The sequence below is a fragment of the Barbatula barbatula genome (genome assembly GCF_947034865.1).
Source record: "Barbatula barbatula genome assembly, chromosome: 23".
NCBI lineage: Eukaryota > Metazoa > Chordata > Actinopteri > Cypriniformes > Nemacheilidae > Barbatula > Barbatula barbatula.
In genome coordinates, this window is record NC_136786.1 from 882,405 (window position 1) to 1,015,870 (window position 133,466).

The window sequence follows — 133,466 nt, forward strand, 5'->3', positions numbered from 1 at the left end:
ATGATGTTCAACATGTTTTAAAGTCACCATGCAATCAAACTGGACAATTCTAAGTGTTCAACACAGTGTTGCAGTGATTATTATAAATGATTTATCTGTGCACGCCATTATTTCATTTTAATTCACTTGGATTTGTAATCTTTAATCACAAACGTTAAGCTCTTCTCCCCCTCTCAACAACAACTTCACATGATATCAGCAACAAAAAAGAGGTGGGACTATACTCCCTGTCCAATGGCCAGGCATGTTTAACCCAACTTATAAACTATTTAAAAAGGGGAGTGCAAAATAAAGCTCCGCCCTACAATTTTTCTAATTTCCCACAATTTTCAGTTTCATTCCAATACACGTCACATTACAGAATAGAAGTCAATCGCAACTTCCCTTTCATGGGGACTTTAAGACCTCCTGGGGCTCGTTTCAGAAAGGAGGTTTAGGGAAAGTTCTGAGTATATTAACCCTGAAATGAGAGAAACTCTGGGTTATCAGTTTCAGAATGTGAGGTTTGTCAAACCAGAGAAGGTGGAGTAACTCAAGCCTGTTTCCAATAGAGACGTCACTTATACTCAGAGTCAGTAACCATAGTAACTTAATCTGTGAACCTCACCTGGTCAGGAGCAGCTTTTCTTTAGAAAACTCAGAGTTTATTTCCATCTCCTCCTAAAGGTAATAAACAATTAATTTGGTCATGCAGCCGTTCCAACCCAAAACTGCTCTGAGGAGGATTCCGACAGCTGACCAGTCTGAGGCTGACATGAGAGTCTGACGCCCTAACAAGTGTCCTATACACCGTGACATCTCACACTCATCACTAGAGCACTCATGAGGAGTGTTGTTTCATTCATTTATTAATGACCCATTGAAAAGTTGATAGAACTAACTCAAATCAGCTGTTCTGAAACTAAAAACTAAGAGTTAAAGGTATAACCTAGAGTTGGTTGAAGATCCTTATTGAAACAGGCCCATGGTGTTTTCGGAGCACAAATTAAGATATTTTAGGTAACTTTAGGCACTTCCACGCATGCGCATTCGGTGGGGTCAGACGCTGGCGTTCTGACTGACAACTCTGAAGCGCAACAAGCAGACGCATGCAGTAATGATCTTCCCACAATGTCACAATTTTGAGATTGAGGAAGATTTGCCCTTTTTGCCCAACGGTACAAACCAAATCGGCGTGCGTCTAATTGCTCTCGTGAACGAGCCCCATAGACTGAACAGACATAGGAGAATATATCAATTAAAGTTGTTATTTTGCTTTGTTTTTCGCTCAAAGTATTAGTTTGTCCATTTATTCACTTAATGAACTTAATTTTGTGTTCAACTTCAATCAGGGGCGTCGCAAGTGGGGGAACGGGTGACTGAGTACATAGGGCCCTGGCATGTGAGGGGCCTTGAAGTTCCTGAAATTATATTTATTATTATTTTACAATTGTGCGCCTATACAGGTCTGTGCAACTTCTGTTCTCCGCTAAATTTGAGAAGCTTCAGCAGACATCTGTCGTGCCTCACCGCGAACTACACGATAGGCTGTATGAGTAAAGTGGAATGGACTCACATCCCTCCGCAAGAGACCCGTCTGTTCCTTTCCGGGTTTTCAATTTCTCACTCACAGACTCTGTGTTCACTGACTCCACTCACAGCAGATGATGGATAGTCTGCGTCCAAATACCCCCACTTGCGGTCTTGGCCACTTGAGAGCACGTGCACGCGACAAAAAGTTTTTCCCTGGGTCGTATGAGATGGTGAGGAAGCTTTCCAGTGTAAGTTATACAACTACTTTTTAAGGTGATATCTTTATTTCTTCTATGTTCTATTATATTCTTGCTTTTTTGGTTACAGCTGCTTTGATACAATACAAATAAAGCACAATAAAAATAAATCTATGACTATATAATTAGATTTTACATATAATTTTGCAGGAAAACTTAGTGTTGCACATTTTGTTGGTGAAAACTTCGGAGTTTTGTATTTTGTAAAACAGCTTTTTACCACAAAATTAGAAACACCACATTAAAAAAAGTCACATGTTTGCACTTGCTGAGTGTGTCCCATCGGGTTAGAAATACTACATGCTCACTTGGGAACTTCATGCCCACTAGAACACTTGGGCCAAAAACAGGAAATACGTCATTAAAGAAGTCAAGTGGTCAAGTGCAAAGACAACAAGTGGGGGTATTGGGACACTTAGTCTCATCGACAGGTAAATAAAGTACAATACACTTAACAGCGAGTGCTTGATCGGATGAGGTCATATTTGGGTAGTTTGTTTTTAGTATTTGTGTGGGAGATGTATAAGTGCAGTGGCAGTATTTTTGGAAGCCTGCTTAAATGATTGAAATGGATCTGGGTGGTCTAAATGAACATCAAATTCACAAACATGAGGCAGGAGACTGTGAGAGTTATATTCTATATATACAAAGCTAAATATCGTTGGAATTGAATATAAAGGGCTTTAAAACAATCACTTGAAAACAATGTACACCAGACTACGGAGCGCGTGAGGGGACAAACAGCTCAAGCTTCTTGTTTTAACTGCATATTGAGGTAAACTTTGGATATGTACCATATTGAGGCAGTTCTTCTGACATATTTACACACACACACACACACACACACACACACACACACACACACCCGCCTCACCTGACAACACACACACACACACATTTCCTAATAACGTATAAACATTCAATTAAAATAATAACATGCTTAAGTTAAAATGGCCAATATATATGTAGGTAATAAAAAGATGTGCAAGTGTCTTTAGGGCTTTTTATTTTTAATAACACTTGATAAGAGGGGGGCCATTTGTTCTGAATATTATCGAATCAGTTACAGTCATGAAGTACAAGCCTATTCTTACACTAAACACGTTACTGTGGGTAACATCAAATATATATTTTTTACTGTTCAATAGTTGAATGTGTAACGCTGCACAGTGTCTCTGTTAATGAAACACAATTGAAATACAATATAGTTCAACTATCAATTCGTGTTAAAGGGGAGACTGAGGTGATCTATTCATATTTAAGAATATCACAATTCATACAGAAAAGAGATTCAGCGCTTTATGATACATAAATATAACAATTTACTTCAAAATAGCTTTGAGGGGCCCCACACATCGCCTTTGCTCAGGGCCAGAGATTCCTTGCTACGCTCCACTGTTATATTTCTCTGTTCACATGTGATAATATCATCCGTGACCTTGATACCCTGACACTTTGACCTCTGGCCGTAATAAAAGCTGACATCATCCTGCTGTGTGTGTGTGCGTGCATGTTCTCTTCTGAAGATGATGATGTATTACACTCTTCAATCGCACCAGACGAGACCTCTCGGCCTTTGAACACCATCAGCATGTTCAGCAGAAGACTTTAAAGCGCCGGGTTCACCTGAAACAATCCTTCACCTCTGGGAATAAGCTCCGCTTGTGATATTTAGGTTACATTCTTGCGCTGACGGAATGTAAATGCACAGATACGTAATAGGTTTGTTTGTTGTATATATTGTTCAGAATTATGGGGCAGATAAATCACGGCGGGGTGGTGAATAATGGCTGCTGTATGGTAACATTCAGACGTGTGTGTTGTTAACCCAGTTACACGGAGAGAAATACAGCTCCCATGATTCCACAGGGCTATTTTCACTCTTACCTCTCGTGACTCTTGTGCTGTGGGGCTGCGTCAGCGTTCTGTTCCACACCGAGACAGTGATCAAGCGCCCGACGCTTTCTGCAAGCGAGTCACATTCAAAGTTTGTTTGCCAACATGGCAATTTTACGAAGAAATTCCTTCCTTCAACAAAAATCTTTCCAAAGACTTTATGCTTTTCTGGAAGTCACCTTCCTCCGGGGCTGTGTGGGAACCGTGTTTTTTTCTCTTGCTTTGCAAATCATTACTTTATGTTCTAGACATAAGCCTTTTTTTTATTTGTGTGTTTTTTAGAGTGGAGTGTTTTTCTTTGAGAGAATGTTTCAGGCTCAACCTTTAGTGTTATCATTTTGACACTTCGTTTTGTTTAAACAACTCCGGTTTTCCTTTTCATTTGTTGTGTGTGTAAAATCACCTGAGAGAACATTGCATTAGAATTTTAGCAAAATTAAGATATCAGCGATATCAGATGTTAAAAATACAAATCAGATGAACTGCCCACCAAAAAAATCTGACTCTGTTCAGTCTGATCTTACATGAGAATCTTGAAATAAATAATGTAAACTTTATGTATTTATATTGAATTCTGTATATACTTTGAATTAGGTTTATTAAAACATCTCCAAACATCACTGAATATGATATGTACAGCTTACAATTTCCAACAGTTAAAGTATGTTAATAGTGAAGTATATGAACTGCAAAGCATTTGCATATCATTACTCTTGTCCACATCTAAAGGGCAATATTTGATGCGATGGGTCAAAGATACTTGTGGCCTAATGGTTAGAGAGCCAGACTTAAAACTCAAGTTTGATTCCCAGGCTGGCAGGTTCCCAAGACTTTATTACAGGTGACACCCGATGGGAACTAAGGCACAGTGTTCACATATTGAAATTCTTTTTATAACTTTAAATCCATTTACATAAAAAAACGTAGTCTTAAGGTTTTTCATACTGACTGTATTCCTAAAAAAATTCTTTCTGATCCTCAGCCTCCTCTTACAGTATTGAAAGGTCTTTCTCCATATTACATTAAGCCTTTCAGGATAGGCCGTTTCTACGACACTACACACAACAAAGTCAAACCAAACAATGAAAATGGATAGATTTGAAATACGTTCATTTAAAGGGGATACATTACTGTCACAGCAGACCTTCATCCTCTAATGCAAATGAATTATTATGGTTAGTGTGTACTAATGTGTTCAACAAGATTATTTTTAATCATATAACTTTATATAAATGATGACAACTGTAGCAGTTTCTACAATTAAAGGATTCTCCATTAATGTGACTACATCAGCAACAGTTTAAAATAAAGCTAGTTTTCACCAAACCAAATAAAAGTAGTTTTTTAAGAAACAAAAGGTTCAATATAGAGCCTACACAATCAGTCATTTAATGTCATTAAATACAATAAATAAACTGGTAGAAAACCATACACATGCTAAAATAATGGTTACAAACATCTCAACAAATCTAACAGAGATATCCATAATGAATATATCTTTTAAATATCTCAGTAAAAAATACTTATTATATACAGCAGCCTACATACATCTGAACTATATTTATATTTAATAGTGTTTGCAGTTTTATAAACGTATAAATTAAATTCCACATTATTTTAGTTTTAGCACATTATACATGCAGATTTAAAGATCGGGCTCATGCGATGTCATGCATTCTGACTTCTTTACACTGTTGAACATACTGGCTTCTCATGCTTAACATGTTCAACTTGTTAAAAGTGCTTGATACACTCCCCCAGCACTGCAACTTGTTTCAGAAAGTGTTTTTATAATTCTGGATCCCTGTGTCATCAAAGGTATCCTATTCCTTTCATTGGCCATTCTCCTGGACAATCATGGCAAGGTGAAAGAAAAGAGCCGCCCACGAGCGAGACCCGCTTACCATCAAGATTATCAGAGCTGTGTCAAGATGGTCTGCAATGCAGCTCATTACTCTTGCGATAGTGAAGTTTAGATGTGTCTGTTTTTTCATGGCATTTCGCTGATGAATGTTATATAAAGTTTGCAGACGACACTACTGTTATCGGTCTCATCCGGAACGGTGACGAGTCTGCGTACAGACAGGAGGTGGAGCAGCTGGCTCTATGGTGCAGGTACAACAACCTGGAGCTGAACACGCTCAAAACAGTGGAGATGATAGTGGACTTTAGGAGAAACCCCCCTGTACTTCCCCCACTCACCATCATGAACAGCACTGTGATTGCAGTAGAGTCATTCAGGTTCCTGGGCACCACCATCTCTCAGGATCTGAAGTGGGACGCTCACATCGACTCTATTGTAAAAAAAGCCCAGCAGAGACTTTACTTCCTCCGGCAGCTGAGGAAGTTCAACCTGCCACAGGAGCTGCTCGTACAGTTCTACTCAGCTGTCATTCAATCCATCATATGCACCTCCATCACCGTCTGGTTCGGCTCAGCCTCCAAAACTGACCTCAGAAGACTACAGCGGATAGTCCGGACTACAGAGCGAATCATTTGCACTACACTTAAAGAACTGTACTCATTCAGAGTGGGTAAAAGGGCTCACAAAATTACCCTGGACCCCTCACACCCAGCACACTCTCTGTTTGAACTCTTACCATCTGGTCGACGCTACAGAGCACCGAGCACTAAAACATCCAGACACAGGAAGAGCTTCTTTCCTCAGGCCATCTACCTCATGAACAGTTAAATGTTCACCTTTTGCAATAAATGTGTGCAATATTTTTGTGCCAGATTTTTCGTATATAGCACCTTAAAATGTGTATATTTTAAACACCTGTAGATATCTCATATAATCTGTATATACATATCATACACCCTACAGTGCAATAAATGTGTGCAATACTTTCCCCCAGACATTTCACATATATAAACTCATAACTTGTATATTTTAATATGTCACACTGCACTTTTACCTTTGTGTGCTTAACTTTTATTTTTATTCTGTACTTTCGTTGCCTTTGTTGATTGTTACTTGTCTTGTAACCTTACTTGTGTACTGGAAGCTTCTGTAACCAAGACAAATTCCTCGTGTGTGTAAGCACACCTGGCAATAAAGCTTGTTCTGATTCTGATTCTGATAAAAGGTGGATATAACGCTGGATTTGGAGATGGTTGGAAACGTATAGATGGTGCGGCACCAGCGCTAAAAGATGCTGCACATGAACCGCACGTGGTCAAGTCAAACTAATTCATATGTCTGTGTTTTGTTGGCAATCGTTGTGTGTGTGCATAATGTAAACAACACAAAGGGATTAATGCGATGATGTGTTGTGTGCTCGTGCTGTAGTTCCATCCCACTCTCCCCACTAGTCCCGCCTCTAGCAGCTCATGTTTTTCCGGAAATAATCGTACAGCTGTATCTCTCTTAAATACATTTTATCAAACTAAATACCCTTCGAAGATACAACGTATGCATGAAATACTACTGTATAGTCATTCAAGATTAATATGAGATTGGTAGAAACTCGTGAAATCTGTGATCCATTGACTTCACATGTCTTCATGTTGTTCCTGTGAGTGAGTGTAACTCTGGGTAACTTGCTGGAGGTTGATTAAACTACCCAGAGTTTAGCTTACGGTATGTTCACCCTGCTTTCTAGAATACACCCCTGAACCATGACCAGGTTAGCCCAAGTTTCTGTCAAACCTTACGTGTAATAAACACTAGCTTCCGTTAAAAGAACAAGCCCTTTTTAAATGGATAAAGTGAAACATTTTGCACTAAGTGTTTATTCCCCTTAGAAGTCCATTATAAGGAACAGCGTAATGTACCAAAACAACAACCACGGAAAGCCAAATGAAATACATTTGATTTGTTCTCAGTTTGTCACTGCCTTCAGCCACGTTACATGGTTTCTTTATCATGAACTTTAATAAAGAACAAGCGTAACACTATTCTTATCCCTGGAATAAGTTTATTTATTTTAACAGGAGCTAGTGTTTGTTACCATTAAGGTTTAATAGAAATTTGGTAGTTGTTGTTTCGGTAAGCTGTTTTGTTATAATGGACTTCTATTGGGGAGAAACTCTAAACGCGAGATTTATCACTTTATCCGTTTAATCAGGACTCGATCTTTGCAGCTAGTGTTCATGACAAGGTTTGACAGAAATTTGAGCTCACCTGGTCGTTGTTTAGGTACGTTAAACCTCGTTTAGTGAGTCCTCCGGCTAGGATTATCCCAACCGCAGATTCAGGTTTACAAGCCAGTCAATACTCGCATTTTCCCCCTTCATGAACAACAACTTTTGCTACACAATAAAAACACCTTTCATGGTTTGATAGATTTGAACAGTCAGAAACGACACAAAACACAGGTATTTTGAGTTTGTTATAGTGAATTCCTAATCTGGAGAAAATCACTTGCTGCCCTCCATCGGCACTTTGTGCAAACGACGACCTGATCTCTTTTTGGTGATCTCTGTTGAGTTTTGGATTGTGTTGTTATTACGGTGAGACAGTGAAGCAGGTGCATGCACAAACCTCCAGCTGTAATTAGACGTGCAGGCAGCTCGCATGCCACAGCGCATTTCATCATGAAAGGCTTCTGATGTACCCAAACATCTCATCCAATGACATCACAGCTTCTGTCAAACATCATCAAGCAGTGTACGCGTATGTATACACAGTTAAATCTCCTGTATATATATATATATATATATCATATTTTATATTTTAGATGTGTTGGTCTGTTTACGAGACTCGTGTGTGGCGGTGGGTGTTTTTCTGGGGGTCTTTGAGGACACTCAAGCTCTCTTCTGTTCTTCTCTAGTCAGTGATCTCCATGTGGCCGTTTAGTAAACAGATCTTAGGAAGCATCTGATGTCCTCACAGGACCGATTGTGTGCAGACAGATCATCTCCTCTGAGACTGTCCTTCAAGTGTCCAATCTCATTAGTTACACAAGAACGTGTCATTTGATGAGATGAATGACTGTTTTAATTCTTATCACATATACACACACATGCTGTTGAATATTAGGTGCTGCTAGGGAATTGTAAAGTGCTTTATGATCAAAGGTTTGGAGAATATTTTTGGCTTAATATGAAAACTCATTGTACCAAATGTCTTTACAACTCAAGTTTAATTGTTTTTCATTCTTTAGCACTAGTTGAAGCAGACCTGGAAACTCGTACTGTTTCAAATCTTCATATCCTCCTCACGAAGTTGGTTGAATCAAAATATAACAAAACAAGCTAAAGGTACAGTACAAAAAGTTCCTTCTGGTTACATGTTAGCCAAAATATTTTGTTGTGTTGTAATGGTGTGGTGAAGCTCTTCAAATATCGTGGACAAAATAGGTTAACAAAGCAGAGAGTTATTGCTTAAAAACACTTTATGATCCCTTCCTGGTTTCTAATGTAGACTACGTATTTGCAGCGTGTTCTTATACCACCGTGCAGTATATATAATACAAATTGACAATTATACATTTAAGATTTTCTAAATGACTACATGTATGCTATAGATTGGAAGTTTACAAACGTTAAAACAACTCTTTTATTTAAAACGCAGGATGATGGTACTTTGAGTTAATGGCTTGTTCAAGTTCTAACCCAAAATATGAAAAATATTGATAATGATGCTTGACTTTGCAAATGTTAAAAAGAATAAAAAGTAACACAACGAGACAAAACAAAACACACACTGTGGAGTGCATAAAGGCCGCGTGCTGTTTTGCTGAATTGTTTTGGCATTTATGCATCTTTATTATGTATGTAAAATAGGGCAAAAGCCTCTTGTTGAGGAAATACCATCTTTTACAGGTTTTCTTGCTGTGCGCGACACTTTTGCCCAATTAAATTGATGTATGGCACCGGCGCGCGCACCTGCTGTAACTGTGATTTGTGACGCACGCGCACCCGTGGCCGCTGAGGTGGAGTGAGACATTTGTGCAGGATAAAGAAAACGACAAGACGCATATGAATTCAGCAGGAAACATGAGTCACTAGAATGTCGTTCGACTGTGTGAATCGGCTGGATGTGCGGCCTCTAATGCGTCTTCCACTCGAAAAGGCATTTTCCTGAGAAATGGACTCGTGGGGTGTAATGCGTCTGCGTGTAAAATTAAAAGTGCTGAGAGCGCACATCAGAGAGACACACGTGGCTGTCGGTGGGATGGAGTTCGGGCCCTTCGATTGCCTGCTGTGTGGTACCTGGAACTCATTAGAATCTCAACATCTCCCCAGGTGACGGCATGCGCTTTCCCAGACGCAATTACTGCAACGCGCGTGCCTGTAAAAATCTGAGCTGCGCATGCATGATAAATGATATGTATATTTATCTCTGTGTGATATGCATGTTTTGCATGTTTGCCAACACTAATGTGTTTTTGTGTGTCGTCTTGTCCGGTGTGTGTGTGTGTGTGTGTGGTTGTGCTGACGTCTTCATTTCGGAGGCAAACAGGAGGCTGCTGGGTCACCTGCTTTCCCTGTGGGAGAACAAACTCATCTTCTGCTGGTGTCCAGGGACCTCATCAGGACCTGCTGCCATGGCAACGCCTATACGCCAAACAGCATCTTCGCAAGCCGACACTTTTAACAGCACCCATGAAGATGCGGGGACACGATTGTGTTTCTCTTCGCCTTTATTCGCTTTCTACTTTCCATGTCTGTTTTTACCTCTGTTACTTATTCGTTTGCATTTATGCGTCACGCAGAAGCTTTCATCCAAAGCGACCTACAGTGCATTCAAGCTCATTTTCTAAGATTTACATTTTCTCATACGGAGGATGACAATTATTATTTAAAGTTTGAAAAATGAAAATGATATAGGCTATTATCCTAGTTCTAATTCCAAAGCTGTATAGCCTAGATCACTTATATGAAACACAACGTGATCCTTAAAAGCATTTTTCACCATATGTCAAGTCCTCTGAAGCGGCAGCTTTAAATAAAGAAGTGTGTCACATCTTAATAGCGCTTTGATTGAAGAATATTTCCATGCATGGTCTTCAAAGGTTTACGTCATTAAAACATCATATACATTCTTTAATGTGATGTCTATTTGCTGTCTAAGTGTCAGTGATGCTGATGTGAATCTCTGCTCATGGGACGAGCATCTCAGCCGTGACCAAAGGCCAGATGATGACAACAGATTGACCATCTGCTTCTCTAACTTTCTGAGTGCTCTTGTTTACGTTACGTAAAGTTTACGTTCAGCCTTTCAGATGCTGTTAGTCCTCCTAACTTTCCACTTATAGTCCAGTTACTATTTAAGTGCCCTTTGTCGTGACTTATTTCAGCAATTACTGTATTATTTAACCTTCTGGAAAGTTTATACACAGTGTGCAGTCAGTATTGAAGTGATTTAAATGGATCGTTGATCCAAAAATAAAAATTCTGTTATCATTTTCTGTTGTTGTTCCTCCATACCTGTTTAAATGTCTTTGTTTGGTTGAACACAGAGAAAGATTTTTGGAAGAATGCTTGTAAGCAAACTGTTCTTGTCGACCGTTGAATACTATAGAATGGTTGTTTGCTCTTCCAAATATCTTCCTCTGTGTTCATCAGAACAGAAACATTTCTATATTTTTGGGTGAAGTGTCACTTTAGTGTGATGACAGGCAGCAGTCGTGGAAGAAACCGAACAGCTCAGGATGCAACATGAGTGTCTTATGTGTCTGCGTGTTATGCAACACAGCAGCTTCTGGTACAGTAATGCCCTTACAGTAGCTCTGAGCCGCGTGTGGTTTTTAATTTCACAGCGTTTGAAAGGCTCAGATATCATTTCCTTCATGTTTAAATAAGTACATATTTCTGTCTAGTTTTCCTGTAAAAGTATCTTTATAATGCAGGTCCATGACGCTGATATGATGTGTGTGGTTTTCATGTTAATGTCAGGAGCTGTATCACCGTACAGTAAAAAGCTGACCTGATTCATATTATGACGTCCAACAACCTCTTTACATATAGCCTATAGGGCCTGTATATCCAAATATATTTTACTCAGGTTCATGTAGTATATACTTTACATTTTTACAACTGGTACTTAGTCTATTAATGATTTTAATGTTAAAATCCTTCTGTTTGATACTGTAAATCCAGATATGTGAATAACAGAGGTCAATGTCTGCAAAGCTTCATAAAACGGGACACGGCAACACCTGCTGGATCCCCCGTCACGTCAGAGGTATTGAAACGCTTAATCAAAAACATAAATAGCCTTTGTATCATAGCACTTTGTTATGTTTAATATGTACAACAATAAATGATTTACATAGTTTACTATTCTATATTACTCGCTTATTCCCAAAAGATGACGTTGGTTGGTGAAGCACTTGCTTTGGGAATTCTGAACGCACAGCGGAAGTTCTTTCACAACGCGGCGTCACATAGAACCCATTCTAGAAACATCATTGGCTGTTTCTCAATTCAAAGAACGCAAAGTAATGGACTTGTGTTCTTGTGGTTTACGGTCTTGCGAGGCAACCTAGGAAGAATGCACTTGGATGGATGCACCGCAATGACTTCGTAGACTTCAGAAAGATTCGGTACACGCAAGTCTGCATACGATGCATCCTCAATATGAAGAACACATCCGGGAACTTCCATACATTCTCTGTTCTTGACTATTGCAACCGGACAGTAATGATAGTGAGAACATGAGGACAAAAGATCCCTGAAGAACGGATATTGAGAAACCAGACCTCACGTGATCATGATGATAGAAAAGATGAACCTTTGAGAATGTAGTGAAGTGTAGTCTCACTTCAAAGCATGAATATTAATGAGCTAAAGTCATATTATGGTCTAGTAACGTCGAATACTCTAGCATGAGCTTTATAATACTCACTAGGATACTCTTGGTCAAATTGTGGTTTTGGTTCGATTGGACACAAAGACAGATATTTGGAAGAATACTTGTAACCAAACAGTTCTTGGACCTCATTGACTCCCATAGTAGGAAAAATGACAATGGTAGTCAAAAGTGACCCAGAAGTTCTGTTTGCTGTCCAACATTCTTCATAAATATCTTCTTTTGTGTTAAATAGAACAAAAACAATTATACAAATAATTTTTCCTAATATGCTTGTAAATTTCATGAAATAATCAACTTCATAAGTGTCTAAAAACATTATAAACTTAAGTATTTAAGGGTAGTTTAAGTGTTTGAATGTTTTTGGGGCCACTGTATATTACCGTTTGAAAGAGAGGAAGACGAACTCACAATTAGAATTAATCCTATTGTTTATTTGACTATTGATATACATGATGATCTAATTGGCAACAACGCTGTGTTTCAAGAAGTGAGCATTCCTTTACAACAAATAACACGTCCTCATTACAAGAACTACAGCGGACAACCATCCATTTCTCATCCTCAAACTACAACAAATCAAGGAATAAATGTACAATGTACAATTTGAACGCTCGCTCGGAGAGAAGTGTCGCACCGCTGCAGGTCCATGCCCTAACGTGTCGAGATGAAAGAAATCAGCAGGCACCAAATGTTCTCTCTCGATGGGTGAAGTGTCTGGCGATCCTCCTCAACTGACCCATGATCTGTTTGGTCATCTAAACTGGCCAAGAGTCAATCCCAGATCAGCTGTCTTCAAACGCACTGTCCTCACACCCCACATCACATGGAGCACAAATCCCCTACAAGTGTGAGGGTTGGACTTTTGTTTCTTACAAAAAAATATGAAATAAAAAACAGCAGGTAAATACAGCAAATTCTACATTATAAAATACACTCGCTTCAAGATAAATGAGATTTGTACAATACATACATCTATATATATATATATATATATATATATATATATGTATATTTATATAGAAAGCATAGATAAAATATGCCTTTTAATAACCATATCTGACAAATGCTCTTGTATTGCACAAATTAGTATTTTGTTTTGAAACAAACAGTAAATAGAAAATTTCCCTGTGCTTCATCGTGGGTGATAAAATACATACTGCATGAATCACATTCATTCACAACCATCAATACACAATATAAAGAAAGAAAGAAAGAAAACAGATCGACCGTCAGTCTCAGTAATCAGAAGTAAAGCGACTCAAGTAAAGCAAAACTGAAATGTCTTTCACAAAGAGGGCTCTTCTTTCATGTTTGTTTGCTTCTAAAACATTTAAACTCATTTCTTCATGTTTTCACCTAACAATATATATGAGGTTCAGCCATAATGAATTCTTTTCTAGAGGATTCATCTGATGTGTGGATCAGAGTCCTGCCTATACAAGACGAGCATCTTCATTTCATTATTACAAGATTTGATTTGAAACGTTTTGCATGTGTTACTTCAGCGTTTGTCTTGAAAGGAGACCACAAATATTGCTTAATGTAAGATTTTTGTGTTGCTGTAGTCTCTGTTTTGACTCTTTGTGAGCTGGCTATTTAGACATCTTAGATGCAATTTCTGACAAGCTCTGTGCGCAAAATCCAAGATTAACATGTACATTTAACCGATGCTTTAATCCAAAGAAGTAAAGAAAATAAAGCAATTCATCAGAGATGAACAACTATAAGAAAATAGCTGTCATTAAACGAACTGTGTATTTTATGCACTTGAGAGTATTTAGTAGATGAAACGGGTTGAGTCCCTGTTGGGTTGACGTACGTGTTTCTAACGGCTGTAAGGTTTTTGGAACAGAGTCTGTGTGCTTTATTCAGAGAGTTCTAGAGTCGAGAGACTCTTTGGTTTGAGAGTTGAGTCTGAACGTCAGAGTAAATCTGAAAGAATCACATCAGCACAACTACAACAGAAGCAACACATTTCACACGCAAATAAAGCTGCAACCTTCTCACTAAAGACGTATGGCTCGTCTCCTGTGCAAAAAAAGTTTAAATCAAAGGCAGTTCGTTGCACACCGCTCACTATAATGTTATTGATCTTTTAGAGAAATATCTGTTTTATCACTTATCTTTGATTTAAGTCAATGTGAATGGTATTCACGACACATTTAATGGAACTGTGTAACAGGATTGACAAATAAAAGTGGAATGACTTATTTCCTTTTGATAACGCGTTAATAAAGATTTGTGTTGACTTTGTAAATATATGCACCGATGAGAAATGGGGACTGTACTGCATATGAGAAAAATGATTTCCGATGATGAGTTGATGACGACTGTAAATTTTGTTTAAATCTAGACGTTCACCTTCATGTCTTTACAAACGTGACCCTAAAGTTGACAGTATTACCTAATATAGTTCCTTTTGCTATTATACCGACAGAACCCAAATGAAGTGCCATTGGAAGATTTTATTGAAATAGGTAGACCGGTGCACTGATGTTCCTCTCATGTCCATCGCTGAATGTAATGCAAGCAAACCTGAAGGCAGGAGTGGGAGATGTGTTTGAATCCTAAACCTCATGCACAATAATTCTCTCAGACGTTCAACAGGACACGAGTCTGTTTTAGCTGTGACCTTTGTGTTTGGCTCATGTGTGTCAGGTTCCTGTCAATTACAGGTGAGCTGCACATCTCATCTGGGTAAATCTACACAAGGATATCTGATACTTATTTACACGTCAGTCTGTTACCTGACACGTGGCCGTCTCACTAAACACACACACATGACCTTCAGTCCTAATGAAATATTCTTTACTATGATTTGATGGGTATTATTGCTGTTTTCAAAGTGGATTGAATTCACTTTGCTGATGTAAAACTGATGGAAGTGTCCGGACTGGACTCCAGAGGTTTGCTTGCAGCACATTTGAGTCTATTGATGTTAAACTGGACCATGGGTTCTTTAAATCGACTACAGGATTCACAGTTTCTGCCAAAACAGAGTAGCTTCAGTTATTTACACTGTTTTTACAAACCATTTTTTGTCTAAAAAGATTGAAATGCGATCGTTACGGTTCCTTATCATTTATTCACTCTCATGTGAAACACAAAAGAAGATATTTTGAGAAATGTCTCAGTGGTTTTGTGTTCATTCAATGGAGTTCAGTGTTTGATTATCAACATTTTTTCAAATCTTCCGTTTTGTTCTGGACTAGAAATAAACACATATACAGGTTTGACATGACATGAGGATGAAAAAATTATGGCAGAATTGTCATTTTTGGGAGTATAAAGAAAATAACTATAGCACGTTTTGGCAGAATCTCTCATCATCATCACATGAAACCAAACAGCTCCGAATGGGACATAAAGTGATGATGTCATGACCCGTCAGCCAATGGAGCGTTGTCGGTTTGGTGGCATTCGTGATGCAATGCGTGTTTGAAAGTCGAATGATAAACACAGGATTGTAGTTCTATCAGGCACACTTGGGAACTATTGCTACATAAAACAGCCCTTCACCGAACCTGCCACCTGTGCGTTCACCGTACATCTGAAATAGAAAATCACATGTGCTATATTCTTCACTAGTAATAAAAGCCCAAAGCCGTTACAGTAGAAACTTTAACACGTTTTTTCTTTAAATGCAATAAATATGGTAGTTATCATTTATACCTAAACGTAGCAAGTTATTGCTGAACGTATACGTGTGCAAAACGACTACTTTCATCTTTAAAAAGAAGGTCTTTATCGTGTTCTCCTCTCCATACCATGCAGTTTTATAACATGCAAAAGTAACACTTCGCAATAGAAGCCCATGGTGTGAAAATGATCTCTCGCTAGAAGTTAGTAAAGACAGATTTTAAGCTCCGGTGCCATCGCGTCTGATTGTCTTTTACTAGGAACTGCACCTTGTAGTGACACTGAGCGATTGTTTTAATAGATACCGACTGTTTTGTACCTGGGACATGAACAGAAAAAGCAAACAGAAAGAGCAAATAAGTGTCAAAGAGGAGAACTGCATTTTTGCTGCTTGTCATCGCTAGCGACACATAGAAAGAGGTATTCATCATGCGTTCCCAAATCAACACATAGCACTAGATTTACACTCCTGATGTCTTCTACATCAAACCTGTCGTGATAAGGATTCACACCGACTGAAGTAAGACCTTTAATGATAACGTGTTTCTTTCAGTCTAATATTTGATATAATAATCTCTACGGATCTCACTCATGCATTCAAACTGTGAACCTGTGCAGAAATCTCTTGTCAGTTCAAACAAACAATGAACCACAAGAGAAATCAAAGAGTCGTTTTCGGTTCCTTCAAAAACTAAGTGTGTCATTTCAGTTCATGTTACATTCAGTAAACAAAAAAGAAAACGCGTCCAAATCGTCACAGAAACGACTGGCGGTCTCTGTCCGGTGAGGGCAAGGTTTCACTAAGGTCCATGTTTTCAGGGATCAGAGCTTGGAAAAGTTCGCTCGTGGCCCGTGTTACGCTGTCATACGACGGGGGGGAAGATGTCCCCGACATAGTCTGGGTGATCTCGGCCTCGGGTCCGTAGTTCTCCTGCATCATACAGGCCAAGAGTCCCTCGTCCACTGGCACGCCGTCGCCGTCATATTTGGCCGAGTCGGACATGTTGATCTGACGGTAGAGTAATGAGGCTTGTTTCAGCTGCCGCCTCATCAGATGTCTCTTGTACGCTCTTTGGATTATGATGGCCGACACCTCCTCTTGTTTCCTCCTCAGGGTGGTGGTGATGGGCTCGTACGAGATCTTGGACGGGTTGGCCATCATGAACTTTTCCTCCATCTGCTGTTTCAAAGCATCCATCTCGCCCGACTCGCCCAGCACGCGTTTGGTGAAGGCGAATAAGATGTCCAGACAGTGAATCTTGTCTCCGCTCACCATGGGCAGGTCCATGGAAATGAGTTTGATTTTATTGGGCTTGGCGATGCGCAGCGGTTCCGAAAGCGTGTCGGCGAAGTCCGAGAGTTTGGAGTACTCTATGAACTGCGTGGCCTCTGGGTCGAACTTCTCCCAAACCTCGTAGAACATCTCAAAGTCGTCCTCGCTCAATGGTTCTGTGCTCTCTTCCGTAGCCACGCTAAAATTCTCCAAAATAATGGCGATGTACATATTGACCACGATGAGGAAGGAAATAATGATGTAGGTGACAAAAAACGTAATGCCCACCGAAGGATTGCCACAGTTGCCCCGGGTGTTGGTGCCGATGTGAGGGATGTCCGGGTCGCACTCCTCCGGTGAGTTGTTCAGTATGGGGCTCAGCAGGTTGTCCCAGCCGGCGGAGGTGGTGATCTGGAACAGACAGATCATGCTGTTGCCGAACGTCTCGAAGTTGAACATGTCGTCGATGCCGCCTTGCTTCTTGACATAGGCAAAGTTGGCCATGCCGAAGATGGCGTAGATGAACATGACAAGGAAGAGCAGGAGGCCGATGTTGAACAGCGCCGGCAATGACATCATTAAGGCGAAGAGCAGGGTTCGGATTCCTTTGGCCCCTCGAATGAGTCGAAGGACCCGGCCAATCCGAGCTAAGCGGATGACTCGAAACAGAGTGGGCGACACAAAATATTTCTCAATGATGTCGGCGAGAACCACACCTGTGGGCAGAATAAGACTCATTAGTCCAGATCAGATTTACACATTAGTTAATGACAGATTTGCCCAACATTTCAAACCTGCCAGACGGCATTCAATTATAACTTGCCATGAAATATCTTGAAATATATCAGTGCCATTGTTTTGTCTGGAGATACAGACCAGTAATGTATTCTTATAAGGCATATTTATAAAAGTAACATAAATATCGTTATCAAACTAAAGCATTGTCTTGGTGCAAGCTAAGTTGTGTCTGTCTTTTGGTTAAACTGGTGCTGTGTGTTTTTATATATAGATTATTTATTGTCTGTTAGGCTCAAGATCCACCGAGGCGTTTTTACGTACCTGAAAGCGGCGGTTGAACAATGTTTTTTTTAATCATAGTTGGTAACTACGATACGATGAGCGTGATAAAAAAACTCTGAACGCCGGCGCTCTGATGCTGTGGAAAAGAACGCCAGCTGCTGTCGTTATCAAAAAATGTGGGATTTCAGTTGGAAACAAATTGAAAAAACATGCCTGACACCGGCAGAAAAGCCTTGGTGGACAGAGCCGCTTATAGGGGCGTCGCAAGTGGGGGAACGGGTGACTGAGAACATAGGGCCCTGGCATGTGAGGGGCCTTGAAGTTCCTGAAATTATATTTATTATTATTTTAAAATTGTGCGCCTATACAGGTCTGTGCAACTTCTCTGTTCTCCTCTAAATTTGAGAAGCTTCAGCAGACGTCTGTGTAAATGCCTCACACTCGTACAGGACGCATGCAACAGCAAACTGCACGATAGGCTGTATGAGTGAAGTGGACTCACATCCCTGCTGAAGGCATTCTGTTATCACTCCGCTAGGGACACGTTTATTCTGCTCCGGGTTTTCCATTTCCCGCTCACAGTCTCTGTGTTCACTGACTCCGCTCACAGCAGATGATGAATAGTCTCATCGACAGGTAGATGAACTTAACAGCGAGTGCTTGATCGGATGAGGTCATATTTGGGTAGTTTGTTTTTAGTATTTGTGTGGGAGATGTATAAGTGCAGTGGCAGTATTTTTGGAAGCCTGCTTAAATGATTGAAATGGATCTGGGTGGTCTAAATGAACATCAAATTCACAAACATGAGGCAGGAGACTGTGAGAGTTATATTCTATATATACAAAGCTTAATATCGTTGGAATTGAATATAAAGGGCTTTAAAACAATCACTTGAAAACAATGTACACCAGACTACGGAGCGCGTGAGGGGACAAACAGCTCAAGCTTCTTGTTTTAACTGCATATTGAGGTAAACTTTGGATATGTACCATATTGAGGCAGTTCTTCTGACATAGTCAATTTATCCCTAATAATGTATAAACATAAAATAATAACATGACAAAGTTAAATAGGTCAATAAATATGCAAATAATGAGAAGATGTGTATTTAAGCCTTTTCATTTTAATACAAATTGATAAGAGGGGGGCCATTTTTTCTTGACAAACTCGACTTGGTATTAAACTTTTTAAGAAATATGAATTGTCAGTCTAAGTTACAGTCACGTGGCATTATTACACCAGTCATGAAGTGCCAGCCTATTCTTACACTAAACACGTTACTGTGGGTAACATCAAATATATATTTTTTACTGTTCAATAGTTGAATGTGTAACGCTGCACAGTGTCTCTGTTAATGAAACACAATTGAAATACAATATAGTTAAACTATCAATTCGTGTTAAAGGGGAGACTGAGGTGATCTATTCATATTTAAGAATATCACAATTCATACAGAAAAGAGATTCAGCGCTTTATGATACATAAATATAACAATTTACTTCAAAATAGCTTTGAGGGGCCCCACACATCGCCTTTGCTCAGGGCCAGAGATTCCTTGCTACGCTCCTGACCCTTACAATGTATTTTTTTTTTCTAAATGATGAAGAAAACTCCAATGGTGACAACACTCATCATGGTTCCAGCCAATCAGCTGAGCCGACAGAGATGACTGCTGAAACATTGTCCTCTTCTCGACCCCTCCTGATCGTCGTCAGCATTCATTCATTGAAATCTGCAGGTGGTTCTCAGTGCTTACGATCTGTGCACTGTACATGTCACATGCTATTTTTGTCAATATAATAATGAAATCATGTTGAAAACATTTCCCCATTAATGTTTAAAGAAAAGTGCCACTGTGTTTGTTTCACACATGTTAGGATCACGCTTGTTGACTTACCCACAATAGACAGAATGACAACCACAAAGTCAAAGATGTTCCAGCTGACGGTGAAGTAGTAATGGCGCAGGGCGATGATTTTAATGATGCCCTCGCTGGTGAAGACGACGATGAAAGCCAGGTTGACGTAGTAGAGAATGAACTCGATGCCTGGCGACTGCTCATCCGTTTCCACCATCATGGTCACCATGTTGAGGATGATGAGGAGCATTATGATAATGTCAAACGCTTGTTTGGCGACCAGGTCAAATAAAAAGCCCTGGAGTGGATTCTGAAACGCACAAGGTTGGTTTGATGGTTTCAGAGCCGTGATCGCTGGTTTAAATCGAACAAATTCTGATACAGTCATCATACAGTTGTGGTCAGACATATTGACTCTTTATTAAAATATATAATTAAATGCAAGACCTTAAACTCACCAGAGGTCGTGGAATGGGTTTCTGTGGTTTCTTGGATCCGAGCTTCTTCATAGCGTTATAATATTTCTTCTGTTCTTCCGTCATGAAGATGTCCTGTCCTCCTAAGTAAAGAGAAACCTCACTGTTATTCTGAGAAAGAGCTCAGCAACTCGGCGGTCTTCAGCTCTTTTGTGTTTAATACTTATCTTTCGCTTCTGCTGGTTGAAATTATCGATGATGACACCGATGAAGAGATTTAGTGTGAAGAAAGAGCCAAAGATGATGAAGATGACGAAGTAGAGATACATGTAGAGAGTGTTCTCTTTAATGGGCTGTTCCTCCACCTATTATATCACAAAATCAACCCGGTTTCATTGACATTTTCTGAATGACTCAACACACACATCAGCATGAAAACATCACAAGCGATCGAGTGTCAATCATGTGAGTACTTACAGATCGCGAGTCGACTGCGGCGTACATGATCTCCATCCAGCCCTTAAAAGTGGCCTTTGGAAAGAAAAAGAAACACAGAAAGACTTCAATGAGTTGAAAAAGACACAACATATGAGTGGCTCTGACAGCTCAACAAAACATTCATGTACTGTATATTCTGTGTTGTTCTTTTAGGTCAATTTATAAAAACATGTTTTGTGGAGAGATACAAATGATGCTTCACACATTTTTTCTACAGAACCGCTCACTAGACTCACACGGCTTTAGAGGAATTTTTGCAATGTTTACATCTCATGTTAAGGATGTTAATGTTTGTTTCTACTGTCAATCAACACGAAGAATGATGGTTGATCTGTGTCTCGTTGGAGCAGCTCACGTGTGTCAGAGTCCGTAATCACTTTGCTTTAGTTTCCAGTAATGACAGGCTTTTGTGAATGACTGCGGGCGACTAGATTTCTAGATGCAAATGAAAGGTTTGTCTTAAGTGACTTGTTGCTAGGTAACCACAGAAACCAAGTTAAGAGCAAGAAACGGGCACAAAGTTGAGTGCAATGGCCCCGGCGGTGGCTAAAAATAAACTCATGGATTGATTCGCACACTTGGACAGACGGCGGTGGGAGAAAAGCAAGAGAACCGGGCGTGAAGTTCCACCGCTCACCACTTGAAGCAGCGCAAGGTACCCGGCGGCCACGTTGTCGAAGTTGACTTTAACTTTACTCCAGTAGTACTGAGTGCTGTTCATGGCCAGACACTCCGTCTTGTTGTTGATGTAAGAGGAGTTGTAGATGAAACCCGTCCGGTTGACACAGCGGCCGAACTTGCCGGCGAACAGGTTGACGCCCATGATGCTGAAGATGAGCCAGAAGATCAGACACACCAGCAGCACGTTCATGATGGACGGTATGGCCCCTAACAAAGCGTTAACCACCACCTGGTTACCACGGAAACAAATCAAGTGTCAGAGCACTGTCAAAGCCACTTGAACAGTACGGAGCCGGCGCTTGTTTCTGACTTCACATCAGATACTGAAGGCCATAAACAAACGCTCGGCTGCTGTCAGCGGCTCTTTCATGCTGATTTATGAATGGCCTTTGGCGACTGGCATTTACACCGTTTCACCGCCTCTCGTATCGCTGGAATAAAACTCATGATAACATGTATATAGGGCCAAATGTGGTTGAAATGTCAGTGACGGCCATTCATAAAGCACCAAAATCATTCAAATCTGCACGCTTATGTGATGAAGACATTACACAAGTGAATATCACAAGAAGGAATCTCATGAAACCTATCGGTAACAACCATTACAAGAATAAGATGTGGTTTAACCACAGTAACCACAGCTTTTTGGTTGTATTTGTACTGTAGTAAAACCGTACTATGGTACCCAACTATGGTATTTTCACTGGTAAACTGGAAAAAAGGTTATACAAATAAACACGGTTTTACTTTACTTTAACAAATCCATGTCGATAATGCAAAAAACCTAATTGGTGGATAAAATTGGCAAATTTTTTCTTTATGCTAAATATTCATTTGCAGGTTTTTGGAGATTCATTCTCGCTCTCATACACACACACACACACTCACACACACACACTATATACGAAACTGTATAGACAATACTGTATAATACTGTACACAACATCACAAGCACTTTTTTCCCCAAAACAATTATCTAAACATTTTGGGTATTAAGACTTGAAAAGTAATACTTAAATACACAAAAGAGTTAAAAATTCTGTCAACGGGGTAAAAATAAATATATAATGATAAAACCAATATCCAAATAAAATAACTAAATACTGTCATTTCGCTTTTGAAGTAAATGTATCTCATGATTTAAGAATGTTTAGAAAAAACTGAGTATGACATTTCTTTTTGGCAGTGAGGTGTATCATTGTGAATCATGTGCTGAGAGTGTCTGAGGGTTTAATTGGTTTTAAGGGGCCGGTGCTCACAGGAAGTTGTCGTCTGTGCGTGAGACAGCATTTTCTGAACCCGCGGGGATGTAAAGCGGCGTGACGTCTAAACTGATTTGCCAGATTCACGGAGAGCGGCAGGGGAACACCGTAGAGCGTGCAAATCTAAACTACTGCCATTCAATTTACACTGAAGACACAACTTCAGACTTACACTACAGGACTGCATTCAATGACATCAGCATATGATGATCATGTTAAAGATATAGTTCTAAATGATCTCATCATTTATTCACTTTCATGTGTTTGTAAATCTGTATTTGAGTCTTTCTTGGGAGTGACACAACAGAAGATAAATCAATGGGGTTCACTGTTGTTTGATTATGAACATGTTTCTAAATATCTTCTTTTGTGTTCTGAAGAAGAAAGAAGCTCATACAGACATGCCGTCACATGAGTGAAGAAATGTCTTTAACTGCGTGTGTGTTTTTACATCAGTAAACATGTTTTTTTCGAGCGTTTATAATGTTCTGTATGAATAAAGTTGTGTTGATATAGAGACAAGAAACAGGCGCTCTGTGTGTGTTGTGTGCATGAATGATGGTGTGAGCGTGCAGGCGATGGGGCGCCGCTGCTTTCTCACATGCTAAAAGACTTTTTTGACATTCAATTATCCAGAATACTGATGGTGTTTCCAGCGGACAGAAACAAGCTTCATCATTTCACAGTTTCTCTCTCTGTCAGACGGTTTAATAATGTACTGGGCTGAATGACAACAACACAACACTACTGTACACATCCATCACTGTCATTCCCTGTAATACTGCCACACAATGACAAAAAGAAATCAATTGTGAAATAAAATAACACTGTTTTTCTGTGTTAAATGTACAAAAACACTCTGTTGCTGTTCGTTGTTATAATAGATGTTTTATTTTCTAAATATATAACACATGTTTAGATTTTATATATCAGTATCTTTACAATAACTTGTCAACAGTAGTAAATGCATTAGCCAACATTAGATACAAATTAACAATTGAGTTTTTCAGCATTTATTAATCCTTGTCAATGTTAGTTCATGTCAATACAGTTATTCATGTTAGTTCATGGTGCACAGTGACAACGTTTCATTTTAATAATGTATTAGTAAATGCTGAAATTAACATTAAATAACATTAATAAATGCTGTAATAATATTGTTTACTGTTAGTTCATTTAAGCTAATGCATGAACTTATCGTTAATAAATAGCACCTTATTGTAAAGTGTTACCTATATATCTTACGTAGTTTGATCATTACTTTAAAAACATGAATCACTGACACATCTGCTCACTATGTCATTGTTTTAAAGATGTTATCTGATGAACTGTATGACACGTTAATGTCGAATTCTGAAATGATTTCCCCGCTTCTCCTTAAAGCCTTTGCAATAAATGAGGTGAATCCAAATCAGTCTGCGTGAAGATTAAACAGATTAAATACAAGAGTGAATGAGAATATGAACACATAAGAGCCCCAAATGCTGGAAAAAAACTAACATTTCACATCACGTTTGGTGGATTAGTGCAGGGGTTCCCAAACTTTTCAGCCCACGACCCCCAAAATAACAGAGCCAGTGACTCGGGACCCCTACTATCCTTGGAGGTGGTTAAGTAGCCTACACAAACGTTGCGTGGAACTGCGCACATGCACTATAAGGTCTATCCGAACACGCGCATAATGACAACACAAAAGAACACAGTCGAACATAATATTATTTTATAGTAATTCTCTCATTACTTTACTTGTTGTTTTACATAAACCATGAACTGTTACTACAGATGGTCAAATTTCATCAAACTGATTAGAGTGCTGATGGATGTCTTCTTTATGCAAATGAAGTTGATGGCTCCCTCCTCTGCTGGCCTCCCTGCGTTGTCTTTGGTCGATATTAACCAACGTTTAATTTCGACAAATAAAAATATCCTAAACTTACAGCCTGAAAAATCATCTGCATGCACATATGGGGACGTTTAACGTGGTGACTTGATGCCTAATGAACCTAATGCGGTTGCTGCATTAATCACCTCGGGGGTCACGGTCGAGCAGAAGTCAATTCGAAGGGCTGATGACTTTTTATTTGCATGGTCTTATTTTTGACTTAACTAATGATTTCTGGGAATCAGCCCTCGCGACCTTGCGACCCCAACCCCCCCCCCCCCCCCCCCCCCAGGAATTTTGGGAACCCCTGGAAACCTGATTGTTCTAAATTAAAAATGTCATTGATTGTTGTGCTTTTCTTTGATTCACTTTTGAATTGTTCTCAGTTACTCTCATTGTTTGGCATCAAACATTCATGGTTAAAATAAATATGCTTCGCAACAAACACCACAACGTGTTCTGTTTGCTGTTCTGTCATTTGGTGAAAAAATCTGATTTATGTAAATCTTAATGGGACACACTTTTTAAGAGCAGAAATTGCAAGATTTATGAGCATCACCCAATAGACCACTTCGCAAGATGTAAATACTGTTGTTGTTTTTTTATCTCACATTATTAATTTTAACATTTTGATTCTGTTATAAATATTCTGTCGTATTCCTTTTAGTAAGTTCTTCAGGACCAGCATTGTTTACGTTTTCTGAAGTGGTCTATAGAATAATTCAGTTTTAATGAGCGTCAGTAATGTGTTTGAATGTAAATGTGAAGAGGTTTGCGGTTCTAGGTAGCACGAGCAGGAAAACACAGAATAAAATCTTTCTTTCTGCCTCCAAAGAAAAAATGATGAGAGAGACAGAGAAAGAGAGAGAGAGGGTGGGGGTGAGTGTATCTTACCCTCATGCCTTCAAATCTGGACAGCGCTCTCAGGGGTCTGAGGGCTCTGAGTGTTCTGAGTGATTTGATGGCAGTGAAGTCAGAGTATCCAAGCGTGTTTGCTACGAGGCTGACTAGTGACACCTATGAATGACAAACAGCCCGAGAGAAAGACGCAGCGTTAGGAGACACAATATTAGACTCCAGCTCCATCACAACCTGCAGAAGAAACATCAGCCGCTTCTGTGCTGGAGGAGAAACTCCATCGCTCTGCTCCTGTAGAACAGTTCATGTGTGTTAGTGTGAAGGGCTTTTATTCCTCCTCATTGACCTGCTAAGGAACGAAAGGGATTTTTAGACCTGTCTATTGAGTGCACTTAAAAAGCGCCAGCGGTGACGGGTCTGGGTCGGAGCGGGTCTTACCCTCATCCCGGCAAAGCGAGACACAGCTCGGAGAGGTCGCAGCGCCCGCAGAGTCCTTAGAACCCGCACCGTGCCGATTTGATCATAATTGAGGGCATGTGCCACCAGACCGAACACTGACACCTGTGAGAATTCAGTTATAGTTGCTTTAGTTAGATACACACACACACACACACACAAAGTAACTTCATGATTTTATTTGTTTACTACAACGTCTTGGTTACGGATGTAACCTCGGTTCCCTGATGGAGGGAGACTGTGTCGAGACTGACAGAATGGGGTTTGACTTTAGAACCTATCATCCAAACTTTGAAAAGGCCAATGAACTTGGTTAATGGGATGGCACGCCAGACTCCGCCCAGTACATACGGGTATAAAAGGGAAGATGGGCCATTCATTCACCGTTTTGGGCTATGGAACTTGAGAGGCACCCTCGCTCGCTGCAGCGGGCAGGTGCAGAGCTCGTGGCATGATGGACACAACGTCTTGTTTCCTCCATCTGGGAACCAAGGTTACATCCGTAACCAAGATGTTCCCTTTCAGTCGGTCTCTTGGTGTTGTGTCGAGACTGACAGGATGGGGTTCCTGTCGAAAATGCCATGGTGCTGCACCATGTCACGATTTACAGCGGAACCAGTGGTGTAGTAAGACATCAATTAATGTGACCACTATGAAAGGTTCTTACTACCAGCTGTACAGGAGTGGCCTTGCTACTCTAGAGGCAAGAGTACCCCCTCGCCTGAGGGGGGATACTACAGAGACCATATCTGCCAAATGGAGATAATACGTGGAATACCTAAACGGTCTCACCAGTGGGGAGAACTCATTGGAGTAGTAGTGCAGGGCCCAAATCAAGGGATGCACAGAAACGGTGGAGTCCACCGAGGAGAAGTCAAAGGTTCGCTGACAGGGGAACCAAGAGTGAGAAAGCGTCAGACGGGACCACCCAAGGAGGGGAGTCACTACATGTGGAGCACTAGCCCAGATACAAGGGTTCACCATGTGAGGGAAACTCCCATATACTGAGCTTGAATACGAGCTGCTCCGCCGGTTTTGTACCCCAGAAGTGCTTAGTGATGGGAGGTGTGCAGGGGGCCAACACTTGTGCCTGCTCCAACTGCTCCCAGCTGAGCTGGACTTCCGACAAGCGACCTGTCGAGAGAGCACGGCGGCTGTCTGATCGAGATCGTCCGGGTTATGAATGGCCGGCAGGGACACCACCCACTGCTGACACCAGAGGCGGCGTCAGGCGAGTTAAGACATCTGCCATGAATGAACGCCACCTGACAGTTGATGTACGTTAGAGCAGCCCTACTGTCTGCAGGACGTGCTTGCACTGAATGAGAGGCAGGGGCCTCTACATCGCGTAGCAAGATGTCAGCAGCTCCAGGCAATTGGATTGCCACTGCAGGTGGGGGCCCGTCCAGCACCCTGACACTGCCTGCCCGTTGCACACCATGCCCCAGTCGAGCAGGGAGTCGTCTGACGTGATGGGAATACACCTTGTTCCGGTGTGCCACACTGTCCAGGGAACCCGGCTCTGAAGCCAATGCTGAAGTGGTCTCATATGCATCATCCTGAGCGGCGGTCCGCTGAGTACCTTCCGAGGGCTAGCATTGAGTGGACACGCTCTCGTGAGGCATGCTGCATGGTAACAGAGTCTAGTTCCATACCGGGAGAAGAGGTGTTCCGACTGGGGAGTGCATGATCTTGTCCTGGTTGAACCGTAGGCCCAATCGGTCGAGTTTCCACAGACAAGGTCCCTGTGCGTAGAGAACAGATCCCACGAGTGAGCCAAAATAGATCAGTCATCAAGATAGTTAGCATACGCACGCTCCGCTCCCGGGGGGAGCGAGGGCAGACTCCGTAACCTTCGTAAAGGCACGTGAGGTAGGGCCAGACCGAGGGGGAGGAGGCTGTTCTGGTATGCTCGACCCTTGAGGGCAAACAGAAGAAACGTCTTCTACGTCAACATTGCAGGATGGGGTTGTCACCCCAAAGACATCCTAGCCAGAGGGACAGGCTTGATTGCCTACTTCTCCACTTCCCGGGCTAATGTCAGGGAGTTGATGCCCTCTGTTGAAGTCTTCGTCCTGGGGGGCCACCTGAGGAAGGGGCGCCGGAGCTGGAGGTACGGCGTGGGTTCCAGGATGGAGATGCCGTCCGGGACCTTGATGCCCTGGCGGGGGATGGGTCACAGCGGGAAGGCTGATGGCTGTCTCTTGACGCCTCGCATCTGTGCAGGATTGAGCCAAAGGTGTCTCTCTTGGACCACAAGAGTGGACATCGTCACACCACGTGTGCGCGCCGTCACTTCGGTCATCCAGAGAGCGAGCTCTGTGATGGTGCGCAGGCCCTGCATAACCACTGGTCCTGCTTTCCATCATCTAACCACTTCAACACCTTAGCCTGGTGGATCAGCAGGATGTCAATGGCGTGAAGGGCGGAGGAAGCTGACCCACTGTCACCGATCAGTGATGGCGAGGACTAACAAGCTTTGAAAGTCAGCCTTGGTCAGTGCCTCCAGGTGGCACGTCTGTGGACACAAGTGCTCTACCTGGGGTACCGACATAGCCCTTAGCTGCTCCAGTGTCGAGGGAAGTCAGGACGACCGAGCTCGTCTTCCGCTAACATACTGAAGGGGCGTTCCCTGTTTTCGTGAGTTGTTCATGCACTGCCAGGATACTGGCACCGGGGCGGAACACGGTTCCCCCGGTCCAGGTGTCAAGAGTCCGGCCGTGAGATGAAGGCATGGGCTCGACTGGCCGTAGCCAGGAGCTGCAGAGAGTCCTCAGCGTCTGATGCCAGGAATTTGCCTCCCAATGTCTTTTCAAAGTATAATTGGAGGTGATAGGTTCTCAAGTCAAACCCCGTTCTGTCAGTCTCGAAACAACGTCGAGAGACCGAAAGAAAGGGAACTAAGAATGAATCTATTTAAAGTATAATCTATATAAATCAACATTAATAACCTAAAAAAATCTGTGTTGAAAACAGTCTACTACTTTGATTCACAATAGTTTATGATTTGGATTTTTAGCTGATTTTACTGGAAATGTCAGTTTGACCTCATTTGAAATTTGAAACTACATAGAAAAAGCTGAAAATGTATGCATCAAACAAAGATGACAATAGACGTTACAGTCAGCAACTTGCAAGTAAAATGACATTTTAGCAAAAGCTGCTTTTATCATTTTTATGGTATAAGTTGGAAATGCAAATACCCCAGACATGTTCAATTCAATGTAAACCTTAAGGGGCTGTGTCCACCGAGGCCTTTACGCCTGCAGCCGACATGTTTTTTCAATTGTTTCATAAGTTTACTTCACAGCATCAGAGCGATCAGTTTACCCAGTAACGAATAAAGATTCACTGGAGCCTCAAACAGTCCTGACAGATGCTTTCATACATCACACACAGACAAAACACACTCATGCAGGAGTTTCACATGTAGAAAACCTCAACCATTTAATGATCATTGACATGTTAAAATATAAAAATAGCACAGACCCGTCCATGTGTGCTATAGAACACAATGCAAAACATCACAACAATGATAAACTGACATTTACACAAACTGAGCTACAGGAAGCCTGTGATATAAAGAACATAAAACCATGTGAATGCACAAAAATCTGAATAAAATATACACAAAGAACCTAACAATTATTATTAATGATCATCTTTTGCCATTTCACAAAAGAGGTGCAATAATATATTGTGGCGTGATGTGCTTATCATGATTAAAAATGTAAGCTTTAAGAAGTTCTCTCTCAGCGTTTCCTCATTCCTTCCTTGATTTTAATTGTGTGTAAAAATCTTCATTCAATTTCCTGTACAAGTAAAATTGTTAATGTTTTGAAAATAAATGTGTTGTTTCAATCTAAATTTCATTTGTGCCTAGTTTAAAATATTCTTATAGTATTGTGATTGTGAAGCCAGTATTGTCTAAAATCATTACACCCCACAGCACAACAGTTCATAATTTCATCGTCAGTATCGTTGAGACATTGATAAAGTGAAGCGATGGCTACTTACATCCACGATGAGAAAGTCCAGCCAGCACCAGTAGTTGGTGAAATATTTCCTGAAGCCGTAAGCGATCCACTTCAAAGTCATTTCCAAGATAAAGATGTAGGTGAACATTTTATCTGCGTATTCAAGGATCACTTTCACCACTTTCCTCTGTTCAATGTAGATGTCTTCAAACGCCTGTCAAAAGACACATCATATCGCATGTAATATGATTTTGTTGGGCTTCTGTTTTTTTATTGATATTTTAAGAGCTCAACAGTCTCAACACTGAGAACCTCGTACAGTCATATAACATAAGTGCAGTTTGTTTGTTTTGATTTAAGATATAGCAATTTTACAGGAGAAAACAAGAAAAAAGGTCAAACACAGCACAGTGTATGGTGTTTATAGAGCAAGCAAGATTATTTTATTACTAGAAAATAACAACAAATATATGCAGTGTCCCGGGGAGCAAGCCAACACGGCCCTGCGGTGAGGAACCCAAAGTCTTATAGTTGGAGATAAAAACCAGTCTCAGCCGGGAGGACCAGTTCTCCTCTGACGTGTCACAGCTGCGCTCACTGACTTTGATTCAAAATAACTGAGTAAATGTTTATGAATAACAGGGAGAGATTATTACTTGTGATTTAGGGAATGTCATTTGTTGAAACTGTTTAGGTCTAATTTGGTCTTATTTTGAAGAATGAATGTTATGAGCAGGGAGAATAGTTATGACATAATTTACCTGAGGGCAGCTATAACTTCACATTGCCCTCATGTGATGTAAGTTTAGCATTAAATGCGAAGTATTTTAAATGTAGCATTAATGTGACAAGTCCGTCTTTGCTCTTGGTTTGGTATGGAGTTGCCGGAGCTGGTACGAAATTGTTAATTTCTTTCTTACCATTTTATGACCAGCAGAACCTTTTTGCCCAAAAAGAACCTTTTGTGCCACATAAAGGACACCCAAAACCACAGAGACATTTCTCAAAATATCTTCTTTTGACTTCACTGAAGAAAGAGACTGAATAAATGACAGAATTTTAATGTTGATTTTTAAAGAACCGTTCCGAGCGCGTGTCTCCAGCACATACGTGCACTAATGTTCAGACAACATCTGTGTCTGGACTCTGTTCTGCAGACGCTGCTGTTTCTCGTTTTCTGCTTATGTTTTCATGAGTAATCATTCAAATAGCCGTCTGAAAGAGCAGCTGCTCGCTGGAACTGCGGGTAAATGCCAGTAAAATACCAGCCGCTCGGGCACACACCTGGCACCCGGGCAGAGCACTGACATTAGCCCCTCTCTGTGAGTCACATATCTCTGCACAGCATGCAGGCCTCTGATCTTTAAGAAACAGTGCAATGTCTTATATAATATCATACAGCGAGGACATTATGCAGGTTTTCTGCTCTTTTGCTCGTTCCTGTGGCTGAATGTTGCGCATAATCGCACAAAGACACTTTAACATGAAGTTTGAATGTGAGCGTTTCATCAAAGCACATTATAGCCAAGAAAGTGAATCTTTGTCTCGATAATCCTTTATCAAAACGTCAGAACTTTTGTTTTAAGGAACATTAACTATCATCACATAATGTCTAAACAAATCTGAATATCTGGTCACATTTCACAGCGGGTGTAAATTCGGTAATAAAGAGGCTGTATGGCGAGTGAAGATGAGTTAATGTCTGATGGCACGTGTTGGTGTGGATTAGCGTCAGCAGACGGCTGCGTGTTTGCGTGACAGCAGATCTCCAGCAGACGCACCCAAGCGACCGGCAGGCCATCGGCCACCTCAGGCCATCAGCACAAAACACGCTGCCACTTTCTGCCCTGCACACTGTTCCAGGGTCAGTCTGTGTGTGCTGGGCTTGAGGTCAGTGTGGATGAGGCCAGTCCACCCAAAACATGATGTGTATGATCAGTTGAATTACTTGCTTATTAAATTGGTTGCATATTAGTATGTATAAAGCACATATTAATGCCTTATTCTGCATCTCTTAATCCTGCCCAATACCTAAAAACCACCTTATAAGCAGTAATTAGGAGTTTATTGATGCAAAAGTTGCGGCTTTCTTCAAGCTTTTTATTTTACCAGAGCTCCGCTGCTGAGGAGGATCATGAAGATGATGAAGGTCTCAAACCAGCTGTGCTCCACGATCTGATAACACGTCTTCCTCAGACGCCACCAGGCTCGACCCAAACCCTCAGACGTGTTGATGTCACAGCACTTAAACCGCCGGACACACACTGAAAAACAAAACAGCAAAAAAATCATTCAAATACAGAAAGGGATTTATAAAAAAACATTTATTTTTCAACTAACTTCAATTCAGTGGCTCTTAGAAAAATATAAGTACTATAAAATATATTTGCTATAAAATGCTTTACAAATACTACATGTGGTTATCATGGTTTAGCTGTTCATTGTTTGTAGTAAGTTCATAACAGGAGGTTGTTTATGTATGTTCATTATAACCTGTCTGTGTTTAAACCCCAACAAGTTATTCTGACGACATCACAGACTCCTTAATAACATCTCAATGACTCTATTTAGTTCGACATTACATTTCACTGAAGTCATTGTATCAATGTCTGTTCTTGCATAAATGAGTAGATGATTTATTAATCGATCATCAGTCTGTAATGTAGCGTCTGAATGAAAGTCCCTGTGGTTTATTGGGACTTCTCCTCTTTCAACAGCACTTAAAACACTTCAGAGACTTCAAAGAGCTTAAAACACTTGTAAACATCAGAAACACAGCTGCAGGGAAGCGTGAAGATCAATAGCTGAAGCGCACTTCTGTGTCACACAAATACATAAAGCAAAATAAATGATAAAGTCAGTGTTCGGCCGCTCGCTCTCTTCCTCAAGACGCCGCTTTCATGTGACATAATCCTAAGCACCATCACTGAGAGCGCACGTCCTTAACAATAATTCCCTTCCAACAAATCCCATATCAGCGTCTTGCAGTCGTCCAAGAGTCTCTATTACACAAATCCCAGCTCCTCCAAATTAACTTCTTGCCTGTAAACGTTATATCAGCGTTACGGTAACAATCTTCTCACAACCTGATTTATACCTACCCTTCCTTAAAAAAACAAATCATGCCAAGTGATGATGTCATCAGTGACAGGAAACACATTAACACGTGTTAAAGCACAGATTCTGTGTGAGAGAGAACATATGAAGAACATGCACACAAAACAAAACAGAAACACAATCGCAACGACACGTGACCCTTGAGCTTTAGACACAAATACACAAACGGAAGTGTCTTTTCTTCAAATGTATTTTCTAAATGTCACAGCTGTTGGAGAATTAACGCTCAAGGCGGATTACTCAAACATCCGTGACATGCATCCGTTTATTTTCTAGCACGTGTAAGTCAATTAAACCTCACATTAAACTCTCAGGAGCTGATTTTAAGTTCAGAATAAAGAAAGACAGCACTAGCAGTTTTTTACCTCCATGAGGTGAATGTGTGTGATTCTGCCCTTTCACTTCTCCATCAGAGAGCTGTTGACTGATTCAATTCAATCACGTTCAAGTGCCATTATTCCATTTACAGGCGAGAAATCCTGTCTTATTTCCAACGCTTCCCTGTCTCAACTCACATCACTCCAGAATTATCAGAGGAAATATGTGGCAGCCGTGAATCATTCACTCTTTCGTGTTTATGAGCTGTTGAAATAAAGTGCAGAGCTTTAAGAGACGGCTCATCCTCATGTCATGTCAAACCTGTACGAGTTTCTTATTCAGAACACAACAGAAGATATTTTGAAGAATGTTGATCGTCAAACAACACTGAACCCCATTGTATGAAAATTTCCCAAAACATCTTCTGTTGTGTTCCACTGAAGAAAGACTCGCGTACATGTTTACCAACACATGAAGAGGATTGAGATTTTCCTTCTTCACATTAACACAGAATGATTCCTGTTGTGACGGAGCTCATCATATCTGTGCTGACACAGGACATTCAATTTAATGGCCCACTGCCCTTTTAAATGTCAAATGATTTTTTTATGTTTTATATGAACTCACATCGGCACACAACACAGGAATCACAACAATACAACCTAAAGATCCCTCCCGTGACGCACTGCACACTATCACACTCCAGAGAAACAGCAGCGTCTCTCTTCAGGATTATGGATAGTCACTGGGAAGTTGGTAATTAAAGATGATTTATTTTTGAATTGAAGATGAGAAGCATCTATCATCAGAGCTCACGCTGCGGCTGTCTGCAAACATTCATCACAGAAGTGTGTGCGTCCGTGCAGAAGAAGTGACCCACCGTCAGGAAAGCAGTTTTCTGGATCCATGGTTTCTTCGGCCATCTCAGAGCATTGGTCCTCCTCCTCGCCGGGTTTCCTGAGGTCAATCGTGCTGCCTTCTGATAGGCTGGTGTCGTCGCTCTGAAAAACAAGAGGACCAATCAGACGTGACCAATGGAGTTCTATTCCTTCATCAAAATGGTTTGGATCAATATGTGAACTTTACAGGGTTAGAGTTTTGTGTGACTTCAAGTGTGATTTTTCTGTGTCAGACACCCTCGGTCCATCATCACATCTGTTCTGGAGGAAATCTCGCGCTGAAGTGTGTGTGTGAGACAGTAATGGTGTGAGGTTGTGTTGTGAGTGTCCGATGACATGTAATACCGGACCCCCTCGCCTTTTCAAACCCCGCCGGCTTTAACATCAGTAACAAGAATCAAATCATGTTTAAAACCTTGACTTAGACATTTTAATTCCAAACTTGTTTAGATAATAGACCAGGTGGGCAGAGGGAGAGAACGAGAGACACTGTGGAGATGATGCACATCATTGCTGACACGAGAAGCTGCGTCTTGTGTTCACATTAAAGCGATGGAAATGTGTTCTGGCACGAGCGCACAGAAGCTGAACTCCACACGACTGAAGCTCATGAAGGGTCACGAGTACAGCGAGAGAACACGCTTCCACACAACACTCTCGCAGACACAAATAACACAAACACACAATACTGAGCAACTCTCTTCAAGTAACATGTCACAATATTACATTTTCATAACACGATAATCGTCGTGCCTTTGTTCCCTGCGAGGTATTATCACGCTATTAGTTGCATCTTTATCGTTAAAATGATTCATGAAAGAGTTACATCTTAAACACTTAAATTGAAAAAACAAAACAAATAAAAAGTGTATTGACCATGTGAGAAATTCAATAAACATTTTAAATATACATATGATTTGATGAATATGATCAATTATGATTTATATGTCATTAAATAAAGATTTATGGACCACAGAACCTGTACAGTACGAATACTGATTTCAGAGAATGGAAAGAAGATGTTATCTTATATTATTTACAATATTCTGAATTCTGAATATTCACAAATTAAAAAAGGATAAACATTGGCCTATTTATGTTATTAACTTTTGCATGGACATAATTTTAGATTATTATTTGAGGTCAGATCCCATTTTTCTGAGCTAAATGAGAACGCTGCTTGCTGTCTGATGTGATTGAGCCGTAATATAATACATTTTCAGTAAGAATAAGCTCATGTAATAAAGCGTGACGGGTCATTAGCATGTGTGTCTGGTGCTGTTCTTTACACACGCATCCCAGAGGAAGCAGCAGTTGAAAGGTCATACCAGGCTGCGTGAGAGGAATCCAAACCCTGAGGGGGCAGAGGCGCACATAACGCCCTGCAGGGGTACGAGGACCCTAATGAAATCAGAGCTCCGCCCGCGTGTGTTTGACTGAACCATCAGTGGGGTGTGTGATTCAGGTTCAGAGATCAGACCTTCATCAATCACATCGCATATTATCTGAGATCAGTGTCCTAAAAACACAGCCGGAGAATGTAGGACAAATCCATGAGGTATTCCATTACCTGCGTGTAATAATCTTAAAGAACGGAAGAGCTCTAACCCGATACTGTGCACACATGGATTGTTGAGTTTGTAGGAATGATGATCTGTGTGGACTGCACTACATCATACAGAAGACCATCTACATCATCACTGACTCGCACCTGGCACGAGCAGAGCAATGTGCAAACACGCAGAATAACAAAACATGTCGAACTCTGGCAAATTACTATGAGCCCTTTCTCAGAACATGTTCTCAGACAAATCACCACACGAGAAACACACAGATAAACTGAGACACACACTGCTGTCAGCTGCTGTCTGAGAACACACAGAATGCGGTCAAGTACACGCTCCACACACACACACACACACACACACACACACGCGCACGCGCACGCGCACGCGCACACGCACACGCTCACACACACACAAACACACACACACGCACGCACACGCACACACACACACACACACAATTTTATATGTTTATAAGTAGATGTGTATTAAACAATGGAATCTATGGAATGTCCTGTGTGTGTGTTCAGGTCTGATGTCACAGGTCTGATTCCAGCACTGATGCTGTGAAAAACAAAACATCTGAAGACAGAACTGGGTGTTAATTGTCATACATGTACATATATGATCACGCAAACACAATGATAACACTACACAACAGTGTAGGGAGAGAGAGAGAGAGAGAGGACAGGTGCAGTAAAAGATAAAAGTAGATAAAAGATGTAGAAAAAGACAGAATGAGGCAGAACAGGTGTAGAGAAAGATAAAAGACAAAACAAACATCAGCTACTCGTACAGTAAACTCACAATCACAGGTGTACAACACACACACACACACACACACACACACACACACACACACACACACACACACACACACACACACACAAACACACACACACACACACACACAAACAAACATTATTATATTATATCTTTGACAATTAAATGATTTTCCTGATTTTTTCTAATCTGTGACTCAGAGCCAGTAGAATTAACTGTAAGTAATAATAATACACACATCACTGATATCAGAGTTACAGAAAAACACAATTTCTGATAAATGTAATTGTGTTTAAAGGCTGAAGCTCTTCAGGTGTCAGCGGTGTCAGGGGACACCAAATATCATTGGCACAGTATGAAAACAAGAATAGCTTATGAGATGTGAAACAAACCCACGTGTGTGTCTGTGTCTGAACAATGTTACACGTCTACAATCAGACAGGACCGCTCCTGTCTGTGTTACATAATCACCTCACATGGGGGTCTACAAACACACAACAGTGAAGTGCATGCTGGGTAATAAAGACCTACTGTAGTTCTCACATCACTTAATAACAACAGAACTATCAGCGGTTAGAAAAGGCCATTTGGGATTCAATCCTGAGGACAATACAACACTTATCAAGTGACAATAGTTAAAGAAACCGGATCCCGAGCGTCAATAGAGACGCATTATTGTGCTGTTAAGCATACAATCATTCTCATGAAACATTCACGAGGACAGAAAATGTCACATTTTAAAAAGGGAACAGATTTACTCTCACACAGGCCGACAACACCTTGTGCTGCAGGAGGAGACAGATTCAGCAGACGTGACACTGATGTACTAAAAATGACGTTTTTGAAAAGTTTCATGTACTGTATAGATGACCACAACGATCTTTCTTCACAAAGATCCACACAAACGCTGTATTATGCATGCCAGGCCAGTAGCTGTTGATCATGTTGTTGAGAAACACTACACGCCTGTCACAAACTCACATACACCTACAGATCGAACACCTAAAGTCATGTACACACATATTTTTTTTAAGTTGACTCTGGATGTGATTAAACGTGATTAATGGCATCACCTCAGAGTAAAAGTTTGTGTTTATAGAAAAATATTTCCGTGTGTGAGATTCTAGAATCCTGGTCCATTGATGGTTCCCATGTATCCCCTGGTTCCCATGCATCTTCTCGCTATAAGTAACCTGGGAGGATAATATATGTTTCCTTAGATGATATATGCTTCCTTAAAAGGATATATCTCATGGTGTGTTATAAGTGGCACCGACGTATAACCAAGCACTAATAAATTGTCCTAGACAGGAATAACTAACAATGTGTGATATATGTGCTGTGCACCAATGTGAGGGATTTGAGCCCAAATCTCACTTCCTCTTTTGCATATATATAAACTGAACCCATTTGTAATAAACTTTGACTTTGAGTGAACTGTACTTCGGTGTCTGTTTCATTCTTGGTCCCCGGGCTCGGTTCTTCTGATTGTTCCATCGACTAGACTCATCAACTCGTAAAAGCTATTATCTAGACAAAGTAATAATCTTACACCGTGTATATACATTTTATATTTATAACCACATACACGTTCATGTATATATAGTTAAGAAAAATATGCAAATAAATTATGTTTATACATAATCTAAATTATAGACAGTTTCATCAGACGCATGCGCTGGCCCAAAGTTAACTTCCGGTCTGTGTTTGGTTATAATATAACAATCTGTTTTATATTTAATTTATATTAATATTGCACCATGGTCTGTTTGAATACTCAATTCTGATTGGCTGGAAGATTTGCAGTAAAACCCTTTAACTCCAGTCAGTTTAATTACATCTGAAATTAACTGACAAAATAACTAAACTTTCACCTGTTTGATCTAAAATGACACTGTAAACATCAATAAAGCTTTGACTTTGCAAATGGTATAAGAAGGATAATCCACAGCGTCGTGTGGTTCTTGGCCTTCACGTCGTGCATTAAAACCCTATAACGCACGGCTAGCTGTGAATTATGCCTCATAGTAGTCAAATCAAGTCCAACTTTATTTATAAAGCATGTTTTAGAAACAAAAGTTTATAATAAAATATCACAGTGTAGAATAACAAAAAGTTAGTAAGTAAAATCATATACAAATTTAATGAAATAAAGAAATCATCTCTCACACAAACTATATAAGTAGGTTTTAAACTGGACTTTAAAAAAGTGAGTTTTTGGGCCTTTCTAACATGTCAAGGCAGATTATTCCAAAGGTTAAGCTCCACCACTGCAAACGCACGGTCATCTCAATTCTGTAATTTTACAAGGGGGACAATTAACAATGACTGGTCGGTGGACATAAGTCCCCTCAACGAAGTGTGAGGCTGTATTAACTCCGACAGATATAACGGTGCCAGACCATTAATGATTTAAAAACTAAAATAAGAATCTTAAAATCAATTCTGAACCGAACAGGAAGCCAATGAAGAGAGGCCAAAATGTGAGTTATATGTTCCCACTTTCGTGTTCCCATTGCTGCAGAATTTTGAACCATCTGCAGTCTAGTGAGGGAGGTCTGGCTAATGACTACATAACGTACATTGCAGTAGTCAGGACGGGATTAAATAAAAATGTGTATAATCCTTTCAAAATCCTTTAGAGACAATATATAAACCTTAATATTTAACTTTAGAAATTTGCCGCAGCTGGAAAAAACTAGATTTAATTACCAGATTAATCGGTTTGTCAAGATTAAGATCATTATCCATTTAAACACCCAGGTTTTTTACAGAAGGTTTCACAAATGGTTTTAAAACACCCAAATCCATGTCAGGAGCCCCACAGGCACCCCCTGGTTTAAGCAGTATAACTTCCGTCTTGTCCTCATTAAATTTGAGAAAATGTACAGTCATCCAGGTTTTAGTTTACTCATGGCAGCACAAGATTGGCTCTAAATACTTTGGATGCTTCAATGGAAAATTGTGTGTCATCTGCAAAGCAATGAAATCCGCTTTTAAAATCCCTAAGAATGGATTCTAGAGGAAGTATATATAAAGACAATAGAATAGGCCCCAAACTACAGCCCTGGGGCACCCTACACTAGAGACACGTAAAAGAGGAGATAAAGAAAAACTTGTCCCAAACAGATATGAGCAAAACCATTCCAACAGTGCCCTTTATGCCAACACAGTCAAGATATCATGATCTACGATGTCAAATGCAGCCTTGAATTTTAGGACCATAAGAACAGCATACCGAGTCGGTGGCAAGTTGGAAATTAGGTTTTTTTAATCACTGGTTCCACAATTTCATGTTTAAATGACTGTGGTACCACTCCCGAGGCAAAACTGCTATTTATGCTAGATTGATTTTAGATCGAATTATTACGATAGATCGAATTTTTAGAATTTGAGGAGGAATAATATCCAGGCTACAAAAAGATGGTTTCATCTTACCAACAATCTCTCACAATGCAATAGATATAAGCTCGAACGGATCAAAGACAGAAGGACACACAGTAGAGACAGATGGATCAGTGGAGAGAAATATTAATGTATTTGTATATGAATTGTATTAAATGAATTTAAAACTACTAAACAGTTATATCTTCTTTGCGTTTTTCAACCAGAACAAGTATGGGCCACATAACGTTTGTTTATGTAATTTCCGCTGAAACCGTCTACATACAAATATATACATGCAAATATTTCCTAAATATACATGCATGTGTATGTGTTTATAAATACTAAATGAATATGCACAGCACACAGACATATATTATGTAAAAATAAACTTGGATGCAATTAAAATCCTGATTAAATAAATATACATTACAAACAAAATAACACAAGTTATTAAGTCTTGCTATTCTTATTATTAAAATGAAGATTGTGAAAATTAAGTGAGTTTAAGCTTTGAAGTAGCAAAGATATCTGCTATTGGGGTAAAATATTTTACTTGAATTACACTTGACATTTTCTTGAAATTTCTCTTGAAAAACTTATTTTTTAAGCATAAACTGATTTAATTTAGATTTGTTTTCTTCAGAAAATAAGTTTAAACATCTTAAGTCATTTTTCCTCCTTCGGGGAAAATATGATCTTGATTAAAAATGTTTAGACATGGGTTCTTTTAAAATAGAAAATAAAGATTATTATAAAATATGATTTATGTATTTGCTTTTATAATACACTTGTTTCCCAAGCCTCTTTAAAGCTGTAGCAAGAACCAATGCAGATAATTCTAGTGAAGTATGTACTTTTGTAACGTTTAGTGATACGTTTTCCATGACTGGCAGCATACAACGAAGACATCACATGTCACTCACTGGTTTAGGCTCCTCCCTCTCCTCCTCAGAGCTCTCGCTCGCATCATCTTCCTCCTCCTCCTCCTCCTCTTCCTCAGGAGACTCCACATCTGACTCTCCAGGCGCGATGGGCACGCTGATGGTGAGGTTTGGGTTTGTCATGTAGCTGTCGTCCTCACCGCTGCGCTCGATGACCGTCCCGTTTCCCTCCGCCCAGTGTGGCTGCTGGCTGAGACGCTTGAGCTTCAGCATGGCTTTAGCCTCCTTGGCTTTCTGCCGCCGGCGTTTGAAGTTCCCGTTGAAGAAGTCGCAGAGGGCCTGTCGCAGCCACAGAATCCCGCGCTGGATGCGAGCGATGGCGATCTGCAGGTTGTTCATCTCGCCGTCTTCATCCGGAGCTGAGAGGTTATCTGCGCTGAAGGAGCTCAGGAGCAGGGCCAAGAACAGATTCAACACCTGAGGAGACAGAAGAATTTCATTAGTCCGACATCATTCTCACACAGTATAACTTTTGGTATTTTCACATCAATAACACGAGTTTGAGTAAATATTGACAGAACGTTTTTCTTTCTCGGGAGAATGTTAAGTTCAAGGGTACGATGGTGTTGGTTCATGGCTCGAAAACACCCCCGCGCACCCAGCATGTCCATTCCCGAGCGTTATTCTTTACATTTTGACTTCATGTAGGCAGTTTCCTGATGTTTTTTTCTGTTGGTCCTCATGTACTGACACAAACGGCTCAGTTCTGTGACCGGCAGTCTCAGTGTGATTCCTGTAAACAGCAGGTGAGATGTGGAACTGGTTTTAAATGTCACATCTACCTCCTCCACACTCACAGGGGGTCGAGCGGCCCGCTCAATGGACAACTGTAAGTGTGTGTGTGTGTGTACAGGTGTAGCCTCCATTATGAGACCAAATGTTATCACAAGGACACAAGCTGACATCTGTTACACTGTGTGGGGCAGTCTGTAGTCTCCCTTTATTATTAAACAAATGAAAAGATGCTCGTGTCAACAGAGGATAGAAAATACGAATAAGTCGACATGAAAACAATAGAAGTCTATGGAAAGTAATCACAAAAATGCTAAAAACAAACATGTGTGTATAAAAGTGTGGGTATGAGCATTCATGTGTGTTTTTATTTGCAACTGTAAGTGTGCGTACGTGTGTGCGTGTTTATTTGAAAGTGTGTGTATATGAGTGAAGTGCAAGAGTGTGTGTTTGTTTGTTTATTTGTAAGTGTGTACATGAATGAAGTATGTGTGTGTGCGCGTGTTTATTTGAAAGTGTGTGTATATGAGTGAAGTGCAAGAGTGTGTGTTTGTGTGTTTATTTGTAAGTGTGTACATGAATGAAGTGTGCGTGTGTGCGTGTGTTTATTTGAAAGTGTGTGTATATGAGTGAAGTGCAAGAGTGTGTGTTTGTTTGTTTATTTGTAAGTGTGTACATGAATGAAGTATGTGTGTGTGCGCGTGTTTATTTGAAAGTGTGTGTATATGAGTGAAGTGCAAGAGTGTGTGTTTGTGTGTTTATTTGTAAGTGTGTACATGAATGAAGTGTGCGTGTGTGCGTGTGTTTATTTGAAAGTGTGTGTATATGAGTGAAGTGCAAGAGTGTGTGTTTGTGTGTTTATTTGTAAGTGTGTACATGATTGAAGTGTGCGTGTGTGCGTGTGTTTATTTGAAAGTGTGTGTATATGAGTGAAGTGCAAGAGTGTGTGTTTGTGTGTTTATTTGTAAGTGTGTACATGAATGAAGTATGTGTGTGTGCGTGTGTTTATTTGAAAGTGTGTGTATATGAGTGAAGTGCAAGAGTGTGTGTTTGTGTGTTTATTTGTAAGTGTGTACGTGAATGAAGTGTGCGTGTGTGCGTGTGTTTATTTGAAAGTGTGTGTATATGAGTGAAGTGCAAGAGTGTGTGTTTGTGTGTTTATTTGTAAGTGTGTATGTGAATGAAGTGTACGTGTGTGCGTGTTTATTTGAAAGTGTGTGTATATGAGTGAAGTGCAAGAGTGTGTGTTTGTGTGTTTATTTGTAAGTGTGTATGTGAATGAAGTGTGCGTGTGTTTATTTGAAAGTGTGTGTATATGAGTGAAGTGCAAGAGTGTGTGTTTGTGTGTTTATTTGTAAGTGTGTACATGAATGAAGTGTGCGTGTGTGCGTGTGTTTATTTGAAAGTGTGTGTATATGAGTGAAGTGCAAGAGTGTGTGTTTGTGTGTTTATTTGTAAGTGTGTACATGAATGAAGTGTGCGTGTGTGCGTGTGTTTATTTGAAAGTGTGTGTATATGAGTGAAGTGCAAGAGTGTGTGTTTGTGTGATTATTTGTAAGTGTGTATGTGAATGAAGTGTACGTGTGTGCGTGTTTATTTGAAAGTGTGTGTATATGAGTGAAGTGCAAGAGTGTGTGTTTGTGTGTTTATTTGTAAGTGTGTATGTGAATGAAGTGTGCGTGTGTTTATTTGAAAGTGTGTGTATAAGAGTGAAGTGCAAGAGTGTGTGTTTGTGTGTTTATTTGTAAGTGTGTACATGAATGAAGTATGTGTGTGTGCGTGTGTTTATTTGAAAGTGTGTGTATATGAGTGAAGTGCAAGAGTGTGTGTTTGTGTGTTTATTTGTAAGTGTGTACATGAATGAAGTGTGCGTGTGTGCGTGTGTTTATTTGAAAGTGTGTGTATATGAGTGAAGTGCAAGAGTGTGTGTTTGTGTGTTTATTTGTAAGTGTGTACATGAATGAAGTATGTGTGTGTGCGTGTGTTTATTTGAAAGTGTGTGTATATGAGTGAAGTGCAAGAGTGTGTGTTTGTGTGTTTATTTGTAAGTGTGTACGTGAATGAAGTGTGCGTGTGTGTTTGTGTAGCTTTGATTAGACACACGCAGCGAGCACACACACTGCTGGCACTTTGATAATCAACTGGAGGTTTTTGCGAGCAGCTGTAATTTCCTCTTAATAATTGCTCGGTCGCAATTCATGAATGAAAAAAGCCAATCAAAATTATTAAACGTGTAACACTTGGAATCCCCTTCCTGAGGAAAGTCCAATTAAACTTGTAAAGTTCAGTTTTTATGCCAGAAATCTAATGAAATGACATTTGAATAATGTTCCATGCACAGTCTTCACAATAAATACTTTAATATAAATGTCAAGCAAGTGTCACAAACACATTAGAGACAGAGTGCGTGTGTTTGTGTCTGTTTCTCTGTCGCTCAGAATGTAGATGCTGGTGTCCTGTCAGGTATCTGTAGGCCAGATCTTTTGCGATAGCATCACTCAGTTTGAGTCACTGGATTGTGGGATCACGTGGCTCTCACACTGTGTCACATTGTTGCTCTGAACCCAACTACAGACACAAACTACAACACAATGTATGACTGTAATATTCCTGACAGGTTCATTTCACAGGACACCCATGAAACACAACTAGAGTTTAACATTAACAACAAAATAAAAAACGTATGTAATGTGAAAAACTCGTTGCTAGGGTGGTTGCTAAGATGTGGTTTGCAATTGCTGGGATGCACCTTTGCTGTCAGTGTGTATTTTTAAGTAAACACACCATTCAAAACAGTAGCAAACCTCACATACTTGATAAAATGATTTCCTTTCTGGATACATTTGTTTTCCAGGACATACATATACACATTCTCAAGTCAATGTATTTTGATTTAAGAATATCTGCTAATGCGGTAAGACAAATAATTGTATAAAAGTATTTAATTTCCCACTGTCAGAAATGTTATTGTTAGTTTAAAGCATAAACTGAATTCCTTTTCATTAATTTTGCTTTACAAATAGCTCGTCTTAAAATTTCTTAAAGGGGTGATTTAATGCTGTTTCATGCATTCTGACTTCTTTACAATGTAAACGTGCAGAAAAGGGTCAAATTGTATGGCTAAAACAAACATTATTGTGTGTATTTGGTGTAATACAGTGTGTTTACAAAGTTTACGGTTAAAAATACATTAGTTTTCACATATGGTGCAATACTATGGTGCAAATTCTTTAACACCTCGATTTTTAACAAAGCTCATCGCTGTGAAAAGTGCTGTGTGCTCTGATTGGCCAGCTACCCAGTGTGTTGTGATTGGCCGGATACCTTAAGCATGTGGCAGGAAAAAACGTACTTACAGGCTGTGAGTGAGAAGCAGAAGATGGTCCTTACAGAGTCAGATTTGCTTTTTAGAAACATCCTTTGTGCAAAACCAGGTGTTAAGGTGCTCAGATTTTTTTTTGTGTTGCAAACAAAAGTTAACCACCGATTTCTAATTGTGTCCTCGTTTGGAAAGCCCAACTAAGAAGTTTTTCATTTGTAATGAAAAGTGTTGTTCAACGCTTCTCACAAACTGACATAGAAATGTGGGGGCGTTTTTAAACGAGGCATTTTAGGCAGGTTTGGATCAGCCTCCACTTTTAAATAAAACATCTTTTGGTTTGAGACTTTAATTCTTTCAATTTTACATGTATATGATTCAGGAAAGCACGATCTTTAACATGGTCAACTGGACATATGACGTAGCATTTCCATAATCTCCACCAGTGTTCGTACAGGTTTCGGAAAGTTTTTTCGAACATGTAAATCCGTTACATTTCAACTTTTCATACTTTATTGGGTAATTCTCCTGGAAAATCACGGCCATGACAAGCCTTAGGAAGACCCGCTTACCATCATGATTGGCTGCGCTGTGGGCCTGCTGCTGCAGCTCGTTACTCTTGCGATAGTGAGAAAAGTTCAGCTGTGTTTGTTTGTTCACGAAATTTCAGCGATGGATGTTATAAAAACGGAAGATATGTATTTGGAGAAGGTTTGAAACTGATAGATGGAGCGGCCCCCTTCTACTGTAAGTCTGCTGACAGCTCCATTTCAAAATGCAACGGCTGTTTTATACATCCAATCAAATCACAGCCACACCCACTATTTTTTTCATTAGAAATTCCATTATACAAAAAACAGAAGTAAGAACGATCACAACTTCCGGTTCACGGGGACCTTAATATGAGATTGGAAGAAACTGCATGCTCAACTGGACCTTTAAATATTTCTATTAGTAGAAACGTCTTTTATGCAGCACATAACTAGGGTTTGTTCATCATGAGCGTTATTAACAGTGATGTTTGACTCATTGTGGAGGATCAGGACAGAACACAAGGCCACGTCTCTCCAGAGACTCATCTATCAGACCTCTGAGTTTCACACTGGAGTAATTAAGACTCCGGCCGGCTGTGATTTCACCTCCCAACACCAAACACACAGAGAGGCTTTGCATGTCACGTGCTGTCAGTGCTGCTCTTCATCTCTGGTTACATGACAAGACTCTTTCTTTCTACAGTTTCAACACCCGTCACATAAAAATCACTCGGAAACCAAACATCACTACAAACCAAATGTGCAGATCATTCATGTCACCTGCATTATACAAACGTATATATTTAAATTCAGTTTTTAAAGACCGGAGCAAGCTTTTTAAGAAAAAAGAGCTTTAAATGCATTACAATGAATATATGTAGGGATTATTAGGATTATTGTGACATCACAGTGCCAGTGAGTGTGAATGACTTTCAGCTCAATCTCATTGTGTCCGTGGTAATGAGAGACGTCACATATACGCACTTGCCCTCTTAATGGTGACCCGGCGCTCTGGTTACATTTCCTCGTTGGATCACAGTTTCCGTGCCCGTGTTAAGTTCACTTGATAACACTGTTAAGGCTGAATTATTCCTAAGCTCTCGCTGGTGCTTCTAAAGCATGCATGTCCAGAGGTCACCGGAGCTGAGAACGACTCAATATTACACATCTATACGTTCAGTTTGTGAATGATCTGATTTATCACTGAAGACTCGTAAAGTGCAAAGACTCGCAGGTGGTTGCTTATTGGTCAAAGTGAAATTAACTCCTTTGAGAGTCTTTAATATGAAAATCGTCAGTCACAATTTGAGATATATCATAAGTACAAACATAATTATACTGTTAAAACAAAACAGTCTGGTTGTGTCTGTTAGATGGAAGATGTGTCTGTTTGACCATGTGAAGTACACAAACACTGGACGTCCAATTATTTATAAAGTATGTCTTTGGCTTGTGAGTCACTGCAATATATGAACACAATGAGGGCGGCCCACTTGACCCCGGTGAGGAATAAATCATAAATCACCATCATGGCATTTCAATATGTGAGAAGAGTCGCTCCATCTACTGGCCTTGAGTCCACCCCAACCCAAGAAGCCCCCATCATCTAAACAACAATAGACCAAGCATTCTCAGCCTCAGATGGACACGCCCACAAACCCCAAATGATCCAATCAGTGAGCGTCTGACACCGTCTTTGGAATCAAAAGGGTCAGATGTGTTCAATGTAAAGTCTTTACAATTTCTAGATAAATTAGCCCTCAGATGACGTCATGTGGAGGAGAATGCTGCTTATCTGTATGGCATGATGATCAGTGATCAGTGCATCTGGGGCGGAGCCAAACCTAGAGACTTGGAAGAGTGAACCAAAAAATAATAATAAAATAGAAAAGCCTGCTCTCTCTCTCTGTATCTCTCTGTATCTCTATCTCTCTCTCTCTCTCTCTCTCTCTCTGTATCTCTCTGTATCTCTATCTCTATCTCTCTCTCTCTCTCTCTCTCTCTCTCTCTCTCTCTCTCTCTCTCTCTCTCTCTCTCTCTCTCTCTCTCTCTCTCTCTCTCTCTCTGTGTCTCTCTCTCTCTCTCAGGCACACAAGGGCAGAGTGATTCCCCATCCCCTGTGCTGAATCATCCTGTAATTTTCCCAAAATAAACGCCTCATTTCAATTCATCTGTTCTTAGTGGAGAAGAGCTCAGAGCTTCATGACTTCATAACATAATGTACTAAATGTAGTCCAGTCATCAAATGATAGACATATGCACACACAAAACACACACACACACACGGAAGCACACATTTACATGAAACACATAGAGACACACAAAGACACAAAAAACACTTGCACGCAAATAATTCTCTTCATACATCAGTCAAACAGAAAGAGCGGTACATACACATACAAACAGACGGATGGATATAGACACAAAGAGCCGGCCTAACCACGACTCTATTCAGATCGGCAGGAAACTCATTAGATTTTGAAACGGAGCCAAAACACACACACACACACACACGTCTCTCCTCTTAGCTTTCCTCTCGATCAAACTTTAATGTCATTACAACTTTCCCAATGATTTACTTTCATTAGCAACAAACGCAACAGTGATGTTGTGAAGACTCAACCGCGGGAGCCGGCCGGTGTGTTCGTGGCGGGTCAGAATGAATGATGTTCATCACGTTTATCATGTTCAGCAGAGGCCAGAAGAGCAACTGAACTCCTCGAGAGCCATCTAATGAAATAATGCACTCCAGACAACATTAACATCTCAAGACAAATAATGATGCAGTTGAGTTTCAGCACAGGAGGAGGTGTGTGTGTGTGCCAGCATAGAAAATGATTTTAAACAAAAACTGACATTTCCACAACGTTACGACAACATACATTTCTATAATTTGCTTTAATAGAGACGCTGGTGAAACACAACACGGACCTCTCTGGACTCTACCTTACACGTGGTGCAGTGCGGCGGCAGGCGCTACGCAAGTGTTTTTTGCTAGTTTCAGCCTGATGCAGTTTTCGTCCTGCGAAATGTTGTTTAAATAGCAAACGCATGGGCCCATGGGCGTGCTGGTCTGAAAACGAGGTGTGTCCAGGCGTGTTGCTATTTTGAGGCAACTGAAATAGACTGCACCATTGACCAGCTGAAACCTGCTCTAAAGTCAAAGCCGCAAAATGTTTTTGGTTATTTAAAGAGTGTGTGTGCATTATGCCTGTTACACACAGAGGGATGCACAGCAGCACACACACATCCACATATTAAAAATTAATTGATTACAATGCAAAAGACATAATTATGGACATAAAGATACAAATCTGGCTTGTCCTGTAAATGGTCTGCTCGCGCGCTTTAACTTCTCGCCTCACGCGTTTCCTTTCTGGAGAAGCGTCCTATTTGCTCTTGACAATTACGGTGGTAAACAGCAAATCTGCCATGGCGTGAAAGCAACTTGCTCCCAAGGAAATGGGAGATGAGACTCTGATTGGTTTACCGCACGTTTTGCCCAAAACACACCCATGACTCATTAAGAGAATCCATGCACCTGTCACGCTGACTGTTTATCCCATCCTTAAACTAGCAAATGTGAATTTGGACACGCCCTAATGCTGGATTCACACGGAGTATCAGCGTCGACGCTTGACAACAGCCAGTTAAATTGTTCTCCGGTCTTGCATGAATGCTAGTGCCTGCACGTGGTTATTTGCATACAGTGATCTGATTGGCTGACGAATGCGTTGACCCTTAAAAAGTTGAGAAATCTTCAACTTCTTGCCGCAAGCAACGCCAGTGAAGCGACGCTGACGGACCCACAATTCAGTTCGGCAACGCGTGACGTCACCCAGTCAAAGTAAATGAGAAGTGTTGACGCGTCGTGTGAATCCAGCGTTAGTGCACCAGTGCCCTGCGCTTTAGACCATGCGCTTAGATCTTTAAAAAAAGCAACAGCGAACTGAACTCCAGCTGAGGTTGGTATTTTTTATTGGATATTTACTGGATATTTATGTTTTGGAAATATGACCGCAATTAATCAATTATTATTGTTTCACTATTTTTACTCTGAAGGTGTTGTTGTTGCTTTAAATTACTGTGGTTGTATAATATATTTAAATTTAAACTAAATTAATCTGACTTCAGTCTTAAAGAACTGTGTTTAAGTTACAGTGATGTGTTGTAGGTGTAAATTGAGCCATGCTGGTCATGTCTGCGATTAAATGTGTATTAAATGGGTTTTTTATATAAAAAAATATTTAGATGGACTGTGGCAGAGGAGACAGGTGCATGTTTCTAAACGGGATATAATGCTAATCTTGCATTTCATGCCGCTTAAATCAAGAACATGCAGTTTTTTATTTGCTTCATAAATTTTTTTCTCTTTCAGATCTGTCAGTCAGAGGCAAGAACCAGCGGTCTTCTGCCCCCACAAACCGGTCTGGAAATAAACAAAACATTAAATCATGGTTTTGTCTGTTTTCATTAGAATGGATTTCTGTAGTTTATAAAATGTTTTACTTTTACTGTAAATTTTGATTTACCATTTTGATCAATAACCGTAAGCCCCGTTTTCAGTTGTACGCTTGGTTCATAAATGAGGCCCAGTGTCTCCAGAGGACACGTCTCAGTCTCATCCACCTGCGATCTGCTTATTTACCCCATAAAGTGAAGCTAAGCTCAAGGATTATAAGCTCGACTTCATTCTACACCTGCTGACTTCAAACACACGTAACGTCTCAGACTGAAAAATTCTTTGCCGTTGTTTCCGTGTAACATAGACGGTGTGTGAGCTCACAGTAAAGTGAGTCGAGGTGCTGGACGCCAAACATACCTTAACTGTACACAAACCGCACCCACGTCCACTGGATCCGCGCGCCTAAAAATAAGCCATTACCTCAGACAGCTGGCCAGCATTATCATACACTCACTACCTTTACTGACACGACAGGTGACAGGCGAATGCTTCCGTCCGTCAGAGGGTCAAAGAAACATCTCCACATCTCTCTCAACGCAGAAGCAGAACAACAAACACTCACTAACAAAGGAAATACAGCCTACAGGAAAATCATTTCAGCGTGGAAAATAAACGTTACACAAGAACACCAAAACAGAGATGTGAACGCTTGGACATGGCACGGCAACCACGTGCAGCTGATGAACTTGACAAACACTTCTATAATACTTGTTCTCAGTGCTCATGGGAGAGATAGAGGCTGTGTCTGGGACCGCTCCCTGTCTCCTATCTTAAAATAAACATGGCAAACAGTTGTTTTGTTCTCTTTATTAAAAACGTATACAAAATCGTGACAAATAAGGTCAAAAGGAATTTAAGGCTTATATTACAGCTTGTTTAATAAAATGGTTATGAGGAATGGCCGCGACAGTACTGTCAGACGCAGGTTATATATTAAGTCAGTGTCCGAAATCGTTCACTCATTTTCACTCCCTTCTTCCCTATATAGCGGACTATTTAGTATTCGCTACATAGGGAATAGTGAAGGAGGGAACGAGTTAACGAGTGTGTGGTTTCAGACACAGCCAGAGTTTCATTCTGAGAGCTTACGCTGTAAACATTTAGCAGACACCTTCATCCATACTGACTTTCACATGAAAGAGCACGACGAATGTGAACTGTTTAAAACACCTGTCTGTGAACGAGCCTTAATGAAAGAAATTAATATGTTTTCATAAACTGCTGTTATTTGATCGGTGATAACTGCGATCTCCACACACGTTATAAAAACAAATACTGACATTATATCGCAACATCTGTGCAGGACACAGTTAACACTTTCAGCAATAAAACGGTCTATGAAGTACAAATAATAAAAACACACTGCACGAACTCTCTTGACACCCATTAGGTGTAAACTGCCAGCGGTCATACCTTGGTATTAACAGGCATCAGTGTCCAGAGGAACAGAGAGAATTCACACACATGATCAATACAGATAGACAGCTGAAGATCCGGTTACACACACGCTTATCTAGACGTGACAATCACAGACAGAACATACCATCTGATCCGTCCATACAAGGACACTGATGTACAGCTGTAACGCTGCCTTAATACTCTTACAATACAAACTGCTTTTAGATCAAATTGGCTTTAAATTGAACAAGTTTTGTGCAGACGGGATGAATTTCTGAGATGGACCAGACAGTTGTATGTATGTATTATCAATGTAGATCTTTCTGGAAAATAATGGTTGTACTTCGTCATTTTTAGTATTTACGTTTGTCTCAACTGTCTGTACTATTATATATTTATGCACATTTGAAAAGTGCTATTGAAAGTAAAAATGAAAAATTCTGAAATTTCTCTATTGCACCGAGCAAACCGGCCAGTCTGGATCCACCTCACTAGTTAAACCTGAAGCTGACATGTCGGTCACTCAGAAACTTAAGATGCCAATGACAGACTCACAGTTCCTCTCATCATCAAACTGAGTTGATATTGAGATCTTCACTAATATTGACTTTTGATTGCAGACGAGACGAATCTGAGCTCAGTGTGACACATTGATGACGTCTCTTGTAAATCTGTCTTTCTTCAGTGGAACACAACAGATGATATTTTGAGAAATGTCAATACAACGGAAGTCAATGGAGTTTGGTGTTTTTGGTGATCAACATACTTCAAAATATCTTCTGTTGTGTTCTGAAGAAACAAACAAACAAACCCATACAGGTTTGACATGACATGAGGATGAAAAGAGGTGGAGAGATTTCTTCTTTTTGGGTGACCTATCACTGTAATGGATAGTTTATGATGTAAATGTAGTTCTGTGTCTAAATGTAAGGTACACAATTTTATTCTGAATCGTTCATAAGGTAAAAAGAGGACAGAAACCTCATCTCATCTCATCTCAACCCAATGACCTACAAACAAAACCAGCCACAGACTTGGAAGGCGGAGCAGATGTGTAATCCGGCTGTATTTACACGCTGTGTTCCCGCAGGATTGGATTCCTGGGAATGCCGAATCCATCTCACACCCCCTTCATCTTTAGAAATAAAGCTACGGGTGACACCTGTTATCCAAATCCGGAGCTTATCACCAACACGTTTAATGACAGAAATGCCTGAATAATTCTGCTCTTTAAACAATGAACATCTAAAAGAAGACCTGATGTCTGCACGTTTTATTTATTTACAAATAAAGAATTATGGGGATATCTTAAATGACATGATGCTGTTTCAAACAAGTTTTAATTGTGTAAATAAAACCTTAAAAACGTAGAAATGTGCGGTAAAAAATGTTCTGCATAAAAGGACACAGATAATCTGTTGAGACGTAAACAGTAGGATGAAATAGATGTCACAATGTAACAAATAAAGAAAAACCATCACCTTTTATTTGTTATTTGATGACATTATGTGCAAATGTCCATCACGTCAGTGGATCGACTTCATGTGTGGAGACATGTGGCCCTTTGAACATCTTCCACAGTCCACTAAGTAACTATTCTGAATGATCTAAATATAGCAACATTATAACAAAGGTAACTTTCAGAACTATTTGACCTTTAACTGCCGTATGCAAATGAGCGAATGAGAGCGAGAGATCAGTTGGCAATATTTGAGCCATGCCACACATCTGCAGTGTTTATGAAACACAAACGCAGCCCATGCCAAGACCTGACAAAAGCTGAGATGACAGAGCTGGACAAAGAAGGACGCACCGACTTGACACGTCTTCACTACAAAATCTCAGCTGCTATTAGATTATTAATGATGATCTTTTAAAAATGTATATTTATTTTGCCTTGTTGTGCAGAGGCAGCAGTTTTTGCCAGAGGGGAACTGGAATCCCCTGGTTAGGCCTGGTTTCCCTCTGAGGTTTCTTTCTCCTCCAATGGAGTTTTGGGTTCCTCGCCACTGTTTGCATACTGTTGCACTGATGCCTGGCCGGGGGGGCTGCTAGAATTTTATAGTCTTATTTAATTAACACTGCATATAGGAATTTATTTATTTGTTTTTCTCTCTCCTTATCTTGGGTGTGTGGTTCCAGGTGATGGCCCCTGTCCGTGTGTGTGTGTGTGTGTGTGTGTGTGTGTGTCTGTTTTAGTGGATGTTAGTGTGTGTGTTTGTGTGTGTTGTGTGGAGTGTTTTGTGTACGGGTGTGTCTGAATCTGTGTGTCTGTGTCTGTCTTCTGTGTTTTCACCTTTTTTTGTGCTGACTTGTATAACCTACATGTTTTGCTTATTGTCAATATGTTTTCTTGTACAGCTGCTTTGTAACATTGAAAATTGTAAAACGCGCTATATAAATAAAGTTGACTTGACTTGACAAACTCTGTTTAACATGCAAAGATGAAACCAGCCCTCATCCTCAAAACAATATTTTGCACAGCTTTTGAAAATCACATGCTGGCCGTTCAGGGATGTGTAAAGGTTACCCAAAGGCTTCAGGTGGAATTTCACAGTGGGCTGATATTGAGATTGAAGCTCTATTACAACTGAGCCATTGAGTGAAACACCCCAGACACTTCAGAAAACATAAAACATTTGATTAAAAATCATCCACTGATCAACCATCATTACAGTCATGATTGTTTATTCGCTTCAAAGAATGTCTGTTGATTATTATGGACTGTACAGAAATCCAAGGAAAATATTTTAATTCATATAATTCATATTGACATACAGTATGTGAGTGCAGAGGAGCTTGAAACTCAGTTTAATGGAGTTGATGGGAATATTTACAGCACCCCTGATAAACTCAGAACAATAAAATGTGTTTGAGCTGTGTGCTAAATGAGACACACACACGCACGCACGCACGCACACACGCAGCTATGATTTACATGAGGGTGAGGAAATGATGACAGAATTTTACAATCACTTCCTAACTATCATGTATGTTTTTCTGAGATAACCACGATGTGTGTGTGTGTGTATATTGTGCTCTGTGTGTGTGGAGTTGTCCTTTATGTATGTGGTTGTATATGAACCTGTGTGTATTCTGTTTTTTGTTTGTATAACTTTAATATTTTGCTTATAGTCAATAGTAAGAATGAAAATGGTAAAAAGCACTATATAAATACTGACATCCATAAATAATACAGTAACATGCTGCTGTAGAAACATACAAACACACGGAGAGGCCCACACACGTCCTGTTAAAAGCAGAACTAAATTGTGAAGCGAGCACAACCGCAAGAGACACAAGAGCCAAAAATCTGGAGCACGGCAGAAATGAGAGAGAGGCACGACACAGGACAGCAGTCCACCAAAATGCCAAGCAAAAATGTCAAGAGGTCAACGGTCATTAAAACAAAGAGACATGATATACAGACCCCAAACACCAATCACAGTTCAGATACACTTTAAAAGTGTTTGCAGAATATCTGTGAGGAAATATACCACCAACGGTTGTTCCAACGGTCAAACATCCCAAAAATAAGAAGAGAAAACTCACCACAAGGTTTCCGATCACCATGACCAGCATGAAGACCAGGATACAGAGCGGCTGACCGGCGACCTCCATGCAGTCCCACATGGTCTCAATCCACTCGCCGCACAGAACCCTGAACACGATGAGGAACGAGTGGAAGAAATCCTTCATGTGCCAGCGGGGAAGAGTGCAATCCTTCGAGATCTTACACACGCACGACTCGTAGTTCTTGCCAAACAGCTGCATGCCCACCACGGCGAAGATGAAGACGATAATGGCCAGCACCAGTGTGAGGTTTCCCAGAGCTCCCACAGAGTTCCCGATGATCTTGATTAGCGTGTTTAGCGTCGGCCATGACTTGGCCAGCTTGAAAACTCTCAGCTGTAAGAGAAAGCGACGTTCAATAAAACAAAAACAACCACCAGACGTTTTAAGTCAACTTGTCTAAAGTGAAACCGATACCAGTCTGAAGGAGCGCAGGACAGACAGACCCTCAACGTTGGACAGACCGAGCTCCATCAGACTCAGACTGACGATCAGACTGTCAAAGATGTTCCAGCCCTGCTGAAAATAATAATACGGATCCAGAGCGATGATCTTCAGGACCATCTCTGCTGTGAAGATCCCAGTGAACACCTGAGAAAAACATCACAGTCAGACATGAAGATTCCTTTATATGTGTATTTTATATCACACTTGACAAGTATACAGTATAGATATGTATATAATATACAGTGTTTTCCACATTTGGTCCAAATCTCTGAACCCTACTATAGTGAATCCTAAAGTATACTACAGTTTATAAATTCACTATACAGTAGTTAATACATGTACCATACATTAACAAAGCTTAATAAAGTGTTTACCATAGTAAATATTAGGGATGCACCTCTTTTAACAAACTATATTCCGATATTGGTCAATTGCATAAAGTACTTTACAACACTAGCTAGTTTTTTGCTAATTTTACTGAACATGAATAGGATCCATTTAACATTTTACGAGAAGCACAAGGTAAGACAACATGACAATCTTCAAAGGTGATTTTTACGGACCCAAATTTATTTTATTAACAACATTTACTCATATTTGCCTTAACATTGAACATTTCTTTAAAAAACTCAAATAAACTCTTTTAACAATTTTGCTTAGACAAAACGTTGGATTATTCAGCCATGCAACTCATTGTCTCTGTGCAGTTAATTAATAAACCGCCTTTATCGGTTTTTTTCATGCTATTGCCGACATGCCGATGGTTTAACAATCCGTAATAAAATGAAATAATGAATAATATCGGGACTGATACATCGGTGCGTCCCTAGTTAATATTACAGTGCTTTTTGCTAACTCAGGAAACCCCTCTGTATATCTCCCATGAGCCATCGCTCCTCGTTACCATGGACACCAGGATGCTGCACACGACAGGTCTGCTGTTTGTTTGTCTGTCGAGTTCTGTTTCATGTTTCTGGAGTGGAGCGTTTGGATGTGACTGTGGTACGTGACACAGACGGGAGAGGAGGACCAAACATCTGCCGCTGAAGATGAGCAGATCTACTCGCATCCCTAATGAACGCTTTCATCTAACCAATAACAGGAAATCTGGACAAACCTCCTAATTCTTCATGAGGGCCGATCTCAACAAAATGTCTCCAGGACACATTTTCAACCGAAAAACAATTTGAAGAGTTTGCACTGGGACATTATTTTAATTCAAGTAACCCCTTTTGTTTATTTGTTGTTATTCTCAAAAGTATTTTTTGACTACTTTAATACACAATTATACTGAATAAGCTATAACAGAGTGATTTTTAAAGACATGACATCATGCAGAATAAAGAGAACCTCATTGTGTTGACATTACAGTATCACAGATGTCACATCTTTTGATTTTGCAGTAAATTTTAACCCAGACATTTAAAATCTCTACTTAAAATGTAAACTTATTCAAGTCTTTCTACCAATTCGTTTTAACATCACTAACATTGAGATGTTGGCAAGCAAAAGAGATTCAGACCGATACATCATGAAGCACATAACCGGACGCCTGCGGCCCAGAGCCTCCCGATGCAAACATTACTGACGCTCACTGAACTCCAAATTCCTCCCAGCTGCTTAAGACATCAACACACACACACACACACACACACACACACACACACACACACACACACACACACACACACACACACTCACAGACTCCACCTGACTGCGTCTGGAGAGACATCTCCTGTCACACCACCACCAGCTTCAAACATTAACTTCTCCATGAAGTGGTAAACTCATCTCTGACCATCTATTGAGTCTCAGGCCGTGTCCGAAAACCCTCAGAGTTCATCCTGCGGCCAATGTGACAGACGAGACACGCTTGGACATTTTGTAATGACATCATCGTTTTGATGTGTGAGGATAGTGACAACCAAATGCCCCCAACGGTCAGCTGTAAGAAATCTGTGTTGTCTGGACATCTTGACATGGATCTTTATTTTCTTCAAACATGAACACTTTTTGGTTTTTATGAGCCCCAGGGTCTCTCTCTCTCTGTCACTTAAATGCTGTGCATGCAACCCGTGCGCGTTTGTGAGATTTTCAGCAAACCTGTCACAAAAACAGCACTAGTTTTGTGGTTTAGTTTGGTGACGACAGCAGCACAGAAACATGTTTCATCTTTAAACAAAATGTAATATCAAGTAGATTTAGTCCAGGGCAAAGGTACACACGTGTAATATCCAGATGACACAGACATACACAAGCTAAGGGACGTTTCATCCTGACACCGAAGAGACTCGACACCTGCACGCTTCACTACACGACTTCACTGGAGAAGACAGCAGTATTGATCTGTCCTGATGTGACTGAAAACCCTCGACAGCTTCACAAAACACACGCTGAATGATCAACATATGACACAAAGCACAATCGCTTACCTGCCGTACAGCTTTCATCATTTCTGCGCTATAATAAATGAAAAGCACATGATGTTGACATGACGCTCACCAGGTTGCCCACAGACAGCATCTTGTTGAACTCGTCGGTCATGGGATAATGTTCCAGTGCCATGAAGAGCGTGTTGAGGACAATGCAGATGGTGATGGCCAGATCCAGGAAGGGATCCATCACCATTATCGTCACCCATTCCTTCAGTTTCAGCCAGTCGGGAGAACACGTCCACACCAGATACTTGTGAGCGAACACGTACCAGCACGGGTGAAACCTCTGCTGAGCTTCCTCCAGCTCTGTTAAAACAAACATGAGTCACATCTACAATCCTGTGGCTTAAATTCACAGTGAACACAAACTTTGGAATTTATATACTGCCAAATGTATACATATAAATATGAGTTCACCATGTTTACGTAGTGTTCTCTCTTTACCATTGTAAAACCACTGTATGTTAATAAAAATCAGACAACTGCAATATAACACACATAGGGGGTTAATTCAATCTTTAAAGTATCATTTCATAAGTATTCATTTAGATTATATGTATTTTAGATTTATTTTATTGAAGAAATTACTTCACTATTTAAATACAAAAATACGTTTTGTCATTCAATTATTCAAGTGAAACAAATGAAATGACAAATGAAATAAAAAGTACACTAAGCCTCTCTCTTTTCTCAACAGGTAGTGGTCTGGCTTTTGTTGAAACTAGTAACTTTGTATTAGCACCCAATGTACTATTGATCTTTTATGACATATCGATTATTGCTCCCTGAACTCTTTGTAAGTCACTTTGGATAAAAGCGTCTGCTACATGTAAATGTAGTTCTGTAAATACAGTAGGCTGTTTATAGTTGCCAAGCAACGCAGCATCTTGCCTTGTTAAACTGAACATACAATCATACTGTAGATGTGCAGCTCATCCAATTGGAATTTAGATCTGAAGAATTCAATTTCAAATAAAACTGAACGAACAAGGTGAAATAGACAGATTAGGTTGATTCATTAAATAAAATCCCAATTTAATTCTGAAAAAATAGTTGACAAAGCCTTTATGTATAATGCATAATAAAGGGTTTTTAAATGGTATGATGCATTATAATTGTTCATAATGTGTGTTGAAATACATGAAATGTTGTTGTAGAGAATTATAAGCAAATTCAAAATGCAAATTCTATTAACTGTAGTTGCAATTTTCCACATGACATTACAATGCATTATAAGGTGCATTACGAGGCATTCAAACTACTTTTATAAATCATTATACACATACACATTTAAAAAAGTAATACCAATTGTTCTTCTAGAATCGTCCAGAGGTCAAAACAAGCTTAACATGCGGTGGACACAGCGATGTAATGAGAAATGAAACAAACACGGAAGTCTCCCGCATGTGGATGTGCGGCAGTAATGTGCTCCAAACTCCTGCGATGAGCCAAGCGCCGGTGTCATTCACGGCAGCAGGTGCAGTTGACCTGTCACACTTCATCTCATCACACTGACCAGCAAACACCACAACATTCAACTCTCTCCTTCTTCTTCTTCTTGTTAAGTTATGAAACTCATTTTCACAGCGTTCTTTTGCATGGTTTTCCTAGAAAATTACAACGCTCATTTCTTTTTATAAAAGCCCAACCTGAGCACTTGTGTCAGCGTTTCATGTACAAATAAAACAGCGAGCGTCATCTATGGCTGCCGTGTCACCTGACAACACAGGCTCATTACGGTACACTCGGTCCTGCCGTGTCAGCGCTCACACGCGTGATAACACGGATTGGCATTTTCACATGCTAGCAGATCTAAACTCAGAACGCTTTGTGCTCAGACCCTCTACTGTTAGCAACTTTTGTGCTGACCAACCGAATGAGAGCGAAATACAACATATGGGCCATTTTTGATAATAGATGACATTTCCACAGCACAGATACCCGTCTGTTTTAACATAACACTCCAGCCGAACAAATGAATGTATGTGTACGTATCTCATAATACGAATCCTGCCATGTAAAAATGTGAGATTAAGGTTTGTTGTTAGAGAAAGACTTTCCCAGAAACACCATCACAAACAAAGAAAACTAAACGCTGAATGATGTACAAAAACTCTCTTAAACTACAAGAACCCTTTTCTGTGTAAGACGGCTCAAGTCAGGTGATGTCACAGTCTGCTCGTGTTCCGACGCAGCAGTGGGGGGGTAACACCTAGACACTGAAAACAACAGCAAGTGACATCTCATGGGGCGATATTAACCGCGAGCAGATGGAGACGCTCCGGCTGTCCTTGCACGCACCTCGCAGGAAAATATTTCCTGTGGATTTCGCCGGTGCCGAAACGTTTGAGAACTAGAATCTCATCACGGCCTCAGCGCCGGCTCGCTCGTAGCTGTTGTCGGGTGGTTTGTGTGGAGTTGTACGTCTGTCTTACCTTCCATGGCATCAGTGATGTAGCTGGTGGCGCTCAGGGTCCGGTCTCGACCCACCTGGGGCAGCTGGGGCAGAAGCATACTGCTCAGCTCATTGGTGGAGTTGTGACCCTGTAAAACGAAATGTGAACAAACTGAGACGTTTGCAGATAAAACGGCTCAGACGAGTTGTGTTTCCTTTAAGTATCAACTTAGTCACAGATGTTTCTTTTAATCTTAAAAGAAATGAAAACGTGTAGTTGTTAAATTCATGAAGAGTTTGGAGGTTTAAATGAATGTAGACCGTAGAGGTCAAATCATCTGGATTTGAGTAAATGTGATGAGAAATGTTTGAGTTGATATTGAGATCTTCACTAATATTGAGATCTTTCGATGACAGACGAGACAAATCTCGGCTCAGTTTGACAGACTGTTGACATCTCTTCTCAAACTCTCATGACAGACACATTTCTGAGAAATATCTGACACACACATGAGACTTGTGCTCTCCACTTGATTTCTGAAAATAATTAAGAGACTTTTGATGTTGCAGTTTCTGGGAAAATCTAAAGTCTGAGTGCTTTTAAAAATAACAGCACGTCTCTCTTCAACAAGACACATAAATGGACAATCATTCCTGTCTGTAGCAGAGAAAACCTCAGAGTAACCATTGTGATGTTAAAACTGCTAAAACACACAAACACGCAAATCATCAGACAACACTCAAACAGATAACAGATATTGTTACTATGGGAATCTGTTGAAAATGATGTTAATTTCTGTCAAACACTCTTACAGCGGATGTTTTCATGTCTACTGTATGATGGTGGTCTGTAAGAATGACCCTCTGATTGTATAATGCGTTTCTGATGGCAGGTATGACGCAGGAGTGCTTTATCACAGCCCACCGAACGCCCACCGCTGCCGGAAAACACCACTGGGCCACACGCTAACTCTTATTCAACATCTGTTGCTATGTTACCATGGCTGCATCGCCAAGACAACAGGGTTTCCATGCCTCACTCCAGAATCCAGACAGCTTTATGAGGATGTCTGATATTTTTGGCACAGCGCTTTTACTTTCAGTTTGGTACAAAAAAATATGAATGCGAAAACCTAAATGTCAGATGGGGAAAAAGAGAGATCTTTAAAGTCTCCGCTGTTTCTCTAAGAAAGAAACGAGATTATATGTGACCCTGGACAACAAAACCAGTCTTATGGGTACATTTTTGGAAATTTAGATTTTTACATAATCTGAAAGCTGAAGAATAAAGCTTTCTACTGATGTATGGGATATTGTTAGGATTTGACTATAAATGGGGGAGATAGAACCGTTTAAAACTCTGGAATCTGAGGGGGTTGAAAAAAACGAAATATTGCAACTTAAGACCAGTTTGTGATCCAGTGTAACATATTTGAGACAAATATGAACAAATTGAGACGTTTGCTAAAGTGATTTGAAAAAAAGATAACAGTATGTTATAGTATTTACTAGAGTAACCGGAAGTCAAATATTTTAATGTTTTGAGCCTTCCTAAAATGAATATTAAAGTACGGAATTTATTACAGTTTATCTATTTACTAAAGTTCATAGAGACTTGTGCTGAGGTGGCTTGGGCATCAGTTACGGATGCCTACTGGACGCCTTCCCCGGAAGGTGCTCCGGGCCCGTCCGACCGGGAGGAGACCCCGGGGAAGACCTAGGACACGCTGGTGGGACTATGTCTCCCGGCTGGCCTGGGAACGCCTCGGTGTCCCCCCGGAAGAGCTGGAGGAAGTGTCTAGGGTGAGGGATGTCTGGGCATCTCTGCTTAGACTGCTGCCCCCGCGACCCGGCCCCGGATAAGCGGTAGAAAATGAATGAATGAATGAATAAAGTTCATACTAGAGGAGAATGTGGTGTGTAACTAGTTATGAAGTTATTAGATACTGTAATTCAATTACTTTTCCCTTGATAAAGTAAGGGATTACTTTTGTGCAATAGTGGAATTGAGAGTCTAACTTTAAACTCTGTGCTTTAATCTATAATTCCCACATTTGTTCAACTTTGTTCAGCTAATAATACATTACATGTCAATGCTGAAAGGTTAAAAATTTGAAAAAGCATTTTCCAAAATCTGCATGTCTGTAGTTTAAGGAGAATAAAATATATCTTAATATATCCTTTTAGATCTTGATTCTTTTGGTATGATGTGAGGATCTTAATGTGGCTCCATGCACAAATTGCACCCATTTTCAAGGTTGGAAAACCAGACGTGGGTCCCGTCAAAGACACTCACACTTTCCTCTTTGACCTTCTCCATGGTGCAGGCTGGAAGTGGAGACAGCGGCCCCTGACTGGAGATTCCGTTCTGATCGATGGCCACGAACAGTTTCCCGTTCAGACTGGGGAAGAAGAACTGCGAGCTGTGACTGCAGGTGCTCAGAGCGCTCGTCCGTCGCCGGTTCCAGGGCAGAGCCAGCGAGCCGCCGCGGCTGTCCGCGTCTCCGTGATTGCTAAACTCGTCATCTGCGAAATCCAGCTCGGAGTCCTTGTTCAGCGGTCGGAAGTTAAAGATGCTGCCCTGACTTTCACGCCTGGCCCGCAGGGAGAGAGTTCGGACCAGCAGAGAATGTGTTTGCTAAAGGAAATTACAGACAAACATAAGCTGTAGATAAAAATGACCATTAAGTAATAAAACATTCAATTTTAGGTCATATTTTAAAGGAGGAGAATATTGAAGTTGAAGTACCTTCATTCCCTCAATAGCGTCCAGCTTTGTGGTTTTGCCGTCTTCTGTCCCCTCTGACATCGGCCTCGAGCTTTTCCTCCGGTCCAGATTTCCTCTGTTGTCCTGTGAGGAGAAGGGCGACACGTCTGCCGTCAGGATTGATTCAGTTTCCTGTGCTTTCTGAGCCATCTGCAGAAGCAGACAACACGAGGTGGCACGTGTACATGACGTTTCAATATCTCCCTCTCTTCAGTCTAACGTGTTAAACCCCTTTTCATACCTGTTGCTCTTTCTTCAGCTGCTCCATAGCCTGTTGAAACTCTTGTTCTTTCTGGAGGGCTTCAGCGATGGTGGCCTGGTTTTGCTCCTCATAGGCCATGGCCACCACAGCCAGAATCAGATTCACCAGATAGAAAGATCCCAGAAAGATCACCACCACGAAAAACACCATGTAAGCCTTTCCCGCTGACCTCAGAGTCTGTTAAAACACAAGAAAACAGAAAAGTCTGTCATGACCGTTTCTCTCTGAATGTCATGATGTGTGTCAGGTGGAAATCTTGTCATTGGATGTTAAGAAAAATGATGAACATGCACAGCACAGTTATCCTGAGTACCAGATGTGTGTTTGAATAGAGAACCACTGACATGATGATACAGGTTTTCCCAGTAATCTTGAGTCATCAGTCTGAAGAGCGAGAGAAAAGCCCAGCCGAAGGTGTCGAAACTCGTGTAGCCGTAGTTTGGGTTCCGGCCCGTCTTCATACATTCAAAACCATCCGGACATTTCCTGAAGACCAGAGGAAGAAACTTTGTCACAAAATGGATTATTATAATTCACTTTAATTATTGAAATATTTCTGTTAATAGAAATCAAATCTAATTTAGGCCTAAACATTACTTGAAAAACTGAGATTAAATGAAAATGTAAAATGAGATCGAGCCATAAATTTCCAATAAATGAAAAACGAAATAAAAAAACAATTAAATTGTTAATAATTACATTGAAAATTACCTAAATAAAAAAAGTTAAATTAAAATGTAAATAACTCGCTACAAGTTTGGTTGTGAACGCTTTTAGAAAAACCAAAACTATTTAACTTCTTTGTTTCAACTTTTTGCGCAATATAAAGCTCTTGAAATGCTGTTGTCAAGTACCACAAACTGTTATACAGAAGACCGTTTTAAAATGCGAATGAGCCTTGAAATATTTCCTTGATCCATCAGGAACTACATAAAACACATCAATCTCTGAAAACCAATACAAAGTCTTTGCCAGAGCTCATCAATAATCGATCTGATTTCTGATAGGATCCCATATCATCATCTGATCACGTGATCAGTTCTGGAAAGATGACGGTCACGGGGTCTCATGACAGGTTCTCTGAGCGGTGGCCATGAGAGGCTGGTGGCGCCAGCACTCGTACCCATTTCTTCATCCCCTGCCAGGCATCTCTTACCAGTCTCGCTCGACCCGGGCAGGCGGCAAGCGGCTCTCAGCAGGCTGGCATGCTGAAAGCGTGAGGGTGTGGATGACGGACGCTATCGCACTCAGACACCTCGCAGTGTCCCTGAAGGACGTGCTAATGGATGGGCCCCACTTCAATTCGATTTGGACGGGGGCCTTGGACCCCAGACACGCTGATATCAGCTGCCGTTTCCTTTCTTGAGCAGGAACGCAATGTCAGAACGTGCACTCGGACCCCAAACCCTGAGACCGACGGAATTTACAGCGGCTGCCCGAACAAAAGAATGAAATAATTCCTTTAGGTGTCCACAAAAAATACAAGTTTGATTTACATGAAAAGCTAAATTGCAAATATGCTTGAAAACAAGAAAACTTAACTACATTTTTCTTCCAGTTATAAACTAATTTTCATGATTACATTTTTCGATATTTCCATTTTCTTTTGTGAAAGGCACTCAAGAAATAAACTGTAATCGGATGTAAATAAAATATTAGTAAAGCAGCAAACTTTACATTGAAAACAGGATCTATAAAGAGAATGATTATTGTAGTTAACTCCTGTCAATGATCTGTCGATGGGTATCTGACATTGAAGATGGGTACAGAACCCAAACTGAAAACACCTGGAGAATTCATGCAAGAAGCCCCCTCACTCATCACGATGGCAGGTGCGATCACGTTGCAGGGGCACAAAGTCTATTTTGGTCAGCAGAGAGTCCCGCTGCCGTGTTCGGGTCTGGAGAATGACAAACAGCATCACCGGCCGTGTCTACATAACTGTTGTGATGTTATGAGCCAAGATGTCCTCAAGGTTTCTTCCTCTGGGAGTCTAATCTCTGAATGTTTCTGGATCAGGTGGCGCTTCTGATCCACTGGAGTCACGTAGACAAACGTATCACTATAACACTGTACAGTCACTAAATACAAAGAGAAGGTTCAGATGACGAGAAATCAATGCTTTATGATCTAAAGACACATCACGGTAATATGAAAGAGAAGCACGAGCCTTTAACATCCGCCTGACGGCTGGAGAAACAGCTGATGCGATCAGGTTTATTGTCTGCCATCTTATCATAGGGCATAAACCTTTAAACCCCAAAAACTTTAAATGACTTTATAGTGATTTGGACAGATAAGAATCAGAAACATGACAAGAACAGGACCAGATGATGTCTGAAGATGTCCTGCGTGGACTTTCGTCTGTGAATCTGCTTTATTCTGCAGCAAAAATATAAATGTGCCTGAGAACACCTCTTTGCTCTCGTTTACATGGATGTTTTATTAGTCTGATTATTTGCTGAAAAACGATGATCTCAGATACAGTAGGTGTGTGTCACTTGCTATCCTATTAATATATTGGCGTCAAATGCAAAACACTGTTACGTGGACGTATTTTATGGTCCTTCTGTGCTGAGATGAATATAGAAATATGATGGCTCTCATTGCGTTTGCACTGTTTCTGTATGAAGGTAAAGAGCAGAGACGGCTGACAGCGAGCTGTGTTGACGGTAAAGCTTCAGACTGTCATGTTTACCATCAATTTGCGCTTAAGGTGTGTGACAGAAGCCCATGCGCACCTTGGTCAGAGCATCATAAATGCATTTAAGATGTTAACATGTCTTCTCACTGCGATTAAAACGGGCAAACGCCACATATCTTACTGCGATTATGAGCTTAATCACACTATTTCAATCGCATGATTGAGTTGACATGAGGTAAAGTGTAATCGCAATATTGCCAAAACCCATAATGCCATTATGAGGGTGCATGTAAACATATTGTTGACATCTGTTCTGAAACTTTTTCTGACTCTTTTATCAGGAGTTTATTTATTTATTGTTTCTTACTTAACGCCATTCGAGCATCTAAGTCTATATTCATGGCAAGAACCAGTCAGGTCTGAGTTGGCGGAGGGACAATTTGGACTCCACATTTAAACTCATTGATGTATAGGAGAAATAACCTCATCTGTTATTCTTCTTTTTTTCTATTTATCTGCTAAAACATTGAACTTTGTGGTCTTTCTGTTGTGAAATCTGACCAGACACTACACTACAACCATCTGATCAATGGACTCACTGCTTTCCAAATGCTTTGCAACCTCATTCCTCTAGAGAAATTATAGTCAGATCATATACAGGTCAGGAAAAATCTTGTCCTCTTCCCAAAATTTCATGAGGTGGTTGGCAGCAAGCCTGAGACGGAAGTGGTGCGGTTGAAGGAGGTGAAACGGGGTGAACGGGTTGTGTTGTTTATAAAACGCCACCAGGCTTCATCTCAGGTCTCTATCCAGGTTCACAAGGTGACCAGAGAACTCCGCCTGCACACTAACAATGGCTAAAATAAGACAACTGGATTAATTCATCTAATTGATCCCAGAGGGGGAAAAATTCAACAAAGGAAACAAACAGACGGATGCACGGAACAGCAGAACAAACCTGCACACACAGACACACACGTTCATCCAATTCATCTCATCCGATCTTTATTATTTCAATATTTTAATAGTGTATTTTGTGTTGATATTGTATAAACATAAAATAAATACATGAGATTAAATGGCACTGTCTTCAGACAAAATGTAAAGTTAAAAATCTTCAACGGTAAGAGAAACTAAATAGAAAAAATAATTAGAGATAAGAAAATAATTATAGTGAGCTGAAGGTCATGTAAGCTTTCACTTAGAAACAATGACACCGTTAATCTGAAAGGAAAACAACCGCATGTTTCTGTGTCTGACCCATCTGAAAGCACTGCTGAGGTCAAATCAAGAGCTTTGAAAATAAAAACATAAAGCGGGTTTATTAATGGACACTTGTTTTAATGGCCGTACACGAACACCCTGTAATTACTGCGGCTTCACATTCAATGTTTAGACTTCAAGAAAATCACTGAGTGATTGGTGAAATTGGGCTCTTTGTCAGTATGAGTGTTTGGAAGCACAGCTGAAGGTCAACTGGTCATTCGAAGACCATTACATCACACCGAGAGATACCATTCAACATCAGTTTGTATTTATAACCATTAGCCAAAGACAAACTGGAATGAAATGTATTACACATGACGTTATCTCATCATTCTCTGCTATGGAGAGTCACTAACAAAACAGCTTTACCAGTAACCCCACATTTTGTGGCACATTGCATTTTCAAATAATCCAAAGCATTTCATGGCTATTCATAACTATTCATAAGGTGGCTAATTTGTATGAATTCTTTCATACGTTTTAGTCTGATCTGGTTCAAGGGGTGATGCTTCATTATTGCTTTCTTTATTAGTATATTATGAGTCACCTTGTAAAACAATCATAATTCCAGTAAAATCAGATTGAATAATCTCTCTCTCTCTCTCTCTCTGTCTACAGATTCTAGAAGCTTCTGTTTTGTGAAGTGTTTAACAGGCATGCATCACAAGCGCTTGTCTCAGATTTCATTGGCGCTTTTATCTGACTTGGACACAAGGCTGTTATCACAACACAAGACGGTCTGATGTGTGTTTGTGTCTTTGATGTTACAATCAACATTTACAGACTGTGTCGTAATTCACATCAACAGCACATCAGACAGAAAAACCTTCACACCGCCGTCCAATAACTCAAAACACTTTCCATTAAGTGTTTGGTGTACATCCTGAATGAAATATCACGTCATGGGCATTAAAATAACATTTAATCCATTTGAGATGTAACAGAATGAGAGAGGCTACTGTTCACACAGCAGACATCTCTAAACACGATTACAGGTCAGACAGAATGACCGGAGCTCTAAGTGAAATCCAAGAAGCCTTGGAGAGAAGATGAAGCCTTGAGAGCATTAAACTCTGTCTCCTCTCCACCGTCTCGCTGGATACTTCCATTGACAACATTTTATATTCCAGCATGATGTTTTGATGATAAGAGAATAAAACAATTACTCTCTGCCTCTGTCAGCACTGTATCAGTTTGTTGAAATGTGATTTTGTTTTAACCTGGCAGACAACATAACAGACAAAACAACAACCACATAAAAACACCTAACATATACCTAGCAACCATCTTACAACCACATAAAAACGCCCAACTTGCAGCTAACAACAACCTTAAAACCATCAAACATACACCTAGAAACCAACTAACATACAGTAAACCTAGCAACCATTTAACAACCACATAAAAACACCTAACAACCACCTAAAAACCACCATTACATACAACTAGCAACCGTCCAACAACCACCTAAAAACCACCTTACATAGGCCTTCCAACCATCTAACAACCACCTAAAAACCATCTAACATACACCTAGCAATCATCTAAAAAAAACCTAACAACCACCTAAAAAACATCAAACATACACCTAGCAACCAACTAACATACAGTAAACCTAGCAACCATTTAACAACCACATAAAAACACCTAACAACCACCTAAAAACCACCATTACATACAACTAGCAACCGTCCAACAACCACCTAAAAACCACCTAACATAGACCTTCCAACCATCTAACAACCACCTAAAAACCATCTGACATACACCTAGCAATCATGTAAAAAAAAACTAACAACCACCTAAAAACCATCTGACATACACCTAGCAACCAACTAACATACAGTAAACCTAGCAACCATTTAACAACCACATAAAAACACCTAACAACCACCTAAAAACCACCATTACATACAACTAGCAACCGTCCAACAACCACCTAAAAACCACCTAACATAGACCTTCCAACCATCTAACAACCACCTAAAAACCATCTGACATACACCTAGCAATCATCTAAAAAAAACCTAACAACCACCTAAAAACCATCTACCATACACCTAGCAACCAACGAAAGACAACCTAACATACAGTACACCTATCAAACTTCTAACAACCACCCTAGCAACCATCTTACAACCACCTAAAAACCACCTAAAATACACCTAGCAACCATCTAACACCCAATTAAAGACCACCTAACAACAATCTAACAACCACCCAAAAACCATCTGACATACACCTAGCAACCAACGAAAGACCACCTAACATACAGTACCCCATCAACCTTCTAACAACCACCTAAAAAAACATCTAACAACCACCTAGCAACCATCTTACATACACCTTAAAACTACCTAACAACAAACTAACAACCACCTAGCAACCATCTAACATCCACCTTAAAACTACCTAACAACAAACTAACAACCACCTAGCAACCATCTTACATACACCTTAAAACTACCTAACAACAAACTAACAACCACCTAAAAACCATCTGACATACACCTAGCAACCAACAAAAGACCACCTAACGTACAGTACCCCTATCAACCTTCTAACAGTCACCTAGCAACCACCTAACATACACCTAGCAACCATCTAAAACCACCTAAAAACCTCCTAACAACAATCTAACGACCACCATAAAAATATCTGACATATACCTAGCAACCAACTTACAGCCACCTAAAACCCACCTAACATACACCTAGCAACCATCTAACAACCACCTAACAACAATCTAACGACCATCAAAAAAACATCTGACATACACCTCGCAACCAACGGACGCCACCTAATATCCACCTATGAACCATATGCCAATAATATGCGAATAGCAACTAATTTAAATATTGTGAGAATTGCCCCTTATACTGAAGTGTTACACAATCATCTAACAATCACCATCAAACATCCACCTAGCAACCATCTAACAACCACCTACCTGTAACACACACTTAGCAAACATTTAGCATCTACCTAGCAACCTCCCAGCAAATGCCACACACAAACCCCAGTGTTGCTGAAACACATACAATAGCTAACATGTTTAAATAGACTTTATTTCAATCCTCTTCAAAGAGTCAACTGAGCACATTCGATAAAATACGACTCTGACCCGGACCTGATGTTCACTTACCCAGCATCACTTGCGTTTCCACATATTAAGGCGTCCTTAGCTCCTTCCACTTTGAAGTAATTGTCTGAAAGCATAAAGAACAGATTCTGAGCAAATCCTCATCATTAATGAACCATAAGCAGCAGATCTGCGTCTATCATCATGATGTGCCGGATGAGTGAATTTCTAAACTGCATACAGTACATTTAACACTTGCATTTCTCCCTTAGGAGTTATAACACAACGCTTGCAGTTGAGTTATAGGAGGTGAAATGTACACTGCAGGGTGAACCTGTGGTTTTTTTGTCCCATTTAAAGAGAGTGACGGAGAGATTAGATGTACAGCCTCAGGTCTGTCTCTCTGCCCAGGCGGACACAGACCTCCATTTTATCTCGTCTCATTTTCACGCTTTTGTCCATTGGCTCCGGGCTGGAGAGCCGAGGGGCAGCAGGGGGAAACTCCAGCGCTCCCGGTTGGCAGACGGCCCTCCAGCTGTCTACATTCTGTGTTCCAGCAAAGCCTTAAACATTTACCAGCGCAAGCCGGACCGCCGTAAAACTTACGTACTGTCTTTAACAGACATCATTCAGAGGCTTTTGACTATAAACACAGTTAAGTTACTGTAGACTTGTCAAACTTCCAGTGCTAATTAAAACCTGTTAAAGGCAAGAGGAACTTATGGCTTCTGGACATTTCAATAATTAGCATACCATGACAAAGCATACGAGCGTCTCTATTTCCGTCTGTGTCCTACATCTGCGTACTGCAGGTCAACGTATTGAGAGCCAACGCTGTCCTAATTGCTATTCTAATGAAATGAGACCAACCAAAAATAAGACTAAATCTCAGCTAGACATCAGGTTCTGACAGCATTGTCATTCAACAGATACAACCTGAGACATCATTTGAACATGATTGTGACATATCAAGACCCGTGACCACTGAAGCCCACACCACTGACCTTCATTAGTGAGAAAATCATCCACCGAAGACCAAGTTCTGTTATTGCAGATAAAAGTGCTGTTGTAATATGAAGGTATGGTGGTGTTGAGACAGTGCGCTGGGCTACGGACGCATTTCTGTCGCAGGTTTCCCATGAAGAGCTGCAGGCCGATGAGAGCAAACACGCTGAGGCAGAAGACGGTGAGGATCATGACGTCAGCCAGCTTCTTCACCGACTGAATCAGAGCACCAACGATAGTCTTCAGACCTGATCCACACACACAGACGCATGAAGAACAGCATATATTCGAATCATTTTCATTTTTCAAACATAAATCTATACAATTCTTCATAATATACATCAAATCTGAGAGTCACGCCAGAGTTGTGGTACGTTTAGAAATAAGAGTCTTCATTCCAAAAGAATGTGAATTGAGACACGTTCAATTACCCGTTACATTCTGAATATGGCCAACTCTGGATCACACATCAAACCAGAATAAAAAAAAGAATAGTGCACTAAAATACAACTGACTTAGTTACACTTAGAGTAGTGCACTTCCATGAGTGTCATTAAAGGGCTCTATTTTACACAATTAATATCGTCGCTGTCCTTCTGAAATCTCTGATGTCCAGATTCTCAGTTTTTCAGGAAATGAAATATTGATCAAATACTTTTATTGGCTAGATATTTGCAGAACCCAGTGACAAGCGTAAAGCGTGACTAACAATAATGATTTATCATTATTGCCGAAACATGGAGTTACAAGGTTTCAGAAGGATGATATACTATAAAAATATAGTCTTTTGTACATCTGCTCATAGTGTCTTCAAAAGTACAATTAGTACTTTTTTAGATCTAAGGAATTTTTTGTATATTAAGTACACAATTAGTACGTGAAAACAGACCACTTGAAATATATATTTTAGTGTAAATACATTTTAGTGCACTTTTTTTTCACCTGGGAGCAAACACAGCACAAGACATCTAGAGTCATCTATACAAACATTTGTGAGTGCAGCAAGCACACAAAATGTGACAGATTACACTTCTATGGATAGAGAAACATACTTCCAGAAATACATGCAGTACATGGATCATACAAGTAACGGATAATCCAAGGCTAGCCGGGCATTAATGGATTTGAATGCACGACGTGGGTGCCTCTGTTAAATGCACTAAAATCCTTTTAGGCAAGGCTATCCGTGGATTATCCGGTTTATACAATGGTCATTTGCCAAGTTGTTTTTTACAAATTGTCGTTTACAGTGTCATTTTTGAGTGGTAACTACCCGTGCATTGAGTGGTTTTAATGCACACCTTCCAGCCAATCAGAATTGAGTATTCAAACACACCATAGTATGATCGAATTTACAGTATATATTTTTTTTGATATACTGTATCTATGGCATATGATCTCGTTCCATAGAAAGTGTATTCTGTGTATGATCACACAACATGCAGACATGCTAAGTCACACACCGCTAGCGCTACTCATGCGTGTTACATGTTAACCACTACAGTCCAATGAGACGTTTTGAGTGAGTTCACTAAAGCTCTGAAGCTTGACAGGGGAAAGTTACCGGAGAGATCTACACTGATGTCATTTCACTTGTGTGTGTGAGAGAGATCGACCTACTAACATACACCTGTAGGTTCAGTTAGTGTGTTTACAGCTTCTGTGACGCTCATGATAAAGAGCTGACAGTAATCTGGACAATTGACATCTTTTAATTTAATATAATCCTGTTTAAACCGACTTCACCAAACTGGTTAAACTGGAAGAACAGCTGGTATTTGATTTCAGCAGGTGAGGTAAATATGAAACACACTTCATGTCCTGTCTATCGAGCATCAACTCAAAAGTCTCATTCCCTACGTTCTGCATTTCCGCGATTCCAAGAATAATTTGGAACTGAAGGAAATGTCCGGTAGGTGTTTGGTCATCCAGTATCAAGGCAGGCCTTGCTGTCTGTCGGCCTCTCACCTGGGATGACTGAGATAGTTTTCAGCGCTCGCAGAACCCTGAATGTCCGTAACGCTGAGACATTGCCCAGGTCCACAAACTCAGTAACATATCTGCAATAAGCCAGCACATAGAATGACAACAACACCAACAAGAGACCAACAAACACACTGTTGAATGATGCAGCGTGACGTTTCAGGTGGTGAAAGAAACGATACGAGGGGAATCGGATGCAGTTCGGCTCCCGAGTGGTATTTTTTGGCACAAGACTGCACACATAGCAACACGGTGACTTTTCTCTGCCGTCGCAGATTTAGAAACCTCTTACCTGGGATTACGGAAATTGTTTTCAGAGCTCGGAGGACCCTGAACGTTCGGAGGGCTTGTAGATTGCCTACTTTAATAAACTCAGTTAGAAACCTGCAGAGTCACATTACAATTATATGGACAAACAAAAGAAAAGAGAACAAAAATACAAGCTCATTTGATGTTGTCTTAAAGGAACAGTTCACCTCAAAATCAAATCTCTGTCAGATACTTCGAAGTTCTCAGTTTTGAGGGGAACTGCCCCAATAAATTGTTGCAGATCAGGGCAGCAGGTTTGATTTAGAAAATTAGGCCAATTAAATTACATGGACGCATGTCGGCGAGGGGAGATGTGGGTAATCCAGACGCTGACACATTCAAGATACATCACACGATGAATAACATCACGTTTTGCCGTATCGCTGGACGCTGGTGGTTAGCGTTTCTGATTTATCCGCCGCTCTATCTGCTGTCATGAGTCTGGCTTTAATGAAGTCAAGAGGGGCGACCAGCGTCCCTGTCAACAGCCCGTGACTTACTGCATCTGCTCGGGCCTGACACTGTTGAAACATCCGGTTCAAGGACGACCGGTCAGTTGAAGTCGGAGAAATAAAGTCTTAAAGGCCAACAAGAAATAAGCAGTCCATCACTGGAGCAAGAGGTTACCGCCAGGCATCTCTAACATCTACACGCTCGAGGAACCTTGTGAGTTACAGATAAATTCATGACGGGGGGGGTTGGATGTTAAATGACTGTTGTATGAGATGAAACTCTGAATTGCGTTTCTGACTTCTGCTCGCCTGTTGCGACGTAGCATAAAAATGTTTAATATATTGGTGCAAATATTTCTTCTTGAAATCTACACGTTTGTTATCTGCTACGCCTGTGCAAGAGTAAATATAGGTGAATATATAATTCATGTATTTATCTAGTATCAACAATATGGCTATTTGGCAATAACACGGCTTTATTTTGAACTATATCAGTAAAGTTGACATTGAAAAAATTTCTACATTAAAACAGAAAGATCTCAAAAACATTAACAGTCATGAGCAAGAAAAGTTGAGCAATAATACATGTGTAACCACGAAAAATCTAACATTCTGCTTTACACCAAAAATGTTTAAAGGGGATGAGCAACAGTGTGTCATGCATTCTGTCTTCTTAGCACTGTTAAACCGGCCGTCTTCTCATGCTTGACATGGTCAACTTATCAAAAAACAGTAGTAAGAGAGAGAGAGCACTGCGTTCGCGAAGTTCAGCTGTTTGTTCACGGCATTTCAGTGATGAATGTTATATAAACGGTGGATGTAACACTGATTTTGGAGATTGTTTGACACTGGTAGATGGTGCAGTCCCAGCGCTAAAAGATGCCGGAGTTGAACCGCACACGGTAAATTAAACGGAGTCATATGTCTGTGTTTTGTTGGCAATGGCTTTAGTTCCGCCCCCACATCCCTCCCACACGTGTCGTATGTTTTCGGAAATAATCGAACAGCTGTATCTGGCAGCATAGGGACCAATCCTCACTATTAACAAGTTGCTTATTAGCATGCATTTTATTAGAATATTGCTGTTTATTAGTACTTGCAGTTTCTGCATGACCATATTCTACATCCCAACACCTAAACCTACAACTATCATACTAACTATTAATAAGCACCGAAGAAAGAGTTTATTGAGGCAAAAGTCATAGTTAATGGTTTGTCAAATAGTGAGAATTGGACCTTGAAATAAAGTGTGACCCTGTCTTTTATAAATGTGATCAACATAAACACTCTACAGTATTATTGAAGGGTGAGGTACTATTCTGTAAGTACTCAAGATTAACATGAGATATGCAGAAACTGTCTGAGTGACGGCCACTTTAATAGAATAAGTGAAAAAGTAAAAGATAAAGTAAATTCAGTCTGTTGTGTCAGAGAGAAATTAGAAAACAGTCATGTAAAACTAAATAACAATAAACTAAATAAAATCTTAAAGGGATAGTCCATCCACAATAATGACACATGTACGCTCACCGCTGTTGCCATGGCTATGTGTGTTTCAGGATAAGGGTCAAGGACAGTGTGAGCACTTGCACATAACCTCTAATAATAATGAATCCGATATGTGGACTGTTATTTTAATCCCATCATTACCAGGTCAAACAAATAAGATTCGATAATGTCAATCTATTAGAATTCAACAGCACCTGCTTTATGATTTCATTATCTCTGTGGGTCTGTGTCACTGTGATTAAGAGAAAACCTTAATATATTCATATCTTGAATTCATTTTAAGGGGACCGTATAAACCTCAATATGGTTGCTTCGTAAAATACTACTGTCTGTTGATAAAATAACAGAAGATAATAAGACAGTGTATGTTTTACTTTCTTACCTAATTGGCAGATTACGTTTTCATTTAGCTTATTTATAAACCACATTAAATGTATCACTTTGCGAAAGAAAAATTGCCAATGAAGTTAGAAAAACATGAACAAAAACATGAACATTAAGTTCTCTAAAAGCCTTATTATCTTTACTACACTGATCTCGTTTTGAAATGTTTCCTCTAGAAAACGGGACATGTTTACATAAAGAGTGAAACTCAGAGTTGAAAGATGAACTTACGCCATAACAATGACGCTGAAGTCCAGCCAGTTCCAGGGGTCCCTCAGGAAGGTGAAGGGCCCGATGCAGAAGCCCCTCGCCAGGATTTTGATCAACGACTCAAACGTATAAATGCCAGTAAAAGTGTATCTGGACGGGAGATAAAGAGAGGGAGGGACGAAATGAAAGAACATGACAGGTCACACACAGAGATCATGAAGGACAAAACAGAACCAAAACATTCAGCACATTCACAGTCCAGCAGAGCTAGAGATCATCAAGATGAGAACAGATGTTAAAATCCTGACCATCAAATAAAAGAGAGACCCTCCAGCCGAGGGGACGGTGACCGGGGGAGAGATGCAACATTCTTGCAAAGCCGTTCGATATATTTTGGGTTTTAGTTTGACTTGGTTCAGAGCCGTATTAGTGAGTACAATCTTATTTTGGGGAATGTCGTACCTCTCATCACATTGTTATTTGTTGACTGATATCAACGTTTTATTCAGCGCTTTTGTCAGCGATTTCACAAATTTCCCCCCAAAATAAATCCAGAGATTTCAATTCACAAAGTCTGTCAATGAGACGCATAGTGTAACGTTTATTTTAGAAATAAATGTTGACGTTGATATCTTGTGTCTGAACGATGTTGAGAGGTACGACTTTATACTTGCTTCAAAAACAGGTGTCGTCTTTGCATGCTGCATGCGTATCAACTTTGTCTGCATGAAAATATCAAAGGCTCGCTTTCAAACGCTGGGTCACGGTGCAGAAGGTCTCAGAGGCCTGTGCGGGGAACGTCTTAAAGACCTGCGTGCTTCTCGACAAGCACAAGACTCATTTCCCACAGTTACTTACACTGTAGGTCACATTCATCTCAGAATACATCAAACCGTACGAGCTGCATGGAAAACACGGGATAAATCCGGTCTACCGGCTACAAACTTCTGCTGCAACCCTTACTGAAGCTGGAGGTGATGGACATACAAACCAAGAGACAGACAAGCAGATCAACACACAGACAGACAGGTACGTGAGGTTTGCCGGATGGAGAGACCCATTTCAGAAGGATAAACAAATCACATGATATGAGAGAAAGAGAGAGAATGAATGAAGAGAAAGATAGATGGATGATGGAGAGAGACAGACAGACAGACAGATGTACAGATGTATAGACAGATAGATGGATAGATCATACAATGTGCTTTCAAAAAAATAGTTTCGTCCAAGTTCACTTCTAAATGTCTTTGTATTCATTCCTGTTCGTGTTGATTTTGAAGAATCATTTATTCATATCATGATTTCATTCACAGAGCAGACGTCCCGTACAGTCAAATCTTTAACTTACTTGAGTTTGACAAGCCAACAAACACCTGGCAAAGCTTTACATCAGACAGACAGGGCACAGTTCAGAGGTCAGAGGTCAACACAGACACAGAGAGGTTTAGGACAGAGAGAAAGAGAAGTGTACTCACTCCACATATTTGGCCCAATGCGCTGGTTCGGACATGGCCATAAAACAACAGTTGGTCAAAATTGTGAACATAATGAAAAGACTGAATAAAGTAAGAACAGTTAAGACAATAACACCGGCTGAAACACGACATGAACATTTACAATCTGTTAAACAGCATCACAATTTGTGTTCAGATCAGCTGAGATACTCAACTCATGGTCAATCTCAAACATTTCTCATCAGATTCCGGCCCTCTAGACAACATCTGAGCCTAAGTCGACACATAACGCCATGGTCAACATAAAGAGACCATTCCAAATGTTCATTTAATCATCATTTCTGGATGTATTGAGGTCATTCAAGTCCAGCGTCGGTTCAATTTCAACAAAATCAAACCTCAGGGGTGATAAAGTCTTTCAACATCAGTGTGAAAGACTGACAGCAGGACAAGACACATGAAAACTGAGAAAAATCCAGGTTATCACATTCAAAATAATTGTTGAATTTGTCCTAAACACATGTAGAAATATGACTGTTGTATTGTTTAATGGGACAGTTCACCCAAAAATAAAATTCTGTCATCATTTACATTTACAAACCTGTATAGATTACATTGTTGTGTTAAACACAAAGGAAGATATTCAGAAGAATGTCAGAAACTGAACAGATCTCATCCTCCATAGACTCCCATAGTGTTTCTTTTCCCTACTATGGCAGTAAATGGGGAATTTTGGTTACTGACATTTTTCCAAATATCTTTCCTAGTGTTTAGTAGAACAACCAAATGTACACAGTTCTGAAACAACCCGAGTAAACGATGACCGAAATTTCATTTCTGGGTGAACTGTCCCTTTGTGTTTGAGGTCTGAAAAAATACTGAACAAAATCTTTTCTGTTATTTTCACCTGTTTCTCCAGTTTTCATTTTATGCAAATAAATGCAAAAAGAAACAATATTTTGATATAAAGTTTGATAGACAAATTTGAGAGAAATCTGTAGTTCACAGAATGAAACAAAAATTATCATTTTACCTAGACACATACCTAGAAATGGTAAATTTACAAAAAATGAAAATAATATTGAAATGGTCTCTTAATTGTTTTCACAGCTGTATGTTACGTCTCTTGAGCTATGACGGAGTCACATCCGAGCACAGAATCATCTTTTTTGCGTCCCAAACATTATGAAATAGAACATTTGTAAAAGTAAAATCTTAAGAATGACTTTGTTCTCTATATTGTATCTTTATATATTTATATCTGCATCAAACATATATACGGTGCGCTGATGGGCGCAGGGTTTGATTACAGATCTTTAAAGCACAGGTACAGTATGTGAATCTAAAAGCTTCTAACAGTCAATGACAGCTGCTTGTTATTCTAAATGACACTGAAAATTACAGCTGAACTATTAAACGTTGAGCCGGCAGACGCCGTCTTATAATGAAAAACACCCACAAGGTTTATTTTGGTCTTTTTCTTCTTTAAGAGCTGATCTGAGACCTCCGTGTTTGATTGTAATTCACACTCAATGTCCGCTGTTTCTCTCACATCAAATCACAAAAATGTGCCTTTAAACCACCTGCATGTTCCTTAACACACTAACTTTAATCCTGCAATTAAAGAGATATAGATCAAATCTGTGTGTGAGTCTTTCTTCAGTGGAACACAACAGAAGATATCTTGAGAAATGTCTCCGTGGTTATGTGTTCATACAATGGAAGTCAAAGGAGTTCAGTGTTGTTTTGTTATCAACATGTCTTCTGTTGTGTTCTGAAGAAGAAAGAAACTCAAACAGGTTTGACATGAGGATGAAGAAATGCTGAAATAATTTGCATTTTAGGGTTCACTATCCCCTTAAATCCACATCCTAAAACATTTTGGAGCATATGTGGTCACCACAAACACATCAGATGTGATGATCAAAGTTAGGCAAAACTTGTTAACACGGGTGACACAGACGGCTCTGGGAAACACTGTGTTCCGCTCTGATAGGCCCGTTTCATCAGCTGTCTGATCTGTGAATCAAATCTCTCACATTTCTCTAATGAGTCCAATCACTTCAGCGGGACGCTCTCACCTTATGAATGCGCTCTTGTTGCACGCTTTAATCAAACGTGTTTCCCGGCTTCGACTCTCTTGGGAAATTTGCTGTTAGCAGGGATGCGTGGAATCTAAACATGAACACTTTTAACCGGCAAAACGCATGCCACACCTCAACCAATGAGCTGGTACCTGGCTGGTCTGTCAGCATCACCATCATCTCAAAGACAGCTAGCATATGAAACACTGGAAGTGCAAGACTTATTTCATCAGATTACGTGGACACTTCTTAATAGGTGTCAATGGAAAAACCCGGACCCCCACCTTCAACCCACCTCTATGAGCGTCTTTGTCATACTTCAGAAAATACTTCAGTAGAGTATGTTCAGCTTTATATCACACGGGACTGCACTTATGCGGATATTGGGTGACTGGATGCCCGGCGGGCAGTAGAACCGTAAAAGGGGCGTGAGGTGAAGGGGGACGGCGTTGACCATCACAGCACCTTCACCGAAAGCCTCTTCACGCGCTTATCAACTGCACAAGAGCAAAGTGCCACGAGCCCAATATTTCTCAACACCTCGGGCAGGCCTAACAGCACCGCTGGCTATTTTTAGCAGTGGAGAGGGTGCGAGCGTAGATGGAGCTTTGGGAAAACTGCCATTCCGAACTGGGCTCTGTTCAGCCAAACGGACGCTCATACGTGGCATAGCCTCTGAATGTCAGAGAGAGAGAGAGGTGCTCGCTACACATGTTCCTGATGATTGTGAATCTCTCTCTCTATTGCTCAGACATTGCTCGATCATAGTGCAGTTGTATCAACTTTGTCTACGTTATTTCTCGGAGACAAAAAATGGGCACGAAAGAGTCAGTTGTCATGTATAAAGATATAAAATAATGTTGACAGCATAACCAATTGTATGAATTTGATGAGAAATGTTCGAGTTCTTACTGAGCAGCAAGCACAGTTTAGAGCTCTCCTGCGACTCTAGAGAAGAACAAAAAAAACTCTCCATTTGCTCAATTTAATCTCATTGATGTTTAGATGTCACACAGTATTCACAAATTGTCCACTCTCACAAAACACAAGTTTAAGTATATTATAAGTGAAATGGAGAAATCCAGTTTAAGGCATGTGTTCAGATTTTGACTTTTTTCTGTCGAAGAAAGTCTTTCCTGAAAAAACGTCCTACTGTATGTCAAGCACTTTTTTTCACAACTAACCAATAACCGATTGTAGTTTTCGATATGTGATTGGTTATTCTCTCTGTTTACCATTCAAATAGACTTGACGTCGCCGCCTACGAAGCCTGTCTGAATCTGTTTCTCTGAGCTGCCTTCGTGCACAAACGCTGCCTCCAAAGTCATTGCAGCTACGACTTGTAACCACAACGCTGCAAACTTTTTACTTAAAAAGTGCCATTGTCAATTTTTTCTTTTTTTGAAAAGAAAGTCAAATGTGAACACAGCCTTAGTGCTGAACTCACGGGTTAGACTCACATACTGTAACACACAGACCCATTCACTCGATCACGATCAATGCAAAACTCCAGAAGTCATATGACATCAGTAGCAGCAGAAAGGATATGAGTGTACTAAAATCCTTATTGATGCTCTTCTCACAGGATGAAAAGGACTAAAGATATAGAGTGCAGAAGTGGCACTAAAGCGGAAGATGGCCTTCCCTTTGTTCAGGACTATAAACGTCTGTTGGAGAAAAGAAGAGAATCAGGAGAGAAACGTTAGTGAGAAGAGACATTTCACATTGACAATACATGAAAATGATTTGAATGTACAAGTAACGTACTGACGTCAGCTCTGTTCCAAAACAAAGTGAGCTGACTACTTAGACAGTATTTTAGGGCAACATAAGCCAATATATCTGGCCATTGGATGTATTTACTAATGTAGGTAACGTAAACGGTTCATAAAACAGCTTGCATACGATATAACATACATACTTAATAGAACTACGAATATAACCATCTGATTAAAACGTTACAGACAATTACTCATTCAGAAGTACACATTTTGGAATAATTGTAAAGATATTTACTAAACACCCTGCCTTCTATTTTCTGTAATACAATGTTTTATTGATAACTGTCTTGTTTTAATGATGCAAAACTGCGAAAAGTTCTATAGGGATAAACTTGAATCGTGTTTAATTATTTATAAGCAGTCTGACATGTGTCTGTACCTCAACCTTGTTTTTCGTTTGTTTTGATCAGTTTTTCCTATTTTACTGTGATAACTATGGCATTTTATGAGGTAACTGTGGTACACTCAATACATCTCGGTAGAGGTATAAAACCAAACTCATAATTACGATGATAAAGCTGTGAGCAATACTCTGGGGCACACACTACACGCAAATACATTACTACAGGGTACAAGGGAGGGTACGTGGTCTCGCGGGACTCCCGTCTGTCGCCATGGTTCGCGCTACCAGGGAGCTTTTCTTTCACAAACACGCCGTTCGGTTGCCGAGGATTCATGGCCCCCTTACAGAGCTCGATTTACACCGCCTCCCCATGGCATAAATGATGCCAGCAGTCACGGCGTAAAGAATAATTGCGGGCGGGCGGCATCAGGGTCAGCATATTTTACTACTGCCACTGTGGCAAAACACGCAGGCAAACCCCTTACGCTGCACGCCGTCATCTCCAGCGACGCGCTTGCTGCCTATCTCAACATGTCAGGGCAGTGGCCTTTATAACCTCTGAAAACAGCCTGCTTTCTCCGCCCTTCTGTTCTCGCTTCTTATGTAACAACTGGGTCAAGTTTGCCTTCGTTTGTTTCCACTTTCCTCACATTTCCTCTGGGATATCATCTGCCAGGTCCACATGAGCGGATTCAGAGGGTAACAAAACAAGGAAGGAGGACAGAGGGAAATGCTGCCCTCGCTGCTGTGGATTTACAGAATGATTTATGACATTTGCATGAGGGGAAAATACTAAACATAGAAATCAAAGGCAATGATGATGAATTTCTGAAAGGTGTATTACAGGGAAGAATGCCAATGTCACAAACACCCTGCCCCGCATCTAACTCTATTAGATAAACAAATACATTTCAAAAACACACACTGCTATCCAGATAGGATTACATTTCTCACAGGTTAGCTGATATAAAAACCCAGGTCATTTTCTCAGTGATTTGTGAGAAAAACTCATATGCGTTTCATCCGGACAGGATTAAATTCGGAAAGCACGTCAGGACTTCATAAACACAACAAATGATGCCTCCTTTAAGATTTCTGCTCTCTGAAAGTGAGGGGTGAGTTTGCAAGAATATCCAAACGAGCAGGAAAATCGGTAAGGCCCGTAACAGAACAAACTGTGTTAAGTGTCAATTCAGTCGTCCTTCTTAGTGCTAACGTCCACAGCAGCTTAGCCGAGACTAAATGAAGCACGGGCGCTTTCTACTTAAAAATGGCATTTTAAAAGTTCTGAGTCAAAACTTTTAGCTGAAGTCCATAGAAATAGAGATTTGTGTGCTTGTGAAAGGAGGAGTGCATAAGTGAGAGGCCAGCACAGCAGCCGGAGCATTAACACTGACTCACGCTATTCATCCCAGACCACTAAACCCTCTGATTCAGCGCTAATATATCAACTGCACAGCTAGCCACCCTTCACTTAACCATTGTTTACATTGTAAAATCAACCAACGCAAGAATGCTTGAGTGATATCACAGACAAGACTATCCCATAATGCATTGCGAAAAGATCAGGGAGGCGAGAACAGAAGAATATGCTGAGTAGTTATTCACTGAAAAAAACAGATTTAAATTGTTCAACTAAAGACCTGTCGACATAACGTGATGTTTGTGCATGCTTATATTAATGCTTAGTCATTACCTCAGAAACATGCTAACAAGTGACCTTAAAAACAGAGCCAAGCCTCTCGTCAACTTTGCATTAATTGCACCCAAATCCGTCCTTTAGTAAGGATCCTACGTAGACAGCACACTATGTTTGGGAACAGAGTCTTTGAGATCAGCGTTCTTCAGACCTTCACGATAGGTCCGCTACTATACACTCACTTTTTTGTTCTGGAAGTAAAACGAGTCGATATCCTCCAGAGGGACGCCAACCAGTTCCGAAGGAATGTCTCCAAAGATTCGAGGGAGCTGTTTTCCTGCCTCCAGGTCGGCCCGGGACTTGGGCGGCTCCACATCGCCCAGATCCTCCTGATACTCTTTGGCATTCCGGGCCTGTTCCTCAGCGATCCGCTGTTCGATTCCAGACAGGGACTCACGAGTGAACCGGTGTAGACTGTCAGGACCCGGTGGAAACAGTATGGCTGCCATCTTCTCATCCTGAGGCTCCTGTCCGAGTGGTGACTTCACAGCTGGGGAGAAGAGACGGGACATGTTATTGCTCAGAGAACACTCAACAGAGTTATGAAATATATTACATTTCTTATATTTTAATACAGGCTTCTTTGTGTGCTTCACACAGCAAACCGTTCTATGGTAATGTGGCAGCTGGCCTGCACTGATGTTGATTTTGGCATTTCTCCGATTCCTCAGAAACACGAAGCGACAATCACAAGCTCTCAGATGACACGTATATAAATGATACCGTTGTGGGTTTTGAACGTGTCTGTAAATAAAATGATGCTATTATCCACATCAGACAGTACTCTAGCGTGAAAGTGTGCTCTTGTGAGTGAGTGTCTTGACGCAGATTGGGCCATCTGTTTCTCCGTTCAATTGAATGATTGGACGAAAGATCATTTCTCATCTGTTCAAGCATGCGGTGAGAAGCGTCCACGGCCACCACAAATCACAGAGCACAATAGAAACATCTGCACATAAAAAACCTGAACGCAGCTATATTGATGTAAAGCCTCAACATGTCCCATGTGTGTGTGTGTGTGTGTGTGCATATAAATGCATGCATGCATGCAGTTATGACAGACTTATCATTCACATAAACTTTAAGGTTGAAAGTATCATACAAAAAGCAAAAGCAACCAAATGAGCTGAAATACTTATCATGGCAAATAGGCAATATACTGCAATATACAAATAGGCATATAAAAGAGCAGCCATATATAAAATACATTATATTATGCATACCCTGCTGCCATGATAAAACGTGAGGCGTAACGTTAACATGCCCCAGTGCCCCCCCACGCTTTAAGTGTAGTCTCGTGATACGTCCATCTTACATTTACATTTACAGATGCTTTTATCCTTACAAAGAGTTCAGGGAGCAATAAGCGACATGTCATAAAAGAGCAATTCTGTGCAGACCGAATGTTACGGATCGGTCTGCACAGCGCCTCAAGAAGTCGAGAACAACTCATTCTGACGCAGCTTTAAACTTTTTTCTTGCCCGATAAGCACCTCGAATGTCTCACGCTTCATGTTAAAACAGAGACTGTCGTGATTTTTCAGTCATATGCTGGGATATATTCACGGCACTGCGAGAAGGAACGAAGTAGCTACAGCGTGTCAACCTGGGGTTTGCTGAAACGCATTTAAAATATTTTTTAACGGTTACACTTCGTCTTGAAACCCGTCAGATACAGTGAGTGCATTGCACTTCATGTCACGAGATTCCGTCCGACTTTGGAAAAAGACGCAGAATTTTCCGACAGGTGACACCTGGAGCTATGGACGCGATCGTCACACAGAAACACTAGAAAATGGCGGCGCCATTGTATAGGGATATTTTGCTTGAATAATTCCTATGATTAACTACTTTTAATTGAATGCAAAATGTATAGTGAATATAAAACATGTGTGTTGGCGTGTGTAAAGGTGTGTTTCTCTCTTAATATCTCTCAGTCGAAGGGATAGTTCACCCAAAAAGGAAAATTTGGTCATCATTTACTCACGCTCATGTCATTTCATACCTGTAGTAAATGACTTTGTTGCGATGAACACAAAGAAAGATATTTGTTAGAATGTTAGTCTTTTTTTGTTACGGGACATCATTGACTGCCACTGTAGGAAGAATTAAATGGATGTCAAGGGTGCCTGAGAACTCTTTGTTTTCATAAATTCTTCAAAATATCTCATTATGTGTTGAAAATATATTATTTTTTCCTACTGTGGTAGTGGATGATGTCCCAGAACTGAAAATTTGCTAAGATTCTTCCTAATATATTTAGCTGTTTTCATTGGAAGAAAGACATTAATACAGGTTTGAAACGACCCGAAGGCGAGTAAATGATGACTTTTAAAATTTTTGGATGAACTGTCCCTTTAATAACGTAAGTCTGTCAATTCATCAGCTCGCTCTTATATAATTCTTAAAGTATTTATTTTGTATATATTCTTTTATTATCAGTCAAGCAACCTTAAAAGAAATATTTCAGAACAATGTGTGTTAATATATGAAACACGAGTGATTTGTGTGTGTGAATGACTTCACTTAATGAATGAATGAGGGGTTAAACATGTTTCTACGAGAGCTTGTGTTTTTCCTCAGTCCGATGTCTCTGTCTTTACTTTATTTCCTCCCCATTTCAGAAGCTCATGGCCCGGAAGGATGTGTAGCCCACATTGTGTCCAGCAGAACTGAACAAAAACCCAACATGCAGGAATTGTTTTCTCGCCCGGCAGCAGAATTTCTGCCTGCGTTTTCTCCTTAGAGAGCGAGATCTCACCCTGCAGCTGCTGGTAACAGCATTGGCTTCTGTGGCCCTACATTTCAGCTTTGGCACCCACACACGTTCAAATTGACACATTATTCAGAATAATATGGTGAGTCTTTTTTCTGAGTTTAATTGTGTTTTCTATATTAGCCACTTTTTTGTTTCTTTACTGAATCTTATGCCCTATATGGTTAAGAGATTGTCCGAAAAGTCATCTTTTTGCAGATAAAAGGCTTTTGCACAAACTTACTTGTATGTTGGTATTTGGTCAATTGAATTTCAGTGCAGTTTGTGTGAATTTTCTCAATTTAAGCCTTCGGACCGGCCGATACGGTGTTGATGATTTAAAAGCAAGCTCTTTTTCCAGGTGTCTTAATAAATATAATTCACCTGGTAATTGGATATTTTTAACATAACAAACAATAAAATAACAATCTTTTGCATTATTTCCTTCAGGATCTAGATTTTCTTGTTTGTATTTGGCATTGTGTTTTTCCCTTAAAAAGGGAGTTTTGGGTTGTGAGGGGTTGCATTACATATTTGTTTTCAAGTATAAAATCTAGAGAAGTCTACTTGATACTTGAGAAGCACTATTCACTATTATGAGAGAATATAAATCAAATTTAACATCAAATGTTTGTCCCACCCCATTGGCAAAACACATTTAGTCTTGTTATGAGCATAAACTTTATGCTTTCATTTGCCAATGACAGCTTGTCAGTGAGGTTAAAAATGTATATATTTTGAAAAATGTCCAAATATAATACAAAAATAAACGATTATAAACACAATTTAGCATCTCAAGTAATTTGATCTTGTGATAAAGATGCAGAATTACTGTGCGGTGTACTGTGAAACAAGACAAAAATACTCATGAAGAAAGTGACTTCTTTTCCATTACATAGGTCGAGTTTGTCTGAGAAACCCCTTGTCACCTCTCTCGCTTCATTTGGTTGAGAGTGGGTGTCTCACATTGAGCAACAAGACGAAAGCGAGTCCGGCAGGCGATGGGGTGGATGGCTGCGAGGTTACCTTAGGACGCTACCCTCCGTCTCTCTCGGCTGCGGGGGCGAGCGCTTCTGATGGCTATGAAGGAGAGCAGCTTGTCACTGAGATCATGATTCTGTGTTTCAATGGGTCCGACCGCTCCAGGCCAGAACTCTGTACATCAGAGCAGCCAAACAAAACAATCTCGTCTCCAGATGTCTGTTGGGGTGTCAATATGTAAACATGTGTGTGTTCTGATGTTGTACATGATTGACTTTAGAGGTGTACATTTAAACATCAGCCTACAAGTAAGACGTACCAAAGGCCATTTACAGAAGTCGTGCCACTCGGCGGTGATGTTTGCTATTTACGTCAGGGCAAGTCCACAGTTTTATCTCTTTGAATGGTGGAAGGCGGATATTTCAAAAATAAAATGGCATAAAGTATTTCCGATCAATGATTAAACCTGATATAGACTTTACTATAACTTCGGTTTGCTAAGCTTAAATTGTGTTGAAATCACCTTTTTCGAGGTGGCTTCAGCAACTGTGCATGCGCACATGCGGGAAGGGTCTCACATAAGCCGGGGCGGGGCTTTCTTCGCTAAAGCGGCCATATTGAGCGTTACTTCCTCTCCATTCATTGTAATGGCAGTGGCGCATCTTACTAATATATATTATTTATTTGACGGTTTATGATTTACATTTATTGTTTTGATATTAGATTGATTTGGTCAGCCATGTTACGTCACAATTGAAAAGATAAGGGTGTGTAGTTGGTTAAAACTGAAGTGGTGCTGTTGTTGATCCGGTTTGGAATTCCTCCAGGTTTAGTCATAGTGTTTGCTGCTGTTAGGGGCCCCGTGGATGGTGTTGGCGGCCCGATGAAGTCACGCTTCTTATCTGCTCACTTGACACTGAGAAGTTACAGAGCCAAAGTCAAATGTCAGTACAGTCTCTGTCACCAGCGAGACATATCAGAAATGACATCATAAAAGGTCCCTCGTGCAGATCCGATGCAAACAACCACGAGAATGTCACAGGCGAGAGAAAGAGCAATGGTGGACCCTGGAGAAGCGCCGGGGCGCGTCAGCTAACAAGCGCTGTGATTTAGAGTTTAACACTCAAGTGTGAGCTGTGTTTCCGCTCGGGAAGATGAATTCATTTAGCGTTGACATTTTACAATGTTTGCCGTCGACAGGAAAACATACAGTGAATTTAACCCTCTCGGTTTCTCAGTAGCAGAATGAAAAATCTCCAGATCTCATTTCTGACCTGTTTTCATCAAATCTTTAGATTTATGAAGTCAGAAGCCGTCATGTTGTTTGGGTCTTTTGAGCTTTATCACATTAAAGATAGAGAAGAATCTCAAAATGATCAAATATGTTGAATCAAAAGTGGAAAAACCCTCCTCTCTCTCTCACTCCTGTGACCTCTTTTTGAACTCTTTTGAAGTAAAAGTTCACCAAAAGATTATCGTTTATTCATGTCACGTCACACCTGTATGAGATTATTTCTTCTTCAGAACACAACAGAAGATATTTTGAAGAATTTTGATCCTCGAACATCACTGAACTTCTCAAAATGTCTTCTTTTGTGTTCCACGTACAGGTTTCCAGCCACATGAGGAGGAATAAATCATAATTGAATTTATAACTGAATTCTTTAAACACAATAGGATTATGAGGTGGCTTTAACAACCCCCTTCCCGTCGCAGCCACCGCAGCTCAATTCCTCTGAGCCTCGGGGCCCCGTGTTCTTAATTAACATGGTAAGTGACCGCCGTGAGTAATGTCATCGGTGAATACTCTCGCTCATTGTGTGACGGATCTGACGCGGTTACCACACAGTAGTGAGCTCAGACAGCGAGATTACAATGAGACGAACAGAAAAAAACTGCATAACGTGAATGGAAACAATTGGCCTGTCTTGAAAATCCTTCTGGAGAAATGATTAAGACTTGATGAAAACTTGTGAATATTGTATTTACTAACAATAATCTGCTTTTAATAATGAATATATTCTAGTCCACTGTACATATACACATGGCTGGGAAGGTTATTTTTGTACTTATTTTGTCTTCTGGGAAACACATGGTTATACATGTGGAGGGCAGTAATAAATGAAAAAAATATTATCTTTTATACATTATCTTGTTTAAACATTTTCACCCCTTCTCTGAATGCATTTTGTTTCATGGAAATGTATTTCCATCACTAAATAAAAATGTATTTTTTGCGAGCTTTAATTGAAATGCATGAAAAGCTCACAATTGCGAAAACTCGAAATTAAAAAAAAAAATTGTTTGTGAGTAAATATCATGCAATTCTGACTTTATAAAAAAAGACATTGTATTTTCTCTCATTTGACATTTCTGAATTTATATCCCTCGCAATTCTAAGAAAATAAATCAGATTTGTGTGGTATAAACTCGCAATTGTGAGAAATAACTGTGAGATAAAAAGTATCAATTACCTGAACACATTACTTTCACAAGGGACTCGCAAAACTTGAATACAGTTGTTGATCATTCAGGTTAGCACAGACATTAAAGATTCAAGGGCATCGGCATTCTTTACGTGGGAATTTGTATAAATTCGCTCAGTTTGTGTTTTGGAGTGTATGTAAACTTCTATTGCAAGAAAGAGCTTATTCAGAAAAGAACTGTTGCAGATTGTCAGAGAATCACCAACTACTGTTAACATCAATTGCCTGTTACAGGTGATATAAAGTTTAAATAATTTAAATGCAATTACAAATACAAAGAAATCACTTTAGTACTTTTCGGAAGTAACTGTCATTTGACTACCACTATTTAATAAGTAACTGTAATGAAATACAGTATTTTAAATACGTAACTAAGTTACATGTATTTAGTTACTCCCCAGCCCTGCATATACACACACACACACACACACACACGTATATTAGAGCTGCACGATTCGGGATAAATTGAGAATCACCATTCTTTTGTTTGAAATAGTGATCACGATTTTCTTATGATTTTGAATGACAAATAGTAATTAAGTAATTAAGAAATATTTACAACAATTACCATATGTAAATTATAGTGGTTATTTGTCTTTGTTTTACTTCAAATGCAAAAGTTAAACTTCATAAAAAGTGTTTATGCATGGAAGGATTTGTCCGCTCTACAAATTACAATCGTTATAGTTTTGTTTGGGACCGGTCCAGTTAAGATGCGAAGACAGAACAATGTAACACAATCTTGAAAGACAACTATAAGTGCTGTATTGTTGCTCGGCCGTATTGACTTTATTTTGGTTTGTTATTTGGTTTGAGATCAATGTGAGCAGACTGAGAGCTTGTAAACGCGCGTATCGCATGCATGCGAGTTGGCAACTCTCTGCTTTAATCCCTGTCATGATTCTGCCTGCTCTTGTCTTGATTTTCTGGTCTAGGGGCAGAATCATGACAGACCCACGTGTTTTATGTGGAGAGGATCATATTATGGTCAATCAGGACATAATATGCGTTCTCTCCTGTCTCGTCATTTGGCCCTGCCCCTCTCGTTTCTAGTATTGCTCTCCTCCTGTGTCGCATTACCCACACCTGCCTATCGTTATCTCCTTTGTTAGTCTCCCTATATAATACCCTCTTGTCTATTGTCTTGTGCTCGTTCGTTGTACATGTTTCATGCTTTTTGCCATGCCATGTCTTGGAGTCATTGTCATTGTCATTGTCATTGTCATTGTCATTGTCATTGTCATTGTCATTGTCATTGTCATTGTCATTGTCATTGTCATTGTCATTGTCATTGTCATTGTCATTGTCATTGATAGTCAAGTCAAGTCAGTGTGAGTGTTTTGTTTTGTTAGTCTAGGTGTTTTTGTAGTTGTAGTTCTTGTCAAGTGTTAGTCTTCAGTTTATTGTGTTCCCTGTTTACCCCCTCGTGGGTTGTTGTTTTGTTCCTGTTTATTATTTATTAAAATCCTGTTTAAACCCTGTTTCGCTGCCTGCACTTGGGTTCTCTTTCCGCGTTCCTGACAGAACGAACGAGCCACTACAGAACCCAGCGGCAGCATGGACACTGACCGGTCCAGCTTGGCCCGTCGCCTCTGCAGTCTTCGCCAGGGGAATGAGACTGTGGATGAGTATGTGGGGAGGTTCCTGGACATCGCGGAACAAGGTGCGTTCGGAGAGGGGGAGCTGGCGGTGCTTTTCAACGCCGGTCTCAGAGAGCCACTCTCTCGCTCCGAGATGAGGGCGATGAGGCCGTTGGATTTCGACGCCGTGTGGGTAACTGCCGCAGAGCGTTCGGAGTCCGCGACCTCATCGAACCCATTTTGCTCATCTCCGCTGGTAGCGATACCCGAGAGTGGTCCTCTGCAGATGGGTGTTGTGGGCATTGCCACGCACCACTCTCCAGCCTCGGCAGCCTCTCCACAACCGCCCAGTCTCACTGGCAAGCGGGGGAGACGGGAATCCTGGGGGTCCTCGTCCGAGGCCTCCAATCCCGAGCCGCCCATCCCATTCACTTCGTTCCTGCAGCCGACCACCAGGCGGGTGGCTCGGCAGAAGAAGAAGAGGCAACGGAGGGCGGCTCGGAGTCCGGTGGTCCCGGTGGTCCCGTCAAGTCCGGTGGTCCCGGTGGTCCCGTCGGGTCCGGTGGTCCCGGTGGTCCCGTCGGGTCCGGTGGTCCCGGTGGTCCCGTCGAGTCCGGTGGTCCCGGTGGTCCCGTCGAGTCCGGTGGTCCCGGTGGTCCCGAGTCCGGTGGTCCCGAGTCCGGTGGTCCCGAGTCCGGTGGTCCCGAGTCCGGTGGTCCCGAGTCCGGTGGTCCCGCAGGCGCCCAGTCCTGTTCCTCAGCCGGCCTTCCAGCCGGCCTCAAGCCATGTTCCTCAGCCGGCCTTCCAGCCGGCCTCAAGCCATGTTCCTCAGCCGGCCTTCCAGCCGGCCTCAAGCCATGTTCCTCAGCCGGCCTTCCAGCCGGCCTCAAGCCATGTTCCTCAGCCGGCCTTCCAGCCGGCCTCAAGCCATGTTCCTCAGCCGGCCTTCCAGCCGGCCTCAAGCCATGTTCCTCAGCCGGGGACTCCTACAGCCCCTGGGACTTCGCGCTCTCGAGCGCCGCCCCCCAGGGTGTCCCCTAAGTCCCCTGGGACTCCGCGCTTCCGAGCGCCAGGGACAAGAACTGTTCCCCCTTATTCCAATCCCTACGGATTTACCCCCCCGGACTCTTGTGTTCCCCCAATGAACTCTTGTGTTCCCCCACCCCCCCTCCCCTGTTTGTTATTTTTATTATGTCACCCCAACCCATTGATTATTCTTGCCTGTCTGCCCTTGTTGTTTTTTACCATGTTTTGTTGGATGTTGTCCGTTTCCCAGTCAGTCTTGTCTCGTTAGTCTGCTCCTTTGGTGAACGCCAGGGGGCGTTCATTAAAGGGGGGGGTCCTGTCATGATTCTGCCTGCTCTTGTCTTGATTTTCTGGTCTAGGGGCAGAATCATGACAGACCCACGTGTTTTATGTGGAGAGGATCATATTATGGTCAATCAGGACATAATATGCGTTCTCTCCTGTCTCGTCATTTGGCCCTGCCCCTCTCGTTTCTAGTATTGCTCTCCTCCTGTGTCGCATTACCCACACCTGCCTATCGTTATCCCCTTTGTTAGTCTCCCTATATAATACCCTCTTGTCTATTGTCTTGTGCTCGTTCGTTGTACATGTTTCATGCTTTTTGCCATGCCATGTCTTGGAGTCTTTGTCATTGTCATTGATAGTCTAGTCAAGTCAGTGTGAGTGTTTTGTTTTGTTAGTCTAGGTGTTTTTGTAGTTGTAGTTCTTGTCAAGTGTTAGTCTTCAGTTTATTGTGTTCCCTGTTTACCCCCTCGTGGGTTGTTGTTTTGTTCCTGTTTATTATTTATTAAAATCCTGTTTAAACCCTGTTTCGCTGCCTGCACTTGGGTTCTCTTTCCGCGTTCCTGACAATCCCAGTACTTCTGTGATCATTTGACACACAAATAACGATAGTTTCATACTGAATGATGATAATGATTTCTCTGCTTCAGCGGCAGCACCAACACAGATCGGCGCGTCATGACTTTAGTCTTTGGGGTGTAATAGACGCAGGAGAATCGTTGATTTTCTTTAATGAGATCGCGCAACTCTAGCGTGTGTATATATATATCTGTGTGCTACGTCCATTCGGTTACCTTTTTGACCTTTCATGTCAAACACATTCTCTTTATTCTGTGTATGTTTTATAATCTTTGTTCTCGCTTATATCGTCCAAACAGCCGTGACCTCACAGGACACTACAACAATGATTTGGATTGAATCTTACATCCTGAATATCTCTCTGTGTGAGGGTGGTGGTCGGTCAGTAGTTTTAGTTGCTTTAGTTTAATAGTTCAATTTTTTTACTTGTTTTGTAATGTCTGGACTACTAGCAGCTTGGTTTGACCGGTTGGGATGGTCATATAAGAGAGCTTTTTGGGAGTCGCTCTTCATTTATTTACTTTTATAAATAAACTTTTGTACATCTGTGAGTCTTTCTTCTGTGTGTTTTTTGTTTGTTCATACAATGATAGTCAATGGAGTTCAGTGTTGTTTGATTATCAACATTCTTCAAAATATCTTGTCATACAGGATTTGACATGAGGATGAGTAAATGATTTGAACATTTTGGCTGAAACGACACTTAAACATACCTACCTATGTTTGACACTATTTAAACAAAGACGATCTTGTGCACATCACCTTTAGATATAGCAGAACTCCATTTATTTGTTGAAATCTATAGATTAAAATACAAAGAATCTTTATGTATTCTAAATATAAATAGGCTTGGTATTTATCAAAGTAAGATGGTTTTGACCACACATCACTGTTTTTTGTCAGTTTAACACATCGGATTGAATACGGAGATATCAGAATGGGTTTTATACAGTATTACAGATGATCTGTGTATTTCTCCAGGAGCGACGGCACATCCTAGGCCTGTGAAATCCTAGACCCCCCTCCCCACCCTCTGAGTCATTTCCAGACATGATTAAGCATAACTACAGTACTTCATGCCTCACCTCTCTGCCTCAACATTTTACAAATATGAGCGAAACTCATCCTTGAGATGCCTGTTGGAGTCGAGCAGTCACTTGAGTCTGATTTCAGTGGGCGTTCTAATTTCAGGGCGACACGTTCTCCTCGTCATTAGCGTGTTGCTAGCATGCTAACTGCGTGAGGATTGAGTTTTCTCCTCCATGATTACAGCAGCCCACTGAACGGCCTGTCAATCAAGCCCTCCCCGATCCTTCACCTTCCAGAGAAACAGCGGTCTGCGTGCGTGGGGAAGCAATTAGTGATTAATATACTGATTAGCATTGAAAGGCCGGCTGTTAGCGAGAAGCGGGCGATTGCCGCCGAGCGGGGCGTGGGTGTAGCCTGTCATCATATCTCCATCGCTTGAAACAGACGTCAAATACTGAAATCTTCAGGGTTGAACCCGTGTCTGTCTGAGTGTGTTTGATTACCGAGTTTCTTTGTAAGGTTCACGCTGTCTTGGTGGTAAGACGAGTAGCCCAAAAAAACAGGTACCATTAAACCAATCAGCAGTGACTCCCGTCGTGATAACTGAACAAGTGTTGTGCTTATGTGATCGCATATTACTTCAAATTCTATAAACGGTAGAAGAGTCAAAAACAGGTGTAGAGCGTCTTTAACGTGACACGTGTAGATGTTCTTCAAATCTAAACCTTCACATTGCAGCTTATCTTATTTGAGAACTGCCCACATAGACCAGAAGACACTTGAGCTGTTACTGTGTGTTCACATAGAGCGCGTCAAAAACGCGCTATTCGCGAGTAGTTGGAAGCTTGAAGATTTTGTGTTTACTCGCTTCATTCGCGCGTGAAATTCGCTTCATTCGCGTCATTCGCTTAATTCGCGTCATTCGCGTCATTCGCTTAATTCGCGTCATTCGCGCTATTCGCGAGTGAAATTCGCTTCACGAAAATGTTTTTACAATTTACCGGATTCTCCGACCTCCTCACTCACTTTCTTCTAAGCAAGATCCTTTTTATTCCTATTTTTATGAACACGTATCATATAGCTCCGGGTGTCCACACACTGAGATGAGCTTGTCCTCCATTTTTTATTTCTGCCTCTGCTCGCTACGTCGTCTACGTCACTACTAGAGCAGGCGCCTGATTGGTTAACGCGGCGCAAATTTTCGCCAAAGTTCAGATTTTTCAACTCGCGCGATTCGCGCAATTCGCGTCATTCGCGCTATTCGCGCTATTTGCGCTATTCGCGTCATTCGCGCCGCCTCATTCGTGCTATTCGCGCCGCCTCATTCGCGCTATTCGCGCCGCAAGCGCGTCTATCGCGTCTTTGCATTGACTTAACATGTAAATCACTCGCGCTTGACGCCTCATTCGCGCTCTATGTGAACACACAGTTAGTCTGAACTCTAAAAATAAATGAATAATGCTAACAGACAAACTAAATTTGCTTGATTTTGTGCTTATTTAGGCAATGAATCACACTCAAAATATGATTCTAGGGAGGTGGAGAGAGTTTATAACTAGTGTGGCTCCTAAAGGACAAATGTAAATGGCCGTTATAAAATTGATAGTATTGTCATGTGGTGTAAACATTAATTATCATGGTTTTTAATATCATGGTTATTAACAATACCGCTATTATAGTTTATGTAATTCAGAACCCAACAAAGCATTTGTACATTTACATGAAACATGTTCTCTTCTGACATTAAGCTTGTTCAACCTGACGTGGTGCCGCAAGATGCGACAGGCGGTTGACAAAAAAGATTTGAGAGCAAACTTTTTATGGTTTTTCTAATCGCTCTCACGGTACTTTGATGTCATCCGCCTCATCAAGTCGAACAAGCCTATAGATGCCTTTACTGTTAGCGAACATTGTGTTGCATTTTTGTGGGAGGAGCTTACCTGCTGGACACGTTACTAATGCTAGCTAGCACGTTTTGTCGCTTCCAAGAAACCTGGTTCACCTTTACATGCTTACTCAATGGAGACAGGGATACCTTCAGTTAAGTGGCCTGACATCTACTCCTACCAGACAGAGAAACCAAGCGTGTATAGTAAAGATAAAATGAGAGCGCATACATCTATAGCTTTCCTGTGGCTCATTGGTTAGAGCAGGCGCCAGCAAAGGCAAGGTCATGGGTCCTATCTCAGGGATTGCACAGAAAAAAAGCACAGTATAATGCAATGTAAGTTGCTTTGGATAAAAGTGTCAGTCAAATGCATAAATATTAATGTAAATCTATAGATGCCTGCGTGTACTAACAGTGGCAAACGTAAAAGACACCTCTCCCATTATACTAATGCACTTGTGACAACTAAAGAAAAGATGTCAGTTTCCTTTATGTTTCATTTCTGGCCGATAGTTAACTGCTAGTTGTATAACTTACAATGTTTCCTAGCATACCCTATCCATTCAAAAGTAAATGCTACATGAAAACTAACCTTGTTCCTCAGTTTCTGATTTGGGCATACGTGAGATATTTTTGGACACAAATCCTAATCCACATCAACAAAAGACATCGCCAATCGTATTTTTAATCTTAAGTGTTATGAAGTGAAACGGCAGCATTTTTGATGATGGTTTCTATTCAGTCTGCTTGTTTTATTGTGTTAAACTACAGCTGTCGTCAGTGTTTTTGTTTGGCAATGGCAGCAGGTACTGTATGTGTTACAATATCAAATTGGAGACTGTGGCAATAAACAACACAACAAGATGATATTTTAAACTCCTTATGTAGCCGAATCTGTACTTATATTGGCCGCCGTCAGTTTTCCCTTAGTTTTGCCTCCAGCTAATGCCTTGATGTAAGTGTGATATGGAAGCAAATAAGAGACATAATGTTTTGAAATTTAACAGCCAATGAATACTTGAGTTTGAATTATTTTACTTTGGAAACCTTGTATCTGAATTTATTTGTTTCGAATTTACCTCTATGAAATTTAAATATGAAAATTCTTGATTTCCATTTTAAAACTTGAATTTAATGCTCACAAATTCAGATACAAAATCAAAATCAACTTACAGAATTTCAGATAAAATACATTCAGGTTGATCAAATTCGATTGCTCTTATTCAGATCTAAAATTTCAAGTTAATATTTTTCAAGAAAACATGTCTAATTCGACTGCTCAAATTCAGATCGAAAAATTCAAGTTAAATATTCACATGGTAACATCCGGCTACCCAGGATAGGAAAAACAGTTGAGCCCAGAGCCCGTCTGCAATTGAACCGAACCATTGAACCGAACCAATGAACAGACGTCGGGCGGCCTATCAGAGCACGTCAACTGACTGTCTGTCATGATCCAAGAAGAGGCAAAGGTCACGAATATTAAACCTGTAAAGAAGATGACTTCTTATGGCAAGCCGTTTCGACATAAAAACCTTGGGTTTGACTATCCATAAAATATATTTTAGATAGTTTTAATTGTATTTCGACGAGTCATAATTGTAATTTCACTAGTCAAATTGATAATTAGAGAATTATCTGCAATTATAATTGCGCTAGTAAGAAATATGATTCGAGATATCTGTAAATATGTTTTGACTAGTCAAAACTCTATTTAGATATCTGTAATGACCTCATAGATATCTAAAATTATCGAGGTCACAAATACGCAAAGTATTTAAAGATATCTCTAATTCAGTTTCGACTAGTCTCAATTATATTTTAAGATATCTGAATCGTGCCTGCTCCTAGTCGAATCTGCTGTTGTGTGACGTGATACTTAATCTCCTCAGCTCCCCCCCCACGCCAAAACCAAAAGCGCAACACGGCTAATGCTATCACCTTGGCTTCATCGGAACACAGCAAAGGAGACAACAGGCTAGTTTTTAAACGGATGTCAATGGTTTTGTTCGCTTTTACGCTTTCTCCAGTTGGATGTCTTAAAGACCCTTCGATCTAACTAAAATAAGGGTTTCTTTTCTATGCCAGAGCCCCTCCTTATACCTAGTGCTAACGGCTAACAACAGTAGACAGCGTTTGTAACTTGTCAAAGGAGAGAAAAGAACTGAATGAAGTACTTTAGGGATTATTAAATAATATATGGAGGCAGTCATGTATGCATAGCGCTGAGATTTTAATTGCAGTCATGTTACAAAGCAGACCAAACAATGTGTAATGTTCAATAAAGACAAAGATCAGCAAACTGCTCGTTTTGTTGTAATTTATTTTTTATATATTTTTTGAATAGACATGAGTGAAAAACATTTGAATTATATACCAAAACGTGAAAAAGTACAAATAAGCACGTGATGGACAAGAATGTTGCATATATGGCATATACACTTCAATCATGACCTGCTGGCACTGAGATCCGAATCGGCAAATTTCTGATCACAAGTCCAACGCTCTAACCACTAGGCCACAGACACCTATACAGATGTCTCGTTCTCGCTTCTCAGGGAACGAGGTTACGAAAGTAACCGGAGAAGTTTTCCTGCTGGCTATAACGTGTTGCCTAGCAGACTTACCTACAGAGAGAGACGAGTCACACAACAAACCATAGCTAACAGTTATGTGTTCCAAAAAATAATCAGCAACAACATACTTTTGTTCTGTCGAGTCTGATTGTACATAAACAGCAAACTACCGGAGCGCCTTCGTTTTCCCTAGAAGTCATCTTCTTTACAGGTTTAATATACGTGACTTTGCCTCTTCTTGGATCATGACAGACAGTCAGGTTGACGTGCTCTGATAGGCCGCCCGACGTCGGTGCGGTTCAATTGCAGACGGGCTCTGGGCTCAACTGTTTTTCCTATCCTGGGTAGCCCGGATGTTACCATGTGAATATTTAACTTGAATTTTTCGATCTGAATTTGAGCAGTCGAATTAGACATATGTATTCTTTGAAAAATATTAACTTGAAATTTTAGATCTGAATAAGAGCAATCGAATTTGATCAACCTGAATGTATTTTATCTGAAATTCTGTAAGTTGATTTTGTTTTGTATCTGAATTTGTGAGCATTAAATTCAAGTTTTTAAAATGGAAATCAAGAATTTTCATATTTAAATTTCATAGAGGTAAATTCGAAACAAATAAATTCAGATACAAGGTTTCCAAAGTAAAATAATTCAAACTCAAGTATTCATTGGCTATTAAATTTCAAAACATTATGTCTCTTTTTTGCTTCCATAGTGTGACATCGTCGCAAAAGGGGTCTATAGATTTACATTTATTTATTTACTTTTATCCAAAGTGACTTACAAATGAGAGCGCAGTTAACATAAGGAGCCAACAATAGGTGAAGGAAATGGAGTCATAGTACAAATGATCCATCATGACATTACACCGGATGTTGACTTCACTGAGCCAACAGATCTGATTTCATCTGATTGACAGTGTGGAAATCAGCCCTGAAAAAGCCAGTTTTGCTGTTCCTCTGCATGACTCTCTCTCTCTCTCTCTCTCTCTCTCTCTCTCTCTCTCTCTCTGTCTCTCTCTCTCTCTCTCTCTCTCTCTCTCTCTCTCTGTCTCTCTCTCTCTCTCTCTCTCTCTCTCTCTCTCTCTCTCTCTCTCTCTCTCTGTCTCTGTGTCTCTCTCTCTCTCTCTGTCTCTCTCTCTCTCCACGTCCTGAGCTAATGGGCTCGCCTGAGGGGTCAAACCTCACAATCTGTGTGTGTGTGGGGGGGTTGTTTCAGCATGTCAACAGTTGAGGACATACATTTACAATACGCTTAGAGCTCTTTTGCAGCTAAACACACTCACAATGTGAAGTTGCTTTGGCTTCAGCTGTTATTTAGACGCTGGGTTCACTGACTCGTCTTCAGGTCCATTTTAGAGATTGTAATTATGATGTGATGTGCATTCAAGTGGTTTTGATGGTTAAGTAACCTGCAATTTTATATTTCTAACAGAGAGGGAGATGGAGAGGATACATTTAACTTTAACTCACTGAAAAAACAGGAAGCTGCATTAAATAAGATATTTCGTCTCATGCAGCTTGGCACACCAACTTGTTTCGGAAAGTTTTGTTTAAATCTGTATACCTGTTTCGTCACAGGGATCCTATTCATTTTATTGGGATAGGAAGACCTGCTGATCAAGATTGACTGCACTGTGGGCCTGCAGCTCTTGCAATAGTGAGATTGTTTGTTCACGGCATTTCAGTAATGGATGTTATACAAACGTTGGATATAACGCTGGATTTGGTTTGAAACTGATAGATGGAGCAGACTTGAACCGCACACAGTCAAGTCAAACTAATTCATATGTCTGTGTTTTGTCGGCAATCAGTGTGTAAACAACACAAAGGGATTCATGCGATGATGCGTTGTGTGCTCATGCTGTAGTTCCGCCCCTCCTGCCTGGAATAATCGTGCAGCTGTATCTCTCCTTTATACATTTCATCAAAGCAAATACTCCTCAAAGACACAACGTATGCAATAATACTGTATAGGTACTCAAGATTAATATGAGATTGGCAGAAACTGCCTGTGTTATTTCTACAGTATGTGAAATGTTCATGGGTTGAACTTTGCAGAAGCTTTAATCAAATGTTTTTAGGTTTGTTGTTTTCATGTTAGAAAACAAAAACTTTCTAGAGACATGAGTCATCCAAAAACGCTCTCTGTTGTAATTTTGAATCCATTAGTCAACAGTCAAACACAAGGATTCATTTTGAACGAGTCAGGTGTTTCACGAGCCATTAACTTGGCAAACAATTTCACTGATCCGAATCATCAATGTAGAACAACATGTAAAAATGCTTGTTTAGCAAGATAAACAAAAATAAATCCATATATCCAAGACAATTATGAGTTAAAGCAATGGTTGAGTCAGAAATGAAAGATATGGCTCTTCTGGAAGCATACTTTTACTGAAATATGGCACTCTTTACAAAATGTTTCTTCTAGTCTGCTACGAGTATTGTTCAAACTAATGAAAGTGTACTTTCAGTCTACTTTTTATAAATAAAGTCTCTTTAGCACAGAAGCGTAGCCACGAGGGCCATTTCCATGTACGCCCCCTCAGATTTTTGATAGCTTAAAATAAAACATTAGGAATGGTTGATTTGTTACTCTGAAAGCACAGGAAGCACTGTTCGATCAACCAAAGTTGTTGGTTTAATTATGTCACATGTTGTGCGTAGCCATTACATTATATGCTGCTATGGCGGGTGCACAATATTCAGTTTTTTTATAAATTACAAAAAGACTCTTACCGCTTCAGAGGTTGGTTCAATTTGCCCGTAAGAGCCCTGCGAGGTGAACATAAAGGGCATTGAAGTGCACGAAGCGTGACTGCTATGCAAATCTCATGATTGCGGTTAAATAACCCTTCAAACTTCCGTAGTGAGTTTTGTCCGTGTGTGAAGACGATGCAGGCAGTCGTGTAGCGCAAGTTTGTGTTCCGAAGTTAACTTCAGCTGCTTTGTTGTTTGCCGGGAGTAGAGAGCGGGGTTCGCGAGGACCAGGATTAAGAATCGCTAGGCTATGTTTATATTTGCTAAAAGGTGAAATGTGCTGTATAATATAGGTGAATCATTTAATTTAAAGATTGAAACCTAATGAAATGGCTATAAACATCAAGATAATGGCCCCCTCATTTACAGACAGGTATTCCTCAAAACCAAAATTCTGGCTCCGCCACTGCTTCAGCACACTTTTTTTGTAAAAACGTAGTTGTAAACTAGTTGAAAGGGTACACTTGTGAGTGCACAATACAAGGTACACTTAAAATATGAACTATTCTCAACAATACTATTTTTGTAAGGGACTTCAAGATTGTTTCTGAAGCGTTAACTCAGTACAGTATTGGAGCAGATCCGCTCTTAGTACAGTTGCTCTCCTGCTCCCTGAGGGCATTATCCGTATATAATGTGATAGAGAAAAATACAATTCACTTGAAAAGCTATTTGTTATTGTCTTCATTAAATGATGGCCTGTGAATCGCTATAATGGTCTGTGTGATTTCCTACAGCTGCGGAGGGCAAAGACCGTGCCATGTGGCACCATGCAGGCAGACCTGTACCAGACATTTAAGTAGGTTTATTTGTCTTTTCCCAACTATTTCACATCTAAAAATCACATTATTCATCACATCACACGTCCTCAAACAGCCCAACCATCAGTTCCACTTTTTGGAGCTTCATTTTGAAATGCCACGATGTTGATCATTTTAATAATCTTTGCATTGATTTTCTCGTTTGCCAGCACAGAGCGAGGGTCGGACCACCGCGACCCACTTACATTCATCTTCTTTAAGTTTTCAACATCATCTCACTCTCTGCTTCCGGTGAGTAAGTGACTGAATGCCGCTGTAATTATTCTCATTGGTTTGGTGAAGCTCACCTCACTCTGAGGTAAACTGGACTCATCATCATTTCTCTTTCTTTCTGTCCTTCCATCTGCCAATCGAGTTTGTTTGCATTTGTCCCAATAGGTCTGGCGTGCTGCATGCGCTTGTGTGGTACAATAGACTTGTAAAGACAATAATGCAAGGAGAGGTTTGAAAACATGCTAAATGAATGCCTGGGATTTGGTGAAAACTGTGCAAACAGATTCTCCCTTTTCCTATTTGTTTTCTCCCGGCCTCTGACCTCAATATGCGTACGAATAAACAGAGAAATTAAAACGCATCATTGTGTGCTATTTTTGTCTAAGTTCAGGACTGTGGTATCGATGTCCGGCAGGCTAAAGCCTTCTAGTGTTGTTTAAAAAGGAAAGCAGCGTAGTAACACACTATTGGATTGTGACAGAACTAAAGTGCGATGGTTGTGTTTTGCTTCGTGCATTAGCCAGCATTGCACCCGGCCATTGCCAGAATCGATGTGTGTGTGTAATTCAGAATGCATCTGAACAGTTTGCCAATAATAGCCCGACACAAAACACAAGCTGAACCAATCTATGGGCTTGTGTGCATCAAAGGTACCTCCAAATTCCCAGAATTCTCCTCTAAGTGCATGTAACCTTTGTGTCTCTGTATAAGCACAGGTTAAGATACAGTTCTTAAAATGACATATATTTAATATGGTACATGTGATATTGGGCTGTATTCAAAGAAAAATAACTGCTCTTTTAAAGCTGCCAGCGTGTATTAGCGTGAATAGCTGCCCAGCGTGAATGTGTGCATGAGTGAATCTCACAAAAACATGCTCGGGTCACAATTCAACTCAACAGCAAACTGAACTGACAAATTATGTATTTTGATTGAATAAGAAAATAATTGCTCTTTCATACCTCAGGAGATTTGATGGAGCTCTCAGTTGTGTTTCATTTCAATATCAACTTAGTTTCAGACGTTTCTCTTAAAATCCCAATGAAATGAGAGTGTAATTGTTGAAACACATATTGAGGTTGCAGAGGTAAAACAATCTGGATTTGAGCAAATTTGATGAGAAATGTTTGAGTTGATATTGAGATCTTTAATAATATTGACTTTCGATCGCAGACCTGAGTGTGACACACTGTTGACGTCTCTTCTCAAACTCTCATGACAGACACATCGTTGACTTTCTAGACTCTCTTTTCTCTGGAGAAATATCTGAGACGCAGATGAGACTTAAGAAAAAGATTCCTTTCTCCTTCGTTTAATCTCATGGATGTCTATACGTAGACATTTCATTTTAACAACACAAAGAAACGTTACTGTGCATGTGCACTTGTGTGACCCCACCTGAACGTCCGGTTCACATTTACAAACAATTGAGTCCCTGTAGATTATTTCTGATAACAATCACAAGAAACCCAGAAGAACCGCTGCTTTGCTAAACTTGCCTCGCCAATATTTTGAATTTAATGTCAATTTACCAAAAAAGGTTTCTTTAGACGCCACCGAACATCAGGACCCATTTAACACATTGGTTATTTAATGAAGCATACACCAATATTAACATAATTTGTATTAAATATAAATAGTAATATTATTAGACACTAGCCAAACACAAACTGGAAGTTAACTGGAGTTCAGGCACACTCGCATCCGATGAAACGCTCTATATGAGAAATAATTTAAATATTGATATCTCATCTGTGATTCTTCTTTCTCATTTAACTTCTAAATTATAAAGTACAGTAATATTCCTGGATGTTTCACATTAGAGTTTGGTTTTAAATACTCTCTCGGATGATTTTGATTGCATGGAGAAACATTCAAACAGATTTTATTTACATCATCATGGATTGCAGGCAATAGAACAAATACCATGTCACAATTATTAATGTGTTTCATTTGTTTGATTTTGTGGCAGAAATGTTCTTGAAAGCTCTTTACAATATAAACACCTGCATGAAGTCTATGAAATGGTAAATCTGCCAGAAATACTGATGTGAAATCTAACTATGAAATGATCATAATGCAGTCCGACACGTCATGTCGCCCACTGCATGACTATACACAGAGTATTAAAGCGCAGTGGAGTCTGTGCAATATGAAACATGAATCACACATCTGTTAAGTTCCTGTTACACAGATGATCACATTATGCAGCTATTATAGCGGCCGGTGCATTACACTAATGGCTCGCTGCATTTTCCCAAATGACAGCACAGGAAGAGACCATTAGAAAAGAACCAAAGTCCAGTTTACTGTGTGCTGTTTCACCTCGGCCACCAGCACACCAGTGACACAAGACAATCCTTACAGCATTGCACAGGTGATTGATATGTGCAGAGCTGCAAATCTGTGATGCCAAAGAACAGCGTTAACCTTTTCCCCGGGTTCACTACTCAACTAACTGAGAAATACTGGACACACGCTTGTTCAAGGACAGTTTAAAATCACTAGCGTATGTGTCGCTGTAACCCGTCATCCTGCTTGATAGACGTGTTGGAGATACACGAGAGCTGTCTAGTTTTTCAGAGGTGTAAGAGTGGACTGTCACAAAGAAATGATCAGGTCATATTAACCTTTTGATTTTGCTTAGAACTATTACTATTTACCCTTTAAATCTCATTATTGTAATACAGAAAATCCTTTTGTATGGCTTTGTCCTACAACCTTGTTTTCTACTTTCTACATTGGCAGCAACGTAAATGTAATATCATAAGTGATTAATTTGTAATTATTTTTTTGAATTGACATTTATTATGTTTGATACAACAAATGTACATTAGGTTTTAATCACATTCATTGTTTTCGTGAGATTCACTCAGCAGAAACTTTACAGTTGACAATGTATTTACATTAGAAACGATGTATTACATATTTATTTGGGAGCGGCTGTGAATTTTTAATTCCTACTCTTGATCGCTGAGTGTTGCTTTATCCATAGATTTCACAGTGAATGTGCGTCACATCATCTTTTAAACAGTCAAAAAGTGGAAATGCTATTAAACAACATTTAATTTTTATATGAAGTCAAATTTATATGAAACCTAACTTCACTGTATTTTACAATATACAGCTTTTCTTTACTTTTGTCATAACTGTCTACTGTAATGTGTTCACTGTAAAGCTGTTTGGCAGCCCTGCAAAACTGTAAAAAGCGCTACAGATATTAATATGCATTTAATTGAATAATTAAATATACAAAATGGCTCCAGTACACACTATAGTGTAAACTCATTGTTATTGGCACGAGACGGTAATTTAAAAGAAACTACGGTCCATTTATAGTGTGACCAGGACAGAAGTAATCAATGAAATGAGATGAAGGGAGGGGTCTTACAGCAGGGTCTACGTTCCCATGAGACTTCATTCAAAGCTTAGATTAGTGGACGGCCGTTCACTAATGTGGCTTTTTACCTCATGGATAAAAAGGGTACAGTAACTAAACATAGACTGGGATACAAATCCCCGGACAGCACGGGTCATTTCCAGTAAAGAAGGGTGGGCATGAAGGTTACTCGCGGAGTGACAGCACACTCGGCTGCGGTAGCTACACCACTGTCCTTGAGTCACTTTAACGGATCATTTTGTGACCACCCGGGGGGCCAAAGGTCATTGTCGCCTCAATGAAACGACAAGCGTCTTTATCAGTGTTTTGTTTACATTTCACATATATCAACTGACTAACCGGACACTAGAAGTGCAGTCAAGAGTGTCTCCACACAAGGAAAGAAACTCTCAGATCACTTTGATGAGAATAGATGAGGCCATGGGCCGTATGTCACAAATAAATAACCACCCACAAAACAAATAATGAAACCAAGGTCACCGCTGCTGCCAGAACACCTGAATCAAGCATTACCATCACTGCTTCTCATTATCAACAATCACAAAAGAAATGTTTTGACTTTCTGCGTGATAGATCTAAAACAGTGGATCAATTCAAACAGCAAGTGTCTTTAATCAAAGTGCCGCCCTGTCAGCCATGACCAGACAACACAGAAGACAGTAGATCCCCAGAGAACGGACATCACTAATGGACAAATATGAAGGATGACTCCCTGTTCCTCATCATTAGACACATGTGTCATATGAGAGGATTACTAACACAGGCCTCATGCAAATAACTATAACATCACTGAGAATCAGCACACACGGCATTGTTTTCTTTGTTAAGAAAAAGACCTCTGTTTATCCAACCCAGCTCACAAACACACCTGGCCTGCAGCTCAGCATGATCTATGTTTGCCTACAATTAAATACACTCATTTTTTTAAATAAAATATAAATGTATTAAAATGCATCTGTTATTGGTCAAATGTGTACATGGTATTTTGTACATGGTACAAAAATGTTTTTTTTCCAGGCAATTCGAATAAATGATTATCTCTATGTAAATGATGTGCTTCAGGTCAAACATAGCCTTCTGTTTTTAAATATTCATATTTAAGAATTGTGTCATGTATAAATAACTATGAATAACATCACCGTTGAAATGAATTTTCAACTGTAAACTAATCAATCCAATGTTGATGATCAATGGTACATATTAGCAATAATTTACACTATTTTTTCAGTTCGTGGTGTTGATAGTTTTGTGGTTCGTATGAGCGTTTATTTCAACATTAGTTTCCTTTTTGTCAACATGAATGTTGCCTTTATCACTCTTCCTGTAGTGCAGTGCAGTTAAATAGTGTGAGCAATGGAAATAATGATGTCTGTTTTATTTCAGAATGTTCTCCAAGAGATTTCAGCACCTTGGACAAGAGCGCGCTGACTCCGCGCGCAGCTGGGGCGTTTTTACGTGCGCGCGCGGCGAACACCTTGAACAGCTCTCCGGAACCCTGCTGACCCTTCCGCATCACCGCGGGTGCTTCTATTGAATCGCGGAGGGCTTAACGCGCGTTAATAAAAGTTATCGAACTATGTTAACTTAACAAGCCGCCTTTAAACGCAGCGTGTGTCCAATCTTAAGAATCCAGATCGAAACCTCCACTGTCTCTGAAGACCAGACGCGTCGTTTCCAGCGAGCGCAGCGTTGACTTTGAGATGGAATGTCTGTTAGTTGCGTCTGAAAGCGACGCTTCGAAAAACGCTTCATACGCTTGTCCGCATCGACAATTAGAGGACTTAACGCGCGAACGCGACGCACACACCTGTTCACGCTCTTGTAAAAGCGCACACACACAACAGACATCGCGTCCGATCTGATACAATACTCGCGAGTTTAATAGGATTATATTCTTTATTAAAAAATGAGGAAATATTTCACTTTTAATGGCGTCGTTTAGATCACAAGGGTCTTAACGCGTTTATCTTTCCTATACTCCCCCACACACTCATAATAAAACATGATTCTGTTTTAAGAAATTCTGCAGTTTCTTAACCCTGTAAAACGCGTCTTCATTTGAGTTTATTTTAAACCTTTTCAAATGTATACGCGCAAAACAAATGACCCGAGATGCGCACCGGCGATTGCGCACAGTTATTAACTGTAATTGTGCGGTAAAGGTGCAACTTTCCTTCGTTTTGATTCAAGATTCAAAGAGTTTATTGTCATTCGCCCAGTGAGGAAACAAGTTTACCTGAGCAATGAAATTCTTACTTTGCTGTCCACAATGAATGCCAAGACAGTGCAAAGCTAAACACATAAACGGGCTACACAATCTATACACACAATGCAAGAAACATAGTTATAAAAACTAAACATAGACTATGTATATGATATATTTGATGTTTATTTATGTTCTAACAGAAGAACATCGAATGTTCAGTTAAAAGCCACGTAGAGACGATGAAAAACTATCTGGGTTACTTACATGTGAAACTTGTGTTCAGCTTTCTTACTTCACAGTTCACACATTTCCTCTGATCAACAGAAAGAGCCACAGTAAAGCCATCGTGAAAAATCCCCAGCAGTGGAAAAACAAGTGCGCATTTACTGTTCCAAGTTCAGTGAGAAGTGAATCCAGACGTTCATTAGACAGAAAACAGGATTTAATTCCCTCTTCACATCATGCTGAATGTCTGTGCCGTTGAATTCCCAATGACAGACATCACAGAGTCTCCGGCACATGAAGTTGTGGCTCTGTGGAAAAACAGAGCTCTGTGTCCTGTAGTGTTCATGTGTAGTCCAGCAGGGAGTCTGTGTGGAACACAGGTCTGAACTGATCTGAGAGCAGCAGTCAAACGTAACGCCTTCTTGTCGAACACCATCTGCTTAAAACTCCAAAAGTAAAAGCATGGCGTGTTTCAGATGTAAGCTGAAAGAACAGATTGCTTATGTTATGCATATTGCTTTTTAATATGCAGGGTTTTACATTTGTAAATGTGTGAATGATGTGGAATATGAACTCGTGTCCCCCTCTGTTGGTCAGAGAGAAGAGTGGCAGGACAGAAGTTCTTGGATCGCAGTAAAGGTTTAGTTCACCGTTTATTTTATTAACCCTTATTATAGTGGGAAAATGACGTAGCAGTTTAGCACAATACAGCCAAATAGCAACTGTGGATCGTTTTAGTTATATAACGTCATTTATGCGTAAAGAAGTTGATTACTAGGATAATAATGACTACAGAATTATGCAAGTGATTTTTTGCAAAGACTTAAACCATCGTAGGCCTACTACAAAACCATATTGAATATTTACCATGAGAATACAAAACGCATGCTACAAGAATGAAGTAAAACAAAGTTTTGAGTATTTTTTAATATTCATTTTATTGTCTTGTAAAGGTTTGTGAGCTTTAAGGAAATCAGATCTGCTCTTCATCGTTCGCTATATTTAATAATTCTATCCCTACCGGAGGTGGCTCGTGTCCCGAGCGCCGCGCCTCCACCAAGCGCGCAGGATGTGACGTCACGGCGTCAACATGCAAGATGGCGACGCATCACAGGCAGAATGCAGCGGGGCGCAGGAAAGTGCAGGTGGATATTTCACACTGATGTGTAGCTTGTGCGGTGTTTGTCACGTTTGTGTGGTGATGTGAGTGTTTAGACTTGAGTTCAGCGTGTGACGGACGGGCGTTTGTGCGCGCGGGTTTCAGTGTTCGTGCGGCGCTGAGGGAGCTCGAGGCCGGGCTGTGTTTAAATCTGACGTGCTGTCTCTATAGTGTGTTAATGTTAGGGGCGTCCCAAGTGCATGTCAGAGCAACAACAGCCGCAGTTTAGTGCATCATGAGTCAGGTGTCTCATAATGCTGCCTACTGAGTGTTCACTAGGGTTTAAGACTCGAGCATCTTTAACTATATGATGGGGATGCTCTCGCAAGCGCGGGACAATCATACATCCTTACATGAGCTTACATGACGTATGCAATCTAACACATAATATAGTCAATATTCGCACTGAACAAGTGATGACCAACTGCATAATGAATGAATGCATGCATTCCTGAACAGCTGCGTTCTTAACATGTATGAATCGCCCTACATAACATGACCATGAACATATAATGTCCAGTATGTACTGTATGCATGTATCATATATGAACATGTGAGGTTTGTTGATTGCATGTGTTTTAATAATTGGAAAATGTGTAATTCTACGATGTTCTTAACATTTGCTGATCCGTTTATGTAATGTTTTTTTAAACTTTTTGTTCAAATCGTGAGAATAATTGATGTATGTTTTGTAAGTAATAACAATAATAATAGTGCTGAAGTGTGTTGTTTTTTCTCCCATTGATTGTGTGTCGTGTGTCAGGTGTCATATGTGATCAGAGATGAAGTGGAGAAATATAATCGAAATGGAGTCAACGCGCTCCAGCTGGATCCGGCTCTTAACCGTCTCTTCACCGCCGGACGAGACTCCATCATCAGAATATGGAGCGTTAACCAGCACAAGGTAACCAGTGTGGATGTGTGCATTACAACTGTGCGTGCTTCCATAACGTCACAAATAGAAGACCACGCTCAATAAATACACGATTACATTATATTGTGAGTAATGTAGTTCACAGCTGGAACTGATGTCTATGGTCAGAGACATTAAAGTCCAGCCGCATGTAGATGATCTCAAGATAATATCAGCAAATCTCACACGGCCTGTTGTAGGATTTCAAGTTCAAAAAATGTGTTACAGCAGATTTCGACGTGGCTTATCTGATCCAGGGTTATTATTGTTAACTATTAAGAATACAAAAATGGCCTGAATATTTCTACAAAAACCTAAATGGTCTTAACGAGATACGGATAAAGTTTAGTCACTACAATTCTTAACTGGGAATTCATCAAAACTGAAATAAAACAATCTAAATATCAATATTAAATAAATGACAAAAGCACACAAAATAAAACAGCTGAACTAACATGTTAAAATAAAAGCTAATTAAATTGTGTAAATAATAGTCAAATAACGGAATTTGATCAGATTTTGTTGAGCAAGTTTCTGTGTGTGTTTTGCAGCAGGATCCGTACATCGCATCCATGGAGCATCACACAGACTGGGTGAATGACATCGTCCTCTGCTGTAATGGAAAAACATGTGAGTCCTGCTGCGCAATTGGGCAATTCCAGGATTATGTACGTGACATAAAAATGCTCAGAGAATGTATTTGTTACCAATATACTGAACCATTTGTTTGTATTTGACTAAACCCTTGTTGATTGTTGAGTGTAAATATCAGAAAAATGTCAGTCTATGAACAAATTTCCCATTTTAAAAAAGGGAATTAAACATGCGTTATGGATGTGACCCAAAAAGGACGTGTTTTTTGGGAGACGACAAACTTTGTAGGCTTTTTGTGAATTAAAATGCACAAACCTGAAGCAATAATACCCAACGAATGGAGAAGAGACCCCTCTTTATAGGACATAATATAGTTCCATTCATATAGTGTCCATTCATGAGGGATATGAACCGTTATGGATGTGACCATCTTGAGAATAGCATCTACATGACTAAAGAAAATCATGCAATAAAAATAAAACAAATGTTTGAAGAGAGACCTCACATAGGGATTTGAACCACTAAATGTTGACATCTGTGCTGTTTGCAAAGTAAAAATGTCATTTGTTCATGGAAACGGAATAGTCCATTTACATTCTCATAAAATGCATATCTATACAGATGTGTGTGTGTGTGTGTTGTGTTCCAGTGATATCAGCGTCCTCAGACACTACTGTGAAGGTTTGGAACGCACACAAGGGCTTCTGCATGTCAACGCTGAGAACACACAAGGTACTTTATCATGTCTGTGTGTCATTTCAAAGAAAAAAGGATGTCAAATGAATTCTTTAATTCATATCATGTGTTGCGAATCTAAAGATTTGTGTTCGGCTCGTGCAGGATTATGTGAAAGCGCTAGCGTATGCTAAAGATAAAGAGCTGGTGGCCTCCGCAGGGCTGGACCGTCAGATCTTCCTGTGGGATGTGAACACGCTCACGGCTCTGACCGCCTCTAATAACACGGTCACCAGTGAGTTACACTGAAAAAAACATCAAACTTCAGTTTGTGTGATGTGTTGATGTGTTGTAGACGTGTGTTTGTGTGCTTCAGCGTCGTCTCTCAGCGGGAACAAAGACTCCATCTATAGTTTGGCCATGAATCAGATGGGGACTGTTATCGTGTCTGGATCCACTGAAAAGGTTCGTCTTTGAGAAGTCGTTGTGTTGTCCTATAACACGTTTGACTTCAGAAAATCTGAATAAATGATTCTGTGATAAATGAAAGTATGAATGGTTTTCTTGCCGGTTGTGTCAGGTGCTAAGAGTTTGGGATCCACGGACCTGTGCCAAACTGATGAAGCTGAAGGGACACACGGACAATGTGAAATCCCTGCTGTTAAACAGAGACGGCACTCAGGTGTGCCATATGAATACAGTCACACTAGTTCAAAGCTGATGTGCATGCTTATGAATGTGTATTACATTCAAGTTCTGTGCTGATATATATATATTGCTTTGATGATGTGAGTCCGGAGTTCTGCATTTAGCTCTTGTGTGTGTTGCCTCAGTGTCTTTCAGGAAGTTCAGACGGGACCATTCGGCTCTGGTCACTGGGTCAGCAGAGGTGTATTGCCACGTACCGCGTTCACGATGAGGGCGTCTGGGCGCTGCAGGTCAACGAAGCCTTCACGCACGTCTACTCCGGAGGTCGTGACCGTAAGATATACTGCACAGACCTGCGCAACCCGGACATCCGTGTGCTCATATGTGAAGAGAAAGCACCCGTGTTGAAGGTGAGATGGAAAGACAAATGTTGAACGTGAAAGAATCTGCGTATTGAAAAATCACATATGTCTACAAGCTTTGTTCCAAAACATAGACGGCTGCCTTATAAGACCACACGAGTGTGTGCAACCTCATTTTAGATATAGATATATTCCAATCTGTATTTCTTATTGCAATGCATTCTGGGTTTTGCCGCATTTGATGGCGATGCTTTAAAATGCTGTCAACACAAGCAGCTCATTAGGTTTTGGAACGGAGCGGTAGCTGTAAATCAGACGATGACAAGCAGAAATCCAGGCGGCAGGTGCGCGGTGTAGCACGAGTATGAAGTAAGGTAAAGTTGCTGAAGTGTGAATGTGTGTTTGACCTCTTTCAGATGGAGTTGGACAGGTCGGCTGAACCACATTCTGCCATCTGGGTTTCCACCACCAAGTCTACAGTTAATAAATGGGTGAGTGCAGCTGTTGTCCGGCGTGATGCGAGCTGAAGCGTACACCTGCCCTGAATCTGTGCAGATGAGCCCTAAGTAGTCTGCAGGATCTTCGTTTTTACTTATGAGAAAAGATATATGTGCAAGCGCCTTCACTTATTTGATCAGTGTTGGTGTCAATCCATCGGTTTCAGGCAAGAAAGTGTTCTTTAGGATACTGTTGAAATATTCAATCTTGTTGCTACGATATGAAAACAAAAGAATTATAAAATGCATGACATTATGATGCATATCGGATCATTGGAACTTTAATATAACATGTACTTAGTTTTTTTCTGTTTATTGTGGTTTTATTGGTATATTGTATTAGCTTTTATTCTTTATAGTTGTAGTTTTCATGTTACATTTTTTTTCTATTTTGTTTATGGTGTCCTTTTTTTCATTTATTAATTGGCTATTTAGATACATTTTTAGTTTAGTCTTTATACATTTTCAATTAATTATTTTTTATCTCAATTCTTTTCAGTTATACATATTTCATGCAACATTGCTTATTTTCTTTTAGTATTAGTTTATGTTTTATTTCATTTAAATTAGTAAGGGATAATCCACAGCTAGCCGTGCGTTAAAACGTTTTAATGAGAATCGAGTATTCAAACAGACCATGGTATAAAAAGTTTTAGATAACAGTAATAATCCTATAGCACACCTGACAGTAGATGGAAATATATTTGCATAAATGATGTTGTTGTAATATTTCTCTGTTCTTCTTCAGTCTCTGAAGGGGATTCATAATTTCCGAGGGTCGGGGGATTATGACAATGACTGCAGTACTCCACTGACACCCCTGTACACACAGCCTGAGCAGGTTATTAAAGGTACACATGAGCATGTGTGTTATCTGAGTCCTGATGCTTTTACATATTTAAAGTCCCCGTAAATCGGAAGTTGCCATCGTTTTGACACATTTCCAAATGAAATGGAATTTCGAATGAGAAAAATAGTGGGCGTGGCTTTCATCTTTCTCTGCAATTTAATTGGATGTATAAAACAGCAAGTGCTTTTTGGAAAGGAACTTGGAGCAGACCGACAGTTGAAGGGGAGGAATTAAAGGTAACTTATGTTGTTTAAGATGGATTGTCATTACAGGAAGGAAGTGCATTTTCAGATTTTAACTGAAGAATGTGAAGGCACATGCATTTTAAAAAGAGAATGACACATAGTGAACTTAAAAAATATTTCATTATAAAAATAGGCATTGTAATTATTTGTACAGTCAGAGCACCTTTCGGAAAGGGAAACACACATTTAAGTTTTTATCAAGATTCAGGATGTTGAGATGTGTCTTTCTTTAGGTTACATCGGTGGTCACGTTCATGTCTTGTGTTGACCTTTAGGTGGAGCCAGTATAATTCAGTGCCACATTCTGAATGACAAGAGACACATTCTCACCAAAGACACCAATAACAACGTGGCATACTGGGACGTGCTGAAGGTAGACTGAGGTTTACACTCATCTCATGATGAAGATTTGGGTTCTCATGTCTGTTTTTCTGTGCAGGCGTGTAAAGTTGAAGACTTGGGCAAGACAGAGTTTGATGAAGAAGTCAAAAAAAGATTTAAGATGGTTTATGTGCCCAACTGGTTTTCTGTGGATCTCAAAACAGGCGTATGTCAAAGTCTTTGAGCTTCATAATAAAACATTTGTGAATTAAAACATCATTAAACGTTTGAGTATTAAATGTTTAGTTTTTTCGTCTTTGTGTATAATGTTTGATTGACAGATGCTGACTATAACATTAGATGAGAGCGACTGTTTCGCCGCCTGGGTTTCGGCTAAAGATGCAGGATTCACGAGTCCTGACGGATCAGACCCCAAACGTAAGATTAGATCAGACCCACACACAGAATGTGTTGAGGATGTAAATATACGATACAGATGAAGATGTGTTTGTTCTGTGGTGTGTTGCAGTGAATCTGGGCGGTCTGCTGCTTCAGGCTCTTCTGGAGTTTTGGCCGCGCACACACCTCAACCCAATGGATGAGGACACAGAACTGAATCATGCCAGCGGTAATATTCATATCATTCCTCCACTTTGATATTATCGGTAAATGTTTGTTTTTTTATCAATCCTGGACAACATGTTTGATGTGTGTTTAGTGAACGGCGAACACGAGAGCAGGACACAGAAAGGTAACGGATATTTCCAGGTACCAGCACACACGCCGGTCATCTTCGGTGAGGCAGGAGGCAGAACGTTATTCCGGTCTGTACCCTTCTGTTTAATCTCAGCTGTGTAGATTCAGTGGGATGACATAATGTGATGACGTCATCATTGTGTGTGTCTGCCGCAGGCTGTTGTGTCGTGATTCAGGAGGTGAGACTGAGTCCATGTTACTGAACGAGACCGTCCCGCAGTGGGTCATCGACATCACAGTGGACGTACGTTTATAAAAACACACTTTACATTCTTGATAATGTTGAAGAAGAACATAAATATAACTTCATTCTGTCTGTCTTACAGAAAAACATGCCCAAATTCAACAAAATCCCCTTCTACCTGCAGCCTCACTCATCATCTGGGGCAAAGACATTAAAGAAGTGCGTCTCAGTCCTGATTTTAACAATGGGTTAACATCACATGATCATGTTCACACAGCATTACACAATCAGAAATGATTGAGCGTGTGTGTGTGTGTTTGCACGCAGGGATCGGCTGTCGGCCAGTGATATGTTACAGGTGAGGAAGGTGATGGAACACGTGTATGAGAAGATCATTAATCTGGACAGCGAGTCACAGACGGGCGGATCGGCCGCAGAGAAACCCAGCGAGCAGAAGGAGGAGGAAGACGTCTCGGTTCTTGCAGAAGAGAAAATTGAGCTGCTCTGTCAAGATCAGGTAAAAAATCACCGGTTGTCATGACCATTATTTCAGTAAGCTTTTATCTGTATATTTTTAATTTCTAGCACTTTTTGCAATTTGCTTGTTTTGCTTTATTTCTGTTTTCATTGTTTATTTATTTCAAACGTTTTTCCGTTTCAAATCATATTTAAATGTAATTAATAGAAATCTAGTAGTTTTATTAAGAACTAATGTAAATAAATCATTATAACTAATATAGCTTTCCTGTAGCTCAGTGGTTAGGGCATGGCGTTAGTAACGTCAAGGTCATGGGTTCCATCACAGGAGATTGCACATATATACAAAAGTATAATAGATCTGAACGTAAATAGCTTAGGCTTAAATCGTCTGCCAAATGCATACATTTAAATGTAATAATAACTCTGGTGCACAATAATAAAATCCAAAACCTGGAGTCCCTAGCTAAAGCTGGCATAACATTCAGAAAGCTATTTTCAAATAGATATAATCGAAAGCAGAACAGCATCATTTCTGACCCACTAGTGGTACCCAATAAAATTGCAAAAGAATGTTCATAAGATTATAAACTATTGATGAGACAAACTGAGGCCATTGGCTGAGCTCAAACAAACGCATGTCACATGATCATCGACATACCAATGGATTCATATAAATAATCTGGTGTATCATATTCAGTTCTTCTTTAAGCAATGTATTATGGTGTTAACGTATTTCTCAATTACATAAACATGACTTCCAGTCGTCAATAAAACAATTTACAAACAGAAAAATATGTGTTCTCTACTCCTCTTGGAAGGTTTTGGACGCCAACATGGACCTGCGGACGGTGAAGCATTTCATCTGGAAAAGTGGAGGTGACCTGACGCTTCACTATCGGCAGAAGTCAACGTGAGATCGGCCCCCAGTGCTGTCGCCATGGAAACACCCAGCAGATCCATTCGTTACACTTCACATTCAAAGCACACGCTCACCTGCACTTCCTGGTTCTGTCTGATCCTCTTCCACACATGTACCGCTTCATCACGCATGTCCATCCAGATGGAAACGGGATGGTGGGCGAGAACACTGATGAACAGACGGGCGTCTCCCTGTTCTCTTGTTTTATTTCTGTGTATTTGTGTATGGAATATGCCACCTGAACGCTTTCCAGTAAGACGTTTGTTATTTTCATAGCGTGAACTCGATGGATGCCATACATTGGATGTGTCAGACTGCTTGATTCTTCTCCTCGTTTTACATTCCAGTGACGTGTTTGTTGCCAACGACATTGTGAAATCCTTCCCGCAGCATGCTGGGAAAATAGAAAGTCAAAAAGCGGAACATTGCGGTCTGGAACCCGAGCGTGCGTTTAGAAACGTTTAGATTTGCAGAACGCTTGAGAAAACTCTTCAGAGTGCTCCAAGAACGCCTTTTTTCCCACGATGCATCTATCACTGTGCTGTGATCATCAATGCATTCATTCTGTACATATATTGTAATTATTTTGTAGTTCAGGAGTTTTCTTTTTCTTTTTAAGAAAATGTACGGTATCTTCAACACGGTGCTGTTTCATGTCAAACATGACTGACGGAGGAGAAAGTGCTAAATAGAGACGTAGAGTTTCTTTAAAGAAATAATTCACCAAAATGAATCTGTTTTAGGTGAACTATTCCATGAAATGTTTCTAATTCATTTAGCTTCTGTGAGGAATGATGTGGAAGGTCAAACGTCGCCGGAGGGCAAAACTCAGTTCATGTGTTTTAATTTATGCAAAGGAAAGCTGTGTTCTACAAACGTTTGTCAATCATGAGAAGATTTGCACAGTATAGCGACATGTATTCATGTATATAATCAGACTTTAGTTTAAAGATAAGCCCATAATGATAGTTCTACAAATGAGAACCCTATTGAAACTAAGACTAAAGAGATCTTGAGAAGGTTTTCAATTGTCCATGACTTCTGTATTTATGCTTCCTGTGTTGATTGTAATTATATGCAGTATATTTTGGGTAAATAACAGCTTAATAAATTAACCATTAATAAACTAGTTAGAATACAGTAAATTATTTTATTCAGAGTCGTGACAGACAGACAGATGTCACTGAAATCACACCGTATGTGACATTGACTTTGTGTTTCAGGAACGTGAAGCATATCCTGGACAACAAGTGTTTGTTATTTCTCATTTCTGTCTTCTGATGTCTTCCTGCATTCAAGATCTTTTCTTTATCATCAGATCGTATATAAAAGAGCTTCAGGTGTCAGGGTGTCACCTGCTAGATTTCATCTTTAACTATTTTACATTTTTGTAATTCGTGCAGTTTTAATTAGCTAGTAAAGGCTAATTTATTTTTTAAACTGAAAATAAGAAATATTGACCTACAGTACCTGTACTTTACACTTTCATTTCATTAGCTTTCAATTTGAAATGCCATCAAAAGGTTAATGGTTTCAATTTACATTTACGCATTTGGCAGACGCTTTTATCCAAAGCGACTTACATTGCATTGTATTATACGAAGCTCCGACGCAGTGATTCACAGCTCACATTTATTGAACAGTGGATTATTTGATCCCAGGAATGTTCTTTGACTGACAGCTGAAATACATTGAAACCATGCTTACATGGATGATATCATTATTTAAAGTGCATTGGTATAAAGCCGTAGACATTAACTGTTCAAGTATTTATTTGATTTTAAGTTAATGCCGCAGGTCACCTGTGACTGTTCTCTGTATGTATCTTCTGTATATTCATCATTTTCAGAAGCAGAAACAAGTGTTTGCGTTTGCATACATCATCATGTGACAGGTAAGTGTTGAGTGGATTCTCTCTTACTGGAATGAAGATGTGGAGTTATGATTCAATAATACTTATAAAATATAAACATATCAGACAGCACTTCAGCAGTATGGCTTTATATTCGAACGTGTGTGTGTGTATATACTGTACATGTAAGATTTTTATGCATTTTGCTGCATTCATTGAGTTGTTTAAGCAACATTCATGTCAAAAGTCTTTAGAGTCCATCCTGAGAGATCACAAATATAATGTTCAGATGTACTGATGGCCGTGAAATCTCATTGAACCTTTACACATTATACTTTGCAAGAAATGATGCTTATTTTTAAGATTCATGACATGTGCATGATATTTTTGGTCTTTATGCCGAGAGAAACTGCACATTCTGCATGACGTTTAGAATTTCAAGCAACAAAAACCACATTCGATAAAGAAGGATTGTGTTCGACAGTCACACTTCATCTAACTGAAGGAATACTGCATTAACTTCTAAATAATCAATATAAGTAAATAGTTTCAATTTACATTTACGCACATTTGGCAGACGCTTTTATCCAAAGGGACTTACATTGCATTGTATTATACAATTGTTTCTGACTATTTGCAATCCCTAATTTAGTTGCTTGATTTATTCATATGTAATCTTAATTATTTCTATGAAGCAGAAGGTGTGACGTTGTGTTTAATTTTGGCTTGATGTCACTGAGGAAATGTTTTCGTCTCATCACACTTTACTTCCGTATTTAAAGTCGCAGGTCCTTCTTCAACACTGAGGATCCCAGAGTCATTCTTCTGGACGTCTGCTGTGACTGTGATGTTTTCAGAGCCGCCTTTATGAGAAAACATGTCAACAATTGAAACATGAAGAATAAGGTCATTTATTGTTTTTTAAAGCCTTCCGATACTTACTGATGATGACAGATACATCAACACCGCTGTAGACTCCTGCATCATCATCATCATCATCATTCCTTACTATGAAAGAGGAGTGTGGAAGGCATGAAAGATCCACAGATGTCGTCTCAAACACGTCTGTGATAGATGTTTAACAATATTGAATCCCTTCTTAAAAATTGCGATTACAGACATTTTTTTACTCACCAAAAGCTTTCTCATACTGTCTCTCTAATGGTGTTGAAACTTGAAAGGTGCTCTTATGCCCAGAAGCGTCTGCTGTTACATCACAGCCCTCTAAAAATGTCTGGAATCAAATTCATGAATTCAACTCTGAATGTCGAGAATGTTTTGAAAGGTTTATTCAGATGATTCCTTGACATACTGACTTCAGCACTGTGGGTTTCTGATGTTGGATAGGTGTCGTGTTGTTGTTTGGATGCGAGCGATCGTGTGGGGATGCGATGCAGGTAGCCGAACCCAATGCCACAACCAAGACTAAACAGAACACGAGTAAGCAAAAAACAATATGTTCTTAACCACGCTGTCTACTGTAACTCCGGTGTGCTTTGTATTACTTGTAAGATGATAAAGAAAAAAGGTGTTTAATCGGCCCGTGCGTACCTACCTTCCCTCACCGCCCCACGCTCCATTAGGAGTGATGTGAACCTCCCTGCAGTCGTCTCTCTCTGTGTTATACACCAGAAGCTTCAATGCTTTCCCCTCTGACGCCTCTATCAGCGTAAAGAAATCCTCCGACTGTGGGCGAGAACATTCACAGCGTGTGTATCACAGTAGGACATCGTTGTGTATTCACAGAATGTGATGTAGAAATCTTACCGCCTGCAGCACCTGATCCGCACCAACAATATAATCTGAATACGGCTTCAGTCCAGCCAGAGCGGCCGGTGAATTGGGCTCCACATCCTAAAACACATTCAACACCAAACTGATTCAAAACATTTTGAGCTGAACTATTCCTTGAAGTCTTGTAGGAATCATATCAGGTTTTGTTATAAGCAGCTTGTCATTGATCCACAATCTGCAATAAACAGACTTTGTGTTAAATGATCAAACTGCAAAACACAATCGTTTCTTAAAAGTGGACGTCTGTACTCTGCTGTATTTGTAGGAATGCATTGATTGGGCAAAACATGACCTCACCAAAACATGCCAGACGTTGTGATTGGCCCCATGAAAGGTGCAGAATCGAACACTGGCGCCCAGTAACCCCTGACCCCCCCACATGTTACTGGGGATGACCTCCAGCTCTCTGATCTTCATCACTTTACTGCTGTACACCTCCATCTTCACAGGCTTCTCGATGTTTGCCTTCAGAAGGTCTTTCAGCGTACTGTTGTCTTTATTCTGACAACACACACAAGCTCTCACGTTCAATACCAGACGATCATAGAAGCAGTGAGCATCTTCTTCATCACTTCAGATTTCTGGATGTCCTTCATCATCTTCAGTTTATCATTATGCTGATAAATGTATAAATGTGTATGAAACTGACCAGCCGTGTGTGTCCAACAGACAGAATGAAGTCAAAGAAGGTCTCCAGTCCGGCTCTCTGAGCTGGTGAATTCTCCTGAATCTGACAAATGAAATGATTGATTTCAAAACAGAGACATGACACAGAAAGGTCAGACATGCACGTTTCCCAGCCTCCGAAAACAGTGACTTCATTTTCCATAAGCTGATGTCCACTCGAAACTACAGGACATGCGTGTTTCACGCCTTTTATTATTATTGTTCAATCAAATGGTAAAGATGATGAAATGTGTGATGAAATGTTGTATTTACCCCGTGCACGTGATAGCCGCCCTCTGCAGTAAACAGGCTCTGAATCAAACCCATCGTGAATCTGCAGTCTGCCGGTAACGAGCGCCAATCATACTGCAGCGCTAGATCAGATCATGAATATTCATTAACGCGTGCCGACGTCACCAGGAGCGTACTGTACGTGTAGAATGAATATGAGCTTGCCCGTCAACCAATGACTGACGGTACGTGTTTTTAGTGCTTTATTTCGTTTGATCGTTGTAAACATTTTCAGCAAAAATTGCAACGTAATACAAATAAATAACAACAACAAAAAACGTGTGTGTTTTTCTGTGAACAGACATGACTAATCGATTGAGCAGTTACGTGAGATGACTGTGATCGATTATCATCCCTGTGCAGGTGTAACCACGGTCGCTTAGCAACGGCTGAACTCCGTTATTTAAAGACACAGGTGGGGCTGTTTGATGTTTTCTCATAAGATTAAAAAACATGGCAGAAAACGACGAAACGTGTTTGGTGAGGAAGATGTCGATTTACTTCATGTTATTACAATAATTATTTAAACTTTGAACAGTATTAAATGAAAGCAGATGATGTTTAAATAACTGTTGTTTGTTTAATAAACAGCCCTTAATTATATTTTATATGAGAGAGAAGTACTTCAGACATGCTATAAAAACAGCGGAGAAATATTTACAACTGTACCACAATGATCCTGTGCTCCGGTTTATCAAAGCTGTTGGATCTCTGATGGAAGGTAACGTGTGATTTATTTTTATATGCGATTTATAGTCATGACAGCGTTGTGAACCCTTTATGATAACAACTGTATGTCATGATGATTCTATTTACGGTGATAATACTGTCTGAGAGTGATGATGATGATGATGGCCGGTGTCCGTCACAGGTGACACACAGGAGGCGATGAGAGATCTCATTCATCTGAAGGATCAGTCTCACCTCTCACTGTGTTCAACTATAGCTCTCATTAACGCTCACAGACGCCGTGAGACTCTCGGTAACACCCGTCTCCTGTAAACACACTGAATGATGAAAGGGTTCTCGCAGAAAATTACAGAATGTTCTGTTTTCAGATGAAGAGGCGTTGAATGCGTTGACCTCTGACCTGAAGCTGTCGGGCTCAACAGCAGGTGTCGGGGCGCTGTATTACGCAGCTCTGCTTTACTGGATCCTCGACCGGAACGTCAAAGCTAGAATCTGCATCAGCAAAATGCTGAAGCTGTCAGATAAATCCCCACAGGTTTGTGTGACTGATGAATGAAGAAGAAGCCGTGATGAATCCACTATTAAACATGGAGGTTTTGTTGTGATCCACTTTTTTAGGGGCTTGTTCTCAAGGGCTGGATTATATTGACCTCTGAGGTGACGGAGAACAAACCTCAGGCCATCCGTTACTTCGACTCTGAGAATGTGTTCGGGCTCATGGGAAAGGTGCGAGATGTTTCATTTCGGTACAGAAACTCTTCATGAACCTCAGGGAGACCGAAATGTTTCTTCCACACAGGTTGAGTTTCTCATGGCGGAACAGAAGCAGCCGTGCGCTCTTGATATTGTGAATCAGATCATAGTTTCTCATCCAGATTTCATCCCAGCGCTCAGTCTGAAGATGAAGATCTTTATGTCTCTGCGTGACTGGGAACAAACAGAAGAGCTCGCTCGCAGGTAATCCGAATCATATACACCTGTTAAACTTGAATGAGATCATTTTAGACGCGATTCACTGCTTTCATTTGAAATGAGCAGAATTCTGGAGAGAGATGAACACGATTTAAAAGCTCTTCAGATGATGGCTGTCATTGCTGTTTCTAAAGATGGAGATATGGGGCTGGTAATTCTGTTTTCATTCTAACTCATGATTTACCATAGATAACGAAAAAAATTCATACAGATAATTTATTCCCCTCGTGTGTTTATAAATGTGTATGTGAATCTGTGGAACACAACAGAAGATATTTAGAGAAACGTCTCAGTGGTTTTGTGTTCATAAGATGAAAGTCAATGGAGTTCAGTGATGTTTGACATTCAACATTCTTCATAATGTCTTCTGTTGTGTTCTGAAGAAACAAACAAACTCCTACAGGTTTGACACATGAGGATGAATAAATAAATGATGACAGAATTTTGTATTCTTTTCTTTGATTGAACATTAATCTTTTGTATATTTCAGGTAAAAAAGCATCTTCAGTCTATAATACATGCGGTTGAGATCGCTGAACCCAATAACAGCAGTCTACATATAGAGATTGCGGCACCCATCAGCAGACTGGTCTGAATTAAACTCAAACACTTCATTTCTTCACTTGTTATTCACATTTCTGTTTTCTAAATTAGTTTGTTAGAGAGGAGACGGTCCTCACTGGAGGCTGTCTGTATTCCTGAGTGTGTGTTTCTATGACACTTTCTGACCTTGGGTTGTGTCTGAGTTCTTTTATTTGGCCGGCTGTCGTTTAAAGCAGTGTGTTCTGTCACGCATTTACTCTTTACAACGGTATGAGGATTTCACATGAATCTGTTCTCAATCGCAGTGTGGACACAACGCAGAGATCCTGCAGATGTTGACAGCATTCATGCGACGGGTTTCATCACGGTCGCCTGCGGCGTCTGATGTCATGTGTGAGCTCGGATATCTGCTCGCGCTCCAAAACATGTATAAAGAAGCTCATGAATGTTATTCCACAGCTCTGAAGACAGATGATGAATCTCTAACAGCTTTAGTCGGTACAGAATCTCTTCACATATATCTTCATCAGGGTTAATCTTACAAAAAACATCACGTTGCATTTAACAGTTTTAAGAAAATGACGTGCATGGCACATACAATGCAAAAAGTACTATGCACATTATGTATATTTATATGTTTATATAGGTATCTGTAGCAAATAATATTAAAAATGAAAAATGCAGTGCATTTGTTAATGAAAACTAAATAAATGTGTAGGTTTTTGACAGGCATGTTAAATGTTGTTTTAAAGGACAGATCAGATGTTTACAGATGTGCGATCAGCTGGAGGAAGCCACCCAACAGCTCAACGCCTTTGGTGAAGTACAGGAGTCTTTGGGAAATATTGCGGTAAAAATCTGCAGATTCTGTGTAACGCTGCAGTGTAATGTTGCTGGGATGTGTGGATATGTCATACGTTGTGTTTGACAGGAAGTGCTTCTGCTGAAGGCAGTCTCGGTGAGAAAGCAGCGAGGGGATGAGGAGACGGTGGTCCAGCTTCTGAAGGATGCTACAGAGCTTCATTTCTCTGCTCTCCGTGGCCTCAGTTACGGTGTCGAATATTTAAGGATTCTGGATGTAAATTTCCTGCTTCAGATAGTTCAGATGCACATGGAGCTAAATCAGGTTTCCCCACCCTATAACATTGACCTCAAACCATACGGTTTGGTTTCTGTTGCTGGCATATTAAGTAAATGTAAAGCTTTTTTTCACATTTAATTTTCTCCAAAAAATGTAAGACTTGATTTCATTCATTGGGAATGAGTGACACCCGCAGCACCTGGGCTTTAATCCCAGTTTTAATAAACTGTTACAGGATCTTGATCCAGGGGTCCCGGGACAAACTCAAGCGCATTGGCTGAAGAACTCAAGTATGATTTTAGAGACGATCATCAGAGCTGCTCCGGGGATATCAGTGAGCTGTTATCATATGGCATACGTCAAATTTCTCCAAGGCAAGTGTGAAAGTCATGTAAAGAAAAGGAAGGAGAGAGAGAGAGTGAGAGAGAGAGAGAGAGAGAGAATGAGAGCGAGAAGGAAAGAGGGAAGGAGAGAGAGAGAGAGAGAGAGAGAGAGAGAGAGAAGGAGAGAGAGAGAGAGAGAGAGAAGGAGAGAGAGAGAGAGAGAGAAGGAGAGAGAGAGAAGGAGAGAGAGAGAAGGAGAGAGAGAGAAGGAGAGAGAGAGAAGGAGAGAGAGAGAAGGAGAGAGAGAGAAGGAGAGAGAGAGAAGGAGAGAGAGAGAGAGAGAGAGAAGGAGAGAGAGAGAGAGAGAGAGAGAAGGAGAGAGAGAGAGAGAGAGAAGGAGAGAGAGAGAGAGAGAGAAGGAGAGAGAGAGAGAGAGAGAAGGAGAGAGAGAGAGAGAGAGAAGGAGAGAGAGAGAAGGAGAGAGAGAGAAGGAGAGAGAGAGAGAGAAGGAGAGGAAGAGAACAGGAAAGAGAGAAAGAAATAATGAAAGATAGATCAAAGTGAAGAAACAAAGAAAGAAGGAAAAAAGAAAGAAAGAAATCCTGAAAGAAGCCTGAGGTGTGTTTGGGTGTGCAGGTGATGACAGAGCAGCTCAGCATCTGTTGGATGTGTGTGTGGAGAGAGAGATGAAGACGGTGGAGGTTTATCTTCTTCAGGCTCGTCTGCAGCTGCACACTGGACATCACAGCACATCTCTCAACTCTCTGGAATCTGCTGTTAGCATCAATCTCCATGTAAACATGTTAAAGCATCCGCACAGCAGTTACAGCCTTCTACAGATCAGTGCAGTTTAGACCTCACATCATGGGTCCTGTTCATCTGTTTTTGTGTTTGTTTGTTTGTTTGCAGATCAGAGATCAGATTCAGTTCAATCTGATCAAAGCCCGAGCTCTTGTGAGGTCTGGAGATCTCAAGAGCGCCATCCAGTGTCTGAACATCACAATGAACACGCCAGGTGTCCGTCAGCCTTCAGAGGCTTCACAGTCTTCAGTCTCTATCAGAGAAAGAGCTTCTGTTTATCTGGAGCTCACGGAGGCGTTGAGACTCAACGGTGAACAGGTGCAGTGTGTGTCTCTCTCTGGTTTGATCGTGTTTTAAAGAGATTTAATGTGACCATCATTTAGGTTTGATTCATTTTCAGATCTTTATTTCTACATTTTAGTAAACCAGTTTGGTTCTCATGTGTTCAAGATGTTTTGTCTTTTATTAGCATGAGGCCGCTAAGGTTCTGCAAGACGCTATTCTGCGTTTTAAAGGAACCTCAGAAGAAACACGTGTCACACTGGTCAGTGTTGATCTGGCACTGATGAGAAATGATACGGACGCCGCTGTGGTCATTCTTCAGAATATTCTGCCTCATGAGTCCACGTACATTCAGGCCAGAGAGAAAATGGCTCACATTTACTTAAAGAGAAAAAGCAACAAGCATTACATTGCATGTTACAGGTGAGAATGACATCACATCTGTTTGAATCAACAACACCTCGTTTAAAGCAGCTTTCTGTGAAGTTTATGAGTTAATGAAAGTTACATTTGACTTTGGGTTTTAAATATATATATATATATAAAGAATACAAAATTAGTATAAAAAATATCAACTATATTTTAACCATTTAAAAGTAAGAAACCCTTCATGAAGCCAATTTCTGGGCAATGTTTCAACCCAACCAGAAATATACATCATGGTCTTATTTCTGGTGACCATCACCCAACAAACCAAATGTGGGGCGCACATCCGTTTTTGTGGGACACCACTGAAAGGTGGCATAACTGTAATATAATAACGGCATGAAAACATTTTTATATATATATTTCTACCTTTAAGGTCATAAAAATATTTATTTATTTAATCCATTCCAACTACAACATAATTAAAGAATACTGTAGATCAAATGTCATATAACATCAAATATTTTAATGGAGATTTCAAATTTAATGTCCCTGGGAAGTTGTGATCGTTTTAAATTCAGTATTGTGAAGCATTTCTAAGGGAAAATACATTTCATCTTTCTCTGTGATTTAATTTTAATGTATAAAACAGCTGCTGTATTTTGAAATGGAACCGGCAGCAGACTGACAGTTGAAGGGGAGGAGTTAACGGATGCTCCGCCCAAGACGTCTTACATACATCATCTATGATGGATTTGATAGCTTCACAGTTTAATATCCATCTTAATGTTTCAGAGAAATAAGAGAGCAGCATCCGGGAGCTCAAAGCAGTGTCCTGCTGGCTGATGCCCTTATGAACATACAGCAGGTGATGTATATTCACGGTTTCAGATTTATCATTTCATTCAAGACTGTTCAGATATTCTGTTCTTACAGCCAGAGGAAGCGCTTAACATCTACCAGGAAGTAGAGAGGACGTCACCTGAAGACACTGCCTTAGCCATGAAAACCGGCCATGCGTTTGTTAAAGCTCATGAATATGACAAGGTGAGACACTGGATTACATCAATCTCATTAACCTTTGACTTTTCCTCCTGTCTTATGAAAATGATCCTTTGTTTTATTATAGTTAAAGTAAAGTAACCATACTTTCGAGCTAATTTGTTATCTTGAGTTTTACAACGAATTCCATGATTTCATTGGAGTAGATACTGTATGGCGTGATTTACAGTGCATGTATGATGTGGTGTGTGATTTACTTCAGGCTGTGAGCTGTTATGAACGGGCTCTGAAGGCGCACCAGCAGGACTGTGTGTTGAGTTTGGAGCTGGCTGACCTTCTCTTTAAACTTCAGGAGTTTGAGAAAGCTCAGCGGCTCCTCCAGAAAGCATTGGAACATGAACACAGTACAGAATTTGTATTTTTGAAGAGGTAGAAAGAGGAATTATGGCTTTCTAAATGTTCTTGTTTTTGCTCTTGCAGCTTCTTCATTGGATGTCATGATGAATGACGTGAAGATGTTAAGAGTGTTAGTGAAAGTTCTGCGTGTCATGGACGAGTCGGCTCTGGACGCTGTGCAGAAGGTCTGTGAGCTTTTCCAAAAACATATCTAAGCAAAACCTCTCACATGTTCTCCAGGGTTCTTCTTCTTGTGTCAGGCCCGTGATCTCCAGCAGAAGATTGTGAACAGGCTTAGAAATGAGCAGCCTGCACAGTTAGGAGATCAGATAAAGCTGTTGGCAGACATCTGTTGTGACTGCGCTCATGAGTTTCATCTCAGACCCGACCTGGAGATGGCCAGACATCACTTTAGAGACGCTTTAAACTACAGTCCTGACAACGAAGAGGTCAGGAGATTCCTGCAGATCTCTCGTCATACATGAAGCAAAGGTTTGATCACATCTGTGTGTGTGTGTGTGTGTGTGTGCAGATCATCCTTCATCTCGCTCGCTTATATTATGAGCATCAAAAACTGGATCATTGTGAAGAAATGTGTCGTCAGGCTCTGAAACTTCATCAACATCACGCAGATGCATCAATGGTGTGAAGTATATGATGTTTATTAAATAATTAAAAAAGCAAAGCGAAGCGATGCACACACAAAGAACCACTGTTATAAAGTATGAATGATTTTTTGTCTGTATGATTTCATCCTCAGTTGTTGGCTGACACTTTGTTTTGGAAGAATCAAAAGGAGGAAGCAATCCAAATATACGCTGACATTATGGAGCGATATCCAGGTGTGACGTCCTCCATCCCTCAACATATAACATTTGATATTCATGCAAGCCGCTTGACTACAGTTGTATAGTTTAACTACGAAGTCAGCTGACTCTCAAGTGTTCACAGACCGGCTTTGACTGTTTCAATACGGTTGTTAAGTGGTGATGTAAGGAATACCGATCCCGGGTCCTAAATTCTATTCTGGTTTTCCACTAGTTTTTGAGCTCCCCATGAGCGCATATATATATATATATATATATATGTATAGCATCTTATTGAGTGTTTGGACCCGTAATAAGTATATGCCCTTCAATATATGGTGGTGCATGACGTCAGGCTTAACAAGCGGATATGGTGGAAGACTTCGGGTTGAAGTGGGAATTATCGTGAAGGTAGCAAAAGCAAACAATAGAAACAGCTGCTGATGTTGCATCTGTGTGTATGACACACTGTAATGCCGGTTACAGAATATTTCAGTATCTAGAATGTTTCAAATGTAATAAGCACACAGTTTATTGTGATTAAATGACTAAAGATGATATTTTAAATCTCTGTTTTTCATCAGACAACTTTCATGTGATGGTGAAGTTTCTGCATGTTCTGCACAGACTGGGGAATCTTGATGCTGTGCCGTCTGTTTTTAAAGCGTGTGAAACTTTCTGTCCGCTGTCGGTTAGAGAAGCTGCTTATAAGTACTGCCAAGGTCTTTATTTCTGGTCAGTATCAAACATGCAAAACCCGTTTTAACACATCATTTCTGACACAACTGTGAATCTTTTATTCTTTAGAAAAACTAGATCCATGAAGCATATTTGTCACGAATTGAGCCGTGAACAAATGTAAATGTCTCATAAAGAGCTTCACATGTTTCCAAAAGTCCTTACATGATTTTATGTTAGCCTTATGTGTGTGTTTTGTATTATTTGAAAGTTGTGACATCAGGGGCCCTTCCATACAAACTTACAGACTGAACATGTATTTCATGTGGTTTTAATATTGTTCATGTGACACCGAGTTGTTGTTGTTCTCAGGTACGTGTATGAGGTGAAAGAGGCTCTGGTTCATCTGAACAAGGCCAGAGGAGATTGTGAATGGGGAGAGAGAGCCGTAGAGCTGATGGTTCAAATCTGTCTCAACCCTGACAAGGATGTTTTTGGAGCAGAAGTGCTTGATAAAAGACAAACAGACGTGAGGTGAGTTTGGAAATATAGGGAACTGGCCAACGCTCACTGAGAAGCTTCTATCCTTCAGATAGGAGGCCAGCCACTGCAACACGACCCCCTGTATACCCACCACCTTTACCAGCCTATTTAACAAAATGCTATGGTCGATTGTATCGAAAGCAGCGCTTAAGTCCAATAAGACAAGCACCCCACATGAACCAGTATCGAGAAGTTGCAACAGATCATTACTGACCTTCATTAATGCCATTTCTGTACTGTGCAGCGATCTTAAACCCGAAATTAAACATATCCAATGTATTAGACACGTTTCGAGATAAAAGGTAGCTTCAAAATAGGTCTAAAATGATTGAGAATAGAGGGTCAAGATAAGCGCTAGAGGTCAAGATAATAAGCGCTATTTTAATTAATTTTGCATAAATCAAAACACATTTCGTAAATCACTAATCAAATATAGAATATCTCCTATATTAGCTACAATATTTTAGTGAATTCACTCTTGGTTGTCTCTCCCGAAACTGTCATATACGTTTAAAAATGCATTAACCAGGATCTTCCTAATATTTTGTTACTTGTTGCGTGAATAAATGAATGGTTTTGTCTACATCATGTAGATGAAATTCTGGTGCAGTTTGGGTCAGATACGGAATTAAATGAGGTATGTTTTCAGATGTCGGGTTCGGGTGTTCTTTTAATTACTGCGGGTCTATCAAACAGGACCCGTGCAGGAGTCTTACGCAGAGTCGCTGATGGAGAAAGTCGCGCCAAGTTCGTTCACTGCAATGGAACGGTATTTTCACAGAATTTCCAAGGAGGCACAGAGATTATATATATAAGCGGGGAGAGGGAGTGAACAGTTCAGTTTGTGCAAATCCAACGATGAATAACGCAGAGTCATGATTACACAAATGTAATGTCCAAAACCCAAAGCAGCAACTAAGATATGGCTGAGTGCCTAAAGAAAATTGTGACATACCAAGGCCTCATAAAATCTCCACATCCAAGCATAAGCCTTGAAGATCTTAATGTCCACGTGTGTCAACACGGCAGTACCTAAGCCCACAATGCAGCTTCCCGCCAAGCGTAATCAGTCCCAAGTCTACGTAAGTCCAAACCATCCGACCCCGATAGCAGGTAGTGAGCTTCACCCAAATCCGATCGATGTTTCAATGGATGGAGTTATGTAGGCAGGTGGCAGGTTGTTCAGCTCTCCCCACACGCAACAATAGGCCATCCAGTCAGGGGCAATCAATCCCGGACCGTCGCCAGTCTGTCCAAGCATCGAGCCACGCCTGAGGCAAGCCGGCGACTCATCAGGTGAGAAGGTGCAAGGAGTTTCACCCACTTCGAGCCACAGCGTTAGTAGATGAAAGACACACAAACTCTCACCACAGCCGGCACCAGACACCTAGCCACGGGTCATCTATCCAAAGTTCATCCACGTGTGACCAAACGTCGAGCAGATGAATCACCCAGAGAGATAGCTCCAAACTTTCAATACCGCATAAAACAGAAGTAAAAACAAGACAATACTAGTAAAGAATTAAAAGATTAAACCGGGAGCGGCGGCTGTCCGACACTCAAACAGGAAAAGCGCATTCAATGTGATCGCACCCTTACTTGGCTCAACTTGTCTATGTCTCTTTAGACTGGGATACCGAGCACAGCCGCTAGATGGCAGTGTACCGTACGGTCTCTTTAAACGCGATTTATTTGTTTTTGGGAGCTTTGGGTTTTAGGGTAAGTGGTGGTATGATTTCACAGAACCATAAACTCTTTTGTATTGTCATAGAATGAAGGAATAGTTTTGAGATATAAGATGTTGAAACATGAGAAGATGAGATCTGATTGTTTGTAGTAAGTCAGAGAATCAGACGGGAATCAGCACAGCTCAGAATCTGCTGAGGATGTTCCGCACTCGATCCAGATCTGAAGAGCAGAAAGTCCGACTGCTTCAGAATCTGTGTCTGATTTACAGTAAAGAGTCCATACAGATGGAGAGAGCCGTGCTGGATCTCACAGACATGCTGTCCAAGAACGTAAGCCTGCCGGATGTGTCCCATCTGTTTTATGTTCAATGCCGTGTGAATGACCAGATCAGTGTTTCAGCTCGTGTCTGTAGGTGATGATGGAGGGATGTTTGCTCGCGGCAGCTCAGGGTTTGCTTCAGCTAAAGCAGATCCCCAGAGCCAGAAACTTTCTCAAACGTCTCACTAAGATGAATTGGAACGACTCTAATTCAGATTACCTGGAGAACGCCTCTCTGCTCATGGCTGATATTTATATAAAGATGGGAAAATACTCGCAGGTGGACAAACTACTGCAAACGTCCATACGACACAATAAGGTCTGATGGTGTTTCTGAACAAAATGTATCTGGACTCTGAATGTTGAATGATCTTGATTTGTTTCTTTAGTCGTGCAGTAAAGCGTACGAGTATCAAGGCTTTATGATGGAGAATGAGCAGAGATATACAGATGCGTCGCTGCAGTATGAACTGGCCTGGAAATACACCAGCATGATGGATCCTGCCATCGGTGAGAACTTCTCATCATTCCTGTGTCAATTCAAACTGTTTCTTATATTTTTTATCTTTTTATGCTGATTTTTGCTGCTAAATGTAAATGTAAATGATGGTTTTGAATGTGTTTGCAGGGTTTCGTCTCGCCTTTAATTGTCTGAAGTGTAAGAATTACACACGGGCTGTTGATGTTTGTCGTCAGGTTTGTGACAATATAAAGATGCTTCACTGATCACTCTGTGTATTAGAGAATTGTTCTGTCATAATGATCTGTGTGATCGATGTTTACAGTTTTTCAGAATTTCATAGATTATTGCTTTATATTGTGACCCTTCTAAATCTTTTTCTTGTCACATTTCAGAAACTGTTCATGTAGAGCAGTTCAACTTTCTAGTTTTGATCATGTGCTTCTCTGTAGGTGATGCAGAGTTTTCCGGACTATCCTCAGATTCAGGATGAGATTCTGACCCGAGCTCAGACGTCTCCTCCGTCCGTGAGCTGTACTCATGGGGTCTCTGTTCTCAGCTCTAACACTTCTGTTTTATGAGAGAGATGATTTATCTTGGATTTTTTTCCCCCGCTGTTTTATGTGTAAATTCTATATTTTGGGGTCACTTTGCAACCCAGCTGAGCAATGACTCATGTTATACTTATGTTGACATTTTAAATTTCTC

General features: G+C 40.4%; 4 protein-coding genes across 6 annotated transcripts; 2 read left to right on the top strand and 2 right to left on the bottom strand.

The window, feature by feature from the left end:
- Nucleotides 1-16,822: 16,822 nt before the first annotated feature.
- Nucleotides 16,823-84,245, bottom strand: scn5lab (sodium channel, voltage gated, type V-like, alpha b; the record flags this gene model as incomplete). Its single annotated transcript, XM_079488347.1, has 26 exons — nt 83,973-84,245; nt 81,510-81,634; nt 77,905-77,985; nt 76,451-76,579; nt 73,551-73,642; nt 71,582-71,830; nt 70,641-70,704; nt 63,930-64,071; nt 63,565-63,762; nt 63,306-63,473; nt 62,853-63,194; nt 60,597-60,705; nt 58,229-58,467; nt 55,697-55,870; nt 55,259-55,615; nt 41,242-41,676; nt 34,565-34,685; nt 32,359-32,513; nt 30,290-30,463; nt 25,853-25,975; nt 21,771-22,043; nt 21,113-21,166; nt 20,859-21,000; nt 20,678-20,778; nt 20,259-20,529; nt 16,823-18,057 (listed from the first exon to the last, which is right to left on the bottom strand). Exons 1-26 carry the CDS (start codon nt 84,237-84,239, stop codon nt 16,823-16,825), a joined length of 5,820 nt encoding a protein of 1,939 aa, XP_079344473.1. The 5' UTR covers nt 84,240-84,245.
- Nucleotides 84,246-109,648: 25,403 nt separating this feature from the next.
- wdr48a (WD repeat domain 48a) lies at nt 109,649-118,344 on the top strand. 2 transcript variants are annotated; one of them, XM_079447589.1, is made up of 19 exons: nt 109,649-109,747; nt 110,525-110,665; nt 111,226-111,304; nt 111,918-112,000; nt 112,109-112,238; nt 112,320-112,408; nt 112,524-112,625; nt 112,777-113,001; nt 113,370-113,444; nt 114,199-114,301; nt 114,821-114,918; nt 114,985-115,092; nt 115,208-115,304; nt 115,396-115,494; nt 115,585-115,690; nt 115,779-115,866; nt 115,949-116,025; nt 116,134-116,323; nt 117,105-118,344. In XM_079447589.1, the coding sequence occupies exons 1-19, from the start codon at nt 109,700-109,702 to the stop codon at nt 117,198-117,200; spliced, it is 2,034 nt and encodes a 677-aa protein (XP_079303715.1). In that variant the 5' UTR covers nt 109,649-109,699; the 3' UTR covers nt 117,201-118,344. The 2 variants fall into 2 exon arrangements, with proteins under 2 accessions (XP_079303715.1, XP_079303714.1); XM_079447588.1 differs by having other exon boundaries at nt 109,669-109,747; nt 111,229-111,304.
- Nucleotides 118,345-118,821: 477 nt separating this feature from the next.
- Nucleotides 118,822-121,860, bottom strand: gorasp1b (golgi reassembly stacking protein 1b). Of its 2 annotated transcripts, none has more exons than XM_079487680.1 (9): nt 121,791-121,860; nt 121,501-121,581; nt 121,149-121,352; nt 120,825-120,911; nt 120,613-120,743; nt 120,374-120,482; nt 120,192-120,291; nt 120,000-120,122; nt 118,822-119,920 (listed from the first exon to the last, which is right to left on the bottom strand). In XM_079487680.1, exons 1-9 carry the CDS (start codon nt 121,842-121,844, stop codon nt 119,790-119,792), a joined length of 1,020 nt encoding a protein of 339 aa, XP_079343806.1. In that variant the 5' UTR covers nt 121,845-121,860; the 3' UTR covers nt 118,822-119,789. The 2 variants fall into 2 exon arrangements, with proteins under 2 accessions (XP_079343806.1, XP_079343807.1); XM_079487681.1 differs by having other exon boundaries at nt 118,963-119,920; nt 120,000-120,065; nt 121,791-121,854.
- Nucleotides 121,861-122,261: 401 nt separating this feature from the next.
- Nucleotides 122,262-133,339, top strand: ttc21a (tetratricopeptide repeat domain 21A; the record flags this gene model as incomplete). Its single annotated transcript, XM_079487950.1, has 24 exons — nt 122,262-122,288; nt 122,400-122,529; nt 122,680-122,790; nt 122,867-123,033; nt 123,117-123,224; nt 123,298-123,455; nt 123,537-123,621; nt 123,961-124,059; nt 126,327-126,536; nt 126,688-126,923; nt 127,662-127,734; nt 127,803-127,913; nt 128,131-128,272; nt 128,349-128,449; nt 128,525-128,713; nt 128,797-128,907; nt 129,025-129,106; nt 129,655-129,805; nt 130,121-130,282; nt 132,129-132,309; nt 132,393-132,617; nt 132,688-132,808; nt 132,927-132,994; nt 133,211-133,339. The coding sequence occupies 24 exons, from the start codon at nt 122,262-122,264 to the stop codon at nt 133,337-133,339; spliced, it is 3,177 nt and encodes a 1,058-aa protein (XP_079344076.1).
- Between the last annotated feature and the right edge of the window lie 127 nt (nt 133,340-133,466).

Coding starts and splice junctions, on each gene's coding strand:
- wdr48a (XM_079447589.1), top strand. CDS start 109,700: ATGGCGACGCATCACAGGCAGAATGCAGCGGGGCGCAGGAAAGTGCAG. Junction 109,748..110,524: donor CGGGGCGCAGGAAAGTGCAG/GTGGATATTTCA, acceptor GTCGTGTGTCAG/GTGTCATATGTGATCAGAGA. Junction 112,409..112,523: donor TGTCTGGATCCACTGAAAAG/GTTCGTCTTTGA, acceptor CGGTTGTGTCAG/GTGCTAAGAGTTTGGGATCC.
- gorasp1b (XM_079487680.1), bottom strand. CDS start 121,844: ATGGGTTTGATTCAGAGCCTGTTTACTGCAGAGGGCGGCTATCACGTG. Junction 121,353..121,500: donor CTGTTGGACACACACGGCTG/GTCAGTTTCATA, acceptor GTGTGTTGTCAG/AATAAAGACAACAGTACGCT. Junction 119,921..119,999: donor TGATGTATCTGTCATCATCA/GTAAGTATCGGA, acceptor TTTCTCATAAAG/GCGGCTCTGAAAACATCACA.